The following is a 144,179-nucleotide window of genomic DNA, read 5'->3' on the forward strand; positions in this document are numbered from 1 at the left end:
GAGTTGTTTGAGTGGAACTCCACTTTAAACATAACCTTTGACAAGGATCAGGGCAGATGTATCATCTGTTTTTTCCTAATCTACTAAGATTACAGGAATCCAATTTTAAACTCTTAGCAAAATGCCACCAGACTCCATCAATTCTTCATACTCTTTTTCTTTTTACTTCAGATCGATACTGGAGGTGCCAGGAGAACAGCTGAGACCTTTTATATATATTTTGTCCGAAACTAACTTAATTCTGGAGAGAAGTACAGAGGATTTCCCAAATATTTACAGATTATGTCCTCCCTGAGGACCCCTCATTTTTCCTCCTACATGATTTAGAAAGACTAATTACAACTTACAAAAATTCAATCTCGAGACATTTGATCAATGCTGCTAAGTCTTTTTTCTCAAGTTTTGGATCTCCTTAAAGTGTTTGTAACCCTACGAAAAAAAGAAATGGATCCTGATCCTTTAAAGCATGTTATACAGAACAGTGCTTGTGCCGTATAATTTGGCCCTTTCTATCACCTAAAATACCTGGCTGATCCTGCCTGGTTCTGTCCTCCCTCTGGTAAACTTTTTTTTTTAAAGGTAAAATGTATATTTATTTTATACATAACATACAACAAAAACACAGACAGGTATATATCTGGAGCTAACAGTGCTCCATCCATCATAGAATGAAAAGTAAAAATACATCAATCTGATATCCAGTTAGCAAATACAAAACAAAATATAGGTCATATTACCAATTTTTTGGGGCATCCTCTAGCTTCATATGTTAACTTACACAATGGTGTAGCATGGTTTACAATATTAAGCCAGAAGGCTACATTGGGCAAGGATTGAGATTTCCAGTACATTGTTGTTGATTTTTTTGCGTAAAACAGTACTATGTGTATAAAGGATTGTACATTCTTAGGCCCCTTACAGACGAGAGGATCTATCCGCTGGGATTGATCCACGGATCAGTTCCAGCGGATAGATCCGCTCGTGTGTAGGCCCGAGCGGACAATTTTCGGCGGATAAAAATCCAGCCGACGGATTCCCAGCGGATAAAAATTTTGTAGCATGCTACAAAATCTATCCGCTGGGATCCAGTCCAGCGGACTGATCCGGTCGTCTGTACAGACTCACCGGATCAGTCCGTCCGCTCCCATCCCTCGCATGCGTCGTAATGATTCGACGCATGTGTGGAAGTGTTTACCTTCCAGCGTCGCGCACGTTGCCGCGTCATCGTCGCGGCGACGGCGCTACACGTGACCGCGGATGTTTTCCGCACGGATTTTGATCCAATGGTGTGTACAAGCCATCGGATCAAAATCCGGAGGAGGAATAACCCCTCGTCTTTACGAGGCCTTAGAGATTTCGTCATCATCAACATATCCCAGCAGGCATCGTAAGGGGCTACAGATGTTAGGTATCTGAGTTATAGAGCTAATAAAGGCCGTAACCTTCGACCAGAACTGTCTGATCGGAGTACATTCCCACATCATATGGAAAAATGTACCATCAGCCACACCGCATCGAGAGCACAGTGGAGATGGCAGTCTGTGTAATCTATACCGCAAACAAGGTGTGAAGTAGGACCTATACAACAATTTTCTCTGAATTACTTTGTAAGAGATGACAAAGGCAGCCTGGAGCCGGAGAACTTCCCTCCAGGTGTCCTCCGTCAGCTCAGGTATGTCAGAGCCCCAAGCCTGTCGGTCGTGGAGTGTAGTAACGATTTGTAATATGTAGAAACAAGTTTGGTGTGAGAGGAGTCAGTCAATAGTCATTCTAGCAGGGAAGGTTGGACATCTATATTTCGGAGCTTGAACTGCGTTGAATCAGTGTGACGTATTTGCAGGTAATGAAAATAGGCTGTGTGGGGAGGCCAAAATCCGTACGAAACTCCTCAAAGGAGCAGAACGTGTTGCCTGCAAAAAAGTGCAAGGTTACCTTCACCCCCTCTTAGACCAAAATCCCCCATCTGTCCTGCGGAAAAACTCTGGTAGGCTTGGGTTCCCCCAGAGAGAAGCATTTCTCCCTCTGGTAAACTGATCATGGTTTATCACGGCTGTTGAGCCCTGACACCATGGTCAGTTTACGTGCCTCCATCTTTCGCAGCTCTCCTCTGTCCTCTTCCCCACCCCCCCACCTGCTTGTCAACTCTGTGTCTGTGAGCCATCTGACCCCATCTCCTGCCACTATTAGTTTTAAACTAAATCTTAAAAAATTCCACTGCCACCCCTTCTTTTATGCAGCATTACCACACAGTGTACATATTTGTGGAAAACAAAGCCTCCAAATACAGTTTTTAGAGAGCTTCAGGCCAGTCACGTGACTCTGGGTGCTCCCCTCCCCATCTAAGGGCTACAGCCGGAGGGGCTGAGCGGCCAGTACAGCGGTCACATGACCTTCCAGGCTGAGGTCAGAGGGAGTTCTCGGCCCCTCCTGCTGTTGCCCGTACATCAGAGTTGGAGAGTGGCCGGGAGTCATGTGACCGGTCTGAAAATCTCTAAAAACCAATTTTTTTGAGGCTTTGTTTTCCACAAATATGTATACTGTGTGTTAATGCTGCATAAAAGAGATGCTGGCAGTGACAGTTTTTTAAGAAGGTTACAAACACTTTAAAATGGAGAGACCCACGTCCACCCACATTACCTTTTTGTTTTTCCAAACTTGAAAATATTATTAACATGGAAAACCTAGTGCTCTCTTCACACAACCTCCATGAAAATTACACTAAAATATGGGTTCCTACAGAATGCTTTTAACCGCATGCTGACCAGCCACCGTCATTATATTGGCACGGCTGCGCAAATCGCCGTAGGTGTACGTCTGCTGCTTTAGGAGCTCTAGGGGGCGCGAGCGCCAGCGGAACGATGCTGGAGCCGATGCGTGTGGCTGTTGGCCACGATATTCGTTGGCGACCCACGAATGCTCCTCAGAGAGCCAGAACGGGGTTTTGTCAGATTCTGTCAGGGAAATATAGCAAGATCTGCTGTTCCTAGTGATCAGGAACAGCAATCTCTCTCTACTTCCTGTCAGTTCACTCCCCCACAGTTAGAAACACCGCCCTAGGGAACACTTAACCCCTTGATCACCCCTAGTGTTAACCCCTTCCCTGCCAGCAACATTTATACAGTAAACAGTGACTATTTTTTAGCTCTGATTGTTGTATAAATGTCAATGGTCCCAAAAAAGTGTCAAAAGTGTCTGATGGTTGATTTACTAGTAAAAAAATAATAATAATAAAAATAGTGTCTATTTTGTAGATGCTTTAACTTTTGCGCAAACCAATCAATAGACGCTTACTGTGATTTTATTTGCCAAAAATATGTAGAAGAATACATATTGACCTAAACTGATGAATAAATTAGTTTTTTTATTTATTTTTTGGGATATTTATTCTAGCAAAAAGTAGAAAATATTGCTTTTTTTGTTTGTTTATAGCGCAAAAAATAAAAACCGCAGAGGTTTGTGTACAATGTCACATGACCCTGCAATTGTCAGTTAAAGCAATGCAGTGCCGTATTGCAAAAAATGGCCCAGTCATCAAGGGGGTAAATCCTTCCGTCCTTAAGTGGTTAAATACTCAAATGAGGGAAAAAAATTACTCGGAACTTGCAATTCATTTATGACATTCTGGCTGCTCACTAATTTCTTGTCCTTTACCCCCATTCCCTACCCTACATCCCCCTTTTCCCTTTTGTTTTCTTTATTTACACATTTTAGGAATACATACATGGGAAGTGAATTTGGTTTTCCTTTCTATTTCCTCTAACATATTACCAATTTTACACTTTATTTTTATTTATTTTTTATTTATTATTTGTGACATTTGACCTATATTGTTTATTATTTATTCATATGTTTTCCATTTACTGATACTGTGTACATTGTATTCATATACTGTATGTATTTTATTGTCAAACATTAATTCCTTACTTAAATAAAGAATATACAAAAAAGAAAAAATATATATATATATTTTTTATAGATTAGAGATGTATATATTTTGGAGTAACAATAAGGGTTTGTACTTTGATTGCTTTTGAAGCTGTGTCAATTTTTTGGTTTCTTAAACATGCTTTGGTCTCCCCGTACTTTAAAAACATTACTTGTTGGACCCCACATGTCTGAACAACTTAAGGCCAATCTCTTTGCTCCCATTTACCTCCAAATTTCTAGTATAGCGCCTCACTGACAACAGCTACTCTGTACTCAAACTCTTAAGCTGGCCAGTTAAGTTCTTACTTTTTTTTTTTTTTATTCAGCCAGCGGATTCCTTCATCCACACTTACAAGGTAGATGGAGGAATCCTCTCTGCCAGGACATTGTATTCTGAAACCAGGACCCGCTGACAGCCACTGATCGAGAAACATTTTCCAGCATGTCCCTTTGACAGAAGTCGATCAGTTGAACCAGCTGAATTTCGATCAGTGAGCCAGCTTTAGACCTTTCTGCTGCCTTTCATACAGTTGACCACCCACTTCTCAAAAAACGTTTCTCCCTTGGCCTCAAGACTCTGCTCTTTTCTGATTCTCCTCTTACCTATCCCAATGTAGCTTCAATGTTACCTACAACACTATCTCCTCCTCTGTTCCTCCTCTTTCTGTAGGGGTCCTCTAAGGATTTGTCCTCAGACCCCTCCTGAGTCCTGATCTCTATCTGCACCTACTCTGTGGGTCAGTTGATAACCTCACATGGATTCTCATATGATTTTCATTCTGACAACACCCAGATCTATTTGGTTTACTCTTCAGCTCACCCCTTCAGTCTCTTTATGCATCGCAAATTTACTAACTGACATATCAGTATGGATGTCACACCACTTCCTCTTTCACCCATGTCCCCTACTCGGACTTTTCCACCCAGATCAATAGCACAAATATGAGTTCCTCCTCTCACGTAGGTGTACTAGGTGTAATCCTGGACTCTAACCTCTCCATCCGGCCCCACATCCTATCATTGTCCAAATATTGCTGCCTTCACCACTGTAACATTTCCAAAATGTGCTCCTTCCTAACAATTGGCAACACAAAGTTACCAATTCACTCTACTGTCATCTCTCTAGTCAACCTTTGCAACTTCCTCCATGTTGGCCTACCTTTACACATACTATCCTCAATTCAGTCTATCATGAATTCTGCCACCAGACTTATCCACCTTACCAACTGTCCTGTGGCCATTGACTCTCTTTGCCAATTCTAAATGTAATTCAAAGCCACTACAAACCTGTCTCAAGTTGGATCACCAACCTTTTGTAAAATATAACCCAAACCGTCCTCTCTGCTCCTCCCACTCTCTACCTCCCTTGTCAACTCCTCTATGCATGACTCTAGGGTTTCTTTAGAAATGCTCCCTTCCTGTGGAACTCTCAACCCCAATCTCCTACTCTGTCTGCTTTTTAGGCAATCTCTAAAAACTCATCTCTTCAGGGAAGCCTATCCCACTTCAACCTGGAAACTGTACTTTCTCCATTAACTCATCCCTCAGTTATTACGTTTTGTACCACTTGCCCCTCCCTTTAAGATTGTAGGCTTTAATGAGCCAAGATCTCCTAACCCTATTGTTTCTAATTGAAATCTAACTGTACTGTCTCCCTTTATTTTATAAAGAGCTGTGCAAACGGTTGGGTCTATATAAATCCTGTATTATAATAATAGCAATAATAATAATATTTAAAAAATACTTGATAATGTCTTAAGTTGAGCCAGCACATCTTCAATAAAGTATTATCCATTGTGTAGTAACAATAGAAAAAATGGTATATGCTTAAACCCTTCAACACTCTAACCAAAACAAAAAAATATTTTGGCTGGAGGTGGGCCCTAAATGATTATAAATCCATCAATGTATCAAGGTAAAATTCATAATAACTAAAAAAGCATTTTCTATGTGTGTGTTAATAGCAGCTATACTAAGTCTTACATGGCTTTTCTGTTATATAAACGACTCCGTGGATGTTTTCCTCTATATGATGGTATATTGTGAACCTGCACCAATAATCTTAATCTTAAAAAAGAAAGAAAAGTGTTATATCTTACTATAAAAGTAGTTGATAATCTGAAGAATCAGGTTTACAGTCAAAGACAGGTAAAGTTTAGCACCCATATTGCCCAAACAAAAAATGGTAATTCAGTTGCTATCTCTATAAATAAAAAGTTCATATATCAAACTATCGCAGTAGATGACCATATAAAAGACTATAACAAATACTAGCTTAGCACCTCTAGCACTCGACACATGAGTGTATTATAACACAAACCATATAACTATGCAGGTAAATTAATTCAAACATTCCAAGAACAGTAAGATAAGATACTAAAAAAAAAAATATTCGATCTGTAGGTCTCTAGGACTGAGAGCCCTGGGGAACATGCAGGCTGCCACAGAACGCGGTGACATTGTCCCTCGTCTATAAAATTGTCTAAAGGAAATAAGTGCTCTGCTCATAGCAACTCATACATTTGTGTCTTTCAGCACTATGAATTAGCAGTTCTTGTAGACACTGTTCTACATGGGGGTCTGACAGAGAGGCACCTTAGAACCTAGACAGATAGGGGTAAGTAGGGGTGTAAAACACATACCAGTTACTGCCTTTTAAATAGAAGGAATATGATTATAATGGACTGAATGATGATACTTCAGAAATTATGCAGGTATCCACTAAATTGCTACAAATACAAATGCATTAGCTCTATAGAATTTGTATACAATTTGTTTTTGCTAGTTATTCAATGGTTATGTTATGTAACGGTTCCTAACAATACTGTTCGCTGTATCAGATTTTTCTATGAATGAATTAGTGTTATATTACTCAGAAATCATGGACAAAATTAAAAAGAAACACTATGCTGGGCGACTTTCACCCATTATGCTGTGTTGTGTAGGCTGAGATTGCCATGTTGTATTTAGGTTAGGTATCTAACTGAATTTTAGAGTGATGTAGATGCAAAGTGCAGTGACTTGCTGCATTGATAGCATAGTAAACGTGTGACAAAGCATGACACCAAATAGATGAGGTGCGCTACTGTTGGTCTATGTAGAAATGTTGCTGTGCTGTATTGTCGCTGTCCAGACTCAGTCGGGGCCTCTCCTTAGACTCGGACATAGTAAGACAACCGCTGCAGCCACTGCAAGGAGGAAGAGGGGATTCCACAGAGCAGCCTGGGAAAGAGAAAAAAGGGGATGTAAGGAAAACACAAGCATGCCATTAGGAGCATTTATTACATTTGTTTAATAGTGGTAGACATTTCCTAATTCAATCATTTTAAGTAACTCCACTTTTGACACTTATGCCTCTATCCACCACGTTTAATGGCAATTCACTTTATGTGTACAGCATATTTCTAAAATAGCTAATGGCTGATTTGCTGATCCTTTGCGGCTACACACCCATTGGAAGAATGCAAAAATACGAAGGAAACTTGGACAGCTGCATTCGAAAAAATTTCTTTTAATTAAAATCGATCACAAAATAAACATGCCACAGCAAAAAAATTGGAACAAAAGCTAACGTTTCGCACTGTAGCTTCAGTGCTTAGTCATAGCTGGTCATAGCTGGTACCAGCTATAACTAAGCACTGAAGCTACAGTGCGAAACGTTAGCTTTTGTTCCAATTTTTTTGCTGTGGCATGTTTATTTTGTGATCGATTTTAATTAAAAGAAAATTTTTGGAGTGCAGCTGTCCAAGTTTCCTTCGTATTTTTGCATCACTATTGCATTGCCGGCACCCATGGTTTGGTTCCAGTGAGGAGGTTCTTTGAAGACTTCTGAGCGGTTATTTTCTCTCTCTACATTGGAAGAATGCATTTGGCCCAGACTAAAGCCTGGTAACAACTAATAGTTTTTTTCCTTCAACCCAGCGGGTTGAACGGTAGGGAACTGAAAGCTCCATTCTGAGCCGCTGTACTTACAGTCAAATTTTAGTACAACGATCTCCCCCCCCACTGAGCTGTTGTGTTCTGACAGGGGGGCGGCTCCCCGCCACAACACTCTGGTCAGCGCTCTAGCCATTGGTGATCAGGAGCCAGTCAGCTGCTGGTTTTCCAGAATGCTTGTCCAACAAAAGCCAGCCAAACATCTGGCTTCTGTTGGACCGGCTGACATACACACGGGCCGAATGATGTTTTTTTATTGAACTGCCTGATGTCTCCTGACATTCGACCCATGTGTAATAGGCATCTGTATTTTTTTGCTGCCCTTTGCCCAATATCCAGATTTCCCATTCTTAAGGAGGAAAAGCACGCTCAGTAACAATTACTGTATTTATAGTATAGCCAATGCAACACTTTTTATTTACCTTGACTTTTTTTTAAAGTACACTACGTATATATGAAAAACTAACACTTTTTTTCCTTTTTCATTTTGGGTAGAGTAGGGAATGGTTTGATCTCCAGTCACATTTTTTATGCCATCTGTTTCCCACTGGGGAGATTTACCTTCACCTGCAGACACAGAAATTGATAGGAAATCTCTCCAAGGTGAGGAAAATGCCCTCAGTGGAACAAGTGTCCCTATTAAAATATTTCCCCCTATTCCTGTTCTAATGACAACCCAAACTCATTGTCAGTAATGGTGACATTGGTAATCAGGACAGTTAGAGAGAGTGAATATCTGTAACACAGATGCAGACAACAATAAAGAAAAAACTTATGGCAGTTGTAACCCTTCAAAATATAAAATGGCTTTAGATTTACATTTAAGCATTTACTGTTTTCAAATAACAAATCTTCAATGTAACTGATGATTTCATATGGACACCCACCAAACGTTGTCACTCCTACAGATAGGTCTAAGCATTCAGAAACATCAAGCTGTATGGTCATGTTTAAGAAAGAGTAGCAGCTAATGCAAAAAAATCTATTAAACCTTTTTTTCTGATATTATGTCTTGAATTGACCCAAAAATGATAAAGCCCATCTCCAGCAAAAACATGTGCTTTTAAGTCTATTGTGGAGAAGGTTAAGAACCTGTGTCCTGACATATATGATCTCTACTCATTACTTGTTTTCAATACATAATGTTACAGGGTCAGGAAGTGACAGGAAAACTCCCTAATGAAGACACAGGGGAAAAAAAGCTTGAGAGAAGTCCTAGCCCTTCACCAATCAACCTAAAATGCGTTATTTCTGTCTATTTTCTCACTGGAGAGATTTGTTCCTTACCTTGTCAGTTACCACATCTATATTTAATTCCTTATGTAGCTTTATATCTATTGTCTTGTATTATGAACTGCAAAAGAAATCTGACTTTCTCGGGTAATGAACAGTAAAGTCAGGTGCTCCATGCTGATAACTGACCTTTACATTTTGGAGCCACCATTGCCCCAGCCTTCTAATTGACAACCAACAACAGCCTAGGTAGCTCCGTTGTTCACAGCATTGCTTTCGATTGGAGTGACTGACTTTCTACTTGAGGAAAAATTGTTTATTTGCTGCTCATTGTTTGGTGCCAAGGCTTTTCGGTAAAAAAGAATAGGGTGAAGGCATTGTAACCAATTGAGTCCCTTTTACAAGCGCACCTAATTTTTCTTTTCACGAAAGAGGGGCAAATGCCCCCCTACCCTCTACTGTGAAACTCAGGGCAGCTACAAAATCGAACAGAGGTTGTAACTCTTCCCCACTCTAACTTTGTTTTGACTGGTAATGGGCCATAACATTTCCAGAAGGACAGCCGTGAATCCGTATTTATCGGCGTATATCACGCACTATTTTCCGCGCGATATACGCCAATAGCCGCTTCCCGCACTCAGTTTGAAATCCTGCGCCGACATATACCGAGTGCAGTACACTCGGGTACATTCGGCTAGTCTCGGCTTCGCTCGTGCTCACGCATAAACGTCACAGAGCGTGAGCGCGAGCGAAGCCAAGCCTTGCCGAATGTACCCGAGTGTACTTCACTCGGTATATGTCGGCAGAGGCGTTCGAACTGAGCGCGGGAAGCAGGGACTCGACTTGAGGCGCGCGCTGGAGAAGCCAGGAGGACACCATCGAGGCCGCAGACGGACGCCGGACCGGACGATGGACGCTGGGAAGACACCAAAACTGTAAGTAATAAAATCATATAACTTTTTTTTTTACAGGAATTTCGGGGGCAACTTTAGGGGTGCGCGGTTTACGCGGGAGCGCATTATACCGCGATAAATACGGTATATATTCTGTTTAGAACACCATACATATGTATGCATTAAACAGAACAGGTAACATTAATAACAAGCTCACAACAATACAATTACTATTACATTAAATGTGAAGGCAGGATTTGAAGAAAAAAATTAAACAGCGTTAAAACCAGATGATTACCATTACAGCCAGGCAACTAACTTATTTAGATCATGGCAAGTACACTTTACAATGGGCCTTAGCGAACTAGGCTCTTATTTTTTTTTTCTTGCTGCCAAAATGACTAGCAATAATTCATAATTTCCATTCCACTCACAGTTATATCATTGGAAAGAAAAAACATTTTCTGCAGTAAGCTGCTCATGCTGATGATCACAGATCAGAGACAGTCTTATGATATAGGTAGCTGGAAGGGAGTTTTCAGGGAGTAGTAATGTTATATAGAGGAAGCATGCAAAGGGTGACTGATTATGCTCTCTGACACTGTAATACGTGCAGGCAAGAAATAATTATTTTTTTCAGTAATCTGGGCATTATAAATACACTAAGGCCGCGTACACACGGTCGGTCCATCCGATGAGAATGGTCCGACGGACCGTTTTCATCGGTTCACCTCTGAAGCGGCCTGATGGTCTGATGTGCGTACACACCATCAGTTCAAAAACCGATCGGGTCAGACCGCGGTGACGTAAAACACACGACGTGCTGAAAAAAAAGTGAAGTTCAATGCTTCCAAGCATGCGTCGACTTGATTCTGAGCATGCACGGGTTTTAAACCGATGCTTTTGTGTACTAATCCATCGGTTAGATTTTAAAGCAAGGTCTCTAATTTTTGGCCGAAGGACAACAGACCGATGGGCCGTACACGCGGTCGGTTTAGACCGATGAAACTTGACTTCAGGCCGTTTTCATCGGTTTGGACCAACCGTGTGTACGCGGGCCTAATATTTATCTTTTATGACAACCCCTTAAAAAAGGATTAGTCATTTAAAGTGACTTTGTCACCTAAAATAATCCTAGATAAACATGACTGACTAACATGAAAAAAATAAACACTTAGGCCCTGTACACACGATCAGTCCAAACTGATGAAAACGGACTGAAGTTCAGTTTCATCGGTCCAAACCGACCGTGTGTGGGCCCCATCGGTCAGTTGTCCTTCGGTCCAAAAACAGAGAACTTGCTTTAAAATTGGACCGATGGACGCCTGACCGATAGGTCAAAACCGATGGTTAGTACGCAAAAGCATCGGTTCCAAACCCGCGCATGCTCAGAATCAAGTCGACGCATGCTTGGAAGCATTGAACTTCATTTTTCTCTGCACGCCGTTGTGTTTTACGTCACCGCGTTGGACTCGATCAGTTTTTGAACTGATGGTGTGTAGGCACATCAGACCAACAGTCAGCTTCATCGGTTAACCGATGAAACGGACCTCCAGTCTGTTTTCATCAGTTTGGACTGATCGTGTGTACAGGGCCTCAGAGGTTCACCAATCATTGATCACCACAGACAGCTGCCCAAGCTGTACTATTAGGCCTCGTACAGACGAGCAGACATGTCCGATGAAAACAGTCCGCGGACCGTTTTAATCGGACATGTCTGCTGGGATCATTTGGTCTGATGTGTGTACACACCATCAGACCAAATTCCCCATGGACAGAATACGCGGTGACGACGCGGTGATGACGCAGTGACGCGGCGGCGACAATGAGGCGGCGACGTGCGTGAACCCGGAAGTTCAATGCTTCCACGCATGCGTCTAATCACTTTGACACCATGCGCGGGTTCTCGGCCAGCGGACATGTCCGATGAGTTGTACTAACCATCGGACATGTCCGACGGACAGGCTTCCAGCGGACATGTTTCTTAGCATGCTAAGAAACATTTGTCCGCTGGAAACCTGTCCGCTAGCCCAGGAATCTGGTCCGCTCAGTTTGGACTGATCGTGTGTACAGGGCCTCAGAGGTTCACCAATCACTGATCACCACAGACAGCTGCCCAAGCTGTACTATTAGGCGTCGTACAGACGAGCAGACATGTCCGATGAAAACGGTCCATGGACCGTTTTAATCGGACATGTCTGCTGGGATAATTTGGTCTGATGTGTGTACACACCATCAGACCAAATTCCCCGCGGACAGAATACGCGGTGACGACGCGGTGACGTGGCGGCGACAATGAGGCGGCCACGTGCGCGAACCCGGAAGTTCAATGCTTCCACGCATGCGTCTAATCACTTCAACGCCATCCGCGGGTTCTCGGGCCAGCAGACATGTCCGATGAGTTGTACTAACCATCGGACATGTCCGACGGACAGGCTTCCAGCGGACATGTTTCTTAGCATGCTAAGAAACATTTGTCCGCTGGAAACCTGTCCGCTATCCCAGGAATCCGGTCCGCTAGGCCGTACACACGGTCGGACATGTCCGCGGAAACTGGTCCACGGACCAGTTTCAGCAGACATGTTCAGTCGTGTGTACGAGGCCTTACTGTATCATCATCATCAATTCGTTTGTGTTTGATAAACCCAGTCATTAAAATACCATCTTGACACTAATAAGTGCACACAAAATTGTGTACAAAACAACTGAAACTTAGCAATATGCTGACATCAATACAAAATGGGTTACAAACAATGGAAATTGTTATACTTAAGGTTTTATTGAAAAATTATAATGATCAGAAATGTGCATATCAGTTTTATAATATCTAGTTACTTGTAGCAACCAATCAAAATTCAAATTTCATCGATTTTATTTATATATTCTGAACCCTTATTGGCGGCTGTGTTACTGTATTTTGCATACTGTCCTGTAAGTCTGCCGTTTCTTACTGGAGCGGAGACCTGTAGGGCAGAATTCTGGTAAAAAATGGTCATGAAAGAAAATTTTGTAGTGCCAACCAAGATCCTGTGCATAGGAGAGCAGTAATCAGGGCTTTTTTTATCAGAGAATAGGTGCAGGAACTCCCCCGCCTTCTGAGTCACTCCCTGTCTCCGCCCCTTCTCACCTCTGAGCACTGTCCCTTGGTTTCATTTTCTACCCACCTCTCACTTCCGACCCTTTTACAGTTTACAGAACCAAGTATCATTTTGTGGTGCTAAATAATTTGTATGGGCTTTTCTTAATTATAACAAGAAAAGCAGAAAAATAGATCCTCTGCCGCCAGCAACAACAGACCCCAGCAAAGCAAATAATGATCTCCCCCAGCAGTAATAGATACCCCCCTGGCAACAATGGACCACCCATAACAAAATAACACCCTAGCAACATCAGATCCACCCCTGCAACAATAGACGCCAGCAACATCAACATATTTCCCAGCAGCCAGAAACAATAGAGGTAAGTTTGAAGAGAGACAGTGCACACAACGGGGAACTCCCAGTTCAATTTGCAAGATCCTCTTTCAGGTGCTCAGGCTCAGTGTGTCCTTACACACCACGGCACAAACAGGTAAAAGGATCTCCATATGGACTACAGAGTTTCCGGCTCAATCCTTTTACTTGCCAGAAACAATAGACCCCCCAGTTGCCAGCAACAATAGACCTCTCCCTCAACAATTGACGCCCCATACATAAAAAGATTCCTGCCAGCATCAATAGACCCTCCAGCATACCCCAGTACCCTTTGCCATTACATATATTCAGTACCGAAGGTGCCGGAAACTGCATTGATTATTTATATTGGATACTGTAATCAGTGGTCTCTTAAACCTGAATGTGTCATCCTGAGGCAGTACATTTGATGTTAGTTGTATAAGTTGCTCAGTCTCTGGTTTCCAGTGAAAATCTGTACTGTCCCAATTGTCCAGTCTTTTATGCTAGTATAAAATACATGGTCCAGTTGCTAGTTTGCAGCCAGAGGTAAATGCCTCTAATTGTCCATGGTGCCAGTTGAAAATATATGGTCCAGTCCTTGGTGCCTTGTGGAAACAATATTGTCACAATCCTAATGCATTCTGTAAAATATACTGTTCGAGTCCTCGGACTCTGTGGAAAGCATATAGTCGCTGTTGCTCAATGGAAATATTTTGGCCATAACCTGTAGGGCAGTTGGCACTCGTGAAAATATTAGTCAGCTTCTTGTTTGCATTGGAAAGCATTTTTTACCAGTTTTAAAGTGGTACTAATGGCAAGATTAAAAATGACATATATGATGCAGTCTGTCACTATAGCATTAACAAAGCAGTATTTGTTTTTCTTTTTTTTTTTTTTTTTTTTTTTTTTACCACCTCAGCTTTCATTTACCCAATTCTAGAGACCAGCTCATAATTTGATGCTTCTTATGTCTCAAGTTGTGGTTTGCATCATATGTGGTATTTATTCTGCAAATTTTTTTTTTTTTTTTTTTTTTTTTTTTTTTTAAATATTCATAAATATTACGTATTCTTTGTCGGCCAACCAACAGATCATAAAGGCATTAACCCTACGCCCCGTTGGTCGGGACCCAATAATATTTGACAGAAAAACGAATTTTTTCAATTTTTTACACCCTCCCCTCCCCCCCATGGCTCCCAGGGATCTCATCCTAATCTCTTCTAACATATCGCCTATAAAGTTCAGCAAAGGGAACTATTTTTGAATATACCTCTGAAAGTAGTCGAAAAAGGGCGAGCTGGCGGTGCATGTGGGTTACTACCCACTTACACATTTCCTGTTCCTATCAAACCCTAACTCTTTCAGCGTAGCTCCATGTTTTTTTGTATTCCTTCCATTTTGCCCATTTCTCCCTATATTCCCCGTTTCTTTCCAGGTGACTGTCCCTTAGTTCTTCTAACCTGTACGTTTCCTCTACTTCGTCTATCCAGTTCCAAACATGGGGGCTTTCCTTCTCCTGCCACTTTTTGGGAATGAGTCTCTTCGCTGCGTTTAAGAGGTGGGGTAGTAAAGACTGCTTGTATTTTTTTACCCCTTCCGGACTGCCGTGAAAAAGCACGACCCAGGGGTCTTTCTTTATCTCCTCCCCCGTTATAACCTTTATTTGGGTCAATATTATATCCCAATAGCTTTGGATTTTTGGGCATAGCCACCATAAATGGGCCATCGTGCCTATTTCTGAACAACCCCGCCAGCACTCAGCTGGCTGGCTTGCTTTAAATTTATTAGCTTTGTCAGGGGTGATATACCACCCTGAAAGGCACTTGTAATTTGCTTCGGCTGTGCGGACATCTATAGCAGATGAGTGAGTTAATTGAATAATCCTCTGAAAAGTGTTTGTCCCTCTCGTGATACCTAACTCTCTTTCCCATTTTTCTATGAAGGGTGCTTCGCCCCGAGACCCTATCTTGACCAATATCTCGTAGAGTTTAGTGATAGTGCCCTTTGAATTCTTGGATTTGCAGATCCTCTCAAGTGGGGTGAGCTCCGCCTCCGTCCGTAATGGGCGGGGGAGGTGCCACACAAAGTGATGCAGCTGAGAATAATGCCACCTATCGAGATTCCAGTAGTCCGTTTTGGACTTCAAATCTCCGTAGGTCATCATCTCTCCGTCCTTAATAATATCTCCTAAGTGCACTGTGTCTTTCCTAATCCAATTCCCTCCAATTTTGTTTTCCCCCGGTGCAAAATAAGGATTTTCTTTTAAATTCATTAGTGGGGAATTAAATTTCCCCTCTAGTTGTGCCTGAGTTCTATCCCATAATCTTAAAGTGTGTCTTGTTATTTCATGTGTTTTGTGATCTAGTGCTCTGTGTTGTGTAGGGATCCATATGGTATTGTTCAAGTGTTTGCTAGATAACGCCTTCTCAATTTGCACCCATCTTTTATCTGTCCTGTCCCGGGCCCATTCGACCGCCCGCGATAGGACCGCCGCTTTATAGTAACTTTTGATGTCCGGAACACCCAACCCGCCATGCAGCTTTCCCTGTTTTAGTGTGGAGAGGGAAATTCTATGCTTCTTGTTTTTCCATACATAGTTTAGTAGCAGGGTATTAAGGATGCTCAGAAATTGCTGTGGAAGGGCGATTGGTACCAGTGAAAATTTATAAAGAATTTTTGGGACTACGACCATCTTCAGCATATTTATACGTCCGATCCAAGATATAGGTTTATTTACCGTGTTTTTTAGTTCATTCTTGATTTCATTTAGTAAGGGAACATAGTTTATTTTATACATCTTCTGTACTGTATTAGCTAGTTTAATACCTAGGTAATTTAGTTCTTTGGTCCAGGGAAAGGCGCAGACTTCTTTTACTAGTCCTGCCTCTCTTTTATTTAAATTTATATTCAAAATTTCTGATTTATTTATATTTATTTTAAAGTTAGAAATATTCCCGTATTGTTTCATTACTTTGGAGAGCTTTAAAATGGATTTGATCGGGTTGGTTACATAAAATAAAATGTCGTCGGCGAAGGCCGATAATTTGTGTTCCTCCCCGTCTACTCCTACTCCGTTGATATCGGGATCATTGCGGATAGTAGCCAATAATGGCTCCAATGATAGTATAAAGAGAAGGGGTGATAGGGGGCACCCCTGCCTTGTTCCGTTTTTCATTTCGAATGGTTCCGATAACGTTCCGTTTATTTTAATTTTTGCGGTAGGATAGAGGTACAGTGTTTTAATCCAACGGGACATCCTATTTCCTATTCCCATGATAGTAAGGGTCTTCATCATAAGCCCCCAGTCTACCCTGTCGAAAGCTTTCTCAGCGTCAACTGACAGGAATAGACCGGGAGATTTATTCTGCCTAATGGACTGGAGCAGAAGAATTGCCCTAAGGCTATTATCTTTGCCCTCTCTGTTGGGTACAAATCCTACCTGATCGGGGTGCACCAAAGAGTGCATAACTCCCCTCAGGCGTCCTGCAAGGATTTTGGCAAACAGCTTGATGTCTGCATTTAACAGCGAAATAGGTCTGTATCCCGAACAGAGAGTGCTGTCCTTCCCTTCTTTCAATATTAGCGTGATCACGGCCGCTGTTGCTTCACTGCTGGCTTCGAATTCGGAGCCTAGCCCATTAAAATATTTGCACATCTTTGGAATCAATATGTTGCTAAATCTCTTATAATACATGGTTGAGAACCCGTCCGGACCCGGGCTTTTTCCGCCCGTGGAGGTATTTATTGCTATTTTGATTTCTGCCTCGGTTATGGGGCGATCCATATCAAAACTCTCCGTCTCCTCCAATCTGGGGAGTCCTGCCTTTGCAAGAAAGTCTCTAGTCTCTTCTTCCCTTTCCCCTTCCTGCAGACCTGGGTGTTTTATTGTATATAATTCCTCGTAATAGTTTTTAAAACTGTCTGCGATTTCGGGAGTTGCATAAGCCAAGTTCCCATTTTTCCCCTTAATTTTTTCAATGTAGTTCCTAGTTTTTTTTTTTTGGGCCATTTTGGCTAACAGCTTACTTGGTTTATTACCCCATATGTACCTCTCCTTGGAGATGCAGTTTAGTTTATACCTTGCTTCCTGTTCCATGATTTCCTTAAGTGCATCTCTTTTCAGGGTTAGATTAAGGTAGGTCTCTTTTAATCTTTGCTCTTTGTGTTTACTTTCTAGGGTCTCTATCTCTTTCCTCAGGGAGTTGGCTTTGTTTTCCCTTTCTTTTTTTTTTTTAGCGGCCTCGGCAATTAGAATTCCTCTGATATACGCTTTGTGCGTCTCCCAAAGGGTTGCGCTGGAAATCCCCACTGTATCATTAATATGAAAGAATTGTTTTAGTTCAGCCTCCACTCTTCTACCCCCTCCTTCATCTCGGATCAGGCTATCATCCAGGCGCCACACCGGCCGCTGCCTCTTTTGTGTAGATAATATAATTTTCATTGTTATTGGAGCATGATCTGACACCGTCATGATTCCGATTTCAGTCTCTGTAATAGAGTCTAGCAGCCCGTGATCCGCCAAGATGTAGTCTATTCTAGAATACGTTCCGTGGGGAGGGGAGAAAAATGTGTAGTCATGTTCTTTTGGGTGAAAAATCCGCCAAACGTCCACTAATTGGCGTTCGTGTAGCTTATGTTTGATTCTCTGCAAATGCTCATTTTTTGTCACCTTCCCACGGAACGTACTATCTTCTGTTGGGTTAAATACAAAGTTTAAATCCCCCATCAGTATTATATATCCCTCCGCAAAGTTGTTCAGTTTTCCCAAAATTTTTCCTAAGTATTGGGTTGGGTGTACGTTTGGTGCATATATATTTGCTAGAGTATAGATTACATTTTCGAACTTTATTTTGAGAAATAAAAATCTCCCTTCGGGGTCCGTCAGCCTCGCCTCAAGCGTGAATCCAAAGCCTCTTGTAAACCCGATAGCCACACCCCTTGCTCGTTTGGATATGGAATCACCGTAAAACCAAACGGGGTACACCGGGGAGTATAGTTTAATGTTTGCGTCAATAGTCAGATGAGATTCTTGGATAAATACCACATCCGCTCTGAGGTGCTCCAGCTCAGCCAAGACTTTTAGTCTTTTGACCGCTGAATTTAGGCCCTTTACATTGTAGGATAAAAATTTAACTTCAGTCATTTCCTATTTCTGGATCGTTCCGTGAACTTGCTGGACTTTCTAAGAGATCCCCTGGGAGCCGTTTTCCCTGTTCCCTCCCTATTTTGAAGGGGGAGAATATTCTCTCCCCTTCCAAAACCACCCCTTGATCCCCCCCTCCCCCCCCTTGTCTAGGCCCGTGCATCGCCTCTGAACCGTGGGGATCCACTGTATCCCCTACCTGTCGGTTCTTTTGGATGAGGTGTAGCACTCAGCACCCCTCCCATACATTGTCTCCTGGGATTTCCCGGGAGATTGATCTTATATGTGTGGCGGGGACGGATCCTCCCTACTTGTTCCCCTCTCCGATCACCCACCCTCCGACCCCTCCCCCTCTCACCCCCTCTGTGCCAATCTCTCAGGACCGCCCCAAGTTGCTGCTATTTTCTGGTCCCTATTCAACCCATCCCTATTCCACCCATTCAGGTAACTCAATCAACGGTATATCCAGTTTACGGCAGAACCCTGCCAAATCCTCAGGGAATGTTAGTTTAGCTGATATACCCTCTCTAAACCCTATCAAGCAAGCCGGAAAGCCCCATTGGTATTTTATATTAGATTTCCGCATTTGTTCCAATAAGGGTTTTAAATGCCTTCTTCTGGACAGGGTTTCCCAGGCCAAGTCCGTGAAAATCTGAATCTCAGTCCCGTCATAGGATAAGGGAGGCTTTCTTCTCAGTTTTTGCCAGATTTCCTCTTTATCTTCGAAATGTCTGAACCTGGCAATTATGTCCCTGTTCCAGTTTCCTCCTCCCTCCCTTGTCTTTCCAACTCGATGTACCCTTTCTATTTTGAGGGGACCTTCCGAACCATTGTTTAGGAGGGGCAGGAACAACTCGTTGAGAATTTTCCTCAGGTCTTCGCCCCTCTCCTCCTTAACCGCTCGTATCCTAAGGTTTTGCCTTCTGTTACGGTTCTCGTGATCTTCTAGGCGATATTGCAGTAACCTCTGGTTTTGTTTCATATTCAGATGTTGGGTTTTTAATTCTTTTAGTTCAAGATCTTGCTTTGTCACATACTCTCCAAGATTTAATTAATATCCCCAAAATTGTGCAAAATTGCCCCCTAGGGAGTTATAAAAAACTTTCAAAAAAAAAAAAAAAGGGGGAGGGGGAGAAGCTCCTCATCTTGCGATCAAACTGGGGAAACGCATTAGAGCGATAAAGAAATATAACATGAATAGATCAACTAGGGGGGCGGCCCCGAAAATACCTAAAGATACCTCCACTACCAGTACGATCAGACACTATATGACGCCGGAAGGAAGTTCTAAGAGTCCAGGACTGATAAAAAAAACAGAAAAAACTGGGACAAACAAAAAGGGAATAGGGGGGGTAGAAACCCCAAGCGCGGATACCTCAACAGAACTTGATCATGCAGTCAGCCAAATAGAAGACCCTAGCTTGGACTCTCACATTCCCACAATGGGGGAAATGGATGCTATGTTAAGGAGGTTGGAGAATGTAATAAGAGAGGAAATCAGTACCCTAAGAACGGATTTATTCCATACGCTAGAACGGGTAGAGGGTAGAGGAAGCAGTATTTGTTTTTCTATTACTTCGTTGTTACCTGTTGATTCAGCTGCTATTTTTCAACTTCCTTTAGCAGACTAAGCTGCCCATCAAAAGTGGAAATTAGAAGGTTAAGACAAACCATTTACCAGTAACTGACTGACTGGTGCTTATAACAGTCAGCATTTGTTCATGTATGGGAAACCTTTATCCCAAAAGGAACTCCAACTGCTTAAAGTTGTTAGCTGGAGTAATGCTGCGTACACACGATTGGGCCTTTGCCCATCCAAATCTTATCAGAATTCCATCGGAGAAAAATTGAACATGTTCTATATCTAAACTCAGATGGAATTCATTGGAATTTCCGATAAAAAAACTCTGATGGGGCTACACACGATCGGAAAATTAAGGGTGATGTAACAGGGGGTGTGACTTATGGCTACACACGTTTGCTAATAGGTGTACCTCATTCAGAAAGTTGGGAGGTATGGTTAAATGGTTCAGTTGCACAGCCTTTTCTCTTTTGCACGGTAGGAAAATCTGAGAATCCATTTGATTTTTGATTTTTTTCTTTTAAGTTTTCACCCCAACTCTACTCTCTTTTAAAAGCTTTCGTAGCCAGGCTCCTGAAGCTCACTCCATGGCTACAATATTCCCTACTGTATTTATATGACTGCCAATAATGAGAAGTACAGAGCAAGATTCAGGAATATCTAAGCACCCTCAGATCCATCCAATTACAATAGAATATTGGTATAGATTTAGTCATCCCTAACTACGGGATTTGAACTAATGCCAAAATTATTCCCATTGACTTTTAGCTTGGCTTTAATTGAGGAAACAATGACAGTGAGAGTGAGAAAGAAAATGTGGGAATGCCAGATACTGTATTTCTGGGCACCAAAACCAAGACTCTTGTACATTTTGCATACTTTATTCAACTCTACAGTAAATTATACTACATAATATGTTTTCTTGCATACCAACCCCTTATGTTTTCTTTTTACAACACTGGTAAACATGAATGTAAGTTTGCATGTTAGACATATTACTAAGTACTGTCAGTGTTATCTTGGCTCCTACTAGCCATAACAGTTTAACCATCTTATTGAGTAATCCACATATATGAGCAATAAACCACATGCAACAAGACAGGAGGAGGTCATTCTTTACCAACTTTTGAAGTATTAACCTTTTAACCTATTACATCGATTTTGCTTTTTGGCAAGTATAATGTTATAAAACTAACAAAGCAGTATGAAAAAAAAAAACTGAGAAGTGATAGGAAATGTTTGGGCACACACAAAGACAGCAGAGACAGATTCAGCATCGGACATGGAAGCAGAGGCAACAGAGAAACTCCTAGCCATGCAAAGCAATGCATGCAGAGCACGAGGAGTCACAATTAAACCAGTACCTGATGTGCACTAGGACGTCTCAGCCCACCAGCACCAGAGTGTCCCCATTATAACAATAAGTCCTAGGAGGGGAAGGGAGAGAACAGGAGGGTCAGATCCAGAGGGGGCCTGAGAGAGGAAAGAGGAGGGACAAAAGAAGTAGGAAAGAAATAAGAAGGGAAGGATGAATGTTTTAGTGAAGAACACAAATAAGGGACATGGTTGGAGAAGGTGGAGCCAACACAATTTTAGGAATTATATGAATGAGAATAAAGATATGAAAGATGTCAGATGGGCATTTGAATTAGATATGTGCATTTAATAGCAAAGTCACAGCAAATAGCAGAGGGAGGTTGAGAGGAAGTGATGTTGTATGCGATTACAAGAATTAAGGTATGTTGCAACAGAAAAAATACCCATTTTACAGAAATTGGTATATGAGTATGATTTAGAATTAAAAGAAACAGGAAAATGACAATTATATAAAACAGAATAAGAAAATAAAACAGATGCGTATGGAAAGCATTATGTCAAGTTATAGCAGATCCCATACAAACACCAGGAGACCGATCAATTTGAGGCAAGACACCAGAGCAGAAAGAAATTTTTGAAGGATTAGATGAAGAACAGACCATCAACAGCCAGAATGCAAAAGTTTGTATTTTATGTCAATGGAATATGTAGAGAAATAAACACAAGGGTGAAGAGAGAGTTCCCCACAAACCATATGGCAAGGGCAAAAAAATAACAATTGTACATGAACAGCAAATCCCAGAAGAGAACACATGGATTGTCAGATGAGAAAATATTTCAGCAGAAGAGAAGGAAAATAGATGAACATGTTTATTTCCAAGAGAAATGATTAGCACGGCAAAGAGAAGAAAATATAGTTTATAAAAATTGTAAGAAATGAAGATCGTAAAAAAATAAAGGAAAGACCGGGTGACATATGACAGATTGAAACAAAAAAGAGAAGAAAAAAGAGAGAGAAATATCTTGGTTATAAAGGAAAGATCAGTATGCTCAGCTATAGTCTAGATTACATAATGTGCAGTCAGTTTTACAAAGTGTATAATAAAACATGCAGATACTTTAATGTTATGTTACAAAGTGTAAAGCTGAAGAGCTTTTGTAAAAATACACTTTTAGCCGTAGAGTTGCCACCTTAGCCCTTAAACCAAACACATATTAATTACTCAGGTTATGTGGCTGATCAAGGTGGTAATTAAACTCACTTAGTGCTGTATCTTCATTAAATTAGCCTCAGAACTTGTGTAATTAACGTGTTTGTGTTTAAAGGGATGAGGTGGCAACCCTTTTGTAGCAGGGCCTCACAGCACTGTGGCGGTAAAGTCTAGGGGTTGAGGTATAAGCTGTAATAGTTACCATATTCCCCAACATGCCTCTAGCACTTTCACCTTCACTCTGACTCTGGGTTGTGGGTGGGCCCTTGCCATCCTCACGTTCAATGCAAGACTGCTGGCTTTGCCTTGTATGTGAAGATGTCAGCGCCCAACCACCATCTGATGTGTCAAAGACAAGAGGCTCAGGGACCAGTTGCACAGTGTGGCGGAGGCATGCTGACGCAAGGAATAAAGTATTATAGTTTATTCCATTACCCATAGACTTAATGTGCATTATAAAGGGTAATATTTATTTATTTGTAATCTTGGAATTCAGATTTAAGACATATTAGAAAGCTACTGTGTGATCGTGCAGTAGCTGCAGTGGTGAAAGAAAGTTTGTAACTCTTTTAGGCTGATTCAGTAAGCAGTGTGCAGTATTCCTGAAAAATTGATAATATTTTATTTCACTGATGGCACAACTTATTTAATCGGGATAACCCAAAAAAGGTCATAGGGTTGATTCTAATAATGATTAGCTTCGAAAACATTTGTATACCTAAGTACACTTTGTGAACCTTGAAGACATCTCCTACCATTAGGGGAAAAACTGATCATTTAAAATAGATATTTCTAGATCAGTGGAACAGATGTCACCCGGATTGACAGCTCAAAGGTTCACTGGTCTCAGGGGTTACATACCTGAAAGTTGATAGAAGGGTCCCACACTGTTGGCTGTGTTGTTGGTGCTGAAACTTTGCAGGCACCATCAGGATAACTCTGACAATGCTCTCCTTTTTAAGAACCCCTATTAACCTCTGGAGGAAACCTGCTTGAGAAATTTTGTAGACAGTCTATATTGTTTCTTTGTAATATAGACTGTCTACAGAATTTCTCAAGCAGGGTTCCTTCAGAGATAAATAGGGGTTCTTAATAGGAGAGCATTGTCAGAGGAGTTGTGTTGTATTAAAAACATGCAAAAACGAGCAAATTCTAAATTGTTGTACATCTATTAGTGCCGGTTCACACTACAGCGACTTGGGATCCAACTTGTGTCGCCCCAAGTCGTGCGACATGAGAAATTCCATTGAAGTGAATGAGAGCCATCTTAATGTACACTACTGAAGTCGCTCCAACTTCAGAAAAGGTTCCTGTACTACTTCAAGGCAACTACATTTCAATGAATGTTGCCTCCAAAGTCGTATCACTGTCTTAACTGAAGCAACTTTACAGGAAGAGAAAATAGTTTTCTTAGGCAAACCCCTCTCTCCCACAGAGCTGATTATTGTTTGATTGGCCACTGGCAAAGTCGCCTGCCCTGGAGGCAACTTCAAGTCACGTTGTAAGTTGCTCCAAGTCGGGCTGAAGTGGCGCTGAAGTCGCCTTGAAAAGTCACGCTGTAAGTCGGGTTGCCCCTGTGTGAACCGGTACTTAGAAGAAATCAAATTCAAATCTATTGCTAGCCTAATGATATTTATCAGCATTCATATTAGCAGTCTTAGTTTAATAGTCAGCAGGTGGATTGAAGGCTTTCCCTACTACATGGGCCTTTTGGAGATGACTCATTTCCATTTCTGTATAGTTCTAGTCAAGATGAAAGAGCTTCTGTCAGCTAGGACGTCATCTTTGTTACTGAGCAAAGAAGCTTTAAGACTTTAGAGTCTAGCCTGTAGTGCTAGCAAAACCAAAATTAAAATGAGTGCTTTCCAGCACCAAAAACATTGGGCTACAGAACTGCATTGTTGACAGCCAAAAAAATGCATACCTGAAGAGGAACGGAGTAGTTGATACATGTTTTGCTTAATAACATACAGGGCGACTAGACTTAAGCCAGCTATAGATGGTTTGAATCTTGGCCGGTTCAGCAGGGTCCAGTCGAGATTTATACTATGTATGGGCAGACTGATTGTACCCAAGTTGATTGATCAGCTATAGCCGCTAGCATTAATCACTGTGTGTTGTTCTCCCACCAGGGACACCCAGGGACCCATGGTAGATGGAAAGAAAATCGCACCCTCAATGGCAGGCTTTTAAGATGTCTCACTAAAGTTTGTTTTAGTTACTCCTGTCCCCCAGTGGACAAAATGCAAGTAGCGCTTTGTTCTTTCTAGATGGTATTGATCCTGGGATAGTGTGGTCAACGATGTGCTCACCTCCCTCACCGTTGTTAGACCACTCAGCTAGCAAGGAGATAAATATTTGATAAGCGGTGATTAACGACATTTGCCTCAGACACAGGATGCTTCCTTTTAGCTGGATGCACACTATACAATTTACTTTAGATTTACCAAACCATATAATATGAGGTCAAACCTAAACACATTCAATTTGTATGCAATCAGGCAGGCCCTAGTACTACATAATTGAAGGTAAATCTAAAGGAAATCGTACAGCAAAAGTTATATAGCGTGAATGCAGCTTTAGTCAAGCACTGTCCCTAGGCTTTTCAGGGGAAGAAATGTCAAACTCTTCAGTTAGTTTTCTTCTGGAAGTTCTCATAACCTAATTATTATTATTGTGATTATTTTATTTATTTATTTTTACCATTTAACAGTTAAGCAGCCTATCAGATTGGATTTTTTCTTTACCAGATATTACATTCATTATATTTCTATGGTTTCTATATGGAATTGCCACTTTTTGGGGTCCAAAGAAAAGTGGAATCCTAGACAGATTGAACACCATGGTTCACAACTGATGGAAATTTTCTGGATGCAGTTTCAAGTCAAATTACTGGCTATATTGATGTATCTGCCTTTACTACTAATAGACATTTACAGTACATAGAGATTGATGTTTCAGTCCTAAGAAATGTATGTATTATTTACTATTTTATACGAGAGGTTTGACAGCTGTTAGGAAGTAACTGTGTTACTTAGTACTGACACCTTATCACAGATGTCCATGGTGTTAAGTGTTATATTTATATACAGATTTATCAGTTTATTAATTAAATGAGAGATTGAGATTGTTTTAGGCTAAATTCATACTAAAGGTGCTTCTAAGAGAGTCACAAACTTTCTTTGTTTTCTGCCGCCTGAGTAAAGTTAGTCGTAAATGAAAAATATCAGAAAAATAGGAGAAAAAATTATCCTCACTATGGGCCTCTGAAGGGAAAATTGCCATTAGAGAAATATAGAGGCTGCCATTCCTAATACCTCCTTCTGAAAATGTATGTTGCATGGATGCCATGCTTATGCAGTGCCATCAATATTTTCACTGACCAAGAACAAGTATAGAGATAAGGTTTTTTAATGCCTTTTATTTGTTACAGGCTTCTTCTGTTTGAAAGACTTAGAAACTATTGGGACAAGGCCACACATCTTTCTAATGACAAGTCCGCTTTAAGGGGCACCATAGAAATAGACATATTTAAAAACATTTTATAGTCAATGTATAGACATCACTTTCTTTATAATATTATTTATAATGGAAAATAAAAGAGGCCTAGATTCGTAGCCTAGTGTAATGAGGTACATTTTGTTAGCAGCAAAATAAAATGCATGACTGTCTGCAGCAAGCTACATGCAGGTATTGTGCAGCTGTGCGATTAGTAATGTATAAAGAGTTAAATGATACATGCATAGAACATCAGCACATTTAGTTAATGGCCAGACTTTCGATTATACTGAGTAATTTAAGAAGACTGAAAAACAATGCCAACTTAAAAGATTAGTAAAGGTTCAAATTTTTTTTTTAAATAACCACTTAAGCCCCGGACCAATATGCAGCCTAAAGACCCAAGGTGTTTTTACAGTTCGGGACTGCGTCGCTTTAACAGACAATTGCGCGGTCGTGCGACGTGGCTCCCAAACAAAATTGGCGTCCTTTTTCCCCCCACAAATAGAGCTTTCTTTTGGTGGTATTTGATCACATCTGCGGTTTTTAGTTTTTGCGCTATAAACAAAAATAGAGCGACAATTTTGAAAAAAATGCAATATTTTTTACTTTTTGCTGTAATAAATATCCCCCAAAAACATATATAAAAACATTTTTTTTCCTCAGTTTAGGCCGATACGTATTCTTCTACCTATTTTTAGTAAAAAAAATCGCAATAAGCGTTTATCGATTGGTTTGCGCAAAATTTATAGTGTTTACAAAATAGGGGATAGTTTTATTGCATTTTTATTATTTTTTTTTTTTTTACTACTAATGGCGGCGATCAGCAATTTTTTTCGTGACTGCGACATTATGGCGGACACTTCGGCCAATTTTGACACATTTTTGGGACCATTGTCATTTTCACAGCAAAAAATGCATTTAAATTGCATTCTTTATTGTGAAAATGACAGTTGCAGTTTGGGAGTTAACCACAGGGGGCGCTGTAGGAGTTAGGGTGCACCTAGTATGTGTTTACAACTGTAGGGGGGTGTGGCTGTAGGAATGACGTCATCGATCGTGTCTTCCCTATAAAGGGAATGACGCGATCGATGCGCCGCCATAGTGAAGGACGGGGAAGCCGTGTTTACATACGGCTCTCCCCGTTCTTCAGCTCCGGGGAGCGATCGCGATGGAGCGGCTATAAACAAATAGCCGCGCCGTGGTCCCGGATCGCTCCCCGAGCGGACCCGACCTCCGCATGTAGCAGGGGGGGTCCCGATCGGACCCCCCACCCGCTAATAGGCGAGGACGTACGTGTACGCCCATGTGCCTGTACGTGCCATATTGTGGACGTATATGTACATGCGGGGGTCGGGAACTGGATAACAAACAAGTCATACTTATCTCCACTGGGCAGCTCGTTTTGCACAGAGTGGCCCCGTCTTGGTCTTCTGGGGTCCCTCGGCGGCTGTCTTGGCTCCTCACCGCATCAGCTAACCCCCTTCATGAGAAGCTCTCTCCCAAAAGGGTTAGATGGCCAAGTCTATCACTCGGCCCCGCGCGCTGCGTCATTGGTTTGATTGACAGCAGTGGGAGCCAATGGCTGCTCTTCTATCAATCATCCAATGAATGAGCCGAGAAGAGCCGAAAAGCCTGGTCCAGAAGCCTGCTTGTTCACAACGCAGGACTTTCGGGAGCTCGGGGACGTAAACGGGGGGGGGGGGGGGGGGGCTGGCAAACATCAGATGTTTTTTCACCTTAATGCATAGAATGCATTAAGGTGAAAAAACATGAATCTTTAGAAACCCTTTAAGCAACTCTGTCATAGGGATGGTAAGTAAGGAGCCCGCTGTCATGTATAAGGTGCGGGTTCCTGGAGCATGTACCTGCAGCAGCCTTTGAGCCCTACAGTCATGGCAGAGTGCCAAAACCTTCGGATGGACAAAGCTCAAATATACTGTGTGTCCTGGCAGTGTTGAAGCTTGTCTTTGCAGAATTTGCGAAAAGGTGAGAATGGACAGGCAAGGTCCAGTAATATGAGGATGTGTTAGAGCTTTTCCTGTCAGGATAGGCCAGTGTTTGGGTATAATTGGAGGTCTCTGAGAATGCTGCAGATACATTCGAGAACTTTAGGTACCTAAACTTTATATCTGGCATCTCATAGTATATTGGTGTCAAATAGCAACATAGATTTGTAGTTTCATTGTAGCTATATTGTGAAGGGTTTCCCCAAGAAAAAAAGTTTAATATACAGTATATTTTTGTTAACATGGTAAATCTCTACTCCAGCTAATACTTTATTTGTTGTGTATATATATATATATATATATATATATATATATATATATATATATATATATATATATATATTACCTCTGCCAGCTTTTTTGTATTACTGTCTTCATAGGTGAGATTTAACAGACAACAATAATAACCTGCCAGAAGTTCTAACCCCTCTCCACTAAAATAATTTTATTAAATATGGTACCGAGGTACTGTTTAACATGGCACCTCAGTAACATGGTATTGTTCAACATGGCACTTCAGCAATACAGTATATGGTAACATGGAACTTCCAAAAACATGGTGTATGGTAACATGGTACTGTTGTATAACATGGCACGTCAGTTACATGGTATATGGTAACATGGCCCCTCAAAAACACGATATACAGTAACATAATACTGTATAAAAAAGGCAACTTGTAAACAGTAAATGGCAACATGATACCTCAATAACATGGTATATGATAACAGGGCAACTCAGTAACGTGATACATGGCAACATGACACTGTGTAACTTGGAACCTTAATAAAAATATATAGTAACATGAAACTGTGCAACAAGGTACCTCTGTAACACGGTATATGGCAACATGGCACCCTGTGACATGGAACCTTAGTAACATGGCATATGGTAACAAGGCACACCATTAACATGGCATTACAAACCCAACATCTCTGTAACATGGCACTTTAATTGCCTGGTAAACTACAACATTACATTTGTATAACATGGGACCCATTCCACATTGTATGGTAGCAATATGTAACCTTAATAACCAGGTATGTAATGACATTGAATATCAGGACTATGGCATCTGACATTTCATCTGTGTAACATGGTATATGACAATTCGCCTCTGTAACATGGGATATGACAACATTGCACCACAGTAACATAGTATATGACAACATAATACATCAGTAACATGGGATATGAAAACTTTGCACCCCATTAACATAGGATATGATACATGGAAACCTCAGTAACATGGGATATGACAACTTTGCACCCCGTTAACATAGGGTATGCTATATGGTACCTCATTAACATGGTATATGATAACATTGCACCTCAATTACATGGGGTATGGCAACATGGCACCTCAAATACATGGTACATGGCAACTCTAAACCTGAACAATACAGTATATGGCAGCATAAAAAGGTGAAAAGTGCCTGAGAGCATTACCAAAAACCATGAATACAGTCCTAAAAAAAAAGAGGACTCAAGATGAATCATAGTGTACCATTCTACAGCTACTAAGAGTCCAGCATTTAAGTGGGGCACAGCCTTGGGAAAGAAGAGCTGTGCTCTGCCGAAATCTTGAACACTGAGTAAAGCTGTTTCGAATGGTACATCATAACTCCTCTTTAAGAGCTGTGAGTGCCACTTTTTTTTTTTAAGACTGTATTGATGGTTTTCTGTAGTGCACCCAGGCACCTATCACATTTCATTCTAGTTGTAAAACAAAATCATTTCAGTATTAAATTCTGATTCTAGCAGTTGTTATTAAGTTGTTCTTTTTGGCAATGCTTATATGTTTAAAGTGACTGTCAAAAATAAAGTAGCTAGCATGTAAAAAGTGCTGGAACCCAAGACGTCAGAGCTTGCCCAATGTGAATGGCCAGTAGGAAAGCTCCAATCAAACATACTGGAATATATTTGCCAGGTCAGATTCAGCATTTGGGCATAGCAGGGACATTGAGAGTTGCAGAACGTCTGGGAAGGCAACTCAGGGTGTGTGCACTTTATACCTGCTTTTATCTTTACTTAATTTTGTTAGTTGGCAACGCTTAGGGTTCCTAAGTTGTATATGTGGCTGTGCTTCTAATGCAAGTACATCCAATGTAGTAGAATCTAACAATGAACGTGTACATTAAAGGTGCATATATTTGTATGCACAGTGATTGGCATAATAGAACTGTGTTTGATATGCTGTGGATGTCAATACCATTAACGATTCAGTGGTAAAACTTTATTGCTTGAGTGACTAGGAAGCAGAGAGGAATAATAATTATAATGTCACACACAAGGGATAATGAAACGAAAGCCTGTTAGTAAAAAGTAGCAGTGTTGCTACCTGCAAGCCGCTTTCCTTCAGCCTATGAATCTCCTCTCTGCACAATCTCAGTTCCTCTTGTAACTTCTCCTGATCCTCTTGGCTGATCTGATGGCGTTGCTGTAGCTCCTCAATCTCACTTAGGAGACCAGCACACTGCAAAAAAGAAACAAGAATTTTACAAAAGTTTTGTATCTGTTAAAAAATGTCAGCATTCATTCATTTATATCCAAAGTAAGAATGTTAAAGGCCAGTGCCAATGGGCTTTTCCAAATCATCCACCAGGACAGCACATGAGAGAGGGGCTCCACCTTCCTAATGCAGGAAACACATCATTCACAATAAGTAAAAAGAGCACAGTCACCTTGTGTCCTTAGTATTTGTGTTTCATCAGGCCTAACAGATGCATCAAAAAAAATTTTTTTTGTTATTTTTCCCTCAAGCCTTCATGCTAGTTGCATGGTCTTTCAAGTATATGCTCCCCCAGGGACAGTGGACTTGGAGTTTTTTTCAGGCTACAATTGTTAGTATCCTAGTTGTATGACCTTCCCTTCTCATCACCTTCTTGGTTTTCCTCAAGGTTCCTGTTCCATCGGAGAAGAAGCAACTATTTCTATGTGGACTCTAGTGAAGTCCTCCCTTTCCTACATTTGGTCAGGCTCAAGATCTTGCCTCAGGAGATGTGGGGTAGGTGGAGTCCTCAGTGGCCAGCTGAGCCCCTAATGTATGCTGCTGATTGGTATAGATGGGTGTTGGTTTCCCCAAATTTGTATGGGAAGATATGCAAGGTTCATGCTTCATCTCCCTGGGTATCCACTGTCCCAGACTACTTCTAACTAGACGATACGCGTCTGCTAAGCTAGATAAAGCACTGTACATGGGCCAGAACAGAATGTGGACTGTTACGCTGTGGGCCCCTGTGAAGAAAATAGACTTTATTCTGGATTCTCTCATGGGTTCTATTTGTTTTTTAAGAACCCCTGGACCGATCTGGGTGAAATTTGGATATGTTGGTCCCCCAGATCGGGGCTATGTAATGGCAGGGATACCTTGTGTGGAAAAGGGGTGTTCCAACTTTTGGGAAAATTGGGGTGCTCTCTGCCTGGAGATAATTGGTTTATTCCTTAAACTGATCTCAATATCTCAATGTGTCATGTAAATGAACTTTGGTCTGTCTCATAAGAAGCGTTCATTGTGTGAATTTCTATTGTTTAGCAGGTGAGAAGTTCTTTTCTCCGAATCACCTCGTCTGGGCAAATGACCAGTAATTACCTCATGTGGATCCTATCGGAGACAGATGTCTGTCTCCTAAAAGAGGTCTATTGAAAGGGTGGCTCGTTAACACCATTGTATGATGATGTGGGAGGAGTGTGGCATTGTATATCTGATTACTTCAAGTATCCCTTTTGCTGTATATAAGTGACCTGCATCTCAATAAAGATATCTATACCTGGACACCCTTCATGAAGTCTTGGCTCATGTTTGGGGGGAATATTCTAACTATTCGGAAGAATCATCTTGGAAACTGCATTCATCTCCACTATCCCTCTACCTTCTATGGTAGCGATGCTTGGCGATTGAGGGATGGAAAGAAGGCCGCAGTACCTTAACTACTGCAGGTCTTAACAACCTAAATAAACAGCAAAATGCTGGGTGTGTGAGTATACCCTGATGGCGACATCCACAAAAACCAGGGAGGGTGCGTAAACAGGTAGGATATAGCAGTAGGCAGACCTACTGTAAGTGTAGCTCCAGACAAAAAAAAAATATTTTTAAGCTTTTTGGATAGCATAGGGAAGAGTTATTACCCCTGTAATGTTTATTTTGCTGTCTGTGCCCCTGTTCAGAAGATTTCACCTCACTTTCTGTCCCTGTGACGATTGGATTTTGAAAATTTTGGGTTGTTGTGGAAACAAGCCTTGGTGATAACGCTTCAGTGGAGACACCTTTTTTCCATAATAACTCAGAAGAGAATTTCCCTTCCTAGGGGTAGATTTCCTCTCACTTCCTGTTGTCTCCCTCCGTTTTGTAAGTAGGAATAGTTTGTAAGTCGGATGTTTGTAACTAGAAAATAATTATTTGGGACTTTATATGAGGCACATATAGGGTGTGCCTCCATCCCTGTTTGAGGGTTTGGGACTTTAAATGAGGCCATAGACAGAGTGGAGTTATATGAATCAAGGCGCATATTTATTGATCATAAAAATAGTAAAAACCATATCAAAGGGAAGGACCACATAGAAAAAGACATTATAGGAGGCATCTTAAGTACCCACCCATGCAGGTGCACGCTCGCTCCCACCAGCGTCACGCAGCACTGCATCAGCAGGGAAGGGTTCCAAACATCGACGGAAGACACCGTCCGTGGCGTGAGCCCATGTTTCTCAGCTGACCGGCTCTGATGGATTTACTCATGCCTCACGTGATGGCGCCAATGCTGACGTTACATGTGAGGCTGGATGCGTGGCGCCAATGCGCCATGGGTAAATCCCACCCCCCATGCGTCCATCCCGTCTAGACCAGAGCGGGAGGGAGGGGGAAGGGGGGCGTGTCAAACAGGGCGCATCGCAGCTCCCAGGAAACAGGCCAATACTTGTATAAAAATGTACATTACTTTTTTTTTTTTTTCGCACAGGCTGCTGTTATGTTTCTTGTACATATATGTATCATTCAATGTATCTACTTATCAAATAGTCCACTATGTTAGCACAAGTTGTTATATACATATATACTCTTGGTGCCCATAGTTCACACACACATACATATGACTCTGTGAACCAATATGGAATGATGTTTACTATAATGTCTTTTTCTATGTGGTCCTTCCCTTTGATATGGTTTTTACTATTTTTATGATCAATAAATATGCACTTTGATTCATATAACTCCACTCTGTCTATGGCCTCATTTAAAGTCCCAAACCCTCCGCTTATATCCCGATGTTTGTAACTAGGGGACCACCTGTATGTGTATTGAGGAAAATAAATCTTATATTCATCTCATCACCTCACTTGTCTGATTGACTTGGTATTTACCCTTTCATTAACCCATCGAGCACTGACCACTCTCGGTTTCTATGTATAAATGTAACATAAACATAGGGAGGAGGTAACAGGTTGCAGCTTCTGCTTACCTCTGAGCTGCTGGCACTTTTCTCTGCAGCTTGAGAGGTGTTAGGGCTGTAGCCTCTGCCTTCAACTTGCCACACCAATTGTAGACAGAAACACAGAACACATTCAGCCTGCACTTGTAAGATGCAAGCAAACACCCAAAGTAACCAACACCCAAAGAGAGGACATTCTCCCAAGGGTACCCCACACTGTGTCTCCCAACAGCATTGGTATAGTAGGAAGGAGAGCTTTAAGAAATAACTAACCTACCTTAGAGCCATATCCCAGATTCGTAGCACCAGATGAAGTCTGCTGTAATACTCCTGGGAAGAGTATTACAGTATTATGCCTTGTACACACGAGCGGAATTTCCGACAGAAAATGTCAGACAGAAACTTGTCATCAAATATTCTGTGTGTATGCCCCATCGGACTTTTTCCTTCGGAAATTCTGACGGAATTAGATAGAGTACATGTTCATAACTTTTCCGCTGACATTTTTTTACATTCGTCTTGATGCAATTCCGACGGACTAAAAACCATGCATGCTCATAATCAAGTCGACGCGTGCTCAGAAGCATTGAACTTAATTTTTCTCGGCTCGTTGTAGTGTTTTATGCATTTGACAGTCGGAATTTGGTGTGACCGTGTGTATGCAAGACAGCTTGAGCAGAATTCCGTCGGAAAAACCATCTGAGTTTATTCCGACGGGAAAACCGGTCGTGTGTACAGGGCATCAGAGTTTGATGGAAAACAATATCACTAGGGTATAAAAAATTTAGAGATTTCCTTAAGCAGCCATTACCCACCTCAGCCTGTGCTATCTGCACTTTTTGTTCTGCACTTTGGAGCTGGATGTGCAGTTTTTGCCTCTCCTCCTCCCGGGTCAGCTTCTGCTTCTCAACATCTGTCACTGTATTTCTCTCAATAGGCAAGCTGAGGGCAATGGTGCTTTCAGAATCATATTGTGTTGGGTTTTCTTCCTTCAGGTTATTTTCTTCTTCTTGTTCTGGCTGAGATTCACTTAATGCATTGCCTTGATCTGCATCTCCTTCTCTGCAAGAGACAAGGAGGAATACATTACCTCAACTACATGCAATACATGAGGAACCTATTCTACATTAATCACACGTTTAAGGCAATACTACAAAGCAAACACTCCTCCCGTTTCATTGTAATTATCATTCTAACCGCTACAGGTCCATTATTTCTGCAGCAGGGCTTTATATATATAATAGGTGAAGCTAGTAATTATTAAACACTGGCACCACCCAAATCAGTAAGTATTAAAGCCTCAAATCAAATCAGATCATACCGAGTATCTCTGTAAGCATTTTTTCTTACGATCAGAATCTAGCAGACTAGATCTAGACAAGTAAGATCAAGTCACTTATTGACTTCTGCAGCAAGGAAAGTTGTCAATCACTAAAAATATATATATATATGTATGTATATATGTATGTGTATATATATATATATATATATATATATATATATATATATATATTTATATTTATACACTGTATAAAAACATGAAATTCATTGCTTAGATTTTTTTCTTGTCCACAGAAATTAAAGATTTTTAAATAAAATCTGCTAGTTCATGACTAAGCATTATCACTTGTGCTAATATGTGTATATATACTGTGTGTGTGTATATATATATATTTATATAAAAAACATTTTAAGCTCTGTAATTTCATAATAAATGTTTATTTTATAACTATCATGATCATACCTCATTTATAGTTTAACCTATATCACCCACGCTACAGATACATACAGTAGATTAGTATTCTGAATTAATATGTAGACGTGTCTCCCAAATTGCCAGTCATATAACAACACATGCATTAGTCATTTGACACTACATATCTATATTTAATTGGAATAAAGTAAAAATGGGTACCTCTCTTCTCCCAGCAGCAGAAGATGACTCTTCAGCTGGCTGTTACTCTCCTGCAGGATACTGCGCTCCATCTGGAGATGTTGGCACTGGTCCCGCAGGAACTGCAGCTCTCCTGTCACAAGGACAGAAATGTGCAATGGCGCATGTGATAACGTACAAACATAATACATTATAACAACCTACATTCCTACAAACCTAAAGAGGCAATCCAAGTCCTCAGACAACATATTGGGTTGCAGTTTTGAATGTATTAAAGGCATAGCAGAGTGTTGCATTGTGTTAACCATTGACTATACAGAAAATTTGGAGCTTAAATTATACCCTTTTTAGCTGACTTGAATTGTTAAAGATGCAAACTTTCGGGATAACTCAGATGTCTTCTTCAGGCTTTATACATAATATACATAATATACTCTTATAACTCAAGGCAGCCAATAAAGAGTATCACTATGGACTTGTTCTCACCATTGAGTTGCACTGATTGCACAACCACTGGTGCGTGCTGAGAAACACAATGGCCGATGCGCTAATCTAGGCACATCATCTTTTTTTGCATAGAAATTTACTGAAATATCACAAATGATATTTGAATACATTTCTGTTTACCACAGAGGCATTGAGATGCGGCAGTTCATGTTACAACCTGCTATGCAGATTTTTTTTTACTGTATGCAGTGTTGTTACTGGCACTTTGCTGGCATTTCCAAAAGTAACAAAATTAGTTTTAAGTGCAAATTTCAGTATTTAGGCTACAAACAAGTACGACATGCAATTAGCAATGTGATTTAGGGTAGATATTAAGACATAACATATTTCCCTTTTTATTTTCGATAAGTAAGTAGCTCAGGGACAGGACTCAGAAGGGCAATAAATTAGAATAGACAGGTGTACACATATGAGATTAACTCTCACAGTGACACTGACAGCAGTGTGCAGCAGCACAGATGATGATGACACCTCGCCGACACAACATGTCCTCTCCTGAGTCACAGTGACAGTTTCTCTCCACACCAGGTTGTGCCTTCAGTCTACTCCAGTCCAAACAGCACTGACAGTCACACTCCCGGCTTGCCTTGCTCTCGTCCCGCAGACCCACACACAAGGCTCTGGCCCCTCCGCCCGACTCCCTTGCACTATGACATCACACGACACGTTGAGGTACTGCCTCCTCCAGACCTAGCCCTCTCACCCGAACACACTGTAGCAGGCACTTGGATGGTTTCGGCCGCCCCTAGACCCGGAACTACGTTTAAGCCGAGCACCACAGCCATATTTTTTACTGGCAACCTTTTCCTGTCACTGGCATTTACTGACAAGAGAAAAGTTCTATTTTTTTTACTGGCTGCCAATAAAATTACTGATTGTTGGCAACACTGACTGTATAAAATGCAGTTGTTTGAACTGACACTATTGGAAACATGACATTTTGAGAACAAGTCCTTAAACTTCAAACTTTCTGTAGTGCATAAAAGACAGAAAAGTAAAATCAGTAAAATATATCCTTAAAGGGGTTGTAAAGGTAATTATTTTCCCCCTAAATAGCTTCCTTTACCTTAGTGCAGTCCTCCTTCACTTACCTCATTCTTCCATTTTGCTTTAAATTTCCTTATTTCTTCTGAGAAATTCTCACTTCCTGTTCTTCTGTCTGTAACTACACACCGTAATGCAAGGCTTTCTCACTGGTGTGGAGAAAGCCTCTAGAGGGGGGAGGGGGCGAGCAGGAGTGTCAGGACACTCTCTACTTTGCAGATAGAGAAAGGAGCTGTGTGTTAGTGGGCGTCCTGACACTCCTGCTCGCCCCCTCTTCCCTCAAGAGGCTTTCTCCACACCAGGGAGAAAGTGTTGCATTACTGTATGTAGTTACAGACAGAAGAACAGGAAGTGAGGATTTCTCAGAAGAAATAAGGACATTTAAAAGCATAATGGAAGGATGAGGTAAGTGAAGGAGGACTGCACTAAGGGAAAGAAAGCTATTTAGGGGGAAAAAATTACCTTTACAACCCCTTTAATTATATCCCACAAATTTCAAAAAATAAATGATAAACCTGGTGATAAAAAAATAAAAATAAAAATATGAAAGGTGGCATAAAGTTGGATTTGTTGTTGACACCTGCTTTTAACCAAATAAATAAAAGATTTGGGGCCAGATTCATAGAGAACTGCGGCGGCATAACGTATCGTCTTTAAGTTACACCGCCGCAAGTTTTCCTCGTAAGTGCTTGATTCACAAAGCACTTGAGTGTAAACTTGCGGCGGAGTAACGTAAAGACGTCCGGCGCAAGCCCGCCTAATTCAAATGGGGCAGGGACCATTTAAATTAGGCGCGTTCCCGCGCCGAACGTACTGCGCATGCTCCGTTTTGAAATTTCCCGCCGTGCTTTGCGCAAAATGACGTCACCCGTCGTAATGTTTTGAATGGCGACGTGCGTAACGTACTTTCGTACTTTCGAAGTCTTACGCAAAAATAAAAAATAAATTGAAATTCGACCCGGGAACGACGGCCATACTTTAACATGGCTCGTCTAAAGTTAAGCCATGAAAAAGCAGGCCTAACTTTGCGACGGGAAAAACCGACTAGCGACGACGTAACGAACGCGCGTACCTTCGTGGATCGCCGTAAAAGTTAATTTGCATACCCGACGCTGGAAAACTACGCGAACTCCACCCAGCGGCGGCCGAAGTATTGCATCCTAAGATCCGACGGTGTAAGTCAATTACACCTGTTGGATCTTAGGGCTATCTATGCGTAACTGATTCTATGAATCAGCCGCATAGATACTCTCAGAGATACGACGGCGTATAAGGAGATACGCCGTCGTATCTCTTTTGTGAATCTGGCCCTTGGTGTCAGTGTAAATGAAAACAATATAAAGAGAGTGCAAAGGTAAATATGTTTTTCTTACAAAACAGGGCACCCGTAAATGCAAAATTAACAAATATTCCAAGTTCTACTCAATGGGCAGCACCCATGGCATGATATATTCTGTATTTGAATTTGCACTGTATTTGATATTTTATCTATACAGTGGAACCTCGGATTACGAGCAAAACCCATTCCAGGAGAATGTTTGTAATCAAAAGTACTCGCATATCAAAGCGTGTTTCCCCACTGAAGTCAATGGAAACGAAAATAATTTGTTCCGCATTGAGTTCAATGGCATGCAATAGCGCATGCGGTCAGAGGAGGGGGGCGCCGGAGAGCCTTGGAAAGAGTCGGGAAGGCCAGAGGACAGTTCGGCTGACCTCGGCAAACCCCGGAAAGGCTCGGGAACGTAGAATTTCTAAATCTTTCCAAACGACGCAGATCGCGTTTGGCCCCCCACCTTAGGCCAAACGCGGTACTACACATCGCTTTGGCCTGAATCCTGCTCGTTTCGCGAGACAACACTCGCAAACCTAACCTTTACAGCATCTGAAATACAATACATCTTTAAAAGCCATATATTTGATGATATGGGTTCTCACTAATGTACTAGGATAATGCTCTTTTGGACAAAATGGTGCTTACAATATTGTTACGTTTGTTAACCTGTACTTCTTCAATTCTATTTACATGAATAGGTCAAGCCCTTCAAGTATGTCATAATAAATCAAAGAGATATATGTATTAACTGATGCATCTGGAGTACTTTGCTGGATCCTGCAGCTAAGCATGAAACATTTTAGGAAGTTAAGTAGGTGTATTGGCAGAGCACGATCCTAACATGGTGCAGTGTATAAAAAGAAAAGAAAATACAGTGATGTATGTGTTGTGAAAGGACATCTGGAAACATTTTTTACTTGAGTTTAAGAAAAGCATGTGATTTTAAGCAGCCAGCATTTTAGGAAGTTAAAGTGAACCTTTGCCCAGACTGTGCACATTAAGCACTTTCATATTCTGTGCAAGCAGTAAAAGCATTTTAAAATAAGTTAATTTACCTATGTAGCTATAGGCATTTTGGAGGGATCTATCTCCAAAGTTCACAACAGAGGCACTGAAACCCTAGCCCTATTTTATGGAAAGAATCTTAGCAGCCTGTCAGCCTTCTAATGTAAACACAACAACAAAATTTAAAATAAAACAACAATAAAGTAATTACAACAACAGCAGGTGTTTCTAAGGCCCCGTACACACGAGGCGACATGTCCGATGAAAACGGTCCGCGGACCGTTTTCATCGGACATGTCTCCTGGGAGCTTTTGGTCTGATGTGTGTACACACCATCAGACCAAAATCCCCGCGGACAGAGAACGCAGTGACGTAGAAGACACCGACGTTCTCAAACACGGAAGTGCAATGCTTCCACGCATGCGTTGAATCAATTCGACGCATGCGCGGGATTTCGGGACGCTGGTTACACGTCATAACCAGTGGACATGTCCGATTAGGTGTACTAACCATCGGACATGTCCGATGGACATGTTTCCAGTGGACAAGTTTCTTAGCTTGCTAAGAAACTTTTGTCCGCTGGAAACCTGTCCGCTAGGCTGTACACACGGTCGGACATGTCCGCGGAAACTGGTCCAGTTTCAGCGGACATGTTTGACCGTGTGTACGCGGCCTAAGCTGTTAGAAACGGACTGAAACTTTAGACTTTAGAGTCTTTGCTGTGGTCTTTGAGAATTTTTAAGATTAAGGGTCAGTTCACACCTGAATCGCACAGGAACGTGAATATTATTGTGTGCTGTTCAGAGTTTGTAAAGCACCTTGCTTAAACCTGTGTCTGTATAACATATTATATCATATGTTTACTCCTTTGACAAAAAAAGAGTGAGATATCTGCTAGTCTAGGGGCCTCCAAACTACGGCCACATACAGCCCACTAAAAGATTTTGTCCTGCCCACAGCCCACATGTATATCGGGGGAACTCTGATGTATTGGAGAATTCTGATAGGAAGGGGACACTCTAAAATGATGGGGGTCTTTATTTCTTTTATTTCACTCCACCACACAGTTAGATTTTTTGTTGATATTTGAGTCTTCCTTTCTTCCTTTGCCACGCCACTTTGTTCTCTTCCCTATTCCCTTTCTAGTCTTTCCATCTACGCTAAATTTATTTCATACTCTTTTTTTTTCTCATAAAGATATAAGGTGCCTTAGAACGTTATTCTACTAAGATATCGTTGCCTAGGTCCTCTACACCCAATGTAGTTCACTTGTGCTATTGTCAGCATTATGAGACTTATGCCACATACACACAACCGTTTTTCGAGTTGTAAAAATGAAATTTTAAATGGTCTAGAAAAAACTACGTTTTTTTCAACCTGATCGTTAAAACGGCCTTGCCTACACACGATCGTGAAAAAAAATGCTCTAGAAAAGCGCGGAGACATACAACACATACGACGGCACTATAAAGGGGAAGTTCCATTCGGATGGCGCCACCCTTTGGGCTGCTTTTGCTGATTTTGTGTTAGTAAAAGACGATTCACGTTTTTCAGTCTGTTACAGCGTGATGAATGTGCTTACTCCATTACGAGCGCTCCCGTCTCATAACATGCTTCTGAGCATGCGCGTTTTTTTCACGACGTTAAAGCCCACACACCATTTTTTACGACGTTAAAAACAACAACGTTAAAAACGACAATGTTAAAAACGTCGTGAAATATTAGAGCATGTTCTAAATTTTTAATGGCCATTTGTTACATCGTGAAAAGTGCTCTGGAGCCCACACACGATCATTTTAATGACATTAAAAAAAAAACTTAATTTTTTACAACCCGAAAAACGGTTGTGTGTACGCGGCATTAGTGCTTGAGTTCCGTTTATTGTAGTCTCTCACACTTGTGTTAGTATGTGGAAAAAACTGTTCATGCCAACTTAGTGTGTTCCTTCTCTTGAGGCCTCATACACATGTATGTTTATTTAGTTATGTTTTTTTTTATATAGATTTATATCTCTGCCCTATGTTTCTGTCCCTCTGTTAACTTCAAAATTCAATAAAATCTTATTTGCCTTTACAGTGATGGGGGCCTTTGGATGCAAAAGAGGGGCATCTGATATGAAGGAGGAAAGGGCTCTGGAGTGATGGTAAGGCTTTTGATGTGAAGGGGGGAATTTTTGACATGAAAGAGGGGCCTCTGATAAGAAGTTATTTCTTGGAGTGTGTTAAAGAGGAGTTCCACCCAAATTTGGAACTTCCTCTTAACCCACTCCTCTCCCCCTTACATGCCACATTTGGCATGTAATTTTTTTGGGGGGGGAGTGGGGGCTTCAGCACGAGTGGGACTTCCTGTCCCACTTCCTCCTTCCTGTAGGCGACTAAGCTTAATCGCCTTCAGGAAATGGCTGCTGTAGGCGATCGCCTAGGACACGTCACAGGTCCTAGGCGATCTCCTGGCCAATTACTCGCGCTGCTCGCGCATGCGCAGTGGGTGCCCGGCCGTGAAGCCGAAAGCTGTCACGGCCGGGTGCCCACACTGAAGATGAAGACGCCGGCCGGGGAGGGGGGGAGAGGAGCGGAGCCCCGGCCGGCGCGTCGCTGGAGCGCTGGAGCAGGTAAGTGCCTGTTTATTAAAAGCCAGCAGCTACACTTTTTGTTGCTGCTGACTTTTAATAAACATACAAATGGCTGGAACTCCCCTTTAATTCATTTAAAGTTTATTCATTAATTTATACTTTTTTTTATAGGCGCTATATATGTAAAATACACTATATTACCAAAAGTATTGGGACACCTGCCTTTACACGCACATGAGCTTTAATGGCATCCCTGTCTAAGTCCGTAGGATTCAATATTGAGTTGGCCCACCCTTTTCAGCTATAACAGCTTTGACTCCTCTGGGAAGGCTGCCCACAATGTTTCGGAGTGTGTCTATGGGAATGTTTGACCATTCTTCCAGAAGCGCATTTGTGAGGTCAGACACTGATGTCTACAAGAAGACCTGGCTCGCAGTCTCCTATCTAAATCATCCCAAAGATCTATCGGATTGAGGTCAAACCAGTCAGGTTCCTCCACTCCAAACTCATTCACCCATGTCTTTATGGACCTTGTTTGTGCACTGGTTGCGCAGTTATGTTTGAACAGGAAGGGGCCATTGAACAGGAAGGGGCCAAACTGTTCCCACAAAGTTGGGAGCATGAAATCATCCAAAATGTCTTGGTGTGCCAACACCTTAAGAGTTCCTTTCATTGGAACTAAGTGTAAGGACCTGGGCTTGAACCTGGGACCTCTGGTGTGTCTGGTGGTGACTCTGCTTGCTGAGCCACCTGGAATGCTTGGCAGCTCCTTGGACAGTTCCTTGGATTAGTTCCTTGAATGATCTTGTCTTGAATCTTGTTTGCCTTGAACCCTTTGCTCCTCCCACTTCCTGGTTTCCAGAATATTATGCCTTCACCAGCCAATATCCTGCTCCTGTCTCTCTTGCTGCTGACCGTATCTTTGCTACCATTCGCTACCAACATTTGGCTCGTCCCCCGACTATGCTTCTGCCGAATCCCAACCTGCAACTATTTGTTACCGACTTTTGGCTCGTTCCCCGACTACGCTTCTGCTTGATCCCTATCTGCTTCCGGCCCCCGGCTTGCTCACCTCCTGGTGGGGCTATCCTGAGGACCGCGACCTGGCACTAACACACAGCAAAGCCCATCTCCACCATCAGGAGCTCTGATGAATACCAGTTAGAGCTTAAACCCCGCATCTCAGGTGAACCCGTGACATCAGCCAGGGTGACTTGTGTGAATATCTGCTCTGCTGCTATAGCTACTGGCCTCTGAGCCTGACTCCAGACTGTGACACTAAGGGGCCTAGCCCAACCCCTGAAAAACAACCCCACACCATTCTCCCCCCTCCACCAAATGATTCGGACCAGTGCACAAAGCGAGGTCCATAAAGACATGGATGAGCGAATTTGGGGTGAAGGAACTTGACTGGCCTGTACGAAGTCCTGACCCCCACTCAATAGAATGCCTTTGGGACAAACTAGTGCGGAGATTGCGAGCCAGGCCTTCTCGTTCACATCAATGCCTGACCTTACAAATGCTCTTCTGAAAGAATGGTCAAACATTCCCATAGACATACTCCTAAACCTTATTGACAGCCTTCCCAGAAGAGTTGAAGCTGTTATAGCTGCAAAGGGTGGGCCATCTCAATATTGAACCCTATGGACTAAGACCGGGATGCCATTAAAGGTTATGCACGTGTAAAGGCAGGCGTTCCAATACTTTGGGTAATATAGTGTATCTAACGTGGTCCACTTGCTGAAAAGTTTGGAGACCCCTTGGCTTGTCATGAGTAATATTACAATGCACAAAGTCAGTGTGGTTACCTTGCAGCGTTGCAGGTTCCTGTCCTGCATGCACACTACAGCTCTTCATGCTGATCTCTGCTCTTAAGGTGGTTATCTCCATCTCGTACTCCTGCCTTGTCTCCTGAAGCTCATGTAGCTCTGCTCGTAGTCTACACAACTCCTCTTGCAATGAGGCAATGTCACTCTCACGCTCAGCTGCTGCCTCCTCTGCTGACTGACGCAGAGACATGATCTCCTCCTGTGCACAGCGTAACTCTTGGGACACCTCCAGCAGTTCGCAGTCCTTCTCATGTTCCAAGCTGTCCACCTCCTCCTGTACTGAACGCAACTGAGCTACAGATGGATGAAGAAAACATATAATAAATTATAACTGTGATGTGACATTGTGATGTGATATTATACAGTTCTTCTCTAAATTTAGGACATAAGTGTATTAAGTGACTGTATTACGTGAGTAGAACCAAGGTGCTCAGGCTTTTTATGTTAAACCTCAAAGTTGCAGATTTTGGGAATATGTGATTTGCTTTAGCACTCAACTGCGCTAATGTCATACCTAATTATCTTAAAGGGGCTGTAAAGGTAAAAAAAAAATTTCCTAAATACCTTCTTTTACCTTGCAGTCCTCCTTCACTTACCTAATCCTTCGATTTTGCTTTTAAATGTCCTTATTTCTTCTGAGAAATCCTCACTTCCTGTTCTTCTGTCTGTAACTCCACACAGTAATGCGAGGCTGGAGGGTATGACAGTGGGCAGTATGTACAGCAGAGGAGTGTGGAGGATATGACAGAGGGTGGTATGTACCGGAGAGGAGTGTAGAGGGTATAAAAGTGGGCAGTATGTACAGGAGAGGAGTGTGGAGAGTATGACAGTGGGCAGTATGTACAGGAGAGGAGTGTAGAGGATGTGATGTGGGGCGGTATGTACAGGAGAGGAATGTGGAGAGAAAGAGTGATGGGGGGCAGTATGTACAGGAGAGGAATGTGGAGAGAAAGATAGTTGGCAGTATGTAGAGTGTGAAGGGTAAGGTTGGGTTACAGTATGTACAGGAGAGGAGTGTGGAGGGTAAGGTTGGGTTACAGTATGTACAGGAGAGGAGTGTGGAGGGTAAGGTTGGGTTACAGTATGTACAGGAGAGGAGTGTGGATGGGATGATAGTGGGCAGTATGTACAGGAGAGGAGTGTGGATGGTATGATAGTGGACAGTATGTACCGGAGAGGAGTGTGGAGGGTATGATGGGAGCAGTATCTACAGGAGAGGAGTGTGGAGGGTATGATAGTGGGCAGTATGCACAGGAGAGGAGTGTGGAGGGTATGATAGTGGGCAGTATGCGCAGGTGACTAGTGTGGAGGGTATGACAGCTGGCACTATGTACAATAGAGGAGTTTATGAATGTTGGCAATATGTACAGGAGAGGAGTGTGGAGGATATGACAGTGGGCGGCTTGTACAGAAGAGGAATGTGGAGGGTATGACAGTGAGCAGTATGTACAGGAGAGGAGTGTAGACAGTATGATACTGAGCAGCATGTTCATTAAATGAGTGTGGAGGGTAAGACAGTCAGCAGTATGTACAGGAGAAGAGTGTGGAGGGTATGACAATAGGCAGTATGTACAGGAGAGGAATGTGGAGGGTATGAGAGCGAGCAGTATGATCAGGAGCGGAGTGTGGATGGTATGATACTGAGCAGTATGTACATGAGATGAGTGTGGAGGGTATGACAGTGAATAGTATGTACAGAAGAAGAGTGGGGAGGATATGACAGTGGGCAGTATGTACAGGAGAGATGTGTGTGCGCTTTACATATAAATCATGTGTTTACGCACAGAGCAGGGCTGGGCAGCATTAGTGACTCACTGGGCTGGGCCTATCTTAAGGTAGGGGCCTGGAGCTACAGCTCCAATAGCCCCTATGCCATCCGTCCCTGGCTCCACCCACCTGAAACAACGAACACATTATTTATATTAAATAAAAGCGAGGCTACTGCAATAGCAGCTCAAGTTTTTATGTTTCCTCCAGCCTGACACAAACTTTGCAATGTTTGTTATTTTCGTTATAGCAGCAAGTGCCTTCCAGTTGGTATCCCCTACTACTCAGGCACACCTGAGGTTTACCTTGTTAGGTGTTCCTAGCTTAGGGATCCTCTCTCCCTATTTATTTTTTCATCCCTAGTTCCTTCTCCACTTGGTGAGAAGCTTCTAAATCTGGTCAGGACTGGGTTCTAGTTAAACCCCCTCTCAACTATCCTACCTGGTCCTCTTAGGTCTCACATCTTTTTTGTTGGGTCTACTTGGGGGCCCCATCTGCAGTCATGGATCTAGTCTGTTACTTGCTCCTTGCTCCTTAGGTGGATTAACACTGCAGCCTCTGCTAAAAACTGATATATGAATGTTTCGTGAACTGACCATTTATTGCCCAGTAACACTATTTCACAATATATCCACAGATAAATGAAGGTGAAGGTTAATTAGACACAAGTTAATCACGTTGTAGCTTACCCTGGAGCCTCTGAATTTGCTTAGTGAAAATCTCAGCTTGCTGAGCACTGGCCAACCTCTCCTCTTCCAGGATACCTGCAAATCAAAGTCCATATCAAATAAAGAACCATTTTGTGTCATTTGACACTACTATACATTGTCCTGTTTTCATGAGTCACTTAAGAATTGTAATACATTTAATTACTGTACATCATTTGCAGGAATGATAACCCTGTTCTGCTACTTGCAGTATCATGTCAATCTATGTAACTAAGGAAAGTTTATTTGGCATTCTTATAAGAGGGGTGAAATTTGTGCTTGACGATGCTTGAAATATGTAACTATACTCAAAGATGGATGGACACTTTTCACTGTAATGCCGCGTACAGACGATAGAAAATTTCGACAACAAAACTGTGGATTTTTTTTCGACGGACGTTGGCTTAAACTTGTCTTTCATACACACGGTTGCAAAAATGTTGTCGGAACCTCCAAAAGCCAAGAACGTGGTGACGTACAAGACATATGAGGGCACTATTAAGGGGAAGTTCAATACCAGTCGTGTTAGTAGAAGTTTGGTGAGAGACGATTCGCGCTTTTCAGCCTCGTGCTTTTCAGTCCATTACAGCGTGGCAAATGTGCTATCTCCATTATGAATGCTAGTTTTACCAGACCATGCACTTCAGTCTCGTACTTGATTCAGAGCATGCGTGGAATTTTGTGCAATGGATTTTGTTGTTGGAAAATTTGAGAACCAGCTTGCAAATTTTTGTTGTAGGAAATTCCAACAGCAAATGTCCGATGGAGCCTATACATGGTTGGAATTTCCTATCGAACATTTGTTGTCGGAAATTCCAACCGTGTGTACACGGCATAAGGCTGGCCACTAGTAATCATGAAATATTCTAATAAGTGTTTTAGAAAATAGAGCTAAAACCCTCTGGTATGGGTTGGTAAAAATTGGCCAGTGGCACAACAGTTTGGTGACATCGTTAGTAAATTGCCCCCTTTTTTATAGTTTTAAAAAAAGTAATAAAAAAGTGCATAAAAAGTAGGACAGTATGACATCAGTGTCAGCAGTTCCTAATGCAGACAAAATGTAGGTGTTTTCTTATGGAAGATTACAGCATCAGTATCCCAGGGCTCAAGTCCTGCGGGAACGCGTGGGAACGGAGTTCCTGCACTTTTATCACAGCAGGAACGCAGTTCCCTTTGCAGGACTAGAGCAGCCAAGAGCAGCCGAGCCGCCCGAGCCAATCCTTCACTAACCGGCGATGCCCAGCTCGAGTCACTGTCAGGGGCAGGCGAACCTTAGTAATCCTTTATGTTACTGGCCTCTTCCTGTATATGGATTCATCAGTTAGTGTGTGGGTATTCCGTCACTTCCTCGATGCTGCAATGTCTTCTGGGAGCTTTTGTCATTGTTCTCAGGAGACATTGCGGAGTTTAGAAAGAACTTGCTTAACCTCCCTGGCGGTAAACCCGAGCATGACTCGGGGTTGGTTTTTCATGTTAGGATCGGTAACCCCGAGTCACGCTCGGGCTGGACGTGCAGAGTGTGCAGCGGCGCGGCTTACCTTCTCGCTGGATCCACAGGCAAGTTACTTACCTTGTCCCTGGATCCAGCGATGCCACCCGCTGTGTGAGCGAGCGGGACCTCCTCGCTCGATTCACAGTCTCCCCGTGTGCCGCCGATCTCCGTTCCCTGCGACGTTATGACGCACGGGAGCGGAGAACGGCGCCAAATTCAAAAAAGTAAACAAACACTTTACATACAGTATACTGTAATCTTATAGATTACAGTACTGTATGTAAAAAATACACACCCCCCTTGTCCCTAGTGGTCTGCCCAGTGCCCTACATGTACTTTTATAAAAAAAAAAAATGTCATTTCTGCCTAAAAACTGTAGATTGTCCAAAAGTGTCCCTTTATGTCAAAAATTGTTTTAGAGCAGCTAGAAAACAGCGATAATAAATTATAATCACTTGCAGAATTGTGCGATAGCGATTTGTGGGGAAATTCGTCATAAAAAAAAAAAAATAATGACAGCGACAATTCTGCAACTGAGCAAATTTCAGTGATTTTGAGTTGATTACATTATTGAATAATTTTTATTATAATTATATTATTATTTGTTATAATTATTTATAATTATTTATTATATTATAATTTATAATTTTGTTTTAAAAAAAAAATCATACCCGGGATGCCTACAAGACTCTTGCTTGGTCAGATTTAAGTGAGTTATTTCTAAAAATTACAGGCCAACAGTATAAAACTCCAAATTTCCTTGCAAAATAATTGTACCGCTTTTGGTACGTAATTCCAGACAGAATCATACCGCCAGGGAGGTTAAAGGAAGCCGCCAGTAACATAAAGGATTACTAAGGTACAGTGGACCGAAAAAAAAAAAAAAACATGCGGTTTAGTAATTATGCATATGAGCGTATAATTTTTTTTTTTTTTGGTGGGGGAGTGGATCTTGAGTGGGAGTTCCCACACTTTTTTCCCTAGGACTTGACCCCTGTCTCAGATACAGATATGTAAAAAGTGACAAGTGGAAGGACTGTTTGGCATCAGAGGGAACAAGCTTCAAATGCGGATACAAGGCAGGTGTTTTCCTATAAAACTTCAGCATTGGCTCTCAGGTACAGGTGTGTAAAAACGGTCTAGTGCCAGGACAATTTGTTAATAACAAGAACAGGCATGTTGAGGTGGGAGGCACACAGAACAAACAACAATTAGATGGTCAGTCATTTTTTGATTTTAGAGATTTTTTTTTTGTAAAGGGAAGGACATGGTGCCAGGAGGCAGTATTGTTGGTGCTTAACAACAACATCAGGGTAAACACTGCAGCAAAAACAAAAGAGGGAAATGCATTTGGTCTTTTCCTTTTAGAACAGGTCACAAATTAATTTATCCATTTTTCCAGTCACATGTCCTCCACTGCGCTAAAGTCCTAGTCTGACATGACACTTGCAGCAGGGCAGGCCAGCACCTCAAGCACATATTGGGTCAGCTCCTGCCAATAGTCCTTTCTTCAAAGAGCATCAGTGTCAGCCCTGGAGACCACATAGTCACTGACTATCAGGTTAAGGCCCCTTCGTGCCTTTGGCCGAACCTGATCACCAAAGCTAAAAGAAGCATATGTTCCAACAGAAGAAAAGGATGGTCCCTGTATACTTATGGCTTACCATTTTCACTGGGGGGGGGGGGGGGGGGGGGTAATAATCCCAATCTCCCTAGAGACCATCTTCACCCTATAATATCACATCAACTTACTATTTACTCACTCCTGCTGGGGTACAACCTCTGCAGCATATGGAAGGATGAATTCCAGAGCATGGAGGTGGCCGATACCAATCTATTGGGAAGCAGCTAGTTTTGGTGCTGCATTTCTTCCTAGTAAGCCATGGCCAAGTAGGAGCAGAGAAAATGTCCACAAACCCTCCTGGTCTGGTGTAGCAGAATTTGGAATCCTGGGTAATTACCAAGGGAGCACTGTACTTGGATTGAGGACATAGCCCATGCGTGATCCTTCCCTTGGTGAAGAGTGGTCAGTATGTTTGTGCCATTATCACATATGACCTTGCCAGAATGTGGGTGACACAGGCTCTGGGAAGCTTGCTGGTGCTATTGCTGTGGAGGTGGTGTTTCTGGTAAAATACTCATATGATGAAGCCAATGAGGGGGAAGTGATTAACAGTGATAGACTTGCAAGCATCACCCACCAAATAAGGCAGAACTACAAAATCAAGTGGTGTTCCCCATGTCCCTTTGCATACCTCTTCCACCACTGTACTCCCCACACACCTCTCCTACCTCTTCCACAACAGCATTGCTTGCACATTTTTTCAACCACTGTACCCCCTCGCACACCTCTGCTACCACGGTACCCCTTGGCACACTTTTGCCACTATGGTACTCTCCAAATGCCTCTACCACAAATGTACCCTTCACACACCTCTGCTACCACTGTACTCCTTTGCACACCTCTGCTACCACTGTACCCCTTTGCACACTTCTGCCACCCCTGTACCTCTTTACATACCTCTGCCAACACTATGCCCCTTTACATACGTCTTTCACCACAGCACTCCTTGCACAACGTTGTCACCACAGTACCTCTTTGCACACCTCTTGCGCCACTGAACTCTCTGCACACCTCTGCCATCACTTTTTCGCCCCATCAAACACCTCTGCATTATTATACCTTCCACACACCTCTGCACCCCCTAGCACACTTCAACCACAACTGGACTCCCTGCACACCTCTGATACCACTGTATACATCTCAGACAACTTTTTACCCCTTAAGTACACCTCTGCTACAACTGTACTCCCACCTCACACCTCTGACATCATTGTTTCCTTTCGCACAACTCTGTCATCACTGTACCCACTTGCAAACCTCTGCACCTCCCAACATACCTCTGCCACAACTGCACTCCTTCTGTACACACTGTATCTATCACCTTTGCCCCCCACCCCCTGCACACCTCTATACGCTTTAAAAACAGAACTGACACCACTGTTCCCCTTTACAAACACCTCTGCACAACTTACAGTATCTACCTTGCATGCCTCTGCACCCTGTTTGCATACCTCTGCCACAATTGTACTCAGATATGCTACGCCCCTGCCAACAATCTCTCTCCTTGCATACCTCTGTACCCCCTAACATACCTCTGCCATCACTGTATCCACCCCCCAGTATACCCTTGTACCCTCGCACACCTCTAAAACCAGACCCCCCCGCCCCCCACACACCTCAGTAGCCCTTAAAAAATCTCAGCCACCACTGTCCCCCTTTTCTTCCCACCCTCTTTTGCCAGCTCGCCCCTGTACACCTTTGACCCACTGTATCCCTAAGCACAAAAGCATTTTTGCCACCATCCACTTAGTATTAAAGCGGGTGTTCACCCAAAAATACATTTTTAACATTACATTACATACAGTTAATACCCATCTAAAACTGTGATCTTTAACGCATAACATAACCAGAAAATTAATTTTAATTTTAATAACATTTTTTATGGATCTAAATATACCCTTTGACTAGGGACAATATTTAAATATATTTAAATATTTTTAAATATTTCTAAATATTTTTAGATAATTTTACTATATTGTTCATTTATTATTTTAATTTTAGATCTTTTTGGATCAGATTGGCAATATATTGTTATTTCATAATCTATATCTGCCATGGGTTTACATGTGGGATATGTCCATCGTTAATGAGACAAAACTGTTTACCATTCTAAGTGCTTCATTTGCATTCTTGTGGGTTTTTATAGTTTATGTCCTTAGGCTATCCTACATTGTGACTATTATTGTTAATATTGCTAATATTGTTAATATTGTTTATTTTAATGTCTGATATTTTTACTGGCCTAGATGTATTTACTTGTACAATGTCCAGTTGCTTGATCCGGGACTGAGTGTTACCGCCCTCTTATTCCCTCCCACTTTAGTTGATTGATGGGCCTTTAAGACAGACCCAGAGCGCGACGCTGTATGCTTCCTGACGACGTGACATCATCACGAAACGTACGTCGAGGCTTACAGGTCACGCTCGACCCACCCACTTCCTGGTCCCGCTGGCTCTCTCATCCTGGAGGGTGGAACGCACGCCAACAACGCTAGTGCGGTTCTGCACGGTTCTTACACCGGCCACGGGACTCCATCCATTCTCCCATACATATCCACGCTTTTAACCTCAGTGCCGGGGCTAGGCACCCCATCAAGTAAGAGGCCATTTGGCGTTTTCTTTCTCTGTTTACCAAATAAAAAACAATATTATTCTATGGCGTTTTTCTCTCTCTTGCTTTAATTATCGCATGTGGCGTGGAGTATTGCTCTATCAAGACAGTTGAAACTGAGAGATCTGGGTCTGGAATATTATCTTTATCTGCCTGATTGACCTCTTTTTAATTAAAGTGGTCCATTATTTGCGGTAAGGTGCCATCCATGAGCACTTTTTTGGTGGTCTTTCTTTATCTTGGTGAAGGTGGAAGATCTTCTATCTATGGTTTTGAGGATTCATCATATATATGGACTCTATTTTAGTTTTGGCACAATTATTTTCTATTTCCATTTGCATTGTGGATTATCACCATTTGCTTATAACCACCATTGTGGTTTAATTTCTATATATGGTCACTATTTATTAACATGTCATTGTTATATCCACTTATATATATTGAACTATTGATGCATACAATTTTTATTATTTATTCAGTGTATACACACTATCAGCTAGCGCCTCTAAACTTCACCTCACAATCCCAACCCTATGCTGCTCTTTTGCTTCTGGATAGACCCTCAGACAGCCTAGCAGCCAGATGTCCCTGAAATAGGCCTTAGACTCTGGCCTAGCAGCCTAGGGCAGCACAACACAAGTCCATTCAGACAGCCGTCCAGGTGGCACAGAACTCGATCACCTGACCTCACCCAAATAAATAGGCTCTCCCAACAGACCAAGGGACCCAAGAAGATTTTTGCCTCCCCACAATAATACATAATTTGAACAAATTAGTGACACTATGTTTATAGACAATAATATAAGATTAAATACCCAAAAGAAACCCGTGCAAATTATTAATTAACCCATCTACACATAATGCCCTAAATATGGAGCAAGCAAGTGATCAAATAAATGAAAGTGCAAAGTTCTTTTCCCTGCATTCCCTACTAGAAATTTCTCCAGCCCTAATGATGTTACCTTGCATCTCAAGAAAGCTGTCTTCATGTTTCAGTGCCAGCTCCCGGGTCTCTTCCAGCTCTGTCAACAGCTGGATAATCTGCGTCCTCAAATCTTGGCTCTCAAGGAGCATGCTGTTTGGACCACTTTCTGAACTGCTTGGCACATCTCCAGATTCTGACTCAAGGTCAGGTGGCTCCTCATCCTCTGAGTCTAACAACGAATGAAATATTTGGTAAAATTGACAATTTGAAATAATGCGTTAATCATTCGTTCTATAATTCGAACAACGCCTGTTTTGTGTTTTCCTTTCTTTATTCTACAGATCAGAATGGCAGCATGTGCTGGAAATAAGAAGTCTGTGTTTTGTCAGGGCAGAAGTTTGGGGTCAGGTAGGACTGTTCCCCAGTGAAGCACCTTGGTGAGCATTCACACAGTGCAGGGTAATAAAGACGTTCACACTGCTGGTTTTCCAGGTACTGCAGTATAGTTTTCCCATATCACTGAAGAATGAAAGTTAGTATTGTTAGTGTATGAAAACAAATTACTGGAACTATAATAAGCTAACAAGACTTTAATATGTAAATTACATTTAGTAACATTTTGTTAAAACTTTGAAGCCTCATACACACGTCCGGTTTTCCCATCGGGAAAACTACCATGAGAGCTTTTGGCCGGGAAAACCGGCCATGTGTATGCTACATAGCAGTTTTCCTGCTGGGAAAAAAAAGAGAACCAGCTCTCTTTTTTTTCCCGCCGGGATTCCCGGCAGTTTTTAACCAGGCAGTTTTACTATGGGAAACACTACGATCGAGCATACACAGGGCCGGGATTCCCGACCAAAGCTCTCATGGCAGTTTTCCTGTCGGGGAAACCCGGTCCTGTGTAGGGGGAAAAAAAGGATTCTCGGTTTTCCCCCTTGGGTTTCCCGGCGGTAAAAAGTCAGCCGGGAAACCCGTACGTGTGTACGAGGCTTAAGACTTAGTGGTCTATTTATTAAGCAGTCATTGGGCAAATATCACAAGCATATACCCAGGCTGCATGAATTTTTCCCATATTTTTTATATTATAAAGGAAATTAATCAAAACTGGAGCACCCAGAATCTGCAAAAGCTGCGCATGGTAGCCAATCAGCTTATATCTTCAGTTAAAATTTGAAAGGTTCAGTTAAGCTTTGAAAATGAAAGCTATAAGCTGATTGGCTGCCATGCACAGCTGCTCCAGATTTTGGCTGCTCCAGTTATGATAATTTCCCTTGTATGACATCCTATGATCGTCATCTCTGTCTAGTGGCCAAAATGTAGTATATTTTTCTGAAATACCTCCATCAAAAAATATATTGCATTTTGGCCACTAGATGGATTTGAATCATTGAAAATCATTCATTATACAAGAGCTACAGCTCCCATAGATCTCATACCCAAAGGGCCACAAGTACAGCTCTGGCTCTTTAAGAGCAATTTTTAGGTATGTGACTCTAACACCTCCGCTCTGCATAGTAATCACCAGCATCCGATGGAAGAACGGCTGATGCTTCATGTGAAATAATAGCATAAATGCTGTAAGATTCGAGAAATGTCTTGTACCTTGTATTTGACTGTATACTATGCTAGCAAGAACAATCTTTTACATATGAAAACAAAGCATTACAAAGACATTTGGAATAATAACTCTCAGTAATCATAGACAAGGCTGTGACTTGGTTAAATATCTATTTCTAGGTGTGATGAATAATACATTGCATTCTGCAGTGCACCAAACAAGATACACTAGAGGCCTGCACGCCTGTTTTTTTTCTCCTGACTGAGTTTCATGCTTTTATTCTACTCATCAAAAAATCCTGAATAGAAAGCATCAACCATTTATTCAAGGGAAAAACTGGGTGAAAATATAAGGCAAAGCTTGCTATCCCAGAAGCTTGGAAGAAATGCATATTTAATTGTACAGGCATTCAATTTATTAGATCTGTGGCTTCAGTGTAATCGAATATGTTTTAGACTAAGGGCCAGATTCACAAAGAGTTACGCTGGCGTATCAGTAGATACACCGACGTAACTCGGAATCTAAGCCCGTCGTATGTTTAAGTGTATGCTCAAACTGAGATACACTTAAACCTACCTAAGATACGACGGCCTGCGCCGTCGTATCTTAGGGTGCAATATTTCCGCTGGCCGCTAGGTGGCGCTTCCATTGAGTTCGGCGTAATATATGCAAATGAGTAGATACGCCGATTCACAAACGTACGCTTGCCCGTCACAGTAAAGATACGCCGTTTCCGTAAGAGGTATGCCGGCGTAAAGATAAAGCTGCCCCCTAGGTGGCGTAGCCAATGTTAAGTATGGCCGTCGTTCCCGCGTCAAAATTTTACATTGCTTGCGTAAGTCGTCCGTGAATGGGGCTGGACGTAATTTACGTTCACGTCGAAACCAAAACGTCCTTGCTGCGTACTTTGCCGCAATGCACACTGGGATATGTACACGGACGGCGTATGCGCCGTTCGTTAAAAACGTCAATCACGTCGGGTCACTATTCATTTAAATAAAACACGCCCCCCTCATCCTCATATGAATTACGCGCGCTTACGCCGGCCCCATTTTCGCTACGCCGCCGTAACTTAGGAGGCAAGTGCTTTGAGAATATAGCACTTGCCTCTCTGACGTAAGGCGGCGTAGCGTAAAAAGGATACTCTACGCTGCCTCAAAGATGCACCGCCGTACCTGAATCTGGCCCTAAAAGTCTCCAAAACAAAGGGCCAGTTTACTGTCCTTCAGACTTCGGGGGGGGGGGGGATTGTGGCCATTGGGAGTAGAAAATGTCCCAGGGTCAGTGTGAGTGAACATTGTTTAAGGCTTAATGGTCAACAAGAGTAAAAAAAATTACATAGCACCTGTGGTCAGCATGAGGAGGAATACCATCATTGCTATTAGTACCATCATTGGTATTGTTAGGAAAAATTGTGTCTCAATCTTGCTGTTAATATGAAAAATAGTACCCATTGTTGGTGTCAGTGGGAGTAATAGCGTCCTATGGTTTGTATCAGTGGGAGGATTGGTGCCCCATCGTTTGTGTCAGTGGGAGAAATACTGCCCTATCTAAGGTGTCAGTGGAAAGAATAGCACCCCATTATTGGTGACGATAGAAAAAAAATAGGGCCCCATTATTGCTGTCAGTTAGAGGAATTTTGCCCCATCTGTGTCAGTAGTAGGATTATTGCCCCAAGCAGTGACGTATCTGGGGTATGGCAGCCATGGCAAGTGCCATGGGCGCCATGGGGAGGGGGCGGCAAAAAGCCACCCCCGCACGAAAAATCCCCACCCGTCCTACGGCGGCCGCCTCACGCACTAATGTAGCTCCCGGCGCTGCAGCCGGCCTGCTGGAGCGCGGCGCTGGCACAGCAATTGCTAATATCGCTACTTGGCCTGGGGAGGGGGAGTGACAGGTGCCCCCATGACATCCAGAAGAAGTGATATGTATATCACGAAACGCGACGATGCACGACGATGATCTGACTATGGGATAGTCCCACCTCATTTGTAGCTGAACCCCCTCCTCTAGCCTCGGTGTATGCATGTCCTGTAAACCTGACGGAAGGAACCACGTGACCTGACGCTGTCTGCACTGGTCAGCTCGGGGCTCCGAGCGAACCAGCCGCCGCTGCCGCCCATTCACTGAACGCGGCACATCCAGGTGCTTGCTATCGGCCAGACCTGTCCATTTGGACAATAGGCTACAGATATAGGTCGCTGAAAGCCTTACAGGATCCACCCTGCGCTATACCAAACTATATACATCTTTGAACTTTTCTGGTCTATTTGTATTTAGGACCAAGCCTGTCATCGTTATAAGTTACTCAAGGCAACTGCCATACTTTGTGATTCATAGGACTGCTGCCAATTGCTTTAAAATCATCAGGCACAGCTAATAGTCAGTAGAAGATTTTTGCTGCTGCATATCTGTTTGATCAACAAGACAGCTGACAACTATCCAAGTATTCTGTCAGCAGAGGATGTCTCATTTCCAAACTGTTTACTTATCTTATTCATGCATCAAATCACCAACTGGCTACATCATTGTCAACATCTTCTTCCTTTTTCTTTGATACTTTGAGCTTTTTTGGACTTTTCCCATGTGGAATTTATCAGTATCAATATTAAAGCGATTTATTATTTGGAGAAGCATTGCTATAGCTATCAATTCAATAGTTTGATGATCCCAACTGTCATTGTCTTGTTTACAGACATATCATTGTCCGGAATATAGGGGGGGAAATTATTTGAGGCACCTAGAGTGAGTGGACCTTGATCCCACTTTTTGATCTTTTAGTATATGCAACGTTGTATTATTTTTTATCTTAATTTCTCTTTATTGTTTTCAAAAAAAAAATAAACATAAATACAGATTTATATGCTTACATATCTATAGTATAAAATTGCTTAATTTAGTTACATTAAAACAAATAAGCAAACATACATTATTTAAATTCATTGATTTACCCCCTCCCCTCCCTCTCTTCTCCCCCCTCCCCCCCCCCCCCCCGCCAATATTATAAAGAGATAGGAGTAGGTATCTTCATCCTAATTAATTTTTAGTTGGTTGAAGGAGAGAGGGCAAAAAGAGAAAGCGGAATCCCAGAGGCATATAAAAGAGAATCCAGTCCATCGGAAGGCAGAGAGTGCAGAGATGTCTTTAGTTTCTCTTTGTCGTTAGAAAGCTTTACCAGCCTCTGAGATAGTGGTATTTACACACTCTATACAGAGGCTATCTCTCAAAGGGGACTCCCATTTCTATCAGCCAAGGCTCCCACACTCTTCTAAATCTGTTGTAGTTTCCTTGTTTAATAAAGGCTACCCTCTCACACCAAATCAGAGCATTGATTGTTTCAACCCAATTCTCAACTGTTGGAGGTACATGCGCTTGCCATCTCTGTGCTATTAGCTTCCGAGCTTGGAATAGGCACCTAAGCACACTTTCCATGGCTCCTACGGGGATTCTATGGTCTTCCATATCACCTAGCAGGCAAGTTCTAGCCTCCGGTTCTAAAGAGGTCTTGAAGATCTTATTGATCTTGATTATCACTGCTGTCCAATATCTAAAGAGCTTGGGGAATCTCCAGAACATGTGTATAAGGTCCCCTGTTGCCCTACACCTGGGGCATTCATCGCTTTGCTTCCAACCTAGTGCAAACATTTTTTTAGGGGTATTATAGACCCGGTGAAGTAGAAATAAGTGGGACAATCTCTGAGCTGGGGCAATTGACACCAATGTTCCTCTATATAGGATTTCATTCCACTTCTCCGGGGTCAATAGCCCAATGTCTCTTTCCCACTTTTCTCGGCTCTTAACCACCCCGATTTGACTTATGGATTTGGCCCCCAGTTTGTCATATAGTACAGAGATTTGACCTTTTGTAATGTTAGTCTGGATCATTTTGAGAAGTGCAGGGATATGAGTCTTAACCATCGGATGGATCTTGAACTGAGTCTGGAGAGCATGCCTAACCTGTAAATAATTAAAGAATGTCTTATTGGGTATGTTGAATTCATCTCTCAATTCCGAGAAAGTTTTAATAAGGTTTCCCTCATACATGTGTAATAGCCGTGTTATCCCCTGGTTCTCCCAAGTTTTAGGAATTTCTATGTCTCTAAGTTCTGTTAGGTTCTTATTATGCCAGAGAGGGGCAAACTCAGTTACACCAGTATATCCCAACAAAGCTTTCGTAGTCTGCCATACTTTGTTAATTAGCTTTACAGTTGGGCATTGGTAGTGAAATGAGTTTGCCTCTAGGGCTTCTATTAGGATCGTATGTGGAGCCCTTGATAGCATCAATTTAAAATTATTATTGCCCAGCTTTTGAGAGCCACACCCCACTGTGTGCTGTAGTTGGGATGCCAAGAAATATGTTCTCGGGTGTGGGACCGCCATCCCCCCCTCCTTCACCGGCAGTTGCATAGTCTGAAGTCTAATTCTGGCCTGACCTCCCTTCCACATCAACTCCCTAAACAGTGTCTCCATTCGTTTAAACCATATTTGGTTCACCCAGACTGGAGAGTTGTGAAGGGCATATAATATCTGGGGAAGCCAGATCATTTTTATCAAATTGTATCTGCCAGCTACAGAGAGGGGGAGGCGGCTCCAGATATCTTTTTTTAGTTTCAATTTTAACAGTAGTGGAGCGATGTTATTACTGGTATACTCCTTGACCTCGCTAGTGATCCAGACCCCCAAGTATTTCAATTTTGTTGTAATTTTCAGCTGGGGCATTTCGGCTATTGTCTGGTCCCCCAACGGATCTATCGGGAGTAGGGCCGACTTATCCCAATTAACCACTAGTCCCGAAAACTTTCCAAACTCCCCGACCATTTGGACCACTGTGGTCAACGAGCTATCCACATTCCCTATAAAAAACAGGACATCGTCCGCGAAGAGCGATATCTTGTCTTCCTCTGAACCCCTTCTAAACCCCTGTATGTCTTTATTTAGTCTAGTTTTGATAGCAAGGGGTTCCATGGCAAGTGCGAACAGGAGCGGTGAAAGGGGGCAGCCCTGTCTCGTCCCTCTCTCGAGCTTAAATGTGTCTGAGACTTCACCATTAATTTTGATTTTTGCTCGTGGTTCGCTATATAGGAGTTGAACCCACTTGATAAACAATGGGCCAAATCCAAAGCTTTCTAATACCTTCCATAGGTATGGCCACTCAATGCTATCGAAGGCCTTAGCTGCATCTAAGGCCAACAGTGCTCTGGGGCCCTCGTTGTCAGTGGGGATCTGTATATTTAGGAAGGCCCTTCTGATGTTTATGCTGGTTGACCTGTTTGGGATGAACCCTGATTGGTCCGAGTGGATAAGGCTCTCAATGCACCCTTTTAGTCGGTTTGCCAGTACTTTAGCAAGAATTTTTGCGTCTGTACAGAGCAATGATATTGGACGATAAGAGGTAGGATCTAGTTTATCTTTTTCCTCCTTATGGATTACAACAATCGTTGCCTCCATCATAGAGGAAGGGAGTTGCCCCTCCAAGAAAGCACTTTTTAAAATCTGAAGCAGTTCTGGTAGTAAGATTTCACTAAAGCGTTTGTAGATCTCTATTGGGAGCCCGTCCGGGCCAGGTGATTTATGGCTGGACATCCCCGCTACTGCCGACTGTAGTTCTTCCAGTGTAAGTGGGGATTCCAGTTTTTCCCTGTCCACTTCTGGGAGAGTTGGAACTGGAATTCCCTGAAAGAAGGCCTCCATTCCTGCATTTCCTCCCCTAGACTTATAGAGGGATTTATAAAAGCCATGAAATATTTGTCTTATCTCACTACTATCAGTGGAAATATCGCCTGTTGAGGCCCTAATTGCCGAGATATTTGAAGAGGGGGAATTGGCCCGAGTCAGCAAAGACAAAACTCGCCCCACCTTCTCCCCCTCCCCAAATTGGGCTTGTTTCTGGAATATTCGATGGTTCTCTGCCTTTCTCATGGTGGCCATCTTATAGGCCTTCTGTTTGTCGAGCCACTCTCTTTGACTACTTACCGACGGGGTCTCAATATATCTTTGTTCAGCTACCATCACTTCACTTCTAAGATCCTCTTCCCATGCCCTAGACTCCCTCTGCACTCTTGCCACTCCCTGGATCAACAAACCCCTCAAATAGGCCTTCAGCGAGTCCCAGACCACTCCAGACCTTGCCGAGCCTGTATTTATTTCGAGATATTCTTTCAAGCTGTTCAACATTTCCTGTGGTTCACCCAATAGCTCAAGCCAGTATGGGCTAATTTTCCACTCTCTTTGAAGGATATTCTTGCTCCTCCTAATAACTAGGTCCAATGGTGAGTGGTCTGAGACCCCCCTTGGTCCATATTCTATCTCCTTGACCATACCCAGAGCCAACTCGTTGCCCAAGGCCATGTCGATTCTGGACAAAGTAGCATGGGAGCTAGAGAGACAGGAATACTGTCGAATACAAGGATGACGAGTACGCCAAATGTCCTTTAGTCCCATCTCATCCAGGAATCGGGTCAATCGGCTCCCTTGTTCTATATTTGGTTCATGTGCAGAGGGAAATCTATCATAGGCTCTGTCTAGCACTTCATTGTAGTCGCCTACTGCTATCAGAGGAGTATCGGTTGCAACGTTGTATTATACTTTTTCATATGTGTGTTTTTTATTGTTTTTTGTATGTTCTGATGGAACCTCTCCTCCCCTGCGGATGGTCACACCACTCCCGGTGAGTTTTTTGATACTTTTTTGCATTCACCAATAAAAGTATTTTTGTATGGAGCTGATGGTTGCTAATTGTGGTTGATTCACCTACAAATTTTCTGTTGGGATCTCCAGTCTCAACTTTTTTCACCCCTTTGTTTTCTATGAGTTTTAGTGTTTAATAGGAGGATCCCGTCCGATTTAGGACGAATCAACCTATCAGCACACCACCTATCTATCCCAGCTGGATTCAAGCATTAGTTATTGGGGCACGTCTTCCACCCTTTCTGATAAATCTTTATACTGCGAGCTTTTAACTAGTGAGCACCTGTCTGCCCTCACGATATGCAGCAGTTATTCTCAACCTCTTTAACATGGAGAAACCCTTGAATAAACTTTCTAGTCTCAGGGAACCCTTGTAATAATTACTATATCTACAGCTAAAGGTACATTTGTGTGATGCTCAGTGGAAAGACTGCTCCTTACCTTTGGGATCATTAGGAAGAATCCCCCTCTTCTAGATAGCTAAAAAGATCATTGGTGTCAATGGGAACTCATCTGAAAGGTAGACATTGCTAATTTCTCAAGGATCCCCCAGCAACCTCGGAGGGAACCCTGGGGTTCCACAGAACCCTGGCTAAAAAGGACTGACATAAGGTATGAGATATGACATATCTAGGTAAGTTGATACACCAAGGGTCCATTTATTCATAAAAATTGCTTTCTGAATGCCTCACCATAGTCTTACCCCCCCCCCCCCCCCCCAAAAAAAAAAGAATAAGATGATGTGCTGTAATTTGCATTTCGGACCAGTATTTTTTGGAAGCAAGCTTAAAATGCTAAATTGTAAAAAAAAAATTGTATCATAATTATGATCATTTTTTTTAATCAACAAAAAAGTTTTTTATTAATGAGAGCACAAGGCAATATATGGGACAATTGCATTAGTATGACAGACGTATAGAACAGGATTCACATTCCTCATAACAACATAAAAATGGCATTAACAGTAAGGCCAACACGGGTATCATACGTCTAAAAAACATTGTATAAGTCCCTGAGTTCCTGGTTGCCTTAAGTATAACAAGATTCGAATATAGCAAGATACATGATCATTTTTATAGGTCATTTTTTTTCAGTGGGGAGATGGGTGGGAGGGGCAACCTAGTTTTGACAGGTTCCCGCTCCCACTAGGCAATCCATGTGGAAATTCTCTTCTCTCCCTCCCCTCAGTCTAATGGAACATGTCACAAGTCTCAGAAGACTGCAGGGCCATTCACAAAGCACAGCACGGCTGCCGGCTGTGAAGCCACAAGCAGCATAGCTGGCTGCCAACAGTTAAGAGTTATGAACTAGCCCAGATGAGGACGGTGCTGGATCAATGGACAGGTAAGTGTCCTGTTATTAAAACTCAGCAGCTACAGGGTTTGTAGCCGCTGATTTTCAAATTGGAGAACTGCTTTAAGATTGCTAGTGCATCTAACACTCCCCCCAGCTTAACAATGCTGTTGTTCAAAGTGTCTCTATTGCTCCTTCTTCCAGAGTGTAGGTTCTTTAATACAGGAGATGTGTTACCGGCCAGATTAACACGTGAAAATAGATGGAAAAAAGCCTAAAAATGAATGCAGCCACCATGTCTAATAATTGGTAAGTTGCAATATATTACATTTTTGGGTTTAATACCGCTGTAAGAACTACCACTACAAAAAGCAAAAATCTTCACCAACACATCTTCATTATAAAAAATAAATAAATGAATAACCAAAGCAGCTTTACAAGCCAATGTTTCAGGACCGCACAAAATGCCAAAGAGATGAACTATAGTTTTACTTACACCCACCATTCAGTAGTTCTCTTGGATAAGAATGGTTTCTTCTGGTAAGAGGCTGTGGGAGCCAGCGACCAGGTCCTCCTGAACCTGGATTGGATCCTGTTGTGAGAAAGAACAAAAACATATAAATATTTTTTATTTTTTTATATATTGCCCAACATAATATACGAGAGGCAGGGGGGGTGCCGCCGATCGCCCAACATAAAAAAACACCACACACTGCTATCGCACATGAAGGGGGGGTGCGGCGGATCATCCAACATACACTGCCATCGCACACTATAACTTTAGAAACGGGCGGCGCCGATCACCCAACATACACTGCCATCGCACACTATAACTTAAGAAGTGGGGGGCGCCGATCGCACAACATAAAAGACAATAGACATGATGGGTGCCGCCGATCGCCCAACATACACTGCCATCGGACATAAACACTGAGAAGCGGGATTCTGCCGACCGGCCATCAGAGAAGACACTGAGAAGGGGGGGTTCCCGATCAGCCATCATAGAAGAATAGAAGACACGGGGGACACGAGGGACGATCGCCCAACATACACTGCCATCGCTGGACATAAAAAAATACGAATAAATTGGGTGGGGGGGGGGGGGTGAGGGTAGATTTGTCTGCCGCCCGCCGATCACCGGACATAAAAAATATTGAGAAGCGGGGGGGCGTCTCCCGCTGATCGCCGCACATAAAAAAAATACTGAGAAGCGGTCAGGGGTGGGGGGGATTGGGGTTGTCAATGTGTGCCGCCGATCGACGGACATTAAAAAAAATACTGAGAAGGGGGGGTGTTGGCAGCTGTTGCCGATCGTAGGACATAAAAAATTACTGAGAAGGGGGGCGGCGTGTTCCGCCGATCGCGGGACATTGAAAAAAAAATGAGAAGCGAGGCGGGGGGGGGGGGGGGGGGTTGAGGGGGGTGGTGTTGGATGCTGCTGTTGGAGAACGGCTGAAATTGATGAAACAGGTGGAGAGAGGGGGAAAGGAAGAAACCCTGAATACATATAAAAAAAGTGCTTTGAGACCTTCCAATGTAAGGGGTCACATGCAATCTGGTGAGTGAGCTTTTGACAAGGGGTGTATGTCACAAATTGAGACAAAACAATTAAACACTTTACTGGGAGCACTGTTTTGAACTGTGTGCAAATGATTTGTTTATTTTTTTTAAAGGGGGTTGCCATCCGGGCCCCTGGGGACCTCCGGGCCCCTTACAGGTGTGCTGCCTTTACCCCTCTGATAGCGGCCCTGTATATATTTATTCATTAGCACAAGGTATGAAATCTGGACATTTTTAAGTTAATACTAAGATTGTTAATACTAAGATTTAGTTTTTTTTTACTAATGTACACTTTAGCGCACTAGGGGATAACACAGTGTCTTCCCCAATATTTTAGCAGTAGCATATTTTGGCAGAAGCTGAAAGAACCCCACAATCCCAGTGGGGAGATAACATACACACAAAATCAGCGCTCACTAGCAGCAATCCTAAAAAGACCCAGTCCCACAAACAAAAGCTTGTTAAAAGGCCTGTAAACCTCATTTAAGATGGCCGCTATGGCATTTCCAGTGTGTGATGACATCACGTCCGCGTCTAATGTAACTTCCGATGTGTTTCGTCCAATGGACTTCTTCCCATGACTGGGAAGAAGTCCATTGGACGAAACGCATCGGATTTGACGTCTGGCACCAGAAGTGACATCTTAATTGAGGTTAACAAGCATTTTCACAAACTTTTGTTTGCAAGTAGGTTTTTGTATATTGAAAATTGGATTTTACCTATACTGTTGCACTATGGGCTCGTTTTAAATGTCTTGCATGGGAGAATCCTAACATTGAAGTATGGAGGACTAGGAGGATTGCTAATGTTACAACTAGACCCATGAACACAGCGCTTACTGAACAGCATTTTGGTAAGGTGAATGGTGTGACCACAGGCTGATCAGTTGGTTGGAGACACTGTTTCACAAATCAACTACCGTACTCAAGAATGCATGTTAATGTAAGTAGTATGACACTTTTTGCACAGTTTATAATTTAAAGTGGTACTACACTATATTTTATTTTTCACTTCTGGAGGTTTTATGCATTATTTTTATTTCCATTGAGAGAACAAATTTAATGGAGCATTGTTAATCTTGCATATGGTAAGGTATATAGAGTGATTGATTTACCAATATTTCCAGAGTGGAGTCAGTACTTGGCTTAAAGGGATATACCCATATATAAACACACTTTTGTAAGTAGCATGCATTTTTTATTTGTGGTGATCAAGCTATTTGCAGTATTACACTATGTGCTTATACTTCCTTTTTTGGGAGCTTCTTAGGCCCTGTACACACGAGGAGACATGTCCGATGAAATCGGTCCGTGGACCGTTTTCATCGGATATGTCTCCTGGGATATTTTGGTCTGATGTGTGTACACACCATCAGACCAAAATCCCTGCGGACAGAGAACGCGGTGACGCGGCGACGTGCGCAAACCAGGAAATTCAATGCTTCCACGCAAGCGTCGAATCAATTTGACGCATGTGCGGGATTTCGGTCCGCTGGTTAGACGTACTAACCAGCGGACGTGTCCGACGGACAGGTTTCCAGCGCATACGTTTCTAAGCAGACCAGTTTCATCGGACATGTTCGGTCGTGTGTACGGGGCCTAATACCTACCTGGAGAAAGGGGAGGAAAATTTATTTTGAAGAGATAAAGACACAAGCCTCGTACACACGGGCCAGAATCTCGTCAGGAAAAAATCATAGTTTTTCCTGACGAGATTCTTGGCAAGAATCTCTTGCCGCCCGACTGTACAGACTCTCCTTTCAAAAGAACGGCGGTTCTCTTGAAAGGCAAGAACGCGGTGTTGTCATTGCGTACGACGAGCATGCGCTTGTCACATTCGATGCCGTCGCCGCCATCTTGCTGCACCCTACCTATGCTTAGGAAGCTATCGCGCATGCGTCAAAGTCATTTTGAGCATGCGCGGTATTCCACGGCGACCAGGTAAGTATACACACTCTCTGGTTTCTCGGCAGGAAAACATGTTCTCTATTTTTCTCGTCTAGATTCTGGGCAGTTTTCTTGTCGAGAAACCTGAAAGCCTCGTACACACGCTCGGTATGCTCGGCAAGAAAGCTCTGCCAGCAGTTTTCTTGCTGGTTCTTGCCGAGTAAACCGAGCTTGTGTACGAGGCTTCAGAGGAAAAGCTGAATTGGCGTGTTATGGGTGGCTTTGTTTTAGAAATATAAGGGTAAGGGTACATATATAAGAACACATCTTGTGATCCATTGGAATTAGATTTATGATCTTGTTGTAAGCACAATATAAACGCATTGTTTAAATATTATTTGGTATTTTTTTTTTTTTTTCACCCTTTGAGTGAAGCCCTACAAGAGATTCATAACCAGAGAAGACACTGTTGGAGCTTTTGGTCTACATTTGACTTTTTTTAGAACTTTTTGGATAGACATCTATATGGAACTGGGACTTTTAGGATTGCTGGTAGTGTTACATAGTTACATAGTTACATAGTTAGTCAGGTTGAAAAAAGACACAAGTCCATCCAGTTCAACCACAAAAAAACAAAAAAACAAAATAAAAAACACAGTACAATCCTATACACCCAACTCCATACCCACAGTTGATCCAGAGGAAGGCAAAAAAAAAACAGCAGAGCATGATCCAATTTGCTACAGCAGGGGAAACAATTCCTTCCTGATCCCCCGAGAGGCAATCGGATTTACCCTGGATCAACTTTACCTATAAATCTTAGTACTCAGTTATTTTATGTACATTTAGGAAAGTATCCAGGCCTTTCTTGAAGCAATCTACTGAGCTGGCCCGAACCACCTCTGGAGGGAGTCTGTTCCACATTTTCACAGCTCTTACTGTGAAAAAACCTTTCCGTATTTGGAGGTGAAATCTCTTTTCCTCTAGACGTAAAGAGTGCCCCCTTGTCCTCAGTGTTGACCGCAAAGTGAATAACTCAACACCAAGTTCACTGTATGGACCTCTTATATATTTGTACATGTTGATCATATCCCCCCTAATTCTCCTCTTCTCAAGAGTGAATAGATTTAGTTCTTCTAATCTTTCCTCATAGCTGAGCTCCTCCATGCCTCTTATCAGTTTGGTTGCCCTTCTCTGCACTTTCTCCAGTTCTCCGATATCCTTTTTGAGAACTGGGGCCCAAAACTGAACTGCATATTCCAGATGAGGTCTTACTAATGATTTGTACAGGGGTAAAATTATATCTCTGTCTCTGGAGTCCATACCTCTCTTAATACAAGAAAGGACTTTGCTCGCTTTGGAAACCGCAGCTTGGCATTGCATGTTATTATTGAGCTTATGATCTACCAAGACCCCCAGATCCTTCTTCACTACAGATCCCCCCAGTTGTACTCCCCCTAGCATGTATGATGCATGCATATTCTTATTCCCTAAGTGCATAACTTTACATTTATCAACATTAAACCTCATCTGCCACTCAGTCGCCCAATTAGACAGAGTATTGAGGTCGGTTTGTAAATTGGTCGGTGTATATTTTTAATTGATTTTTATTGATGTATTAGTGGTATAGAGCACAAAGTGCTGCACCTCTTTCAATAATTGTAAATACCACTGTTTTTCAAGTTTGGATTAGAGATAGGTGTACACCAGCTGTTTGCAGTTAATAGTATTCACTTATCATAGGTGCGGGGTTGTTATCAGAATTGTTTTAATTTTTTTGGCATTCCTAGTGGCTCTTTGTTGTCTTATGGATCAAGCCAATAATCTACCACATTTATAACCGTATTGATAAAAAGCACTTCTAAAGCCCCATACACACAATCAGAATTTCCAATATAAAAAGTCAGACTGACTTTGCCGTGTGTATGCCCCATTGGAATAATTCCATTGGAAATTCCGATAAATTCCATCAGCGTTTAGATAGAGAACATGTTCTATTCTACTCCGATGGAATTCCGATGTGATTTTGGTCGGACAAAGGTCCGATCGTGTGTACGGGGCTTTACTGGTCCCTTAATGATAAGGTTTTCATGCCTAGTAGTTTTTTGTTTGTCAACTCATATTGTATTTAATTCCTGGCGTGTAGTCAGTGGCAGGTCCTGTTTGTAACGGTACTTCTCTGCAACTGCAAGACTTTGGCAAGGTCATTGCTCCTTTCTTTTTTAATTTGAGCACTGTGTCTAAAGAAGATGCCTCGTAAAATGGCTATAAGGGCTTCCCATTTCACTGGATCTGACGTGAGGTCTGACTCATGGTCCACAATAAAGTTGAGGCGAGCAGATTAAATGTCTACTCGGCACGCTACAAGTAACAGTAGATTCTTACCGAGTTTCCAAGTAAAAGATGATTCAAAAGTGTTAAGGCCCGTACACACGATACGAAAATCAGATGGTGAAATTCGTAATATGAGCTGTCTGCGGAATTTCGGATTGTTAGTACGGTGCTTTCGACAGCCGATTTGACTTTTTCGTCAGACAAAAGCTGGATGTGCAGGCTATAGAATTTTTGTCGCATGTGAATTCAGCGTCTGATTTTCAAATGGTTAGTACAGAAATCGTCACACAAAATTCGAAAGTACAAACACATATAATCGGAATCAAGGAACGACTGGCAAGAGTTCGGTCTTGTAAACTACCGTTCGTAATCTAGAGTTAACATTTCATGACGCAGCAATTGATGAAATGTCAAAATTCAGCGCACATTCTCATCTACTTTAATGGTATAATAATGAAGCTGCTTTGCTGGTGATACTGATGTAGTTATGCCAAACATATTTTAACCACTAGCCATCCAGCCGCCACAGTTATATGGCGGCAGGTCGGCTCGGCTGCACAAGATCACGTAATATTACGTCATCTCGCATTTCAGTAAACACTGAAGTTAGTGTGAAACGCGTCAGCTGTCCTAGGTTCCGTTGCTGTGATTTGTAGGGCCTGTTTCCAGTTTTATATATTGAAGTTACGTTGGATTGGAGTGCGGCTGTCCTGATCATCTTTTGTTCTTATTTTCGTAGCGTGGCGCTCTGAGTCCCCTCCACTCATACAGTATTAAAACCTCATATGGTAAATTTTAGGATGTACCACTCTTTGTTCTCTTTTCTTTCCCTTGTATCTCTCTCTATCCTAATTTCTTATTTTTTTTCACCCATCCCTCTCTTTTTCTCCCTTTTTCTTTCTTCCTCACTATTTTTTTCCCTCCCTTCCATGTGTTCTCTATTTTTATTCCTTCTTTTACTCCTTGGTGGGGGGGAATGGGATGAGTGGCAATGCTGGGGGGAGTTCTGTTCAGCCAACTTAGATGCTCTTGATCAAAGTCATCTGCCGATTTGAGAACTGTAGTGGAGATTTTTAATGGCAACTATAATCACAGGTAGTATTACTCACTGTGTCTTGGACTTTGTGGTGTCTCGTAGCAGTGACACCCTATGCTGAAATCAGGTCTCCTCCTGCCCCTCCCACCTCACATTCCTTACCAGTCAACTTACCTCTAGTCTCTGCCCCCCAGCCATGCCGTGAACTGAATGTGCGGCTTTGAAGAGGCTGAGTGGGGGGGCTTGGGCTCCAGGAACAGCCCAGCTGAGCGGCCACAGGCTCCAGGGACAGCCCTGCTGGGCAGCCGCAAAACAGTTGGGAGAGTGGTGCGAGAACAGCCCAGGATTCGGTGACCCCTGGGAAATCATCATTTGACCTCCGAGGGGGTCCCGACCGCCAGGTTGACAACCACGGTATTAGAGCATATGGTTCTAATCAGGTGCTTAAAAAAAATAAAACAGCCGCTGTAATTCAGGTTTCCAGCGCCCGAAAAGGGGCCGGGCACATGAATAGGGGGTGGAAGCAGCGGCCATAGATAGATTCATGCAATGCCTCCACAGTAGCTAAAGTCTTGGTGGAAAAGTTCTTTGTTCATTACGGATTGCCACAACGAATCCACTCCGACCAAGGGAGAGACTTCGAAAGCAAACTGATACAAAAACTGCTGGGTTTGCTGAAGATTGATAAAACCAGGACCACTCCTTATCATCCTCAGGGGGATGCCCAGCCTGAGCGATTCAACAGAACCTTTCTGAATATGCTGGGGACATTGAGTTCTGAGGGAAAGCAACACTGGAGCAAGCACATAGCAGCCATTGTGCATGCATACAATTGCACCACGAGTGACATGACCGGATACTTACCATACCGGTTAATGTTTGGACGAGAGGCTCGATTGCCAGTTGACTTGGCTTTTGGGATATCTTTGGATCATACTTCTGCAGCCTCTCACAAAGGTTATGTAGACTGTTTGAGGAGAAGCCTAAAGACAGCTTACGAGCAGGCCCATGCAAATTTTGAAAAGCGGGAACAAAGGAACAAAAGGAACTTTGATTTGAAGGTCCGGATCCAGGACCTACAGCCAGGAGACCGAGTTTTGCTGAGGAACCTGGGTATTCCAGGAAAAGACAAACTGGCTAATCGCTGGAAGTCCCAGCCATATATCATCTGTAAACAGCTTCCCGACCTACCCGTGTATCAGGTCAGACCAGAAGGTAGTGTAGGTCCCCTCAAGACCTGGCATAGGAATCACTTACTGCCTCTCACTGAAGCTGTTCGACTTCCCTCGGTCACCGACTCCCTGGATCTACCCTCTACGTCCAAACCCTCTGGGCCTGTTACTAGGTTCCAAGCAATACCCCCAGAGTCCGATGATGAGGAGTCCGAAGATGAATGGATAGGGTCAGAGTGGTTATGGTCTTCTCAACAGCCAGAGCCTAGTACTTCGTTCCTGCCCTCATCTGAAGTGACAAGTAGTGGGACACTTCGGCCAGAAGCCCCTGAATTCATACCACAGTCTGGGCTTAATGAAGGATTGGAGGGCGATATAGATCTGTACTCTGCAGAAGAATTCATGGAGGCCTCAAGCCCACTACATAGAGACTTAAATGCTTCAGAAGTTGAGGGATCAGTTGTGTCAAACACAGAGGATGCTAGAAAATGATTGCTTTGCCCTTGGATGGCAATCAACATCCTTGGTAATGCAGAGAGACTGACCTATAGCCAATTGGGTGAATGTTCTGAAGAAGCTATCCTCACTTCCAAAAGATCTAACGCTCTGTGTGTTCCTCCAACTGTAAATTTAGTGGTGGGTAACTCCCTACTCACCCCCTGACACATCTGAATCTAATACCTTAGTGTTAGCAAACAGTGAACAAGGTTGCCTGTCCGTACCCAACAATTGGTGGGAGGCTCCTCTGTCCACTCTGTGTCAATCAATGAGTTGTTTAGCTTTGAGCAACGTGAGAAATGATGCACCGAATTGATTGCCTTGCATGTTCTAACAACCTTCCTCCGCTTGTATTTTGAAAAGCATGTACCAGGATACATACTGTTGCCCTCTTTGGGGACCAAAGATTTGAAATGGGGGGGAGTGTGTAGCAGGGTCATCCTGTCAGAATCTAATGACAGGCCGTCCCTGCTGGAACTTTTTTCTTGCTTGTAAATATGTAAGATACTTTTAAGAAAGTGATGCATTGTGGGACTGCAAGTAGCAGGAGATATGGACTCCATTGACTCTTAGGAGAAACAGACTACACTCCCCACAATGCCCTGCGTCACTTGAACATGTGACACCTCCGCACAGACTTATGGGGGAGGTTACTTAAGGAAAAGGAGTGGCTGTTTTCACTCTCTCGGGACCTGCATTCTTCTCCTCTGCGGAGCTGCTGACACAACACAGCTGTGCTGTTAGGCCAGAAGCCTGGGCCTAAATCCACCGAGAGACCAGCCATCCAGAAGGAAGCAAGACTCCAGTATACAGCCAGTGTTTCTGGAGATCGAAAAGGCAGCCCAGCTGACAACTGAAACAGTGGAGCACCCTCGTCCAGGATCCTTGTGCTGTGGAGCAGTGTTCTATCAACGCACCTTCTGAGGAGAATTCAGGTGGATCGGCCTGTCGGGTGAGAGCACACGCTCAACTCCTACCTCCCCTTTAGACAGACACCTTAGTGCCACCTCACACATGTTGGCCTCCCGCTGAAACTTGGAGGCCTTCTTAACAGTTTAAGTGTTCATAGAAGTGACTGACGCTGACGAGTGATCAGTTCACCCACGTTTGCTGTTTCAGATACTCTGTTGTGTAGCTTCATTCATCAATTGCCACTTGTGGATTATACGTTTAACGTGCACCAACCGGCCGCAATGTGAGCTCTAACTGTTTACAGGACTGCCTGCTAGAGGGCGCTCGCGAGCATAGACTGCCTAGCTTAGTTAAGTGAATGGTATCAATCTTTAGTTTAGGTCTTTAACTGCTGATAATAATTGCTGATTCCAGTAAGGGCCCTCACTGAATCACAGTGAGTCATTACCTGCCAGTTGCTTGCTTGTGATGTAAATCTAAGCCTGTTTGCTAAGTTCACATAAAGTAAACTTATCTTTTTCTGATTTAAATATATCAACTGTGTGGAGTGTATTTTCTAGTCTGGAGGGACCATCCAAAGAAAACAGGTAATCCTATTGCCATATTGTTGTTGCATGTTGTATACCTGCTATTGTGACCCCAGCCAAGCGGAGTTCACAATACCCTGCAATAACAGACTTCTGATGTGTCAAGGGAGGGTTCGAGTAAATTAAATAGGGGTGAGCCAAGTCAAACAGAGTAGATCCCAAAACAAACCAGCGGCTCCTTCGGGGGTAGCGCTACATGTATATAGGGTTTTCTGTCACCCGAAGTAAGGGGTCCACCGTAGCGACTGATAGGTCTGTATGTTATGGTTTGCTCTGCATATTTGTACATTACTCTCACAAAATGACCTCAATAAACTCCTGAGGTCTATTGGTTGAGTGCTGGATCTCTCTTCTATATTCTGTGTATGATAATGTCTTACAGGTCTAACTTTAGCCTAACTGATATTTTATGAATATAAACCAAAAATTTTAGTCAGTAGACTGGTGGTTTGCTACAAAGTATGGTAGCTGAAAAGGAAGCACATCCTTTAAGCCTGATCTTTTGTGGGAATCATTAATAACAAGATGCAACATCTTTTGCATTAATCATTTATTACAAAATGCAAAATCATTGGTAACATTGCAGCCTAATGCCACATGGAAACCATTCCCCTAACTATACATATGAAAAATGAAATTCCAGGAAAACCCTAATGCCGAGTACATACGATCATTTTTCAGCATGAAAAAAACATTGGGCCATATTCTCGAAAAAATATCCGCCTGCTGCGCTTAGGGCACTTACACTCCGCTGTCCCAACTTACTGGAGCAGGTGCTGTATTCCCCAAACACTTGCTCCATAAGTTGGGACAGCGGAGTGTAAGTGTCCCGGTGTAGCCTGGCGGATCTCCAAGGGGGCGTCTTCTATTCAAATGAAGCGCGCCCCTGATGCGAAAGAACTGGGCGTCATTGACGTAAAGTCGTATTCAAGAACGACTTACGTAAACGACGTACTCGACGGAAAAACACGACGGGGACCCGACGCCATCCGTAACATGGCCTACGCGAGACTTGCGGAAATTTAATCCTCCATATAGCAGGACTAAATTTCCGCTTACGCAAACGACGTTAGCGACGGTTACGCGACGCGAACTCGTTCGGGAATCGGCGTAGAAGGATCATTTGCATATGCAAATGACTCCTTCACGTAAATGACATCTAGCGGCGGCCGGCGTCATTGCATTTAAGATCCGCCAGTGTAAGTGACTTACAGATGGCGGATCTTAAGTGTATCTATGCAAAAATTATTCTGAGAATCAGGAGCATAGATACACTGGCCAAAAAAGGGAGTTACAATGGAGTATCTGACTTACTCCATCGTAACTTCACTGAGAATATGGCCCATTGTTTTTCAAAAAACGTCATTTAAAATGATAGTGTGTGGGCGGGCTTCACATAATTTTTCAGGTTCTGAAAAATGACAAAAAAAAAAATTTGAACGTGCTGCATTTTTTAACGTCGTTTTAAACAATGTCGTTTTTCGAGTTGTAAAAAATGATCGTGTGTGGGCTAAAACGACTAAAAAAAAAACAGCGCATGCTCAGAAGCAAGTTATGAGACAGGTGCGTTCGTTCATAATGGAGTAAGCACATTCATCACGTTGTAACAGACAAAAAATCGTGAATCGTCTTTTACTAACACGGAATCAGCTAAAGCAGCTCAAAGGCGAATGGAACTTCCCCTTTAAAGTGCCGTCATACGTGTTGTACGTCACTGCGCTTTGCTAGATCATTTTTTTAAAACGATGGTGTGTAGGCAACATCGTTTTAATGATGAAGTTGGGAAAACGTCGTTTTTTAGACATGCTGAAAAACAACGTTTTTTTTCATGCTGAAAAATTATCGTGTGTACGCGGCATAACTCATTTTAAAAAAGCTCCTACCCCCCTTTTAACACCTATGCTGATTAGCCTTTGTAAGAAAGATGTAAATACTTACCTGTTTTCAGGTCTCTCCAGCCTGGTCATTATCTGACTCCCCTGTGTCAGCCAGCAGCGGGTGATGCCAACGCTCCCAAGCATTGCCAGCCATTGTCGAGTGCTCACTCCCCTGCAGCTGGCACTGGCTGACGCAGGGGAGATCACATGACTAGACCAGAGCGGGTTGAAAATAGGTAAGAATATACATAGGGCCAGATCCTCAAAAAGGATACGCCGGCGTAACTGCTGCCCTGTTTCTAACTATGCAACTGATCCACAGAATCAGTTTTCCATAGTTAGGCAGAAGATCCGACATGTGTAAGGGACTTACACTGCCGGATCTTAGGATGCAGTACCGCATCCGCCGCTGGGGGCATTTCGTGTCGAAATGCCGCCTCGGGTATGCAAATTAGCACTTACGGAGATCCACGAAGCTTTTCAGCTTAGTTTTTTCTCCGTAAGTTTTAGTTTGCAAACGCAAAATTAGGGCTGCTTTTACAAAGTGTAAACTGTTTACACCATGTAAAAGCAGACCCTTCTGTCCAGCGACGCAATTCTTTTTTTGTTTTGAATTTTTTTTTTTTCACCGTATCTTTTTTTTTTCCCGACGCAACTTTATTGACCCGTCGCGATCCACAAAGCTTGGCGTAACGTAATTTCGCGCTATGCACGTCGGGAAAATGACGTCACGAGCATGCGCAGTACGGCCGGCGCGGGAGCGCGCCTAATTTAAATGGGAATCGCCCCCATGAAAAGAGGAACGCCTTGCGCCGGCGGAATTTAAGTTACACAGCCAAAAATTTCTAGGTAAGTGCTTTGTGGATCGGGCACTTAGGTAGAAATTTTAAGGCAGTTTAACTTAAATGGAAAAATTTACGTTACGCCGGATCTTTGTGGATTACCCCCATATTTCTTACATAGGCAAAATTGTTAGTAGGGAGGATGGGAGCATTTTTAAGATTAGTTATTTAAAGCTAACAGATTCAGTAACACTATGCATTGAAAATCCTGTAACAGTAACTGAATGAAATTACAGTAAAACTTTGGATTAGGAGTAACTTGGTCTGCAAGTGTTTTACAAGACGAGCAATTTTTTTTTATAAATTTGAACTTGATAAATGAGCGAGGTCTTGCAATGCGAATAGCGTCATGTGATAACTGAGTATAAGGCACGGTTCACACTGCCGGGACTTGGGATCCGACTTGTGAGACTCCAAGTCACGTGACATGTGAAATCTCATTTTAGTCAATGAAAGCTGTCTTAATTAGCACTACTCAAGTCGCTCCAACTTTAGAAAAAGGTTTCTGTACTACTTCAAGGCGACTTCTATCCGACTTGTGCCCATAGACTTTAATGGAAGTTGCCTCCAAGTTGGATCCTTATCTTAATTGATGTGATTTGAATCCGACATTACAGAAAGATTACCCAGGCATTCCCTGACGTTGCCTTGCAGTTGCCTCGAAGTTTCTTGGCATAGTCATGCCGACTTTCAGGTTGTGCCTCTCTTTTCTTTTATTCTCTGAAGCTCCTTAAGTGCAGGTTAATTTGTTTTATTTTATACAGTACACTTTATACTGTATTTTGTATTGCTGTAAATTTTTATATGAATAAATGGTTGTGGAACGAATCATCTGAGTTTCCATTATTTCTTATGGGAAATTTTCTTTGATATAAGAGTGCTTTGGATTACAAGCACATTTTCTCGCAATCCAAGGTTTTACTGTATTATAAACATAAAAGCAGCTGATTCTGAAAAGCTGCAGTATGCCTAAACTATCAAGTGTCTGAGATATCATTTTTACCAAATCGTGCTTCTACAAATCCGCAAGAAAGAAATGCGAGTTGAAAATTGGGGCACTCTTCTAAAAGAAACAGTGTGTAGACTGCCAAGCAGCACAATGGTTATGGTATTGTTTACTGTTACGCAGACACGACACGTCTCTGACCCGATGGGCTAAGTACAGCTTGCAGTGCAGGCAGGCATGGCATGTGACCCACTTTACCATAAGGACCCTGTTTAAGACCATGATTACAATCAGCCTATGGGGTTAACGTTCTCACACGCGTAGTTTGCAGAATGCTTATTGGTATAATACATATAAAAATCATATAAATAAATTGCAAACCATTCACAATGTTATATAACAATGTAGCTCAGATAGCATTTTCAAAACATTATCAATGCCAAGAAAAAAAATAATATAAATTTCTATTTCACTTCAGAAGGGATGGTTATGAAACATAAGACAGAATGCATTGCTGTGCCAGTGATGCAGACAAAATAATGATTTCATTATAAAATGAAAAGACAAATGAGATACAGATATACAACTACGGACCTGTTATCTGCTGGGCTCTGCCTGTACTCTGACCATCCACATCCTCCATACTGCAGTAGCTGTGGCACAGCCTGGCACTGAGAGAGGATGGAGATGGAGGGGAGACAGAGGGTAACTAAGGTAATGGTATTGAAATTGTCTGCTAGATCTGTATGCAGCAATGAAAAAAAAATGAAGTGGGGATTTAAAAAGAAGAAGAAAATGTCAGGAAGATCAGTGGTACAGCAGTTAAATGACAGAAAATGAGAGAAAAGACTTATAATGAGAAAATATCAGCTGCAGACAGAAGGAATGAGACAGAACAGAATGTTAGGTGGTATAGAGAGCCAGGCATGGGGACAAGGGATTGGAAGAGTGAGCAGATCCAGGGAGGAGTCTGCAGGCAGGGAGGAAGGATGGAGTTGCTGCTCATTACAGGCAATCCTCCATCTGAGCCTGCATTCTTCTGTTTTCTCATTATTGTTAGAAAGCTTTGGTCGCGCTGACAGGTAATTTTAGTGCTGGTGTATTTAGCATACGTATATATTCCAGATCACGCAGTGTTTGACACAAACCATCTGTATCTCTGAAGATGGCCATATACAGGGAAATCTTTATACAGAGAAATACAGTATTAAATGGTACAAAGACTCATACAGTCTCACCACAGAGGGAACACAGACAATCAATCTGGTAGACCTGCATGTATATTTTAAATGATAAGACAGTTTAGAACAGTGGTTCTGTTCTAAGCCCACCCTTTTATTTTCACATGCATAACCCATGGTAACCCAATTCCAAATATTGTAACCCTTGGCAACCCATTTACATAAATTGTACCCTTCAAATTAGCAAACTGTTTGCAATTATTATACAGTAGTTGCTGTTATTTAAGTGTAGCACCCTCTACCATAGGTAGGTGCTAGATGTGAGGTTTTTGGTGTAAGCTGCCAGTGCAGGTACATTTAGGCAGGCCTATGTTACGAGCTAAGCCTTTTTGTTTTTGGTCTGGGGGCAGGGAGTGGTTTAGTGTAGCAGTGGGTGTGACTGAAATGTACTTCAGCTTTTGGGCGCCTCCCCTGTTTCCAGTGAGAATGTTCTGGTTGGAGTTGGAGTGGCATGGGGTGTATGTAGGAGCTCTGACCAATCCCCAACTAGGATTGGCAGGGGGCGGGCCTCCTATATATTCCCTCAGACCTCAGTCAGCCTGCTGGGGAGCAGTTGTCGACCGGGTGAACTGAAGGATGGAGTGCTAGACTGCGTGCTGGAGAGACACTCCCATCTGGGGGGGGGGGTGGATCTGGCAGAGGAGCTGGGGAGCTTAAGGGGAGCCTCTCCTTAAACGGTCATTGAGAGGTGTCCTGGGACAGGAGTTGGAGAGCAGTTGATCCGCATGGTCCTTTTCCTGACATGGTCATGGAATGGTGTCCTGGAACAGGAGCTGGGTGTAGAGCAGAGGAGAGACTGTGGAGTGTGTGTCAAATCGATGCAGCCCGAGGGCGCAGGATTTGCAAGTCAGGACCGCTGGGATCAGTAGTCCATCATCAAATGTTTTGCTCAAGTAATGTCCACGGTCACAAAAAGGGGTACTGCAGGCCCCTGGTCTATTCAGGATCATCAATTGAAACTACTAGGACTTATTCAGAGTGAGGCCTAGTGGGCTGAAGATTGCTAATCTGTGACAGGAAAGTGATGTGCAGGAGTAGAAGTGTCCTGAGGTAAAAATCTGCAGGGAGAGTGCAGAGGCAGGAAAGTTCTGAGGTGAAAAGTCTGTCAGGATTAAGGTCCGCCATTTTATCCCATCTGAGGAGTGTAATGTATAAACTGCCAATGAGTAAACAATTTGTCCATGTAAAGTTGGATCCACTCTAAAGCCCTGTACACACGATCGGATATCTGATGGAATCTAATCCGATGGATTTTTTTCGTTGAATATCCGATGAAGCGGACTTTCAACAGTCTTGCCTACACACCATCGGTCAAAAATCTGACCGCGTCCAAACGCGGTGACGTAAAACACTACAACGTGCTGAGAAAAATTAAGTTCAATGCTTCCGAGCATTTGTTGACTTGATTCTTAGCATGCGTGGATTTTTGACCGATGGACTTCCACACAGACGATCGTTTTGTTTCTATCAGTTTTTCATCCATAGGAAAATTTTAAAACATGTTCTATTTTTTTTCACCGATGGAGAACAAACCGATGGGGCCCACACACGATCGGTTTGTCCGATTAAAGCGGTCCGTTTTCATCAGACAAACCGATCGTGTGTACAGGGCTTAACATGGCAAATACCAATTTTTTCTATGGGCATCCCATATCCCTTCTCCCAACCAAGTTTAATCCCCCAAATAAAACAAAAAAAACAAAGCAAAAGACTTTTCACTGTCTACAAGTGTGACGTATAGATGTCTGGCAGCAGGGTGAATATGTGTGGATGTTAGTAACTCTTGGCAAAACACACTACTACATAAAAATGATGTTGTAATTAAGAAGAAGAGATTAAAGGAGTTGTAAAGGAAAATATTTTTTTGCCTAAAATTAATGTCTGCAAGGTAGACAGACAGAATAGTGTAATGATTCTGTAAAAAAACGAGTAAATACCTATTAAATTCCTTCATCTATATCACCTCCGGCGTTCTAGTTTCTGTTCTCTCATTCACTTCCTGGTTTGCAGCGCTCGTTCATGTAAGAACTACATTTCCCAGTATGCATTGCAGCACGCTCAGTAATTCACACCTCCTTGAAGTCTCTAAGGCCCCGTACACACGACAGAGGAACTCGACGTGCTTGGCACGTCGAGTTCCTCGTCTCGTTTTGGGATGAAGCCGCCGAGGAGCTCGGCGGGCCGCCTTCTCCTATAGAACAACGCGGCCAACGAGAAAATAGAGAACATGTTCTCTATTTTCTCGTCGAGCTCCTCGGCGGCTCCATCGAGCCAAAACTGTACAGACGACAGAGATTCTCGGCAGAATCCGGGTTTTGACCGAGTTTCTCGGCGAATTCTGCCGAGAATCTCTGTCGTGTGTACGAGGCCTTACACGTAGAGAGCATCCTGCTGCACAGATGTAGTTCCCAGGAGGGGAACGAGCACGTCACTGACCACTGCAGTAAAGCCTCCCTTCACAGTGGTGAGTAACAATCAGACAAGCAGGAAGTGAACAGAACAGAAAAGAAATAGAGCAACTTCTGAGCAAAAACAAACAATGAGGAAGTGAAAAGAGGAATGTCTGCAGGTAAAGGATGCTTATTATCAAAAAAAATGTTTTTCTTTACAACCCCTTTAAGGAGAGATATGATCAACATGTACAAATACATAAGTGGTCCATATAGTGAACTTGGTGTTGAGTTATTCATTTTAAAGCCAACCTTCAGTAATTTTTTCAACTTTTCATCTATTAAATCTTCTGCCCTTGTTGTTTGGATAGTAAAAAAAAATCTTTCTGCCAGTAAATACTGTAGCATGGCCCCCTTGGGGACTGCTTGGATTTACCTGCTCATCTGCTTCGCCATGGCCCTGTGAACATTCCAACCCACCTGACACTCTGGGTTCAGACGTCCTTGCAACACCTTTGAGTAATAAGACACCACTTAATATGTTTATATTCTGTTAACCTTTACTGGAATGCTTTAGATAAGATATTGTTGTACAAGAGAGGTAATGGTTCAACTGAGTTTTGGATAACAGCACCAGCTCAGTAGAATGATTCCCTCCCAGTAAAACAGTTAAGACAGTTGGGAACAGCAGAATACTATATACACTGCCCAAAAAAAATAAAAGGAACAGTTTAAAAACATATCAGATCTCAATGGGCAAAAATCTCATGCCGGATATCTTTGTGCTTACTGCAGCTGAAGATGTACAGTGTTTGAATAGAATATATACACTGACCACTACACTACACACCACACTGACCACTACACTACACACCACACTGACCACTATACTGCACACTGACCAATGCACTGCACACTGACCACTGACCACTACACTATACACTACACTATACACTGACCACTACACTGCACACTGACCACTGCACTGCACACCACACTGACCACTACACTATACACTGACCACTACACTACACACTGACCACTACACTACCCACTATACTACACAATACACTATTCACTGACCACTACACTTACACTATACACTGACTTTCTGGCTGCTCCCTCTCCCCAGACCATATCTTCTCCCCCTGGGCCAGCAAAAAAAACTTACGAGCGAGACTCTCACCTTTTTTTCTTCCACCTGCTCTGCCTCTGCGCCGCCACCTGTCACACTGCCAGACTGCCTGTCCTGATGGGGACATGATCTAGGATCCGATTAGGAGATAGTGGCTACAGCTCACAGCGAAGGCCAGCCCCGCTCACCCACGGTGGGTGACAGGCCAGCCCCATCCGCCGCACATGAACCCTTTCGCCCAATCACAGGGCACCAGGGGCCGGCCTGAGACTGAACATAGCGGCCGGAGCGCGGGGTCACAATGAAATGTAAATGAGGAAGATGGAGACAAGGGTGACACACACTGACATTGGATTTCGCCCCCCCCCCCCAAATGTTGCGCCCAGGGCCACGGCCCCCCTCACACCCCCCACTCTACACCACTGTGAACAATATAATGTGGGAGTAAGACAATTTTATCCATAGCCAAACACCTGGCAAAAAAACTTGCTCCTGGAATTCCACGGGCAGTGAACGCAAACCGGTCTAAAAGGGACTGAACCAATTTAAGTAGGCAGCTTTTAATAGGGGCACTTGCCAGAGAGCAGGAGCCAAAAGCAGGAGACTCAAGAACAGGACCGCTCTGTGCAATTTCATTGCACAGATCAGGTAAGTATAAACCTGTAGGTCAGGTGTCTCAAAGTACCGGCCCGCGGGCCACCGGTTTTAAATGGCCCGCAGGCAGGGCGGGTGCCACGGAAGTGTAGATCGAGGTGCATGAAGAGTAGTGCAGGAAGCGTCTGTCATGAGTTCACTTGTCTCTCATGTCACACTGCTACTCCCCGGCAGCCCCTCCTCTCTTCTCGTCCATCCCCATTTGCTTGTGACATCATCTGAGATGGACGAGAAGAGAGGGGGGGCTGCCGGGGAGTAGCAGCGTGACATGAGAGACAAGTGAACTTATGACAGATGCTTCCTGCGCTACTCTGCCTTTAAATGCTGACCTGTGCCCTGGTGTGCTCTCATGTGCCCTGATGTGCTCTCATGTGCCCTGATTGTGCCCTAATGTGCTCTCATGTGCCCTGATGTGCTTTCATGTGCCCTGATGTGCCCTCATGTGCTCTGATGTGCTCTGATGTGCCCTGATGTGCTCTCATGTGCCCTGATGTGCTCCCATGTGCCCTGATGTGCTCCTATGTGCCCTGATGTGCTCCCATGTGCCCTGATGTGCCCTGATGTGCTCTCATGTGCCCTGATGTGCTCTCATGTGCCCTGATTGTGCCCCATGTACCCTCATGTGCCCCATGTACCCTCATGTGCCCTCATGTACCCTGATGTGCTGGGCTCTGTGCATCAGGGTACCCTGTGCCCTGTACCCTGATGTGCCATGTGCCCTGTCCTGATGTGCTGTGCCCCATGTGCCCTGATGTGCTCTCATGTGCCCCATGTTCCCTGATTGTGCCCTCATGTGCCCCATGTGCCCTGATTGTGCCCTGGTGTGCTCGTATGTGCCCCATGTGCCCTGATATGCCCCATGTGCTCTGATTGTGCCCTGATGTGGCCCATGTACCCTGATGTGCCATGGGGCACATGAGAGCACATCAGGGCACAATCAGGGAACATGGGGCACACCAGGGAACATGGGGCACATGAGAGCACATGGGGCACAGCACATCAGGACAGGGCACATGGCACATCAGGGTACAGGACATGGCACATCAGGGCACAGCACATCAGGACATGGCACATCAGGGTACAGGGCACATGAAACAGCACATCAGGGTACAAAGCCCGGCACATCAGGGCACATGGCACATCAGGGTACAGGGCACATGAAACAGCACATCAGGGTACAAAGCCCAGCACATCAGGGTACATGGGGTACCCTGATGTGCTGGGCTTTGTACCCTGATGTGCTTTTTCATGTGCCCTGTACCCTGATGTGCCCTGTCCTGATGTGCTGTGCCCTGATGTGCCATGTCCTGTACCCTGATGTGCCATGTGCCCTGTCCTGATGTGCTGTGCCCTGATGTGCTCTCATGTGCCCCATGTGCCCTGGTGTGCTCGTATGTGCCCTGATATGCCCCATGTGCTCTGATGTGCTCTGATTGTGCCCCATGTACCCTGATGTGCCATGTGCCCCATGCACCCTGATGTGCCCCATGTACCCTGATGTGCTGGGCTTTGTACCCTGATGTGCTGTTTCATGTGCCCTGTACCCTGATGTACCATGTGCCCTGTCCTGATGTGCTGTGCCCTGATGTGCCATGTCCTGCACTGTGCCATGTGCCCTGTCCTGATATGCCCTGCCCTAATGTGCCATGCACCCTGATGTGGCCTGTTGTGCTGTACCCCTATGTGCTGTGCTCTGATGTGCCCTGTACCCTGATGTGCTGGGCTTTGTACCCTGATGTGCTGGGCTTTGTACCCTGATGTGCTGGGCTTTGTACCCTGATGTGCGCTGTGCACTCATGTGTGCTGTGCCCTGTACCCTGATGTGCTGAACCCTGATGGTGAGAGGTCAGTGTGTAGTGTAGTGGTCAGTGTGCAGTGTAGTGGTCAGGGTTAATAATGCGCTCGCTGACACCAGTACTGTTTTTGAAGTTTGAAAGTTTGCATGCGGCCCCCCATGGGATATGGAAACTTGTCTTGTGGCCCTCAGGTAATTTGAGTTTGAGACCCCTGCTGTAGGTTATGTATCAAAAAAGTTTGCATTTACAATCACTTCAAATTATTTGGAAGGGAATTGTGTGGGAAAAGCAGCTTTCTTAGAGCAATGGAATTCTGGGTGAGAACCTCCTTAAAATGATTCATGTCTGTACTTAAAATTGGAAGAGATTTTGCCCTGGGCTTCATTGAAAGCACAGCAGACTCCTTTACGAAAATAAGTCTGACTGCCTGTCTCTGGCTTTATTTGGGTTGATTAAAGGTTGGGACAACATTAAATGTATTCATAGCCCTCAACATCCTCTGCATTCTATTTTAGATGGATGATGGATAAATAGTAATAAATTGTAAAAAAAGTTGAAAAAATTGTGCTATTCCTTTCGGTACAATGGCCCGGATTCACAAAGCACTTGCGCCAACGTATCTCGAGATACGCTGCGTAAGTGCAAATATGCGCCGTCGTATCTATGCGCCGTGCCCACAAACTGAGATACGCCTAAAAATAGGCTTCATCCGACCGACGTAACTTGCCTACGCGTATCGTGGGCGCATATTTACGCTGGACGCATGTTGCGCTCCCATTGATTTCCTATTTAAATATGGAAATGAGGGAGATACGTCGATTCACGAACGTACCGGCGCATAATATACGCGGTTTGCGTAATTCGTACGTCCGGCGTAAAGTTATTCCTCATATATGAGGCGCAACCCATGCAAAGTTATGGACCAGGGAACACAAGCCGTCGTATCTTTTGTCGTTTACGTTGTACGTGAATATGACTAGGCGTAGGTTACGTTCACGTCGTAGGCAGTGATCTGGCGTATCTTAGGGAGTAGTTCCGACGTGATTCTGAGCATGCGCATTGGATGCGCCCACGGGACGGCGCATGCGCCGTTTGTTATTCATATCTTTATGGCGCTCGGCCCATCATTTGCATGGGGTCACGCCTTATTTGCATGGGTCACGCCCACTTCCACTTACAACGACTTACGCCTAAGAAACCCAGCGCAGATTTGGTGGCGAGTGCTTTGTGAATTCGGTGCTTGCCTCTCTGCGCTGCGTCGGGCGTAGCGTAAAGAAGATACGCTACAGCGGCATAAATATGCGCCGATGTATGTGAATCTGGGCCAATATCTTTATGTTGATACATGCCACTGCATTGTTCAAAGAACCGTGTCCCCATTACTACTGCATATATGCAGAGATCAGAAGTAAATAAATAATTTTAAACGTATTATTGTTTTGAAAAGAGAGAGAGAGAGAACTGGAAATCAGAGACACCTGAGGTGATGCCTGTGAAATCCTTCTGTTGTGGGCTAGCTACATAAGGTTTGGTGGTCTCAGGAGGAGTAAGTTAAAAAAGACTGCTGTATAATCATAAACACCATACCCCCTTAATTAAATCCAAAACCTTACTTTCATTAGTGAATAGATTTTTTGTGTGCCAAATATACACTGCACAGCTGTATTTATAGATAACAAATTAAAATGTTATTTAAATGAAAAAACAAAACAAAACAAATGAATCCAATCCATACAATCCAATTAATATTATGATGTATATAAAATCAAGATCACAAAGTAAATGGCAGTTATCCCTGGTAGCTGACCCCCTATTGCTTAACCACTTGCCAACCTTGCACTGTAGTTTTACTGCTACAGTGTGGGCCAGCTGCACGGAATCACGTATATATAAGAGATTCTGTATTCCCAGGTAGGGGGCACGTGCACCGACCTGGCTGTGCTGTCGCGGGCTCCAGCACATGTCGATCAGCATATCCCGGCCAATGATTCATGAGATCAGCAAAGCAGCAAAGCAGGGAATAATCACAACCCTTAGTAATAGCAGCACACAGTAAACACTTATGCACTTGCTAAGCACACAGTTAAGCCTTTGATTTCCCCAGATGTTAACCCCTTCCTACAATTAGTGTCATTAGTACAGTGACAGTGCATATTAGTAGCAATGATCACTGTATTAGTGTCACTGGAGATGTCAGTATCAATTAGTCAGTTCTCACAGTGTCAGTTAGTTCGCGGCACTATCACTATCCCACTATAAATCGCTGATTGCCATTATTAGTATATATATATAAAAAAAAAAAATAACAGTATCTATACCATTGTTTGTAGATACTATAAGTTTCACACAAACCAATTTATATACACTTATTGGGATTTTTATTATACCAAAGACATATAACAGAATACATTTTGGCATCAATTTAAGATTTTTTTTTATTATTGGATATGTTTTATAACAGAAAGTAAAAAAATATATATATTTTTTTAAATTTGGGGTATTTTTCATTTATATAGCACAAATTTGAAAACCCAGTGGTGATTAAATACCACCAGAAGTAAAGTCTATTTGTGTTAAAATATATATATATATATACATTTTGTTTGCATACAGCATTGCATGGCCCGCAATTGCCAGTTAAAGTAGCGTAGTGCCGAATAGCAAAAAATGGCCCGGCCATTAGGGGTAAAATCTTAAGCTTAAGTAGTTAATCAGCTGCTTCAAATCATTGTTGCTATATGTAGAGAAAATTTCCTAAAAGATATACAATTATTTTTTACATCATCATCATTTTTATTCAGTGTCCGCCGGGCAACCCGCGATCGCCTATTACAGAGGCAAAACGGGGAAATGCCAATGTAAACAAGGCGATTATCCGTTCGGACAGGTGACATGACAGGGATCTACTGTTCCCAGTGTTCGGGATCTCTGCCATGTTTCAGTAAGCCCATTCCCCCACGGGTGTGTTTTTGCAGCGTTTTTGCCGCAAAAATAGCGCTATTAAAACGCTCCAAAAACGCCTCTCTCCGTTGAAATGAATTGAAAACGCGGTAAAATCGCGGTAAAATAGGGGTGTTTACCGCTATTTTAACGCTCCGCTATAGGCGTTTCCAGTGTGAAAGGGCTCTTAGAGCTCTTAGAGCCCTTTCACACTGGTGCGTTTTTTCGGCGTTTTCGCGGTAAAAATAGCGCTATTAAAACGCTCATAAAATGCCTTAAAAACGCCCCTCTCCATTGAAATAAATTGAAAACGCTGTAAAAACGTGGTAAAAACATGGTAAAATAGCGGTAAAATAGTGGTGTTTTACCGCTATTTTAACGCTACGCTATAGGCGTTTCCAGTGTGAAAGGGCTCTTAGGGAACCTATTTTACCCCTTGATTGCCCCCTAATTTTAACCTCTTCCCTGCCAGTGACATTTACACAGTAATCAGTGACTATTTTTAGCAATTATCACTGTATAAATGTCAATTGTCCCAAAAAAAGTGTCAAAAGTGTCCGATCTGTCCGTCGCAATGTCGTAGTCCCGCCAAAAATCACACACTGCTGTCTTTATTAGTAAATGAATAAATAAACAAATATATAAATAAATAAAAATGCCATAAAGCTATCCCCTATTTGGTAAAAGCTATAACTTTTGCACAAACCAATCAATATTCGCCTATTGCGATTTTTACCAAAAATATGTAGAATAATCATATCGCAAAAAATGGCCTGGCCATTAAAGCGGTTGTAGATCTCTTTTTTACATTTTTACCTACAGTTAAGCCTATAATAAGGCTTACCTGTAAGTAAAATTATTATCTCCTAAATCTACACGGTTTAGGAGATAATCACCCTGCATGCACCTGCTGACGTCAGTGGCGCATTCGCAGTGAAGGTCTGGCGTATCGTGCCGGAACTGAGAACTCGCGTGCGCATGCGCGGGTGTGAAGTCATCACGGCTACGGCCACTTACAGCGCCGAAGCTGCGAACCTGGAAGAAACGCAGAGGGGAAAATGTCAGCTCCCTCGGCGTTGATCGGGATGCGGGGACCTTGTTCTAAGGTAAGTATTTCATAATGAGCTAGTATGCACTGCATACTAGCTCATTTTGCCTTTGCCTTACAGGGTTTTTTTTTATTTTTGTGGTTATGCAAGGGAACTGAATCATCTACGATGTAAATACGACACGTTAATTTAGTAATACTTCAATAACTTGATTCAAAACAAAATAGTTTGCAAACAGTTTTTACTCACATCATTTGATAAAACTACCATGTGTGTTTATTAGGTTATAGAGGAAGCAGAGGGAATCTATATGTGGGTCGCAAAGGTAGGAGATTGTTAACAGCCCTACTAAGTAATAATAATAATAATGGAAGATTTACTTTTAAATGTACATTGATTCCCCAGACAGGTATATCTCCTAATTGTAATATTAAATTGTACCTGTAGATGGCAGCTGTGGTGTAGGTTTCTGCCTTCGAGCATAGCATAAGATTGCAGCACAAGCACTCAATATACTGAAAGTAGCTAAGCCTTCTTAGTAAGGAGAATAATAATAATATTAATGTGGAGGGCAACCAATCAAAGGCCCTCTATGTCCCTAAGATAATTTACTTATATTATTAATATTATTATAATTATACAGGATTTATATAGCGACAACAGTTTGAGCAGCGCTTTACAACATGAGGGCAGACAGTAGAGTTACAATACAATTCAATGCAGGAGGCCTTACCTTACACAAGTCTTGTCTCCTGCAACCTTAACAATAGCTTTCATCACTGGCTGACAGTGGCTACATGGAGCTTCTGGGCTATCTAAATACCCCCCTCACCCATTGCCACCAGCTACACTGCCCCAGTTGTCTTGTGGCATCAGCTTGTACTGCACAAGCATGGAGCGCCTGTTGCCATCTTGCCATATCTGCACATGTGCAGGACTCCTTCTGTCATCTTGGTCCACCCAGAGGTAGGTAGAGGGCAGTAAACCTCCCAGTTCACTCACTGGGGCCTCTCAGGTCACACATAAAGGCCCTCCAAACCTGCTCAACCCCCATCCTCCACAAAAAAAGCAGATGGGGAAAAAAAGGGGGAAAGAGAAATTGTAGGAATATGTTAGGCGAGCATTAAGTGGCCAAAATGACAGTCCACCTGACATCCCACAAAAGGTCTGGTATGAGAGCTGGGGAAACAAAGGACTTGGAAGAAAACACCCAAATTATTGGCCAACCCCCACACCCTGGGCGTCTATACCAGTGGTCATCAACCCTGTCCTCAGGGCCCACTAACAGGCCAGGTTTGCAAGATAACTGAAATCCATCACAGGTGATATAATTTGCTGCTCAGTGATTGCAGTATTCTAGTCTGCATCTCCCCAAGGTAATACATAAAACCTGGCCTGCAGTTAGTTAGTTAGTGGGTTAGTTGGATCAGGCACTTTGGATTGTGGCTTGAAAGTCACGTCTCGCAGCTGGCACACTAATGGTACAAAAAACACATTTTTGTTACTTATCTTTGGCATGCTTTAGGTTCCAAATCCAAAATGTGTATTTGAAGTATTAATTAAGATGTTACTAGGGCTACAGACACTATAAATAAATATAAATATAAAAGTAAAAGTAAAAGGAAGAATATGACTTCCAACTAAAAAAAATGTTAACTAATAAACAAATCACATGATGATGTTCAGCGAACAGACATCCCAGCATATCATACGCTGAATGTACCCGGAAAAAAAAAACAATTCAAAAATCCATGTATGTGGTTATTTTAGACAAACCCCAAACAGAAATGCTAATAAAACTTTATGATAAATAAGTAAATAAAAATGAAAGGAAAAATGCTTCAGGTAAAATTTAAACATTCAATTTTTCTAGGTAAATATATTTCTAAAGGTGCTATTGATATAAAATGTTCACCACGTCGGTAACAACACATGCAGTCCATATATAGAAAGAAACCAAACACATAAGTTCAGATATGAAATTATTTGTAATAAAATGGAAAGACGCTGAGGGGAGGGTCCTTAGCTCCCCAATAAGTGCTTTTGGGGGGTATGGCGACCTCCTAGGAGTGTTTTAATTTTTTGCCCGGTTTTAGGTATTCGCTTTGTGGCAACCTTGGGTTCTGGTTCTGCAGGCCAATAATGTTACTATGCTTCTCGGATTGTTCACTCTGTATTGTAATACCACTGATTGTCATAATGTTTCATTTTTTTGACTACCTAAAAAATGTTCTCAATAAAAATCATTGAAAGAGAAAAAGAAAACCAAAATGGAAATACACCAGCTGAAATCTGTCAGTAATTAGAAAGCAATCCTGCCCCTTGTCAGTGCAAATTAATATCAGCTGGTTCAGTCTCAACTGATGGCCGTTTCTCCATTACTAAGGTGTCACACAAGAAACATCTCATGAAAGAGCTCTCTCAAGACCTTCACAACCTTATTGTTGCAAAACATATTGGTTACAGAAGGATTTCTAAACCTCTGAATGTTCCAGTTGAGCACTGTTGGGGCCATAATCCGGAAGTTGGTGCCATAATCCGGAAGTGAAAAGAACATAATTTCATGCATAAGTGCAAGATTTCTGATCGAGGAGTGAAAATATTTATCATAAGAGTTGTCCAAGAGCCAAGGACCACTTGTGGAGAGCTTCAGAAAGACCCGGATTAGCAGGTACAATTGTTTCAAAGAAAACAATAAGTAATGCAATCAACCGCCATAGCCTATATGCACGTTCACCACACAAGACTCCATTGCTGAAGAAAAAGCATGTTGAAGCTCATTTAAAGTTTGCTGCACAACATTTAGACAAGCCTGTGAAATAGTCGGAGAATATAGTCTGGTCAAATGAGAGCAAAATTTAATTATTTGTATGTCATAATAAACACCCCAAAAACACCATAACAGTGAAGTTTGGAAATGGGAACATCATGGTGTGGGGCCGTTTTTCAGCATATGTATTGGAAAACTTCATATCATTTAAGGAAGGATGAATGGAAAAATGTACCAAGACATTCTTGATAAGTGTGAGTGCAACACATGTCAAGCAAAGAACTCCACATGTTCCAACATTGTAGTGTGTGTGAGTGTAACGCTTGACAAGCAGGGAACTCCTTATGATTCCACCTTGTAGTGTGAGTGTTACGCTTGACAAGCAAAGAACTCCAGATGATCCAATATTGTAGTGTGAGTGTATTGCTTGACAAGCAGAGAACTCCACATGAGTCCACCTCATAGTGTGAGTGTAACACTTGACAAGCAGAGAACTACATGTGATCCAACATTGTAGTGTGTAACACAAAGGCTGCAGTATAATGCATTGGATTCCTCCTTGCAGTGTGTGTGTCATGTGTTTGGCATATACATTGCAGTGTGTCATGTGTTGGTGTATACATTGCAGTGTGTGTCATGTGTTGGTGTATACATTGCAGTGTGTGTCATGTGTCAGCTACGAGTAAGCATCACATGATGTGAAACATGTCAGCCACCTTTTTCCTGTTGTTCACTTCATTTTGACTACATCGCTTTAATTGTTTTTTTGGTTTTATTTATACAATAAAGACATTGTTTTAAGGAGTGCGGCAGTCCAGGATTTTCTTCTATTTAATGCACCTGTGCATAGCCAGCACCTTTTTGGTTTAGTGGGATGGAAGCAAAGCCAAGGGATCAGCAGTTTTTAGAGCGGTATAATTTCTCACCAGTGTGTGTCATGTGTTGGTGTATACACTGCAGTGAGCATTCCAGCCTTACAATGACTGACATATGACAATGACATATTTAACATACTAATCATGGGCCAATTTTCAATTTTGACTTGAATTCCATCCAAAAGTGGTTTTGATGTGTTCATTGTAGACAATGACAAATATACATTCACATTGGAACATGATAGCAAGTGAGTTTAGTTAGGGCTAGTTTACACTTGCTTCAAACAAGGCTTCGGACAGGCTTTGTTAAAGCTCTCTGAATGCCAGTCAAAGCTCCTATCACTAAATTATATGGTTAGCTTACAGTCCTATTTACACCTTGCTTTTGCTTGGTTCTTTTGCTGAGGCTTTCTTGGGGCTTCGAAGAGGCTTTGGTGGAGCTTCAATGAGGCTTTTGTGGGGCTTTGGTGGGGCTTCGATGAGGCTTTGGTGGGGCTTCAATGAGGCTTTGGTGGGGCTTCGGTAAGGTTTCAAGCGAGCTTTGCCGTAGACTTCTATGTAGGCTTTGAAGATGCTTTGAAGCACCACCAGTGGCGGAATTATGGGGGTCGCTGAGGTCGCCATGGCGACCGGGCCCATTGCTGCAGGGGGCCCTCGAGGGTCCCCTGTATACAGTGCTTTGATAGGAGGAGCGGAGATGAGCTCCCCGATCCCAAGCCGATTTGTAATCGGCACTGTGCAGGGGAGCTCATCACATTCATTACAAAGTAAAAGCGAAAGTGTGTGCTCTTTGTCTCCCCCTACAGTGCAGTAACCGGCAGGAAGAGCTGCTAAAAGGTCCTGTGCCTGACGAAGAGGTCCTGTGCGACCTCGAAACGTTGCTATTTTTGATCGTTTCTATGCAATAAAGAATTTTTGGACGTTTTTTTAAATGATCCTCGGTGTGCTGGCGAATATGTTTGCATGATTGCCTTTCCGGTTCCCAACTGGTAATCGCTTCAGCACCCTTCTTTCTTATCGGCCATTTTCCAGGAAGGTGTGCAATTGGAATATTTTTGAGACTGCTAAGGTAAAAGACTGCCGTTTTTTATCTACTGTGTGTGTGTTCATGTGTATGCATACCTCCCAACTGTCCCTGATTTTTAGGGACTGTCCCTGATTTGGAGCAATGTCCCTCTGTCCCTCATTTGTCCCTCATTTTGGTCTGGTTTATATAGTTGTATATAAAATGCACTTTTTATCTATCAAAAAGTGTTTTCCAGTGCTAAACCTTTCATCTTATTTCTAAATTGCTGCATTTTTAAATTCCAAGAGCCAATATAAAGAAATAGTAGTGGTAAAAAAGCACTTGTGGGTTTAACCAATCGTATATTTTTGTACAATTCTCCTTTAAGGTGGCATGGCAAGGGGTGTGTCCTATGCCTGCATACTTTTGCCGATAGGTGTCCCTCATTTCCATCTCAGAAAGTTGGGAGGTATGTGTTCATGTGTATGTGTTCATGTGTGTGTGATCATGTGCCTGTGCATATGTGTGTAAGTGAGTGTGCATGCCATGTGTGTATGAATGTGTGTGTGCATGTAAATATGTATGTATGTGAGTGTGCATGTATGTGTTAGTAGCTTTGCGCCCCCTCTTTCCAGCCACCCCCTGGCTGCTTTTGATGGCACAGTCACTGTGGCGGAATTAACAGGGTTGCGACAGTCGCAGTTGCGACTGGGCCCTGTAATTCCGCCAAGTCTGGGGGGCCCGCCACTCGTCCGTGTGAGACGCCTGCCTGAATGTCAGTGTGTTCTGTTGGCTTATACATAGAGAGAATGCAGAGGCGCTGAGGCAGCACACAGAGATGTAGGGAGGCGAAGGCGGGGCGGACCCTGACAACAAATGAGAGATGGTGGGGGAGGAGCTTTCCCCTCTGCGGCTTCGTGTTTAGTTGGAGTACCTACCCATCTCCCATGTGAGGCAAGGCATCCTGGCGGGAGAAGAAGGCACGGTGAAGGTCAGACCCGTGACAGAACAAAAGTCAATAGGAATTCCCGGGGAATCGATTGATTCATTGACTGACGGTAAGTCAATTAAGTGACAGAGGCAGAGCTCAGCAATCAATGCCAACCTTCACCACCTGTGCCTCCTTACTGATCCCATCCCCCTACCACTGATCTTATCCCTATCCCCCCATTACTTCTGCAACAGAGGTGATGGGGGGTATAGGGATGAGATTAGTAAGAGGCACAGGTGGTGGTGGGAGAGGATGGCACCGCCACCGCAGCCACCCCCCCTTAAGTAGCACCGCAGCCACCCCCTCAAGTAGCACCGCAGCCACCCCCCCTCAAGTAGCACCGCAGCCACCCCCCTCAAGTAGCGCCGCAGCCACCCCCCTCAAGTAGCACCGCAGCCACCCCCCCACAAGTAGCACCGCAGCCACCCCCCCTCAAGTAGCATTGGTGCCACCCCCCTCAAGTACCACCGCTGCACCCCCCTCAAGTACCACCGCTACCACCCCCCTCAAGTATCACCACTGGTACTTGAGGGGGGGTGGCAGTGGTGGTGCCATCCTCTCCCACCACCACCTGTGCCTCTTACTGATCCCATCCCCCCCACCACTGATCTTATCCTATCCCCCTATTACTTCTACAACAGAGGTGATAGGGGCGATAGGAATGAGATCAGTGGTGGGGGGGATGGGATCACTAAGAGGCACAGGTGGTGGTTGGAGAGGATGGCACCAACACTGCCGCCGCAGCCACCCCCCCTCAAGTACCACCGCTGGTACTTGAGGGGGGTGGTAGCGGTGATACTTGAGGGAGGTGGCAGCGGTGGTACTTGAGGAGGGGTGGCTGTGGTGGTTCCATCCTCTCCCACCACCACCCGTGCCTCTTACTGATCTCATCCCACCACTGATCTCATCCCTATTCCCCTATTACTTCTACAACAGAGGTAGGGATGAGATCAGTGGGATCAGTAAGAGTCACAGGTGGTGGTGGGAGAGGATGGCTGTTGTTTACTTTGTTGTACAGTGTGAAAAAATTAAGTATCAAAATCAGGCTTTTCGGGGGTGGGGGGGGGGTGCCTTCATGATTTCTTGCACCGGGGCCCTGAAGTCTCTAGTTACGCCACTGAGCACCACTAGAGTTACATGGGGTATAATTTTTGAAGCAAAGCAAAAGCAAGGTGTAAACAGGACTGTAAGCTAGCCATTTTATTCAGGAGCTTTGACTAGTGTTCAGAGAGCTTTTACAAAGCCTGTCTCTGAAGCCTTGTTTTGAAGCAAGTGTAAACTAGATGTTAATGTGTGTTGAAGCCGAAGCAAGTGTAAATGAGCCCTTACAAATATTTATGAAGAGGAGGCAAATCTCCACTCTTGGGGGGGGGGGGGGTGATATGAAGAATCTTAGCCTTGTTACTGATAATTTTCACAGGTGATTACATTCAGAATTGTTATTATGTTTTGCTTTAATTGAGTCACTTCTTCACTCTGGTAAATTTCATCGGTCAGGTTGTTTTGTAAGAGAGTAAGAATGTGAAGAACCCATGCTTTGGGGTATCGTCTCCATTTGTAAGATTGAAGATTTCCAAAATTATCCTGCACAAACGAGAAGAATTCTTCATCCTCTGTAAATTTCATGACAACTGTCAGGTTTTTCTTTGTGTTCATTAATTCTGCAATGTTCTTCATTCCATGTTCAGTGAACACATTCATGCATAATCTAGAAACAAACACCAAGATAATATTATTCTAAAATTGTGTTAATACTGTAAAGGGTTGGTTCACCTTTACTGACTTTTGCCACAACACTCCCTCTGTATTACCGTGTTCTCTGCAGGAGAGGGGAGGGCAATAGAATGGAAGGAGCAGCTGAAAGAGTAAGCATTATTTTCCAAAACAATACTGCATGGTAGGGATGAGCTGAACACCCCCTGTTCGGTTTGCACCAGAACATGCTAACAGACAAAAAAATTGTGCGAACACCGTTAAAGTCTATGGGACACGAACATGAAAAATCAAAAGTGATCATTTTAAAGGCTTATATGCAAGTTATTGCCATAAAAAGTGTTTGGGGATCCGGGTACTGCCCCAGGGGACATGTATCAATGCAAAAAAAGGTTTTATGGCAGTTTTTTCTGGTGCACTGATTTTAAGAATGCTTAAAGTGAAACAATACAAATAAAATATTCCTTTAAATATTGTGTCTGGGGGTCCCCTTAGTCTGCCTGTAAAGTAGTGCATCTTTCCCAGTACCGCAGCAAATTGACATTTCTAAAGGAAAAAAATTGTTTTAAATTGCTTGCGGCTAAAATCAGGTCTGGTATGGATTGTAAGGGGAACCCTGCGCCAAATAAAAAAAATGGCGTGGGGTCCCCCCCAAAATCCATACCAGACCCTTTTTCTAGGAATGCAACCTTGCAGGCCACAGGAAAAGGGGGGGACAAGAGAGTGCCCCCCCTCCTGAACCGTACCAGGCCACATGCCCTCAACATGGGGAGGGGTCTTTGTAGTTGATGGGGACGACAGCCTCATCCCCACAACCCTTGCCCAGTGGTTGCGGGGGTCTGGAGGCGGGGGGCTTATCGAAATCTGGAAGCCCCCTTAAACAGGCTGGCCCCCAGATCCCAGCACCCCCATATGCAGCCCCTACCCATTCACCAAAAAAGTGTCAAAAAAGTAAAAACGACAGCAGACTGTTTTTGACAATTCCTTAATTAAAAAAAAGTGGCCTTCAATGTAAATCTATCTTCAACCACGCCGCTGACGGTCCAGAGAAAAAATTTAAAAAAAAAACTCTGCCTCCATGGGAGGCATCCCACCAACTGCCATCTTTTTGCTTTGACAGCTGTTATATAGCTAATGGCGGGGCCACCTGGTGACGTAAATGGGTGACCCCGCCTGCTCTGACATCACATAATGTCTGAATGGGCGGGGCCACTCGGTTACATCGCTGGGTGGCCCCGCCCTTGGCTATATAACAGCTGTCACCTCAAAAAGGCTGCAGTCGGACGCCTCCCATCGAGCCAGAGTTTTTCAGTTTTTTTTTCTCTAGGCTGTCGACCCACTCTCCCATCCCCCCCTTTTCCTGTGGCCTGCCAGGTTGCATGCTTGGATAAGGGTCTGGTATGGATTTTGGGGGGAACCCCACACCATTATTTTTTTTCATTTTGGTGCAGGGTTTCCCCTAACCACCTCAAAACACTGTTATATAAACTACATTGACTGAATATAGAGTCTACACTAAATATTTAGGCTACACTGAATGCAGAGTGTATATATATATCAAATATACTGCCTGTACTGACTTGAATATTAAGGCCTAGATTCACGTACCCCGGCGTAAGTGTGGGCGGGCGTAGTGTATCGTATTTACGCTACGCGGCCGCAACTTAGAGAGGCAAGTACTGTATTCACAAAGCACTTGCCTCCTAAGTTACGGCGGTGTAGCGTAAATGGGGCGGGCATAAGCGCGCCCAGTGCTGGGACAAGGTCATTTGGTGCCCAGGGCGAAGGAGGCAAACTGCGCCCCCCCCCCCCCCAATTATCATCGCCATTCATCGTCACCGTTGTGACTATCTGTGCCTCTCTCAGCACATATTCCCCCACACCTTTACAGTGCACTCCTCTCTGCACAACCTCAGGCTTTGGCAATCCCTCACCTCTTCTGACGGTCACCAGTCTCTATGGAGCAGAATTGTGCTCAAGGGCTCGAGGGCAGCAGCAGTGGTACACACACATCCCCCCAGCTCTCCTCCATGTACAAATCCCTCCAGATCCCCCCTCTGCACAAATCCCCCCAGATCTCCTCCGTGTACAAACCCTTCCAGATCCCCCCAGATCTCCTCCATGTACAAACCCCTCCAGATCCCCCCTCTGCACAAATCCCCCCAGCTCTCCTCCATGTACAAATCCTGCCAGATCCCCCTCTGCACACATCCCCCCAGCTCTCCTCCATGTACAAATCCCTCCAGATCCCCCCTCTGCACACATCCCCCCAGACCTTCATGTACAAATCCCTCCAGATCCCCCTTTCTGCACACATCCCCCCAGATCTTCATGTACAAATCCCTCCAGATCCCCCCTCTGCACACATCCCCCCAGATCTCCTCCATGTACAAACCCCTCCAGATCCCCCCTCTGCACAAATCCCCCCAGATCTCCTCCATGTACAAATCCCCCCAGATCCCCCCTCTGCACAAATCCCCCCAGATCTCCATGTACAAACCCCTCCAGATCCCCCCTCTGCACAAATCCCCCCAGATCTCCTCCATGTACAAATCCCTCCAGATCCCCCCTCTGCACAAATCGCCCCAGATCTCCATGTACAAATCCCTCCAGATCCCCCTCTGCACACATCCCCCCAGATCTCCTCCGTGTACAAACCCTTCCAGATCCCCCCAGATCTCCTCCATGTACAAATCCCTCCATATCCCCTCTTTGCACACATCCCCCCAGATCTCCTCCGTGTACAAACCCTTCCAGATCCCCCCAGATCTCCTCCGTGTACAAATCCCTCCAGATCCCCCTCTGCACACATCCCCCCAGATCTCCTCCATGTACAAATCCCTCCAGATCCCCCTCTGCACACATCCCCCCAGATCTCCTCCATGTACAAATCCCTCCAGATCCCCCTCTGCACAAATCCCCCCAGATCTCCTCCGTGTACAAATCCCTCCAGATCCCCCTCTGCACACATCCCCCCAGATCTCCTCCATGTACACATCCCTCCAGATCCCCCTCTGCACACATCCCCCCAGATCTCCTCCATGTACAAATCCCTCCAGATCCCCCTCTGCATACATCCCCCCAGATCTCCTCCATGTACACATCCCCCAGATCTCCTCCATGTACAAATCCCTCCAGATCCCCCATCTGCACACATCCCCCCAGATCTCCTCCATGTACAAATCCCTCCAGATCCCCCTCTGCACACATCCCCCCAGATCTCCTCCATGTACAAATCCCTCCAGATCCCCCTCTGCACACATCCCCCCAGATCTCCTCCATGTACACATCCCCCAGATCTCCTCCATGTACAAATCCCTCCAGATCCCCCATCTGCACACATCCCCCCAGATCTCCTCCATGTACAAATCCCTCCAGATCCCCCTCTGCATACATCCCCCCAGATCTCCTCCATGTACACATCCCCCAGATCTCCTCCATGTACAAATCCCTCCAGATCCCCCTCTGCACACATCCCCCCAGATCTCCTCCATGTACAAATCCCTCCAGATCCCCCTCTGCACACATCCCCCCAGATCTCCTCCATGTACAAATCCCTCCAGATCCCCCTCTGCACACATCCCCCAGATCTCCTCCATGTACAAATCCCTCCAGATCCCCCTCTGCACACATCCCCCCAGATCTCCTCCATGTACACATCCCCCAGATCTCCTCCATGTACAAATCCCTCCAGATCCCCCATCTGCACACATCCCCCCAGATCTCCTCCATGTACAAATCCCTCCAGATCCCCCTCTGCACACATCCCCCCAGATCTCCTCCATGTACACATCCCTCCAGATCCCCCTCTGCACACATCCCCCCAGATCTCCTCCATGTACAAATCCCTCCAGATCCCCCTCTGCACACATCCCCCCAGATCTCCTCCATGTACAAATCCCTCCAGATCCCCCTCTGCACACATCCCCCAGATCTCCTCCATGTACACATCCCTCCAGATCCCCCTCTGCACACATCCCCCCAGATCTCCTCCATGTACAAATCCCTCCAGATCCCCCTCTGCACACATCCCCCCAGATCTCCTCCATGTACAAATCCCTCCAGATCCCCCTCTGCACACATCCCCCAGATCTCCTCCATGTACAAATCCCTCCAGATCCCCCTCTGCACACATCCCCCAGATCTCCTCCATGTACAAATCCCTCCAGATCCCCCTCTGCACACATCCCCCCCAGATCTCCTCCATGTACACATCCCTCCAGATCCCCCTCTGCACACATCCCCCCAGATCTCCTCCATGTACAAATCCCCCCAGATCTCCTCCATGTACAAATCCCTCCAGATCCCCCTCTGCACACATCCCCCCAGATCTCCTCCATGTACACATCCCCCAGATCTCCTCCATGTACAAATCCCTCCAGATCCCCCTCTGCACACATCCCCCCAGATCTCCTCCATGTACAAATCCCTCCAGATCCCCCATCTGCACACATCCCCCCAGATCTCCTCCATGTACAAATCCCTCCAGATCCCCCATCTGCACACATCCCCCCAGATCTCCTCCATGTACAAATCCCTCCAGATTCCCCCTCTGCACACATCCCCCCAGGCTCTTCTCTCTGCTAACCCCCCCGCCCTTTTCACTGTTCTCTCTCTCAGCACATATTCCCCCTCCCCCACACCTTTACAGTGCACTCCTCTCTGCACCTCAGGCTTTGGCAATCCCTCACCTCTTCTGACGACCACCACTCTCTATGGTATGCACAGAGTTTTTTTCTTACTTCAGCTGAGTACAGAGAGCTCTGCCTGCTGCCTGTAGCACAGAACCGAGGAGGAGTTTCAGAGCTCCTCGGCTTCATGCTGCAATGTATCAGTAGTGGCAGCAAGCAGGGACGAGCTGCCTCTGGAATCACTAGTTTACAGTGCTGGGAGCAGAATTGTGCTTGAGGGCAGCAGTGAGTGCCCAGAGCTAACACAGAAAAGCCAGGAGAGGAGAGGGCTGCCAGAGGGGGAAAAGTCCTGGTGATACACACACACTGAACTTACTAAACTTCTGCTGGTTCCTCCTCAGCGGCTCCTCCAGCAGTTTCGGCAGCAGCTCTCTTCTCTCCTCCTATCCCACCTCCGGCTGTGAGTGATGTCACGCTGCCGGGACAGGACTACAAATTCCCTTCATAGGGGGAGAGAAGGAGCAGCGCTGACATGTATGGCTGGTGGGGACTGTGTAGGCTTGTGCTGGGTGCAGGAGCGCACTCAGCACATAACAGTTGTAAGTTACAGATGACTACTAGTGGCGCCGGCTAGTGTGTACAGTGAAGCACACTGACGGCACTTCACCTGCGCCCCCCTCCTGCCCGCAAATGGTAGCGCACAGGGCAGCCGACCCTTCCGCCCCTGCCTTGTACCGGCCCTGAGCGCGCCTAATTCAAATGAGGATGAAGGGGGCGTGTTTTATGTAAATGATTGGTGACCCGACGTGATTGAATTTTTTTGCGAACGGCGCATGCGCCGTCCGTGTACATATCCCAGTGTGCATTGCTCCAAAGTACGCTGCAAGGACGTATTGGTTTTGACGTGAATGTAAATTACGTCCAGCCCCATTCACGGACGACTTACGCAAACAATGTAAAAATTAAAAATTTCGACGCGGGATCGACGGCCATACTTAACATTGACTAGGCCAGCTATTTGTTCGACTAACTTTACGCCGGAAAAAGCCGTACGTAAACGACGTAAAAAAATGCGCCGGGCGCACGTACGTTTCTGAAATGGCGTATCTAGTCATTTGCATATTCTACGCCGAACTCAACGGAAGCGCCACCTAGCGGCCAGCGTAAATATTGCACCCTAAGATATGACGGCGTAGGAGACTTACGCCGCTCGTATCTTAGCCTAATTTAAGCGTATCTGGTTTCCAGAATACGCTTAAATTTAGGACGGCGTAGATTCAGAGTTACGTTGGCGTATATACTGATACGCCGGCGTAAAGCTATCTGAATCCAGCCATATGTGTTTTTTACCTTAAAGCAGTAATTGACTGCTTTTTTATCTTGTACCTACAGGTATGTCGTAGGAGTGACATCATCACAGATCGCCCATTCAAACGGCCAGAACCCGTGAACCTGGAAGTCTGGATGAAGATAGATTCCCTGTCGGCGCTGACAGCACACCACTGGAGGGATCAGTTTTTAAGGTAAGTCTGTCATAATATGCTAGTATGCTAGTAACACACCTCCTGTATTAGGGTGGAAGGAGCACAGGGACACCTTTGGTATTGTCAGTTTTGGGGGGGGGGGTGCCCCTGATTGTGGTTTGCCAATCAAACATCTGGAGAGCGCGAACCCGGAAGGAAGATCAGGTGATGATGGAAGCCATGGGTGGGAGTGACAGCATGCTGCTGGAGGGCTTCGTTTGTGAGATAAGTCTGTCAAAATGTGCTAGCATGTGGTGCATACTAGCACATTATGGCATTAACCTGCAGAGGGACATTTTTTCCCCTAAGTTTGTAAGCCTCAGACATTAAATGTGTACTTTTCTCAAATAAAGGCACTAAGTTTCTGTCTACTTCAGTCTGTTCCTCTGCTATCAGCTTGAATCACTTCTGACAAATTTTCCTGACACCAAGATAAAATAGGTGACAGGGGAGGGACCTCCAGCTGATTGACAGGCTCAACTCTGTTCCTGTATGCTATGTGAAGGGGGTGTGTCCCTTCCCTCCAATCAGCTCTCAGACCTCTCCTCACTGAGCTCTGCAGAATGTGTAACTTGAGCTTTCTGCCCTCTATTTTCTCGCAGCTCAGATGGGTTATATAGATTTTGAACTTTGATTGTAGACAAGAGAATGCTGCACATACACAAGTACAACTTATCCAGGATTTGATTCATCTATGTGTATCACTTGAGGCCAGTCACATCACTAGATATATGTTAGGCCTCGTACAGACGACCGGATCTATCCGCTGGGATTGATCCGCGGATCAGTTCCAGCAGATAGATCCGGTTGTGTGTACGTCCGAGCGGACATTTCCCGGCGGATAAAAATCCAGCCGACGGATTCCCAGCAGATAAAAAATTTGTAGCATGCTACAAAATCTATCCGCTGGAATCCAGTCCAGCGGACTGATCCGGTCGTCTGTACAGACTCACCGGATCAGTCCGTCTGCTCCCCTCCCTCGCATGCGTCGTAATGATTCGACGCATGCGTGGAAGTATTTACCTTCCAGCATCGCGCACGTCGCCGTGTCATCGTCGCGGCGACAGCGCGACACGTCACCGCGGATGTATTCCGCGCGGATTTCGATCTGATGGGGTGTACAGCCATCAGATCGATGTTAAAGTTTACAACCACTTTAACTATACTACTAGGTTTGGCTATCACTTTAAGGCAATCAAATATTAAACAAAATACTCACATGAGTTTTTTAAGAGTCTTGTTTTGTGCTAAGCTGGAAATCATATTTTTAGTTCCACGATCTTGTATGTTATTGTCACGTAAGTTTAACATTTCCACTGATGTGTTCTTTTCTAAAGCCATCCAGATTTCCTGGACACCATTTGGCTCAAGTTGGTTTATTGGTAGACTGAAAGTGCAAATGCAGATTTTGTAAGTTATTTTTATTAACTCTGTGGTTACATAGAGAACAAACTGAACACAATGACCCATGCTTAATCATTTGTTTATGGATTTTTGCTTACAACAATTAATTAGTCTGGGAAGTTTAAAAAATGAAAAAGAAAATATGTTAATAACATTATTACAGCTTAACCCCTTCCCTGCCAGGCCCTGCGCTCCACTTTTAAACTTAAGGGGCCAGACCATTTTTGCAATTTTTCCATTGCTTTTTTATTTTCCCCTTACAAGCTTTAAGATTTTGTAAAAGACTCCCTAAACTATATATTTTCTGAAAGCATATTACCAGTAGAATAAAAAGAAGGTGCTACTGATTTTTAAGGTCCCACGATATTTGCGCAAATGTTTATCATATTTTTGTTAAAAATACACTAAAATCATTATTAGCAAAAACAAACACAGCAAATTTTACAAAATTCCTGCTAAATTCCTACTAAGTATAAAAACTTAGGCCTGGATTCACATACATCGGTGCATATTTATGCCGCCGTAGCGTATCTCCTTTACGCTATGCCGACGCAGCGCAGAGAGGCAATCACTGGATTCACAAAGCCAGTGCTGCCAAATCTGCGCTGGGTTTCCTAGGCGTAAGCCGGAGTATGTGGAAGTGGGCGTGAGCCATGCAAATGAGGCGTGACCCCATGCAAATGATGGGCTGAGTCTCAGACAGATACGTATAATGAACGGCACATGCGTCGTCCCGTGGACACATCCCAGTGCGCATGCTCAGAATCACGTCAGAACTACTCCCTAAGATACGTCGGATCACTGCCTACGGCGTGAATGTAATCTACGCCTAGTCATATTCACTTCCTATGTAAACTTCGTAAAATACGACGGTTTGTGTTCCCTTTGCATGGATGCTGCTGAGTTACACCTCCTTTATGGGGCATAACTTTACGCCGGACGTATGACTTTACGCGCACTGCGTCGGACGGACGTACGTTCGTGAATCGGCGTATCGCCCTCATTTGCATATGTGAATAGAAAATCAATGGGAGCGCCAAATACGTCCAGCGTAAATATGCGCCCACTCTACGCCGGCGTAGGCAAGTTACGTCGGTCGGATAAAGCCTATTTTCAGGCGTATCTTAGTTTCAGAGTCCGGAGCATTGATACGACGGCGCATATTTGCACTTACACGGCGTATCTGGAGATACGTCGGCGTAAGTGCTTTGTGAATCCGGGCCTTAACCTATATTTATTGAAAGAATTGCAAATATTTGTCCATTTTAAATTGCGCCTTTTTGGGAAATGGTAAACTTACGCAAAGATGAAGATAAACAAATGTTTCCAAAAATCTGGATGTTTTTATTTTTCACTTACAGCTTTCAGAATTTGTAAAAAACAAACAAAAAAAACCCATATATTTTCTGAAAGCACATGACCAGTAGAATAAAAAAAAAGTGCTACTAATTTTTAAAGGCCCTGCGATATTCGGACAACTGTTTATCAAATTGATATTTTTTGCCAAAACCTTAACCTGTATTGAGTTAAATAACAAAAATTTGTCAATCTTAATATGCACCTGTTTGTGAAATGATGAAAACTGAACATACGCAAAAATGTAAATAACCAAATTTCCCAAAAAATCGGGAGGTTTTAATTTTTCACTTACAGCTTTCAGAGCTTTCTCTGCAGCATGCACTGAACTATAAATGAATGCATAGGAGTCTATAAAGCGACTCCTATTCACGGGAGCTGCGGTGGCTCAACGCGATTGGCACTGCGCTGACAAGCCATTCACCTCTGCAGCTAGGGGTTTGGATCCCGGTCTCGGCTACATGTGAATTGAGTTTGGTGGTCTCAGCCCGGCTCCCGGTGGGTGTGCTATGCGAGGTAAGCCTGCGCTTAGTACGCCCACCCCCTCCCACAAAAACCACCACACTTACACGCACTCGAAATTGGGTTAACATCATGCACTTTGACCACGCGGTCTCTAAAAAGAGAGGCGAAGGACTAACGGGGCTGGTTGAGCGGGCTAATCCTCTCACTCCCTTATAGGGAGTCCCTCTGCCCCGTTGGGCTTCAAAGCGGAGCAGGTAGGGCGGGCTGTGTGGGAGGACCCCCTCACACACCTGCCATTGCCACCCGGGGCATGGAGAAAGGTGGCAGATTGCCTCTGGGGGAGGGCTGCCTACTCCCAACTCCTGCAGTCCGGCTCCTCTCTCGAGTACACGCACAAAAAAAAAAAAAAAAAAAAAAAAAAAAAAAGAGACTCCTATTCATTCATAAAATGAAACATAGATAGTACAGAGTGTTTACTATGTTTCATTCAAAAAGAGAAACATAGTAAACCACTATGTGTCAGTGATGAATGAATACAGAAGCGATCTATACTTTCCTGTCCTTATCACTGACTGCATTCCTTAAGGAAAGTTTCCCTTAAACACTGTACACACGATCGGTTTGTCTGATGAAAACAGACCGATAAACTGATGGACCGATGGACTGTTTTCATCGGACAAAACGATCGTGTGTGGGCCCCATCGGTTTGTTTTCCATCGGTGAAAAATAATAGAACATGTTTTAAAATTTTCCTATGGATAAAAAAAATGAAAGAAAAAAACGATCGTCTGTGTGGAAGCCCATTGGTCAAAAATCCATGCATGCTCAGAATCAAGTAGACGCATGCTCGGAAGCATTGAACTTCATTTTTTTCAGCACGTCGTAGTGTTTTACGTCACCGCATTTGGACACAGTCGGATTTTTGACCGATGGTGTGTAGGCAAGACTGATGAAAGTCAGCTTCATCGGATATCCGACTGTAACGGTCACCACAGTCCCATCCCCCGATGTCAGCTCAAGCTGCAGTTGTGTGTAGCGGCCAGTAGCATCCTGCTCTGCTGCCAGTGATTCAGCTGGGAGTAAAAGCGTTAGCACCTCAGCTTGTTGCTGGAGAGAGGGGCCAACCGCCCCGGCTCCCTGGAACTCCACAGTTGGTTCCGGTGCTGTGCAGAGATTGCTAGCGCTCTGCCCTGTTGCCAGCACTTCTGCTGGGGATGCATAAACTGTAACATCCTCTGGACGGTCCATTAAGTCCATACGTTCTGTAATCTGTGGCTGGGGAGATGAGCCAACTGCCCTAGCCCCCTGGAACTCCACATCATCCGCTTCAGCTTTGGGAATGGCAATCTTCAGATTTTCCACTGCCGATTCATCAGCCAGGATTTCACAGTTGTCATCTAAAATTTCCTCATAGTCCCAGGCAACGGGAGCCCCACCCTGCTGCTGAGCAGAGTCTAGCAGCTGTCTGTAGGCGATCTCCAGCTCCCATTCCTGAATGGCCAGAAACTCCAAGTCTTCCTGTAACCAGTGCCCTTCTGAGACATTCAATTTTTGTTCTCTGTGCTCCATTATGTCCTCCAACCACCACTCCCTATCATCCCCGAAGTCAGGATCACTGGACATCCTCCAATACAATAATCCCAGGCCATCATAGTCATAGCCTTCCGTGGGGCTGTCATCCGCTGACCACGGGCACTCTTGGGCTACACACCACCGGAGGGCTCTGTAGCTTTCGTCCAACCGCATCTCTGCCCGGATCAGCCTGCTTAACTCGGCTGTCCACTCCTGCTTCGGTTGTTCCCCTAACAACGGCATTCGTACGTCATACTGCGGCCAGTACCTTACATGGATGGAGGGGAGAACCTTTCCCTGGTGTTGCTGCTCAAGAGCTAGCGCTTCCTTCCAGAGTTGGCAACGAATCAAATCCGACCATCCCAGCAGGGCCTCCTCTGATACTGGTCCTCTGTGCTGTATCCGCATCTCTTGTAACCTCCTTCTGAATTCCTCTTCCATGGAGACTGGTGTCTGTACCTCTCCTCTCTCTTCAGTTGGTGCTGCTGTGACTTCTGCTGCTGCAACACCTCTTTGATGTAGCCAAGTGGCATCCACAGTCGCTATAACCAGGTCTACGATCTCCGGTGGAGGATTAGGGCCATACTGTGCCAGTCCTCGTTTAACAGCCCGATCAAAACTTTCCTCCTCGGGTGTCCTGTCTGTTTTGCTGGGCCTCTCAGCTCTATCTATTTCGACAAGTTCTGCGATAATGTCCCTTTTCTTACGGTTGCTGGCCGGTCTGCCCCGGCTCTCCAGTAAGTCTTTGAGGGAAGAGAGCTTCAGCAGTTCATACTGTGTCTCCATTGTCCTGTGTCCTTGGAGCTGTTCTTCTGGCGATGGAACCATCCCACTGCTGTGCCACCACTTGTAACGGTCACCACCGTTTACAATATTCCATTCCATCGCCCTACGACAGCTTATCCGACACTCCAACCATCCAACAGACACGATCCATTCCCCCAGAATTAAGACAAGACACAGGCTCTGTTCTTTCTGGTTCCAAAATGAATGAATGAAAACTTTAATGGTTCCTTAGCTTTCTTATATACAGTACAACATGTTACAGTTAATCAAAGAAACAAAGAAACTCTCCACCCCACATCCAGACAGACATTCTGTCTCCACATTTAGAAGGGGTAATTACTACAGTTAACAAATCACATTCCACATCTAATCATCAATAGGCTTTTCACACAGACAGTGTCATTAGCATCACACAATGGAATGTCTTTCAGGAGCCAGGCTCAATTAACACCTAAAAGTTAGACTTCTGACCTTTACAGACTTAATTAGTACAATGGACACAGAATGTAATCACAGCAAGATACTTTAATATCCCATTATAGCCAGCCAGGCTGACTCTCAGCTTCAATCCACATCACCACAGTAGCAGACTTAGTTAGCGTCTCAACAGTCTAGTTTAAGCATTGAAGGTTTCTTATTGATCTGTTGTGGGTCAGCATGAAATCACCTGTAATATGTCCAGATCTCCTGCAATACATGAATTATTATTTCTCAGTCACCCTATGCCCAAAAGGGGCATAGGATGACCCTAGTCATTAGTGAAGCTGGCACAGGAGTACCCCACATCCTTCAAACGTCTCTGGGTGTCACGGGCCATTCCCTTACACCGACGAAAAAAAACATTGTATTAGATTCCATTAGATATCCGATCATGTGTACAGGGCTTTAGACTTTTTTGGTGCATTTCCTGAAACCACACCAAAGATGCAGCATGGAGGATTTTTGATGAAAGCGGTCTTAATGTTATTAAAAATGACCTTTCCTTTTAAAACTGCAGCTGTTGCGGCAATTATTTCCCCTTTTGTTTTCGGCAGGCGTAGCACCCGTTGAGCATAAGTCATTCAAGTAAATTCATGCAATGCACATAGTTGAGGAGCACTACTACAGCGTGCAAGGAGTTAAAGCAGACTCACTGCCTGTAAAATGCTCTTTAAAGAGAAATCTGAACACGGATTGCTCTTCGGAGACAAAAGCAAATGTGAACGGGCCCTAATTTTCATGTAAACCACACCCTCTGTGTTCACATGAGAACTATAAATAAACGAGCTTAAGGTAGTACAAAAATCAAAACTTAAAAAAACAAATTGGGAGAGAGTAAGGGAAGGTTACAACCACTGCCAGGTTTCTTTTGCCCTCTATATTCCATTGGGTAAATTTTCCTTCACTTTCTGTCCAATAGCCAACACAGAAATTGAGAGGAAATGTCTCCAAAGTGAGAGTCATAAGAACTAGTGTCTCCATTGGAAGCTATTATGCCGCGTACACACGATCATTTTTCGGGTTGTAAAAAACTATGTTTTTCAGGCTCTAGAAAAAATGAAGTTTTTTTCAACTTGATCATTAAAACGGCCTTGCCTACACGATTGTGAGAAAAAAAATGCTCTAGCAAAGCGCGGTGACGTACAACACGTACGAGGGCACTATAAAGGGGAAGTTCCATTCGAATGACGTCACCCTTTAGCTGATTTCGTGCTTGTAAAAGACGATTCGCGCTTTTCTGTCTTACTGTTACAGCGTGATGAATGTGCTTACTCTATTATGAACAGTAGTTTTACCAGAACGAGCGCTCCCGTCTCATAACTTGTTTCTGAGCATGCGCAGATTTTTCACGTTGTTAAAGCCCACACACGACCATTTTTTACAACCCGAAAAACGACAACGTTAAAAACGTTGTAAAAAAATAGAGCATGTTCGAAAAAAAATGTGCCTGTTTTTCAGAACCCGAAAAATGGTCTGAAGCCCACACACGATTGTTTTTAAAGACATTAACGAAAAACAGTCGTGTGTACGCGGCATTAGAGTTCAGATGTCAAATTTGGGATTTTCTTTTACGGTCACTTTCAATGATATTGGTAAACAGGACTAATAGACATGGTGAATCTCCCTAATGGGGGCACAGACAGCAATAAAAACTAGACTGGTGTTCTAGTCCCTCTACACTCTATCCAAAATTATTTTAAACATTGCCTTTCAGTTTACTTTAACCACCTCAATACCGCACGCCGTCATATGACGTCCTGGTCTTTAGGTGGGAATATCTGAATGAACTTTTTTTGGACACTTTTTTTAGTTTAGTGGTCATTATACTTATTCACAATATCTGAATGATGCCTGCAGCTACAGGCATCATTCAGATATCTTTCTTTTCAGCCAGCGATTCTGCGCACCATAAGAATGATCATAGTGTCAGTCGCGCCGCTTGATCATTCTTATAGTCGACGGGAGGGGACGTCCCCCCCTCCTGCCGCCATCCGGTGCTTCTCCAGGCTCTCCCGTGCCATCAGGGGCCCGGACAATGAATCGACTGGCACCGGTCGACGAGGATAGAGATTTCCAGTGACCAGATGGTCTTTCACATTATACAAAAAAATTGGGCTAACTTTACTGTTTTGTTATTTTTTAATTCCAGAAAAATTATTGCGCAAATACCGTGCGAGATAAAAAGTTGCAATGACTGTCACTTTATTCCCTAGGGTGTCTGCTAAAAAATATATATACATAATGTTTGGGGGTTCTGAGTAATTTTCGAGCAAAAAAGAGAAGAAAAAGAGAGGTGCCAGAATAGGCCCGGTATTGAGGTGGTTAAGGCCCCTTTAACATGAGTGATCCAATCAGGTTTGCTTGTCAGACCACCCTAAAGGAACAAGGATTTTATATATAGAAATTTAATTTGTTTCCCCTGTTATTTTATGAGTTGCTACAAGTATAATTGAAAAAAGTATCAACAAACATATTAGAAAACAACTTGAAATGTCAATAAACATTGATTATTACATTATTAATAGATTAAGGGAAGTGTTACTTACAAAAGTTCTGTTATGGCACATTCTGGATGCTCGAGAATATTCCTTATAGTTTTTCCAGATTTTGAAGTAAGCATATTTGAGGTTAATCTAAGATAACCAAAAAGGCTATTTAATTTTTCTTAAATAGAATAATGGCATAAATACACAATCATTTAGCTTTTTATATATAGAACAAAACGTGAGATAGATTTAAAAGTAAACAGAATCCAAAAGTATTCCTGCTTATAGGGTTACAGTACACTTAAACAATATAATTTTTAAGGTAGAGATTCTGCCATACTAAAGGACAGAACAGTAACTGGAGGAATAAGCTGTAAAAGCCAGGAAAATGGTACAGTAAAACCTTGGTTTGAAAGTAACTTGGTTTGAGAGGGTTTTGCAAGACAAGCAACATTTTTTAATAAATTTTGACTTGATATACAAGCGATGTCTTGATATACAAGTAGCGTCACATCACAGCAGAGTATAAAAGAGAAGAGAGGCGCCTCTAAGTGTAGCAATATGGTTACATTTAATAAAGGCACAAAATTTAGCAAAATACTGCTACACTAAGGCCCTGTACACACGATCAGTCCAAACTGATGAAAACAGACTGAAGTTCAGTTTCATTGGTTCACCGATGAAGCAGACTGATGGTCTGATGTGCCTACACACCATCAGTTCAAAAACCGATCGAGTCCAACGCGGTGACGTAAAACACAACGACGTGCTGAAAAAAATGAACTTCAATGCTTCCAAACATGCGTTGACTTGATTCTGAGCATGCCCGGGTTTGGAACCGATGCTTTTGCGTACTAACCATCAGTTTTGACCTATCAGTCAGGCGTCCATCAGTCCAATTTTAAAGCAAGTTCTCTGTTTCTGGACTGAAGGACAACAGCCTGATGGGGCGTACACACGGTCGGTTTGGACCGATGAAACTGAACTTCAGTCCATTTTCATTGGTTTGGACTGATCGTGTGTACGAGGCCTTAGAGGCGCCGCTCTTCTCTTTTATACTCTGTAGTTCCTGCTGGATTTTGCTTCTAATCCCCTTGTGGAGGCTTCCATTTGTGGATAGACATTGCCATAATCTTTTTATATGGACTATAAACTGAAGGATTTATTTATTTCTTGTGAAAAAAAAAAAAACTGAAGGATTTATGAATAACTGGTTGTAGAATGAATCATCTGAGTTTCCATTATTTCTTATGGGGAAATTTGCTTTGATATGCAAGTGCTTTGGATTACAAGCATGTTTCTGGAACTAATTATGCTCACAATCCAATGTTTGCTGTATTTTATTGTTAGGCCCCATACACACGATAGAATCCATCCGCAGATAAATCCCAGCAAATGGGTTTCTGCGGATAGATCCTATGGTGTGTACACGCCAGCGGATCTGTTTCCGCGGAGAAATCTCCTCTGGGATGGATTCCAGCAGATCGGATATTTGCTGACATGCACAACAAATCCATCTGCTGGAATCCATTCCAACGGATGGATCCGCTCGTCTGTACAGACTCACCGGATCCATCCGTCCAAAGGGATTCCCTGCACGCGTCGTAATGATTTGACGCATGCGTGGAATTCCTTATATGACAGCGTCGCGCCCGTCGCCGCGTCATAATCGCGGCGACGGCGCGACACGTCATCGCCAGAGGATTTCCGCGCGGATTTCAATGCGATGGTGTGTACACTCCATCGCATCGAAATCTGCGGAAATCTTTGAGAGGATTTATCCGTGGAAACGGTCCGCTGGACCGTATCCGCGGATAAATTCTCTCGTGTGTATAGGGCCTTATTGTAAAAATGCTGCAAGGCCATGACATGAGAGGTGTTTGTGGGCTAAAAGCAAACTTCAGTATAAAGGACGAATAATATTAATGCATAATTCTCCTGATAAAAATAAGCCATTTTACATAATTATTATTGAACAATTTCTACCTGTAATTTACCCTTTTCTTCTGTAACATCCTCTAGTATGTGTGCTAGATGTAGATAAGTATTTTTGTTAGTGTAGGTAAATTTGTTTTAGGCTCAGGGCTAAGCCTGAGCTGTGAATCTGGGTAAGGGTTCAGTGACTCAGGGGCTGGATGACTCATCTGGCAGCTCTCTCTGGCACTTCCCTGGATCTGGATGTTTGTAAAAGCTTCCAGAGCTGGAGGGTGGGAGGTAGAAGGGGCTGCCATACATATTTATGAGGGCATCGGCCAATCCCCAGCAAAAAGCTGGCAGAGGGCATATTCACCTCATAAATAGACATGGGCCATGCCAGCAGGAGTAGTTGGGTGGAAGATAGAGACAGAGTGCTGAGGAGGCTGTCGGTGGCCCTTGATGGTGCCCCATAGTCTGGAGGGGGGGCTAGGGCTTGGGGCTGGAAGGACCCTATCAAAACACATGGAGGGAGCTCTTCCTGGAGACACGGGAGCAAGGAGAGGACAACGGGAGCAGATCAGCACGTCTGGGAGATCTCCTGAGAATCACCCGGGTGGGCTGGTGAGTGTCAGTCTGGAGGACTGTGAGGAGCTAGTGAAAGGGGCATTTGCAGCCAGGCGGGTTGGCAGTGCCTGAAGAGGTGGTGCTGGGATCAGTAGCCACCGGAGTAATGCAAGCTGGACACCGAAATTCTGCTACACACCAAAGGGCCTTGGGTTCCTGCCTGTAATGAACCATTACTTTTATCTGACTAAGTGACTGTCAGGTATTCACAGTTTACCAGCTGAGTTCTGCAAACAGGTGTGAACTGGAGGAAGAAGAGGAGCCAGGGCCGATCCTAGGGTCACAGACACCTGGGTGCAGAAATATTTTTGGCGCCCCACACATGGGCGTGGTCATCTTACCAACTCCTCCCCTTTACACATGTTTCTATGGCAACAACTCAAACACAGAGATGCTACCCTTACACGGACAAGGAGAACTTGTCAGGCACCGACTGCCCCCCCCCAGCAACGTCACTGCACGGCTGGTCTCTCTCCACACAGAGACAGCCGAAGCTTCGCTCTCCTCCTCTGACAGGAGGAGGGAGGGGGGACGGGCTTGGGCAGGAAACACAGTGGCTGCGGCGGTGACCGGCGGAGAGCCACCTCTGGACATGGACAGGGAGAGGAGGAGGAGGGAGGGGAGCACTCTGGCGCTTCAGTGCCCCCACCTCTGTGGCGCCTGGGTGCACTACATCCCACGCACCTGCCTAGGATCAGCCCTGAGAGCAGCTGTATATAGAGACTGTATATAGGAAGAATTGTCCCTGAAGTTGTAACTGAAGTCAAATGGGCATTTCATAACCTCCCATCCCTATCCAAGTTGTTCCTTTTAATAAATAAAAAAACAGTCACGGACTGTTCTATTTTTCAATGCTTGTGAAAATTCGGTGTACCTGTGCAGATTGGGGGATTCCCAGTTTACTTGTGGCTCCATAGTGGGACACTACACTTCATAGATTTTTATTTGAGGTAGGGATTATAATGTTTTCAGTACAACAAGGTAGTGTCAGCAAAGGCAGAATAATGTTTAATGAGGCAGATCTAGTATAGCATTGCAGCTTTAAAGTGTATTTCCAATTTTGTGGTAACATTTGAGAAAACGCCACTTTATGTTTAATATGTGTTCCCATTCACACAGCATGCCTACAATTTTTTTTCTGCATTTTTTTTTTTTTACCTTTTTAGATGTTTCTTATATACGTAGCTGTCATGGCTGGCTGCAAGGTTTTTTGAACATAGTCAGGATGAGCCTGTCCCAGTAACATACAATGGAATAAGTCCAGCACTTTTAACCCCTTGTTAGACCAGACAGTGTTCAAATCTTGTTACAATTCATAATGAAGAACTTCCTGCACAGTACAGATAGTGTTAAGCAAAGAGATGTAACTAGGATTTTTCCTTGCTAGCGAGTCCAGGAGGAGGGCAAGTGGAAATATACTTTAAGAATATATCCAGGCAAAAAGCATATAGTTGTAATACATGTGTTAAATGTTTTTTTTTTTGTAATTCTGTACAGCCACTTTTAAGATTCTTATGCCTCTTCGCATTAGTGACATCCCTTTTCCAGCTTCAGTATAGCAGCTTCTTCTCTTTCTAAAACCTGATGACTGGACATTTAACCAGTTCTGGACCTTGGGTGTACCTGGCATGCCCCGATATTCCACTACTTCACCAGCAGCCAGGTGACCCAAGTAGCAGTATAGCTGGACCATGCAGAATAGTAAAAGCAAAATCTTCCTGGCTGTGCAATGTGGCAGACTAAAACATTAAACATATATGTTTTTATCTGTGCATTTAACTTTTCAGGTGTTCTGTTATAATTAATTATGTCCACTATCCAGCTCAGAAGTAATTCTACCCACGATTGATAAGCTTCTGGTCTTGAGTCTTTGGCATGTTGCACACCCAGTTCCATCTTACTATTCATATAGATGCCAAATTTTCCTTACTGTCTTGCCCTATCCTGGGCCTATATGCACATCAGCAAAACTTGCCATCTTAATTATTTTTGTTGGCCAAGAGAACAATTGCTCATGCCTGGAAAAAGCCCATGATTCCTTTCCAGGGTTTAAAAGACCGCATGACTTCTTTGATGCTTAAAGTGGAGGTTCCCCCTAAAAAAAAATTCTAACAATACATTCGGAAGACTGCTTACACTGCGGGTAGGCTGGCTTTTTTTTTTTTTTCGTACATACCTCGATATCGCCGTTTCATCCCTCGGCTTCCAGGTATGATTCTTGCTGGACCTAGTTGATTAACGTTCCTCCGACCGGCGCATACTGCGCGTCACGACTTTCCAACAGAAGCCAAACGTCATTGCGCAGGCGCCGTATAGAGTCGGCTCTATACGGCGCCTGCGCAGCGACGTTCGGCTTCTTTCGGAAAGTCGTGACGTCAAGTATGCGTCGGTCGGAGGAACGTCAATCAACTAGGAACGCCCAGCCCCACAAGAATCATACCCGGAAGCCGAGGGATGAAACAGCGATATCGAGGTATGTACGAAAAAAAAAAAAAGCCAGCCTACCCGCAGTGTAAGCAGTCTTCCGAATGTATTGTTAGAAATTTTTTTTAGGGGGAACCTCCACTTTAATGAACAAATGTCCAGTATCCCCAAGGGCTCTCATACCAAATGTCTTAACATTTGGGAACATTGGCTTGCATATGCCTTTTCTTCTCCCAGGCAGCATTGGGCGCCTCTGACCAACTGTTCTTTCCTATGTGGTCACTACCTCTTTTTTTTTCACTTTTTGGCCCATACCGCACTACTGCTAAGAAGTTTGCTTGTCTACATCTGATGTTGCTGTTCATGTGGATACTAGCTGGACCTCTGTACTCATTTGTTTACACATGTTAGGTTTAGCCTTTGTTGTTGCCTCCTATTTACTTGCCACTGTATAAGGCTTTGTATTTATCGCTACCATTAATTTAAGCCCCTGCGTGAGCAGATTTGATGCTCCTATTGATGTTAATTGAATACAAATTATTTCACCAGAAGTAATTGTACACCAGTATAAAATATGGCTTGGCCCACTTAAAATTGTATCTGTAAAAAGTGTTGCAATTGCAATGATAAAACCATCACAAATGCTTGCAAACATTTTGCAGTCAGGTGGCAGGACTGTAGGCAGGGATCACAAGTACACAATCAAGTGTTATTGTAAATGACATCCAGTGTCTTGTTTGAATGAAAGTTAAATCTCAAATGCCCTCTTTCAAAGTCCCTCTGCACTGGAGTCTAGCCCAATCTAGTATTAATAATAAACATAATACCATATAAAAATGTTGCTTTTCTTTACATTTTGATGATTTTTAATCCATATACTTACAGGACCTGAGTTGAATTCCTGATGATGTCCTCTAAACGCTGAAGGTTTTCATCTCGCAGGTCACACAAGGATAAGTTAAGTTTCTCTAACTTGCACTTCTCCAAACTGTATTGTATTGCTCTAATATCCAGAGCATTTAGTGGTGTATCAAATAAATCCACAATTGTAAACATGCTGGAAAGATGTTGAGTAACAGCATCATTGTGTATTTCAGAAATACAATGGAAAAGCTTTAGCAGCTCTGCCCCAGTAGGCCCATTTCTAAGCCAGTTTTCAAAATAAGTTTGTAAAATAAGTACTTCATAGCCATTTAATTCTCTTTTTTCCTTAGTGAGGCTGTCAATGTCTCTGTAATTCATAAAACCCATGAAAAAACTGATGAAGTTGTGGAATTCGGCACTGTGTTTTGAAGGAATGATCTGCAAAACAGAGATAGTACTTTGTTCACTAGGAAGAGTTCCTGAGACCCAAAAATCTAAGCAATCCACACATTCCTTTGCCCCTCCGGCGTTATGGACTTCCCAAACACAGTGCAATGCAGCAAACATGTCCCTGATGCTAGCATGTCTGTACTGAAGAATAGTACCGATAGGTAACCTCTTGAAAAAAAACACACATAATTCCTTCAGTAGTTGTTGGGTATGCACGCAGGACACACACAGATGCTGAACACAAATTTCTTCTTTGCCATTAACAAGGTTGTTATAGGACAGGTGAGCTACTTTCTTAACAACGTCTCTTAATCTTTCAGGAACATTTACTCCTGGAGCACAACATGGCTCCTCAAAGTGACATGACAGGACATTTTGTAGGCATAGTTTAAGAAGTGACACCATCATCTCGCTGCGAGTGCTCAATTTTTCTTTATAATATGATAAACCATGTTTTTTTGACAGTTCACACAATGCACTGCTAAGAAGAGGGATGGAAGCTAGACTGGACAAGTTGTGTTCTTCTATAAACTGGCAAATATTTTGGGAGATCTCATCCCCTGAACAAGATTTCTTGCAAAATTCTTTGATTTGTTCATCTGAAAACTCTTTTATTATAAATGTTCTTTCAAAATACTCCTTTATGATGGACAAATTTACACTAGTTAAACGGGAAGTGACCAAGATATCTGTGTTAGGTAGAAGAACTTTGGATAAAATACTCAAAATTAGATCTTCTATTGGAAGTTGAGTGTCAATGTTGATGCTGGTCCCAGGAAATGTAATTTCTTCTATTTTAAATTCATCCATTCCATCAAATATAATGAGAAGCCTCCCTGGTTCAAAAAGTTGTGGTAGAACAGGCATCAACTCTTTACATTTATGAAACAGAAGCTCTCGCAAGCTTATTGGTGTTGTGATTGCCTTGAGCTCGGCAAAAGTGAAATAGATCACACACTCATAAATAATATCCTGGTGCCTCAGAGCCCATTTTTTCTGAAGACCTTCAGAGAAGCTGCTCTTCCCTATTCCTGCTTCTCCTGCCAGGAGCATTCTCCTGGAGGTCAGTTTCTTGGAGTCCTTGGTGAACAACTGTTCAGAGGGTATTGTGTCTGATTCCTTAGCATCTGATATTGTACATTTTGGTGTTAGGTGTTGTGTCCTCCATTCTGGAATCAAAAGGGTTCTGGGTATACAACTGCTTAGTATTTCAGAAGACAAGTATAATTCCTTCATTCTTTGTCTGTAATGCTCAATAAAATCTGTAAAAAAAAAAGAAAAAAACACAGTCAATCAGTAATAGCCAAAAAACTTGGGATTTTGTTCATTCTGAAGGCCAGTTTAATAATGGTCAAGAGCACCAATGCTAGAAAAGAACCTTATTTTATCTTTTGCTCACCTCACTGTAGCGGCCTGCTGCTTTAAATTTAGAGGGTAGTCTGAGAGTTAGTTGACTGTACTGTGAGTGACCACTATTGTTGTCTGGGGTGCCGTTACCACCCAAGGCCAAGGGTGGCAGCAGTCAGCTTAAGGTGTTTTGGGTGCTCCCCTTTGTCAGCCAATCAGTGGGGGTTGATCGTCCCGCTGTGCATGCTGGGGAGGAGTATTTAAGGGACAGACGCCAATGGACCGGGGGCGTCGATCGCTGGTCTGTCGTCCCACCACCCCCCGTTAGTGGCCTTCCTGGCCGGGGGTGCGTGTTCATGTGTTCCTGGCTCCGGGACCACGTTATTCAGGGGTTGTGATCTACTAAGTAAGCCTGGTAGTCAATCTGGGTCTACGTTTGCAGAGTGGTCCTGTGCTGTCTGTCCTGGAGGGAGGAAGCCACTCGATGAAGAACCTATCTTGGAGAGCACCGAGCACGAGGCTGGTATCTCAGCAGAAGCCTTGAACTTATCGAAGGATTCACCATTACTGAAAGGCTGAATGATGGTCGCCTGTCAGTTCTAAGTTTACAAGAAGTTAATCGGGAGAGATCCGGGTGCTAAATCCTGTGTTGAGAGGATTTTGGACCGAACATACCTCCATCTGTGGGAAGGTCTGTGGCAGAGACTTTACCAATTTCCGTGCGCCATCCCGGCTGCTAGGCTAGTGAGAGAGGCCTACCTGGGTGCGCAAAACACACTCTGGCTAGAGTGTCGACGAAAGCTGTGTTGCTGGAAGCAGGAGTGTTTCCGGACAGAACTTGTGCACCTGAACCTTTTACCTGTTACCCTTCCACCTCTTCAACTACTTATTTTATTATTTTACCAAGTTCAGCAAATAAATCAAAGAAAAAGAAGTCTAGAGTGTGGACATTGAATTTTTTTCTCAACTCTCATCTGATACCCTAGACGGCGAGGAAATAGAGGCAACATGCCACCCAAAACAAACCAGTAGCTTCTTCGGGGGTAATGCTACATCACAATAATGCTTTATTCAGTTGTAGAGCCAGGTATCAGTTACATATCTAGGCAAAAACCTATTTGCTTTGAAGTAGTCAATAGCTGCATGTCCATATTTCACCCCTAGCATCACCTTTGGCTAGGGTCATATGGCACAGCCAAACATATAGGGGGTTATTTACGAAAGGCAAATCCACTTTGCACTAAAATTGCAAACTACAAGTGCAAAGTGCACTTCCAAGTGCACTGAAAGTGCACTTGGAAGTGCGGTCGCTGTAAATTTGAGGGGTAGATCTGAAATGAGGGGAAGCTCTGCTGATTTTATCATCCAATCATGTGCAAGATAAAATGGTGTTTTTTATTTTCCTTGCATGGCCCCTTGGATCTACAGCTACTGCACTTCTAAGTGCACTTTCAGTGCACTTGGAAGTGCACTTTGCACTTGTAGTGCAAAGTGGATTTGCCTTTTCGTAAATAACCCCCAGAATGTCACATTAATCATTTAATTAAAGGCTATGCACATTGCTGTATAAAAATATTTACTAAAACGGTATTCAATATATCAAATGATTTGCATTTACCTACTAGTGGAAGGCATATTCCACTATTTTGATTTTAGGTCTCTGCAGACGTATAAGTAGATATGACAGGCAATATACATGTGTCTGCCAAGTCATGCTTCCACCTGATGTGGCATGTATAGGTTTATGCACAGATGTCATTAATGGCTACTTATTTAATAAAATTTCACTTGAAAGTCAACTGAGATTTGTGTCAATGGTCTCAAATAGGGCCTCAATCTACACAATCCATTCAAAGTCTTTGCTACTAGGAGATAATATTACTTGTTGGCATTCACCTCACAGCTTACTGTAATCAGTGTGCTCCTAAAAACATGATCGTCAGTAACAAATTTTATGGCATTTTTATTATTGTTTTTTTTTTATTATTAGTAATGGCGATGATCTGTGTTTTTTATCGTGACTTTGACATTATGGCGGACACATCGGACACTTTTGACACTATTTTGGGACCATTGTTATTTAGACAGCGATCAGTGCTATGAAAATGCACTGGTTACTGTGTAAATGACACTGGCAAGGAAGGGGTTAAACACGAGGGGGCAATGAAGGGGTTAAGTGTGTCCTGGGGAGTGATTCTAACTGTGTGGGGGCTGGGCTACAAGTGACACGACAGTGATCACTGCTCCCGATAGGGAGAAGTAGATTACTGTCCTGTCACTAGGCAGAACAGGGAAATGCCTTGTTTACATAGGCATCTCCCTGTTCTGCAGCTCCGTGACACAATCGCGGGACACCGGTGGACATCGAGTCTGCGTGTCCGGCAGGCACGGTCACGGAGCACACGGCGGGCGCGCGCACGCCCGCACAGTGATAATTTCAAAGCAACGTACAGGTACGTTGCTTTGCACAGCCGTGCCATTCTGCCAACATATTTTGCAGTTAGACGGTCGGAAAGTGGTTAATAACTTTGTAGGTGGACTCAGTGGCCAACAGAAAGAAATTTAAGGAGGTAGGCAAGGAGGTAGGTGAGATTTGCCTTTATCTCTATTGTCTGGCTTGTAAAACATATGGTTACCATTCAAGATAACTTCTGCAGTTTCCAAGAAAAGTTATCGCTGCTTAAAGCTTATTTGTTATATTGGATTGCACATGTCTGTAGCATTTTTACTTAAAACAGGAGTAAATAACTGGGGGGGGGGTTCTAACCTAAAAGGTAATAACATACCAGCACATTATGTTAAACTTACTCAAAAACTAAACCATCCAGCGCTGCGTTGTCACCGCTGCAGTGCATTCAAATGAACAACATGGGTGTGGCGTAGTTATAGGCATTTAGGTGTAATGCAGCAAGCATTAACGTATGTGCATTTAAGACACAGCAGAAGACCAGGTTGGCGTGTATATGTTGTTCTTCAGCTGCTTACTGCATTTGCTATTCTCAAATGTAGAAATCAAGCTACTGATTTTAAAATGCCCAACGTGCACACCTTAGTAATACTCAGCTTTCTTTTTCCTAATAATTCCTAACAGCCGGGTATAAACCACAAGTCAGAGGTACATGTGTAGAAATGTGTATAAAATAAAATACAATATTCTTACCAAATAGCGATCTTGCGGGCAGTAAACACTCAATATCTGTGAGAATAAAGCATTTTATGTATGTAAAATATGTTCATAATTTAGGTAACTTCTTGTACATGTGAAAAATTGAAAAATGGCCTTGCTTTATTAGGTAAACATATACATATACAGTAAAAAGAAAAATGTCAGAGATATATTGGAATATAGTGGACCTTGCCGTTTACGGATATATAAAAGGATAAATATTTTACAATTAGTTATGGGTAGATAGCTGAACTCCAGGCAAATTGCTAAATTTACATTTGGAATACACAAATGGGAACTGTTCTACATGCTAAAAGATTGTAATTGTCTCCAACCAGTTGTAAGATTTACATGGCCCTCGTTCAGAGGCGGACTGACAACTCATGGGGTCCCCGGGCAATAGGAGATTATGGGGCCACACAGTACACACACACACACTATACACACACAGTGTACATACACACAGAATACACATACACACACACACACACACATAGCTGGATTCAGATAGCTTTACGCCGGCGTATCAGTAGATACGCCGACGTAACTCTGAATTTACGTCGTCCTAAATGTAAGCGTATTCTGGAAACACGAGTTTTACACTTAAATTAGGCTAAGATACGAGCGGCGTAAGTCTCCTACGCCGTCGTATCTTAGGGTGCAATATTTACGCTGGCCGCTAGGTGGCGCTTCCGTTGAATTCTGCGTAGAATATGCAAATGACTAGATACGCCGATTCAGAAACGTACGCGCGCCCGGCGCATTTTTTACGTCGTTTACGTACGGCTTTTTCCAGCGTAAAGTTAGTCGAACAAATAGCTGGCCTAGTCAATGTTAAGTATGGCCGTCGTTCCCACGTCGAAATTTGAAATGTATACGTTGTTTGCGTAAGTCGTCTGTGAATGGGGCTGGACGTAATTTACGTTCACGTCGAAACCAATACGTCCTTGCGGCGTACTTTGGAGCAATGCACACTGGGATATGTACACGGACAGCGCATGCGCCGTTGGTAAAAAAACTCAATCACGTCGGGTCACCAATCATTTACATAAAACACGCCCCCCTCATCCTCATTTGAATTAGGCGCGCTTACGCCGGCCCCATTTACGATACGCCGCCGTAACTTAGGAGGCAAGTGCTTTGTGAATACAGCACTTGCCTCTCTGACTTATGGCGGCATAGCGTAAATACGATACACTACGCCGCCTCAAAGATACACGCATCTACCTGAATCTAGCTATCAGTGTACATACACACAGAATACACATACACACACACTGAAAAGGTACTGGAGAGGCAGGGCAGCTATAATCTTGGGATTTTTTTAAAAACATATAGCCAGATTCAGGAAGAGTTACGCCGGCGTATCAGTAGATACGCCGTCGTAACTCTGAATCTGCGCCGTCGTATATTTAAGTGTATTCTCAAATTGAGATACACTTAAATCTAGCTAAGATACGACCGCCGGCGCCGTTGTAACTTAGCTGTCTATTTACGCCGGCTGCTTGAATGCGAGATACGCTTATTCACGAACGTACGCTTGCCCGTCGCAGTAAAGATACACCGTTTACGTAAGGCGTTTTCAGGCCTAAAGATATTCCACCAAAAAGATGGCGCAGCCAATGTTAAGTATGGACGTCGGAACCGCCTCGAATTTTTAAATTTTTACGTTGTTTGCGTAAGTCGTCCGTGATTGGGGCTGGGCGTAATTTACGTTCACGTCGAAACCAAAAAGTCTTTGCGGCGTAATTTGGAGCATGCGCACTGGGATATGTCCACGGACGGCGCATGCGCCGTTCGTTCAAAACGTCAATCACGTCGGGTCACGATTCATTAGCATAAAACACGCCCACCTCTTCACAATTTGAATTAGGCGCGCTTAGGCCGGCACATTTACGATACGCCGCCGTAACTTAGGACACAAGTGCTTTGTGAATACAGCACTTGCCTCTCTAACTTACGGCGGCGTAGCGTATATGATGTACGCTACGCCTGCCTAACGTTAGGCACATCTATGTGAATCCAGCTAATAGATTTTTACTGAGGCTGTCAATCCTGGGGGAGGGGGGGGGGGGCTAGTGGCATGGGGCCTTCGGGCAGTGCCCGACTGCCCGAATGGCCAGTCCGGCCCTGCCCTCGTTGTTGAACCATACAGCAATACTATGTAGATTAGTGGTTCACAACCTTCTAGTGCCGTGACCCCTTGATAAAATTTCCCAAGTTGTGGGGACCCCCAACGGATACTTAGCGCTCCCTCAGTCCCTTCCACTCGTACAGTATTAAAACCCCTTATGGTCTCCGCAGCAGTGACACCTTTGCCAAAATCAGGAGATAAGGTCTCCTCCAGCCCCTCCCACTTCACATTCCTCACCAGTCAGCTGACATCTAGTCTCTGCCCCCCAGCCATGCCGTGAACTGAATGGGTGGCTGCGAAGAGGCTGAGTGGGCCACCGCAAGCTCCAGGGACAGCCCTGCTGGGCAGCCATGAAAAGGCTGGGAGATTCAGGAACAGTCCAGGATTCGGTGACCCCTGGCAAATTGTCATTCGACCCCCAAGGGGGTCCCGACCCCCAGGTTGAGAACCACTGTAGATGAAAAACAGCAGACATAGCCTTTGCAGTTTATGCCCATTGCAGTATTATTTATTGATCTTACCATCTGATATTCTTTTTCTCTGCTTCTTTCTTTTACTGAGGATCCAAATAAATATTATCAGTGGTATCAGTGCTGTTCCCATTGTCCAGAGGTATATTCTTTTAATGTTTTGTTTGTCTATAGAAAAGAAAATAATAAAATAAACCAGACCCTTTATACTGAGATTCATAAAAATAAAAGTGTATTATCATTTCTGATAATGCATTTGGCTGCTTGACGCTGTACACACACTTAATACTCAAAATGATACATTGTTCAAGTTATCCATCAAAGACGTACCTTGAATAATGAGTTCAACCCATGTCGTTTGTATATGGTTTAAATCTACATAGCACACATATTTCCCAGCATCAGATTTACGTAACCTCTTTAATAAGAGAGACAAATTTCCTTTGTAGAATTCCTCTGGAAACATTTGTGTTCGCTCTTTGAATTCAGCTGCTTGATATTTTGGTTGGTCTTTTTCGTAGTGAAAACTGTGAACCACAGCATCGTTCTCGGTCTGCCAGTTCACAATCAGATCTTTTAGATGAAATGTAGCCTTATAATTAACAATGCAGGGTAGAAGCACGCTTTCTCCAATGGTCCCGGTCATCACCACAAATGAGTTGTATCCTGGGTAAAACAAACATGAATTCAAAGAATTAAACTTATGGCTACCTGACCGATTTCTATTTATTTAGCTTTTTTAATTAAATTGTTTTAAGACATGGGTGCTCAACCTTTGGCCTTCCAGCTGTTACGGAACTACAGGTCCCATGGGGCCTCTGCCATTGGTAGTCACGCTTTTAACTGTCAGCAACTTGCAATGCCTCATGGGACTTTTAGTTTTACAACAGCTGGAGGGCCACAGGTTGAGCACCCATGCTTTAAGGTCTGCTCAAACCAGAATGCAGTACGGAAAAGGCACATTTCTCACACTGCACAGGACTGTGCTGCACGTGTTAGATGTGAGTGGATTCTATCAATTGTTAATGGCACCCCAAAAGCATCTAGCAAATGCTGCAATGTTTGCTGACACCAAACTGCATGGTACCACAGTACCATGCAGTTTGATACGGTTTGATTTTTCAAAGTCATGCCTGCCCTACTTTTTGTGTGTCCCTGTGCATTTGGCAGCCCATTGAAATAAATGGTCTGTGAAGAAATTTTTGGGGGAAAAAATTGTCCTTACCTCAGATTCAGGATTAAAAATGAAAAACAAGGTCAAATATTTAGTGAGAATCCTTTTCTGACATAACCACATCTTATTTTTACAAGAAAGCACTTTAGATTTTAACCACTTGACCTCTGGAAGGTTTTAACCCCTTCCTGACCAGAGCAATTTTTGCTATTCAGCACTGTGAGGCCTCGTACACACGACCGTTTTCCTCGACAAAATCCATCAATAAAATTGGCGGCAGAGCCTTTTTACCGAGGAAAACGGTCGTGTGTATGTTTTTCGTCGAGAAAACTGTTGTGGATCTCGACGAGAAAAAAAGAGAACATGTTCTCTTTTTTCTCTTCGGGAGTCTCAATTTCCTTGCCGTGTTTCTCGTCGGGCTGGTTTACGATGAGAAACACGTTCGTGTGTATGCTTAAAAACCTGCGCATTCTCAGAATAAAGTATGAGACAGGAGGGCACCTTCTGTAAAAGTAGCGTTCGTAATGGAGATAGCACATTTGTCACGCTGTAACAGACTGAAAAGCGTGAATCGTCTCTTACCAAACTTTTACTTAACACGCAGTAACATGAAATTAGCAAAAGCAGCCCCAAGGGTGGCGCCAATGGAATCGAACTTCCCCTTTATAGTGCCGTTGTACGTGTTGTACGTCACCGCGTTTGAGACCGACAAAATTTTGTCTTGACAGTGTGTATGCAAAGAAAGCTTGTCAAGATTTTCGACAAGCCTGACAAGAAACTCGTTGAAGAAAACAAGGTTTCTTTTACGACGAGATTCTCGGTTGTGTGTATGAGGCCTAATATTTTAACTGGCAATTGCGCAGTCATGCAACACTGTACGCAAATTAATTTATATCAATTTTTTTCACTAAAATAGAGCTTTCTTTTGGTGGTATTTGATCACCACTGTATTTTTTACTTATTTAAATGAAAAAAGACCGAAAGTTTTATAAAAAATGATATTGTCAACTTTCTGTCATAAAACATATGCAATACAAAAAAAATCTAATTTCTTCATGAATTTAGGCCAAATTGGATTCTGCTACATGCCTTTTGGTACAAACTATGGTATATATACTGGAATATTCACAGCATGGGACCCCTGCACATTGCACATTGCCCTTTCCTACATTACTGGGGCATGCATGCAGAGCTGGAGACACACAGCAGCACAGAACTGAGGGCGGGAATTGCTGAAGTTAATTTTTCATATTACCAAGCAAATGATTGGTTGCTAGGAAACGTTAAGTCCAGCAGTTGCCACCCATCTTCTATTCAGCGCTGCTTACTGCCTCTCTCTCCTGGCTGTGGATCCGACGGCCGGCCCTGGGTGTCAGTCACCCGGGAAAGTTCACCCAGGTAAGGTCCACACTTGGGCACCCCTGCACCCAGTCACAGCTGACCTCTCCCTACCCTGACTGTCAAAGCGCCACCACTGCTGCCTGTGCCGGCTGTCACCCCCCAATGCGTGGCACGCAGGACAGACTGCCCATCCGGCCCCCCCCCCCCTGTTGGTACCCTTGCACATCAGCTCTCACTCTCACTGCTACCTCAGCTAATGCATAATTTTATTCTTTCCATTGTTTTTGAAATACACTTTTGGGTGAGTTAGATTAGACCATTCTTCCAGAAGTGCATTTGTGATGCCAGGCACTGATGTTGGACTCGAAGGCCTGGCTTGTAGTCTCTGCTCTAATTTATCCCAAAGGTGTTTGTTCTATCGGGTTGAGGTCAGGACTCCATGCAGGCCAGTCTAGTTCCTCCACCCCAAACTTGCTTTACCCTAAAAAAAATGTTTTTCTTCATTTTCCATGACTGTGACAAACAATTGCAACTTCAAACTCACCACGCTTCTTACTAAATACCTTGGACTGTCTACTTTCCAAAGAGGGGTATTTGCACTGTCCTGGTGTTTTTGGGCCTCAAGAAATATATCATAGGAATAGCTTTCCTACAGACTAAATAATGAACACTGATTTGTGTTATTTTCTTCAAAGAAATGTAGCAGAATACAGTTTGTCCTAAATTTATGAAGAAAGATTATTTATTTGCAAATTTCTTTAACAGAAACAACATTTTTTTTCTTTTTTTTTGTTTGTTAGCAAAATAATAATAATAATAATAATAATAATAAAAAAAAGTAGTGATTATTTATCACCAAAAGAAAGCTATATTTCTGGGGGAAAAATGATAAAATGTAATATGAGTGCTGTGTTGCATGACCATGCAATTGTCATTCAAAATGTGACAGTGCCCAATATTTAAGTGTGACAATTGTCACAAAAAATTGAGGCAGCCCAGCAGTGCTACATGGACACTCTAGTGGGTGGAACAATAGCATGCAGAAGGAAAGTGTAGGTATTGGACGTTCACAGAAGTGTCAGATGTTGAAGATTTCAGTGATGGATGTAGCTCAGCAAAAGAGCAAAAATTGGAGTCACAAGTGCAGAGGCTTATAAGTTTTATTGTTCTTTTTTGAGCTGGCTTTTTTTGGTAACAGATTAAATCTCATATATCGTACATTTTTCTGAGATGTGAAAGTAGGACACTCTTCACCACAAACTGTGTAGATAAAGGACACAACGTCACCTCATTGAATTAATATGCAATTAATTACCAAATATTGTGGAAAACCCCTATTCAAATACTATTATGATAGCAAGCCGGCACTTCTCTGTGACAATAATGTATTTAAATCAGTATTAAACCCAAAAGCAAATGTTTAATATATTGCAGCTTACCAATTCTTAGATGTGATGGCTGAATTTGTTTCCTGAAAAGCTCTCTTGCAGTTACAGGGTTGAGAAAAACCATGGAACACTGGCAGGGGTACTTAAAATGATCAGCTTTTATTTATTTATGTAAAACCTTTATCCCAAAAGGAAAAAAACTGCTGCTGTAACTGATTATGATGTTTATTTAAATCTGATAGCATATCTAACACCCCCCCCCCCCCAGACTAACAATGCTGCTGTCCAAATCTACCCCCAATGCTTATTCATCCAGAGTGGAGAGTTGTGTCTTATTGTGTTATTGGCCAGTTTTTGCATATTGAATGGCATTTGAAAAATTGCATTTCCCTATGCTTTGGTTCTCCTCTTGGCTCATTTTGGTGAGGGTCTCCCCTCATTTGGGTTGATCTGCCTGCCCGTTTGCTATTGGACAGACACCTGATTCACATATAGTGCCTTGATGGAAGTACGTTTATGCCCCTTTTTTTGGGTACCCCAGAATCAGTATATATTAAATGTAAGTGTTTATATAAAACGCATGGCATGATTTTCAATGAATTCATTTGTATATCTAGAAATGTATAATTATGTATGTCTAGTTCTCTTACAGCATCTCTACTTACCCATCTGCCCTCCAAAAAAAACAGAAGAAGCCGACAAGGCAAAACATGGTGGGTTGGTTCCATTTAATCTGACTGATTACATTTTGATATCCATGTTATATCTGATCAGATACCAAAGTGTTCATACCTTTTGGAGACTAGGGGGGATGTATGGGGTCTAGTAGTTAGATGCTGTTACATTATGTTATAACTAAGTGTATTATGTTTCTTGAGACACATTTTAACAAATTTAATAAAAGTATATTATAATTTTACATGGTATATAACTTAGTTATTCCAAAGGAAGGTTTTCAGCACCTTTAAAGTCCCAATATTTTTTCTCTTTGTGCATATTTCTACCCCAGGATGTGGTGCTGAGTTTTCAACTGAATACATTTCCATATAGAAAATTACCTCCTGTAAGTTTTTTGTGTTTGTGTCTACTAATAATAATTTTTGTGTATTTTTAGCAAAAATATTGTTTTGATATTTTTTTTTGGGGGGGGGGGGGTCTTGTCAGGTAGGCTGTATGGGGCCCTGTGATTTCTAACAGCAGCCCTGCTTGTTTATATGTGTATTGTTCATATGGTGACAAAAACAAAAACAAACTGTAAAGTGACAAACTCACATTAGACTGAAAATGAATACTTTAACTACACCCCATTTCCCTCTTGATATGCAGTATTTCTTATACTACTGCCCTCAGTGTTATTCTTATCATGTGATTTCTGTGTGTGGAACCAGCACAATCCATCTATCGATAAGGTAACTGTTAGTATCGCATATTCAGATGGACACCAATCATTCTCATGGCTGATTAATACCTCCAAAAGTAAATTCATGAGATTAATGGATAAAGATTATATAAAACAATCACAGGTACTGGGGAAATTTTAATTTAGAAAGGCTATAAAAATGAGTTCATAGGTAGGGAAATTTGAAAGATACAAGGAATAGACGGAGAGACACTGATTCAGGATAATGTAAAACAAAACAATAAAAACAAGGACTTTGGACTGGCACTAGTTATGAACTATAATGTACAATATAACAAAACTGAAAAAAATGTTAACAAACATTGGTTTATAATAAATAATCTACAGTATCTGACAAATTGAACTTCATATAAATATGTGAAAGCCCCCACATTAAAAAAATATGTTGGTAAGAAATATAATTGACCCCTCCTCAGGGTGGTACATTTTTAGGAGAAAGGGTTTCTTTGCATGCAGCAGGTGTTATGTCTACCAGTATGTAAATAAAAATGCAAAACAAAGATAAACTTTTACAATATCTACAAATAATAAAAAGGTATCCCATAAGGGGTTTCATCACCTATAACGAAGGGGGGGGGGGGGGTGATATACATACTGCAGTGCCCTTGTGGCCTGCAATATGTAGGCTGAACAACCAGAACCCTAGTAAGAAAGACTAGGGTACAATATTAATTTACAATATTAAGATATTTAGCCAAGAGACCACCTTCTATTGGCCATATAATCTGCCCACTGCAGAGGAGAGTGGACCTGCTGTGGAACTAGAATTTCAGCTTCCCCATCAGGCTTCGCCCACTGCAGCATCACTAGTTGCTAGGAGGTCGATAGCCTCAATAATAACTACTGAAAGGATGAAGGTAGTGGCAACAAATATGCCGCTCTGCTACACTGCATACAGGAACAGGGCACTTTGCCTGTCTATATATAAATACTAATGAACCTCCTGGTATGGATGTCTTAACACTTCCTCAAGCTCAATATTTCCAAAACAGAGCTCTTAATATCCTGACTCCTCCATAAAAATCAATAATACAACTATCAATCCATCATCCCCGCACGGCAGGATGCTAGTGTATTCACTGATTATGAATTCTCCTCTTGATCCCACATCCAATCACTATCCAAATGTTGCTGCCTCAACGTTAATAGCATCTCCATGATATGCCCCTTCTTAACCAATGATACCACAAAGTTTCTAATTCACTCCCTGGTTATCGCCCGCCTCAACTATTGCAATCTCTTCCTTGTTGGCCTACCTTTACATAGTCTATCCCCCCTTCAGTACATCATGAATGCTGCTGTCGGACTCATCCACCTTACCAACCGTTTGGTGTCTGCTATTCCTTCTGCTCACCCAACTAATAAAATACCAATGGCAACCTACAAAGCCATCCATAAGTCTACCCCAAGGTACACCAACCTGGTCTCAAAATACAAACCAAACCATTCTCTTTACCTCTGCCAAGACCTTCTGCTTTCTAGCTCCCTTGTCACCTCCTCAGAAAAAGTAAAATGAAGGTCAAATAACATAAAATAAAACATACCTGGCACTGTTATCCATATTATACAGAGTATCGCTGAATTCCAATGGCCAATATGTGTGGAAAACATCTTAAAAATCATCTGAGGATGAAAGATGCATGAAATTCAATATAATAACAGTTATCGTATAGCAATAGAGCCACCAAACTTATTTTTAAGTAAATAGGTTTTCAAGTAAGAACAACGCTGATTAATGTGAAAAAAAAACTTAACAATGATCTTGTTAACTATGTAACTAGAAGGAGCAGCCATGCGATAAGGTTTACTGTTTTGTTGTTACGAGACGGAAATAAATATGTTCACATTTACAACACATAATTGGTTAAATGTTTTGCATAATGAAACTAATAATGGCAATAAATCAAAGTTCACAGCAATAACTCATGTTACACTTTTGGCCTCCACACTATGCCCATGGTAAATATATTATAAAACCATGTAATGTTCAGTTTTAGTGATCACTGAACAGATTTTTTTAAGGAATAATTTTAGTAAACAACTTTGGTAGCTATTATTTGCTACTTATGTGGTCCGCCTCCAGAATGAATGTGCTAATAGTGATCTTTAATGTTTGATTGTGTAGCAGAGATGTGTTGTTATACCACTAGTTAGGGCTGTATATTTAGTATTGGATTTATTGTGTGGGGGTGTACAGACAGTGGGGGTTATTTACAAAAGGCAAATCCACTTTGCACTACAAGTGCAAAGTGCACTTGAAATTGCACTGAAAGTGCACTTGGAAGTGCAGTCGCTGTAGATCCGAGGGGTAGATCTGAAATGAAGGGAAGCTCTGCTGATTTTATTATCCAATCATGTGCAAGCTGAAATGCTGTTTTTTATTATCCTTGTATGTCCCCCTCGGATCTACAGCAACTGCACTTCCAAGTGCACTTTCAGTGCAATTTCAAGTGCACTTTGCACTTGTAGTTTGCACTTGTAGTGCAAAGTGGATTTGCCTTTTGCAAATAACCCCCATTATGTTGCTGGCAATATAAAGGTATCAATACTGCCTCATAAATTGTATGAGTATAGGTCAGTCCTGGTAGGCTGATTGAAGCTAGACATAGGTGGATTGAACTTCAGAATGTTCAACAGGGACCAGCCAAATTTCAGTTCATATGTGGCTGCTCCCACTTTACAGAAGCTGGTTTAATGATTGACTTCTGTTGAACAGGTTTGTTGGAAAACAATTCTCGATCAGCAGCTTGTTGCCATATGTAGTTTTTCCTTCAGTCTATAGGGGGCAGTGTGTTATTGTGCCACTGAGCAGAGTGAAGGCTGAGAGAAACATTGGGCCAAATCCTCAAAAGGGATACGCAGGCGGAACTGCTGTTCAGCCTGTGTATCCCTGTGCCTATCTTTGGAACTGATCCTCAGAAGCAGTTTTCCAAAGATAGGCAGAAGATCTGACATCTGTAAGACACTTACACTGTCAGATCTTAGGATGCAGTACCGCATCCGCCGCTGGGGGCATTTCGCATTGAAATGCCGCTTTGCGTATGCAAATGAGGACTTACGGAGATCCACAAAGCTTTTCAGCTTTGTTTTTTCTGCGTAAGTTTGCGTTTGCATACGTAAAATTAGGGCTGCTTTTACAAGGTGTAAACTGTTTACACCTTGTAAAAACAGACCTTTTTTTCGATCGCCGCGATTTTTTTTAAATTTTTAATTTTATTTTTCGGCGCGTAACTTTTTTTTTACCCGACGCAACTTTATTGTCCCGTCGCAATCCACAAAGCCCGGCGTAACATAATTTTGCGCGCTGCCCGTCGGGAAAATGACGTCACGAGCATGCGCAGTACGGCCGGCGCGGGAGCGCGCCTCATTTAAATTGTCATCGCCCCCTGCAGAAGAGGACCGCCTTGCGCCGGAGACATTTAAGTTACACGGCCGAAAATTTCTAGGTAAGTGCTTTGTGGATCGGGCACTTAGGTAGAAATTTTCCGCCAGTGTAACTTAAATGGTAACAGTTAAGTTACGCCGCCTGGCTGAGGATTTGGCCCAATGTTCCTCCGCAGACTCCGTAGGGGTCCCCAGGGAAGCAGTGGTCTGATTGGACACTGTTACACTAAGTGACTTTTCCCCATTCTTCTGGACCCTTTTTTATGACATATTCCCAGAAATCAATGGCATGGTTCTGTACCTAGGGGGGTAACTCCAATGTTTTCTCAAGATAGGAACCATTTACCCAAAGATAGGAACCAAGTAAGCAAAAATGCTTTATCACCATGACCTAGTGAATATCTGGAGGAAACTGAATGCATCCACAAAATATTATACCCACTATTCAAATAACCATTGGGCCTCTTCCCATATTGACCACCTCTTCACCATCTTCTTCAGTGTTCCAGTATTCTGATTTAGTAGGATCATAGACATGTATTTCGATGTTGAACTGCAAGTAAAATATTTTTTTGGACATAATGATCCCCCAGATACCTCCCCAATCACCAACTGGGCAGCTCAGAAGGGCACAATTCTGGGCACTCTGATAAAATAGCGTCTCAATTGAAAAAAATCCTCTAAAGGAGGAAGAACAAACCTTGTCAAAATCGTTGATCCATTACTATTAAAAAAAAAATAATAATAATAATAATGCCATAAAAATATCCCATAGTTTGTGAACGCAATAACTTTTACGCAAACCATTTAATGTACACCTGGGATTTTTTTTTACCAAAAATATGTAGCAGAATACATATTGGCCTAAATTGATAAAGAAATAAAAAATTTTAAATGTTTTTATTGGATGTGTTTTATAGCAGAAAGTAACAAATATGTTTTTTTTTTCAAAATTGACGTTTTTTTTTTGTTTATAGCGCAATAAATAAAAACTGCAGAGGTTAATACCACCAAAAGAAAGCTCTATTTGTGGAAAAAAAAGCACATACATTTTATTTGGGTACAGCGTCACACAACCCCGCAGTTGTCAGTTAAAAGTAAAGCAGTGCCTTATCGCAAAAAATTACCTGGTCATTAAGGGCGTAATGAAAGGGCCATTTTTTGCCATTCGGCACTGCGTTGCTTTAACTGACACTTGCGCGTATGACAAGGCTCCCAAACAAAATTGACGTCCTTTTTTTCCCCACAAATAGATCTTTCTTTTGGTGGCATTTGATCAATTCTGCGTTGTTGTTTTTTTTTGCACTATAAACAAAAAAGAGCGACAATTTTGAAAAAAATCATTTTTTTTCATTTTTGCTATAAAAAATATCCCAAAAAAAGAAATAAAAAAATAGTTTTTCTCAGTTTAAGCCGATATATTTCTTCTACATATTTTTGGTAAAATAAAATCACATTAAGTGTATATTGATTGGTTTGTGCAAAAGTTATAGCGTCTACAAAATAGGGGATAGATTTATGGCATTTTTACAAAAAAAATTTTTTTTTACTAGTAATGGCAGCGATCTGCGATTTTTATCGTGACTGCGACATTATGGTGGACACATCGGACACTTTTGACGCTATTTTGGGACCATTGTCATTTATACAGCGATCAGTGCTATAAGAATGCACTGATTACTGTTTAAATGACACTGGCAGGAAAGGGGTTAACCACTAGGGGGCGAGGAAGGGGTTAAGTGTGTCCTAAGGAGTGATTCTAACTGTGGGGAGGCTGGGCTACAAGTGACACGACATTGATCCCTGCTCCTGATGACAGGGAGCAGTAGATCAGTGTCCTGTCACAAGACAGAACAGGGAAACGCCTTGTTTACATAGACATCTTCCTGTTCTGTCGCTCTGAGACATGATCGCCTGACACCGGCAGACATCAAGTCTGCGGGTCCCACGGGCACGGTCACTGAGCTTGCTGCAGGGACACGCGCTGAGCGCCCGCACAGCGCAAGTTCAAAGCAACGTACCTGTACGTTGCTTTGCGCAGCCGTGACATTCTGCCCACGTATATCTACAGGAGGCGGACAGCAAGCAGTTAATCTGTAACAAATGTTGACAGACCCAAAGATGCAAAAACAGCACTCCTAAATGAGCCAATAACAGATATCCCCAGACACACTCAGACCTTAAAAGGAGTTGTAAATAAAAAAAAAATTATGCTGAAATGACTGTTTACAGGGTATAGAGACATAATAGTTAACTGATTCCTTTTAAAAACGATTAAAAATAGATACAAATCAATCACATAATGTATCTGTAGTTTCTAGTTTCGTTTTTGCATGTCGTTTCCTGCCTCTCTGCTGTACAGAGCATACAGAGCCACAGAGCAGTGATGGTTTGGAAAATGAAACTGATCCAAAGGGGAGGTGCTGTGGGGTTTTAGACACACAGTAATCACACCTCCTTGAAGTTAATGACCACAGAGAGAAAGCTCCCAGCACTGTGGTTATCAGGAAACAGACAACCAGGAAGTGTGGAGATCAGAGAATAATTACAGCAACTTGAGAGCAAAAACTAACAATGAGGACATGAAAACAGCACTGCATTAAGGTAAAGGAAGCTATTAAGATTAAAAAAATATCCTTTACAAACCCTTTAATATTCTTCATGTTTTTGGCAGCAAGGATGAGGATTGCTAAAGCCTTGAAAATCTCCAGTTGTTCAAATAGTGGCCATCAAAAACAATCTGTCCTGTATTATGCTTTACTTGATCTGGGATCCCTGACTATGATATTTGCAATCTACGGATTAATGACAGGAAAAGGGGAAGGTGTTTAGGCCCCCATGGGAGGAGCCATCCACTGTTACTTCTCTGCATTATTTTCTCCTTCTTCTATTTTATCTCTCGTTTTCCCCTTCCATTTTTACTTAAAAACAAGGAGAACCCCCTAGGTGGGACTTTGAATGGCAGAATTTATGTTTCGGCATTAAATGAATGGTGCAGGACTCAGGTGTACAAGTATTCAGGCAGAGACTGAGTTGTCGAGCAAAACAGGAATACCATATATAAAACGCTAAATCAAAATAACATTGGTGTCCAAGCAATGATGAAAAAGATGTGAAGTTTATTGCTGTTATGGAACTATGCATGCTGCCTGGACATCGATAACCATCATGCAGTGAGGACTACAAAGAACTGCATGGCTTGTTACAATTGGATTTATCAGATTGGATTCTGAGCTCAAAGGGTTAATTATAGGAGGGACTCTTCCACTGCTGAATGCTAATATTCCCTTTGCATAGCTAATGGACTCTCCTTTGTGTAGTACAGCCTCCTGTCAGGTGTATGCTGGTGGGAGTATGTGTATAATTGTTTTAAAGGTTAATTGAATTCTATTGATAAAGGAAGGTGTCTGATCAATTTAATGTTAAATGTAAGCTTGGAGCCAAAACGTCTAGAAGACTGATTGGCTCAAGGGAATGTCATTATTTCAAAGTATCTGTATTGAAGCCCCCCCTGTGTGAGGAGGGGGGGGGGGCGGAGAGTGTCATTGTTCCTGTACAGTGTTGTAACCACATATAAGCGAGGTGAAATGTGCCATTAAAGACAGTCTACTTGACCCTTCAAACGTACCCTTGTCTCGTTCTTGGAAGGGCGTTCGATGGGATATACCGGCTGTACCTGCATATTACAACTTGTCAGGGAAAAGGACGTCTCCAACGGCTGATACCCTCTCACTACCAGTGGGTAGTCGTTACAATTGCACTGAAACACTTAAAAAGCCAACAGTCCTCTGTGATAAGGGTAATACAAATCGCCAGCTAACATCTGTGTGATGATGAAAAAAGACACAGTCAAACAGCCTTACAATCTGCTGCACATAAAACCACAGGCAAAGCTCTACTGGCAGGGAGAGGGGGCGTATGGAGCCCAAAAACAGCACGTCCGTGCTGTGACAGTCATACTCGAACCAGAGGTGGCGGACGGTCGGCGGGGACTGTGGGGTGGTAGAACCGGAGCTGTGGAGGGGCTCGATGGTATACGTTGGAGCTCCAAACTCGTGTGTGCTGGTGGCTTCTTGGTCGGAACTTCTCAACCAATCAGGGCAGCGGAGCGGGAACGAGGCTTGGAGTCAGCCGAGATGATAGGCTGCTGCCGACCAATGCGGCTGTGCTGTGGGAGCCTGTGCTAGCAAATTGATTGGTGGCTGGAAGTCAGATGAGCTGGATGGCTGGACGGGGGTGGCTAGATCCAAGTCTATCAGGCTGCAGTCATGACGACGCGTTTTTCATCATCACACAGATGTTAGCTGGCGATTTGTATTACCCTTATCACGGAGGATTGTTGGCTTTTTAAGTGTTTCAGTGCAATAAACTTCACATCTTTTTCATCATTGCTTGGACACTAATGTTATTTTGATTTAGCGCTTTATATATGGTATTCCTGTTTTGCTCACTGATTTTTCACATCACTCCTGATGTGCAACACCACACAGCTGCTTATCAAGATTTGGCAGAATTTTCTATGAATTATAGCCCATTATTTATATATTTTCTAACACCACTTCACCTGTCATTTGGCGCCAAACTTGTTTTTGTTGTTTAGAGACTGAATTGTCGCTGTCAATAAATGACGTAGTGCAGAGGCGTATCTAGTGAAAATAGCGCCTATGGCAAGCACTGAACTGCGCTTCTGTCAAAACATTTGAAACCCATCTTTCAGATAACCGAACAAAAGCTAACAAAACTAGTGATATTTATCATCCCTTGTGATACCTTGGGTTGTGACATATCCTCTTTATAGAGAAATCTGGGGTTTAAAGCGGGAGTTCACCCATAAAAAATGTTTTACCCTTAGATTGATGCTCATTTTGTCTAGGGGAATCGGCTAGTTGTTTTAAAATCGAAGCTGTACTTACCGTTTTAGAGAGTGATCTTCTCCGCCGCTTCCGGGTATGGTCTTCGGGACTGGGCGTTCCTATTTTGATTGACAGGCTTCCGACGGTCGCATCCATCGCGTCACGAGTAGCCGAAAGAAGCCGAACGTCGGTGCGGCTCTATACTGCGCCTGCGCACCGACGTTCGGCTACTTTCGGAAAATCGTGACGCGATGGATGCGACCGTCGGAAGCCTGTCGGAAGACTGTCAATCAAAATAGGAACGCCCAGTCCCGCAGCCCATACCCGGAATTGGCGGAGAAGATGCATCTCTAAAACGGTAAGTACAGCTTTGATTTAAAAAAAACTAGCCGATTCCCCTAGACAAAATGAGCAGGAATCTAAGGTTAAAAAATGTAATTTCCGGGTGAACCTCCACTTTGATTAGACCCCTGATTCCTCCTCTGCCCTCCAAGGCCAGGTAAATGCAGAACCAATACTGGAAGTGATGAAATCTTCATCACTTAAGGCCTCAGTTTTCACATAGGAGAGGGAGAAACTGATGTTCCTCCCTCTTCTTTGTGCGCTGCCAATCCGACCAGATGGGATGGGAGAACAGGGGAGGGCTGTGGCTGAACGCAGCAGGGATAGCGCTGCCATTGTCCATTAGCAAAGGTGCTGAAAAGGAGATCCTCCCTATGCTCGGGAGGAGGGAAGAAGAGATCCTCAGACCCTGGTAATTGCCTTGCTGCCCAGCCACTCAACAGCGCCCCCCTCATATGGCGCCCATGGCACTTGCCATGGCTGCCATACCCTAGATACGCCACTGACTTAGTGGGAGGTCTGATTTCAACCTCCGTTTCAACCTATAATGCTCCACGGAAGATGCAATATCCATTTCCCCACACAATAGCCTTGTTAAGCAGGTAGCAGGAACTTGCTTGATCATAGAATGCTCTTCCAGCATAGGCCAGGTCAGGCCTGTTCACAATCCTTCAGATAAGAGGAAAAAAGTGTGCTGGGTAATATCCCTTGCTCCCTGTTCTGTATGTGGGGATCTGTGGAGCGCACTGTCCAGGTAGGTAGACACTGTCTGGGTGGACGGCACTGACAATGCGAAAGACAGATCGGAGACTTTTGACACTTTTTTGGGACCATTGGCACCTATACAGCGATCAGTGTTATAAAAATGCACTGATTACTGTATAAATGTGACTGGCAGGGAAGGGGTTAACACTAGGGTGCGATCAAGGGGTTAACTGTGTGTTCCCTCACGTGTTCTAACTGTGTGGGGATGGGGCTAACTAGGAGAGATGACAGATCGCCGTTTGTACTTTGTAGAAAGACACAATCTGTCTCCTCTCTGAAAGCACAGGGATTTGTGAGTTTACACACACAAATCCCCTTGCTGGCTCTCGAGCATGCAATCGCACGTGGCCGGCGACGATTGTGCCCGCCAGTCACTCGCATTGGGTCCCCGCCATGCAACGGGCGCATGCGTCTAGCGGCTCTTAACGGGTACATGATTTTGCACACCCGTGCTTCTTTGCCGACATATATCGGTGTGAGCCGTTGGCAAGTGGATAAAGGAGTTTATGAAAAAAATAAACATCCATACTCATATCTGCTACAAACTGACTCTGGGTCACAGGTCCTGTGACCCAAGAGAAGCACAGCCAAAAAAGCTTTGGCCATACTTCCCTTTTAATCATACTCGTATTTACAATTTCCAGAATAAGTTCACATATTACCAATCTCCCTTCTTTAGGGCCAAGAAAATAAGGTTGCTATTCTAAATAACACATTAAGTAAGGTTTAATGAATTGAGTCTATTGCTTTTGCACTGCCCCAGTATATCAGCAATGGCAGATGCTGTGGCACTACTCTACACCTATCCTACCTTGGCATATTCTAATTTTCAGATGACAATTCAAAAATGTGTCAGTGCGCTGTAAATCCCACCCTTGTTTTGCTAAATCTCCTTTTTTTTATCACAATGTGTTAGGGATGTAATCAGAAAGGCTGCAGTCCACCCTTAAAGTTCATGTAAGGAACATGTAAAAACTGAGATTTCTATGGTCTAATATTTGTATTTATGTACCAAAGTACTGCTCACAAACATGATTGGACGCACTAACAAAACACGCAGGAGGAGATTTACTAAAACTAGAGCACACAGAATATGGTGCAGCTGTACATAGTAACCAATCAGCTTCTAACTTCAGCTTGTTCAATTAGGCTTTGACAATAAGCCCCCATTCACATCGGCGCAATTTGATGCCGAATCACAGCCTATAGCGGGCAACAGCACTGTCCCAATCGGTGCGACGCCGACTTTGCGGCGCTGCACCGATTTGCAAAAGTAGTTCTTGCACTACTTTTGGTGAGTTTGGGGGCAATTTCAATTGACGTCTGTACAGGAACCCACACAGAGGTCTTTCAAATTGCCCCCGAAATCGCACTGAATTGTGGGTTTGAAACGATTTCAAACCCGCGTTCAGTGTGAACAAGGGCTAAAACCTAGAAGTTGATTGGTTACTATGCACAGCTGCACCACATTCTGTGTTCTCCAGTTTTAGTAAATCCCCCCTATTGCATGTGAAATAAACCAATTGATTCAAAACTTTATAGTTTATAACTGTAAATGGGGAAATTCTATAAAAGTGAAAGATAAAAGCCAATTAGTTTCTTCTTGATAGTTGACAATTGACAACTGATTCAGAAAATACACTTTGATTGCGATTGGTTATTTTTTTAAAACATCAGAATATTTCATTTTTCCTTGTTTACAGAATATTTATTTTTCTACAGAAGCAGACACCATTGTGTTAGTGTAGGGGGAAAAAAAGGGGTTAACAATTATAAATTGCAAACATAGATAGATTTTAGGAAAAATTAGTGTCTGCAGGGGCTGATCTACTAAAAAAATTATATATATATATATATATATATATATATATATATATATATATATATATATATATATATATATTCGGGTTCACTTAAAATACACAGTCAAGTCTGTGGGAATTTAAAAACATAATAGGAGGTTTCTCCGAATTGGACATTTGAAGCAAGCATAGGATCCTAGGTCTGAAAATAATTCCTGTAGTTTATCAGCCTAATACTAAGAAATAATAGTAAGCATAGTCTCTACTTCCTAAAAACAACCTTTGTTTAATATTTGGCCAACTACATACAGAAACAATATGAAACAAATTTTACTCCAATTTTCTTGTACTTACTTACAGCACCTCCTTATTAGATCAGATCCAGAAATGTCCTGACTATATGAGAAGGAAGTCAAGTTGTTTATTATGAAGAAGAAACACCAGTGATAATCATTTAACTGTAAACCAAAGTTCACATAGATTTTATGAAGTACTTCCTTCTTATAAACCAAGTCTGTAATAAGGAAGAGATTAACATTAACCGATGAAGAATTTGTGACAAATTTCCAGAATGCAAATAACAGACAAAATTTAGATGAGTTTACAGTGGACAAATTTTGGCCCCCCCACCCATAATACCCTATGGACCCTTTAACTCTTTTACTCTGATCAGAAGATCCAAACAGGCAGTAATGGGAGGCTGGATATCTTTTCTTATACATGGGAGGACTGAGGGCAGCCAATAGCGTCAGTGTGTGTAAACTGGATAGCGAAAGATCACTAATTACATAGGAAGAGATTAGGATCAGTTGGTAAACTGTGATTTACTTCTGAATTGCAGTGGTGCATTACTGTACATCAACCTCCCTGTGTTCAGAGGCCTTTATTTTAAAGCGTTACTAAAGGATTTTTTTTTTATTTATTTTTTTAAATAACAAACATGTCATACTTACCTCCACTGTGCAGTTCGTTTTGCACAGAGTGGCCCCGATCCATGTCTTCTGGGGTCCCTCGACGGCTGTCTATGGTCCTCCCCGCAATTAGTCACCACAGTTAAGGCGAGAGCTCGCATGGTGGTCACTAATTGCGGGCGCACTGCCGTGATACAGCGAGCGTGCTACCGTGATACTGTATCACTTGGCCCCCGCCCCTCGGCACGCAGCGTCACTGGATGTGATTGACAGCAGCACTAGCCAATGGCTGCGCTGCTCTCAATCCATCCGCTCTAGCCAATCAGCGGGCAGGCTGAGCGGCGAAGAGGATTGCGGGACCGCTCGCGGGACTTTCGAGGGGTCAGGTAAGTATAAGGGGGGCTCGGGGGGGGGGGGGGGCGACAGCATCAGATGTTTTTTGCATAGATTGCATTAAGGTGAAAAAACATTTTCCTTTACAACCCCTTTAACCCAAAAGTCCTTCTAAGAACTACTGTATATGTCAGCAACAAATTGTATTGCTAATTCTTGGACAATCACCAATTTTGCTGCTTGTTTCAGTTATCATTGATTGGGGCTGTTTTCATTTAACCGCTTCCAGTCCAGGACAATTCTGGCATTTCTCTCCCACATGTAAAAAAAAAAACATATTTTTTTTGCTAGAAAACTAAATAGAACCCCCAAATATTGTATTTTTTTAGCAGAGGCCCTAGAGAATACAATGTTGGGGATTGCATAAAAGAAATCCAGTGGCTTGTTAGCTGCTAGGATTACTTTTACTTTATGCAGAATCGCTGCCCCAACAGAATTATATCTCGATCATTGCTGCAGCTCCAATGATGACCAAGATATCACCCTTCCCCTCCGAGGTTGGGCGGGAAGTGGTTACATTTTAGTCTGTGTGCGATTTAAAAGCAGTATTAAACCCAAAACCAAAAATCTATTACATTGAAGCTTACCAATCATTAGATGTGGTGGGTGCATCAGTTTTCATTTATTTGGCCTTTTTTCCCTATTTTTTTACCTGGGGATCTGGCCAGTAACACACCTCTGGTATTAGTGAGACACAACTCTGGGGGAATGAGCAGCGGAGGCACAGCATAGAGCAGCATTGTCAGTCTGGGGGTGAGGGGAGTGTTAAATCTTTTGTATATGTATTTGATCACTTGGTTGTAGGGTGATATATTTGTATATTGTTTCTGCATTTCACTTCATGTTTTACATGTTTTGAATTTTCACTTAACTTAATGTTTTCTTATTCTTTATAAACTATTAATATAGTTTATATTATCAAAGAATGTGTCTGCATTTTTAACACTGGAAACCCATGATGCAATAATATAAGGTACAGTATGCTGCTCTAGAAAACATAAAACAATCCCTTTTGAGTTATAAAACAGTACAAATAAAATATAATAAAAAAAAGTACATTGAAATATAAATAGAAACTACTAAACAAACAATAAAGTAGGTAAAAGAAAAAAAGCTAAATCCTAATTTCATGAAGGCATAACTGCAGTCAAGACAGTGCTGGGACAAGGTCAACCACTGCCCAGGGTGAAGATGCCAAACTGCGTCCCCTGGATGGAGCTAGTAGCAGCACATGTAGTGCATCAAAACAAATGTAACAGTTGTGGTATGCAGCATTCTTAGGGTCATTGTATACGGTACTGGTGTATGCACACACATCAGACACATGGCAGAAAATTCCTGCATAAAAAACAAGGATGAGCTGTGTAATTAATGCTTGTATTCACTTTTTTGCACGTACGTTTACATGTGCTTAAAAGTTCTTCTAGCTTTTCTTAAGTTGCATTGAATGCATGAATATATACATGTAGCACCCTCTTCTTAGGTAGGTGCTAGAGGTGAGATTTTTGGTGAGTGCAGGTACATTTAGGCAGGCTTAGCTGAAAGCTAGGCCTGTTTGTTTTGATCTGTGTGGGCTGGGAGTGGCCTAGAGTAGGCTGGTGACTCACAGATAGTATCACTTCTTGGTCACCTCCCTCTTGCTTCTGGAGGATTCTAGAAGAGAGGAACGGAAGAGAGGTGGGGCTGCCTGGGGTGTTCTAAGGAACCCTGACCAATACCCAACTTGGATTGGCAGGGGGGGCAGGCCTCCTTAAATACTTAGAGTCAGCCCAGCTGGGGGGGAGTTGTCGGGTGGAAGAACTGAGGGTGGAGTACTATGCTGTCTGGGCCTTTAAGGGTGCTCCCCATTCAGGGGGGGTGACCTTGATCCTGGGACGCCAGTGCCAGACAGATCCTTTCAAAATCGCATGGAGGATCTGAACAGGAGGCACAGAGGGGAGTAAGAGAGGCCAGAATTAGCTAGTACTGCCGGGCAAGTCTTCAGGAGGGACTCACCAGTTTTCAGCCAGGAGGGCTGGTGAGTGACACGGGCAGTCGGGAGGACTGGAGAGGCATGCCAGAGAGGACTAAGAGGAAACAGTCAGAGCTGGGTGTGGAGCCAGTGAGGATTGCAATATCTGCAACATCTTACTGGGAGCAGTAGTCCACCATAGGAAAGATAGCTATTTTTTGCTATATCAAAAGAGACAGTTGCTGAGGCCTGACTGAGTTAATGTTGGGCCTAACCATGTGCTAGCTGTACCTAGAACTGAAGTGTTGTGCAGGAGAGAAAGAGAGAGAGAGAGAGAAACAGTCTGCAAGCAAGTGTTGTTCTGCAGGAGACTGGAGCTATAAAGTGTTAATAGTGTCCCAAATGATTGAAAATACAATCAACCAATTGTTCGTTTTACTGGCCATCCCATATATTCCTATCCCTATCCTATCCCTATCCAAGTTCAAATGCCTCAATAAAAATACAAAACAATCACATATACTGTTCGTTGTCTCAAAAGTGATTGGGAAGTGAATTCCGGGCTGGGCAGGGCACAACTTTCAGCAGCCCTTATGGGGGTACCACTACATACACATATTTGTGCATATTTGTGCATATTCGTGTGTAAAATGGCATCCAGCAGATTTTAGTATTGTTTTTTTTTCTAATCTATATGCAGCGCAAGTTTACATTGCATTGAATTTAGATAAAAAAAAGCTTCAATGTCTAAGAATATGGTGTTTTTAGGTGTCTGTGTGCAAGAGGTCTTATGTCTCTTGCGCATGGGAGTAAAAAAAGCCACATTTTGTTTTAAATTGTCTTTATTAAGTTTATACAAATATAAAATCTTACATACTTTGCAAAAAACAATTTGCAAATCATTCAAGAAAACACAAAACATTCTCAAAATACATATTAATACATCAACAAAAAATTACACATACCGTATTTATCGGCATATAACACACACAGGCGTATAACACGCACACTAACTTTAAGAGGGCAGTATCAGGGGAAAAACTGCCACAGCCCCCTGCATATAATATGCAGGCACAGTTTACCCTCTATTTTCAGGGTAAAAAAGTAAGTACGCAAATGGATCTATCCTTTATCATACACTCAATGCGAAAATGGATCATACACCCCTCTTAAATTCTCCTGAACCAACTATAAATCAAAAGAAGAGAGAAAAAGGAAAGAGAAAAAAATATTGCATTTTTTTTTTCAAAATTGTCACTCTAGTTTTGTTTATAGCGCAAAAAATAAAAACCACAGAGGTGATCAAATACCACCAAAAGAAAGCTCTATTTATGGGAAAAAAAGGACGCCAATTTTGTTTGGGAGCCACATCGCACGACCGCGCAATTGTCAGTTAAAGCGACGCAGTGCCGAATCGCAAAAAGGGGTAAGGTCCTTAACCTGCATAATGGTCCGGGTCTTAAGTGGTTAAAGGAAAATTTAGTAAACAGTGTTGCCCCGATGTAAACACATCTATATCCCCCTCTTCCCCGTGTCTATTTATCTTTCCTTCCGAGGAGAGAGATTCTCATCTCGCTACCCCCATTAATGTCCCCCCCCCTTACCCGTGTCTATTTATCTTCCCTCCCTTCCCTTCCCCTATTACATATATTCTCTATCTGGGGGGGAGGGGGGACAGCAGGGGTCAGGCTCCT

General features: G+C 43.1%; 2 protein-coding genes across 5 annotated transcripts; both read right to left on the minus strand.

Moving 5' to 3' along the window:
* Positions 1 to 3,795: 3,795 nt before the first annotated feature.
* Positions 3,796 to 77,754, minus strand: CCDC136 (coiled-coil domain containing 136). 4 transcript variants are annotated; one of them, XM_040343239.1, is made up of 10 exons: positions 76,697 to 77,754; positions 62,955 to 63,044; positions 52,952 to 53,143; positions 46,245 to 46,319; positions 43,768 to 44,082; positions 35,520 to 35,631; positions 34,420 to 34,666; positions 30,523 to 30,657; positions 21,513 to 21,621; positions 7,069 to 7,149 (listed from the first exon to the last, which is right to left on the minus strand). In XM_040343239.1, the coding sequence occupies exons 1-9, from the start codon at positions 76,743 to 76,745 to the stop codon at positions 21,523 to 21,525; spliced, it is 1,314 nt and encodes a 437-aa protein (XP_040199173.1). In that variant the 5' UTR covers positions 76,746 to 77,754; the 3' UTR covers positions 7,069 to 7,149; positions 21,513 to 21,522. The 4 variants fall into 4 exon arrangements, with proteins under 4 accessions (XP_040199174.1, XP_040199173.1, XP_040199175.1 ...); XM_040343241.1 differs by having other exon boundaries at positions 21,513 to 21,575; positions 62,949 to 63,044; XM_040343238.1 differs by having other exon boundaries at positions 62,949 to 63,044.
* Positions 77,755 to 94,067: 16,313 nt separating this feature from the next.
* LOC120931620 (nucleotide-binding oligomerization domain-containing protein 2-like) lies at positions 94,068 to 139,683 on the minus strand. The gene is made up of 9 exons (XM_040343242.1): positions 139,585 to 139,683; positions 129,629 to 129,707; positions 123,092 to 123,427; positions 122,813 to 122,929; positions 120,152 to 120,187; positions 115,214 to 116,906; positions 109,426 to 109,512; positions 102,036 to 102,203; positions 94,068 to 94,657 (listed from the first exon to the last, which is right to left on the minus strand). The coding sequence occupies exons 2-9, from the start codon at positions 129,705 to 129,707 to the stop codon at positions 94,351 to 94,353; spliced, it is 2,823 nt and encodes a 940-aa protein (XP_040199176.1). The 5' UTR covers positions 139,585 to 139,683; the 3' UTR covers positions 94,068 to 94,350.
* Positions 139,684 to 144,179: the final 4,496 nt, after the last annotated feature.

Source organism: Rana temporaria, chromosome 3 (genome assembly GCF_905171775.1).
Source record: "Rana temporaria chromosome 3, aRanTem1.1, whole genome shotgun sequence".
In the NCBI taxonomy this organism is placed as follows: domain Eukaryota; kingdom Metazoa; phylum Chordata; class Amphibia; order Anura; family Ranidae; genus Rana; species Rana temporaria.

Coding starts and splice junctions, on each gene's coding strand:
- CCDC136 (XM_040343238.1), bottom strand. CDS start 76,745: ATGGAGGATGTGGATGGTCAGAGTACAGGCAGAGCCCAGCAGATAACA. Junction 63,045..76,696: donor CAGAGCCCAGCAGATAACAG/GTCCGTAGTTGT, acceptor TTCTCACAACAG/GATCCAATCCAGGTTCAGGA. Junction 21,622..30,522: donor TGAAGGAAAGCGGCTTGCAG/GTAGCAACACTG, acceptor TTCCTCTCTCAG/GCCCCCTCTGGATCTGACCC.
- LOC120931620 (XM_040343242.1), bottom strand. CDS start 129,707: ATGATTTTTAAGATGTTTTCCACACATATTGGCCATTGGAATTCAGCG. Junction 122,930..123,091: donor GGTTGAACTCATTATTCAAG/GTACGTCTTTGA, acceptor TCTTTTCTATAG/ACAAACAAAACATTAAAAGA. Junction 102,204..109,425: donor TGTGCCATAACAGAACTTTT/GTAAGTAACACT, acceptor TTGCACTTTCAG/TCTACCAATAAACCAACTTG.